The sequence below is a fragment of the Ovis aries genome, chromosome 15 (assembly GCF_016772045.2).
Source record: "Ovis aries strain OAR_USU_Benz2616 breed Rambouillet chromosome 15, ARS-UI_Ramb_v3.0, whole genome shotgun sequence".
In the NCBI taxonomy this organism is placed as follows: domain Eukaryota; kingdom Metazoa; phylum Chordata; class Mammalia; order Artiodactyla; family Bovidae; genus Ovis; species Ovis aries.
The window spans coordinates 53,574,792-53,708,667 of record NC_056068.1 but is presented as its reverse complement, the minus strand read 5'-3'; the positions used below and the strand labels follow the sequence as shown (position 1 = coordinate 53,708,667).

Here is a 133,876-nt window from a genome sequence, read left to right as displayed (position 1 = left end):
GTGACTTCAGACAAGTCCTTCCCTTCCCAGAGTTCTTCATCCTACTGGGTATCAGGGCTAAGATGGGGGCCCCTACTGGCCCAGGTACATCACTCAGCCATCCACCAGGTTTCTGTGACCTTCACCTCACAACCCCCTGACAAGTAAAGAACCAGGGAGCACTTTATATCCTGGGGCAGTGTGGCTCCTGTCTGGTCTGAGGACCTGCCTTGTCCATGACCTGCCTGTTACTGGTTCCAGACAAGGTATAGGGGTGGAGAGTAACTGCTCAGAAAACTTAGAGCAATGTGGCAAAGCAGTTCTAGGTGTATGAAGCTAATAATTAAAAACTGGATTTGAACAGTTTGTTTTCTTCATTTCTTTGGTAATTTATGTTGTATTTTACAAATGGATGGACCTCTTTGGTAGCTCAGTGGTAAAGAATCCGCCTGCCAATGCAGGGGTCGCAGGATCAACATTGGGTCAGGAAGATCCCTTGGAGAAGAAAATGGCAACTGAGTTCAGTATTTTTCCTGTGAAATCCCATAGACAGAAGAGCCTACTGGGCTACACTTCATGGGATCACAAAGAGCGGGACACGACTTACTACCAAATCAACAACAAAAGCAATTAAAAACAGATTAGTTCATGGTGGGTTAGATAAAAGAAATAATATAGAAATCTCAACCTTTAACATAACATGTTGAGGTAATATTGCCCACTAATTAAGTGAAGTGAAAATAGCTCAGTAATGTGGGCTCTCTGTGACCCCATGGACTATGCAGTCCATGGACTTCTCCAGTGGGTAGCCTTTCCCTTCTCCAGTGGATCTTCCCAACCCAGGGATTGAACCCATGTCTCCCACATTCCAGGTGGATTCTTTACCAGCTGAGTCATAAGGGAGGCCCACTAATCTAGGGTAACTATAATAAGAACATCTGACATTTTTAACACCTTGTGAGGGAGGTGGCCCTTTAATCCTGCAGCACCGATATTTACTGATAAGACCAGTGCTTGATGCTGTTCTTGTTAGATTCAGGGCCCCTCATAAAATAGCCGAGAGAAGGAATCTTCCTGCCCATCTATTTGTATCTAACCTCTCAACAGGGATGTAACTTGAAAAACGTGGCACCAATTCAACTTGTAGAAGAAGGAAACACTCAGGTCAGCTCTGGTAGGAAGTGAGAGGAAGACATGGAATTTTTAAAAAGTCCATACCTAGTTGGTGATTGACACAAACACTCTCAGGTCCTTTAAAACCATTTCCAAACATTTATAAAAAGAACAGATGAGGAAGAGCTGGCATTAACTGGACCCTCAGTTATGGATGAAGCATTTATAGTTGAAGATGGGAGGGAATAAGTGTTGTGAGGGGACATGCAGCCAGCAGGTGGGTCAGGTGGGCGGGGTGTGTACCCAGCTGATTCCATTGCTGTTTTCAGTGTATAATTCCACCAAGATTGAGGACGCAGAAGCAAGGTGAGAGCAGGACACCTGGGCAGACAGGTTTCATAAGGGGAACAGGATTCTAGAAAGGTCTTTAACCTCTGTTGTGAAATGCATCTGTATGAGGAAGTCACTGTTAGTTACACTGAGACCCTGCCCAGCATCCACCCAGAGCCAGCACAGAGTAGGTGCTCACTAGCAAGCTGCTCAGGCAGCTGACTCTGCCCTGCTGTGGGGTCACTAAGACAGAGGCTCAGTCCAGCCTGAGGCATCCACTGCCCTTCTATCTGGTCCATGACTTGCTTCAGCTGAAGCACCTGCGAGGCTTCCTCCCTACCTGGGGATGAATTCCTACCCCTTGGACTGGACAGTAGCTCCCCCAGACAGAAGACAGTAATTCTCAGGGACCCTGTCTGCACTGCCCAATCCCATCTCCATAGACATTTGCTGCACAAAGGCCTAAACCTTAGCCTCCTATTTCTTAAACCTCGCTTTGACCCTGACTCTCACCACGAAATCTCACCCACGTGTGCTCTGACCGCTCCCTCCTCTCTACCTTTGTTCTCTCACAGCTCCCACATTCCCACCTCTCCCATCTTCTGACCCTAGCCAAGTCCATTCCACATGAGAGGGTGAGGCTTGGCCAGCCCAGGTGGTTGCTGACAGATCTGTGCTGACTGACCCCTTGTCAACTATCACTTCATTACCATCCAAGAGTGTCACTAGGTTAGACCCCAGCAGGTCCTTTGTTCCCTGTGGGTAATGATGTCTGAGAACTTGTTCCAAGTCAACAGCTGCCTGATTTCAGGAGGAGACTCCAGCTCTGCCCAACCCTGAGGATCTCTGAGCCTCTCTTCCATACCTGAGAGCTCCTGTGCTCCTTGGACTATCTGAGTCAGCCTGTGTGTTGGTGGGAAGTCTTCCTATGAGGGAAAGTCCCTTAGGGCAGACTGGGGACACAGAGGGATGTCAGGTAGCAGGTGCTGTGTAGTGCTGGACCCTTGCTGTGCAGCTTCTGGCTCTCTGTACCCATGGGGATGCTGACTGCAGAACAAACACCCTAGTGTCAGTGCTTAACACATTAAAGCACGTCTTTGTTCACACAAACTCCAGTGCGGGTATAACTGTTTGGGTTCATCACTAGACAGCTCCTCCGAGTTCAGGCTCTCTGCTCCCTGCTTATGCGGCTCAGGGTTGTGGTGAATGAGGGCATCTCCTTCCCTTGGCCCTGCCAGTCTCTCCCCATCCCCCAACCCCCATCCTGGTGCCCTAAGTCTGATCGTCACCTTGTACTGTGTCCCATCCAGGCCTGGGATCAGAATTCCCAGGGTCTTACAATTCCCATGATTCTTACCTCTGACCTTTGCCCTGCGTGGGGCTCTGCTGTGTGGACGTCTAAGCCGTATCCTCCGGGCAGACTGCCTCCAGCAGCACCCACAGCGTTGGAGTCGCCTAGTCTAGTCTCTGAAGGCTCATGGGCTATCACTGTGGTAATGCCACCAAGATGCCTCCAGTGACATCACCTCCAGGTGTCACATTCTCCTACTGAGTGTGAATTGGACTTGGGGATTTGAATCCAACTGAGCAAATAAGGTAGAATTGTTGCCAAGTGACTCAGAAGTTAGGTAGTAGAAGGTGTGTGGTGCTGTCTAGCTCTCTTTCTCTCACCCTCTGTCTCTCCTTCCTGACAGGCTTGCTCTGGAGAAGTCTGATGAGTGGCAACTACCAGGTAATTGACAAGCCCACAAGCAGGGCTCTGGAGCCTTTTGCCAGCAGCTTTGTGAGTCCTCCAGCCCAAATCAAGGCTCTTGTCCCCTCACACTAGAACAGGTTGGCTGCCTCCTCATGAATGAACTGAGTAGGAAGCCTCAGTTGCTCCCAGTGCCCAGGGCACATAATTATCCATTCCTCTATTAGCGTTCATGGTCTTTCACCCCAAGCGAGCCCACAACAGGAGTAACTGACTGTGATCAGGAGAGGGCGCTGGGAGGGCAGCAGATTGGGATTGGGGGGTGGTGTGGAGCTGATGTGACAAAGAGGTGACATTCATTGACCAATTGGAGGAGATGAGGTATCTAAGGAAAGAGGTCAGCAGGTCCCAGAACACAGTAGGTAAGAGAGTAGGAACTCATAGAACCACCCAGCCACCCACAACAGTGAAGGCATAATAATTCCTTGTTGCGTTCAGACGCTGAGGTCTGCAGCGGTTTATTACCCAAGAATGGAAAGTTGCAGTGGGCGGAAATCTATCTCCCTGGCGAATCTTGCCTTGCCTTCATGGTCGTGTCCACCTGCCACCTCCTCGGTCTTCTCTGTTGGAAACCATCACTCCCCCTCCCAAACCTATTGCTCTCAAGTCCCACTTCTCTTGGGAACCTATCGCACCCACCTGGTCAGGCCAGAACAGGCCATGATGAGATGCTGGGTACATGTATGACCTGACTTCTAATTACACCTGCTCCCCAACATTCCCTAGAGGCTCAGATGGTAAAGAGTCCACCAGCAATGGAGGAGACCTGAGTTCATTCCCTGGGTTGGTACAATCCCCTGGAGAAGGAACAGCTACCCACTCCAGTATTCTGGCCTGGAGAAGTCCATGGATAGAGGAACCTGACAGGCTACAGTCCATGGGGTCCCAGTGATTTGGACATGACCGAGTGACTTTCACTTTCCCACCCTTCCTCACAAGATGTAGAATGGTTAATTATTTCATTAACTCTATTCCACTCCTAAGATTCGATGTGCACTTTGTGATGCTTCTTTCTCTGATAACAAAAGTAGGGTTTGGAGGGGATGTAACTTGCACATGGTCACTGATAAGGGTTAGGTCAGGCTTGGACGCATATTTGCATCTTGAGATGGACCATATTCATAGTTATTGGTGTTGTTAGCTTCTGTTGGAAGAAAAGTTATTTTCCCACATAGCTGTTAGGCTCACAATACTGGCCCTATACTCCCATCCTGTCCCCTCCCTTATGATGTGTGTCCCTAACCAGTGGCCCAGAATACCTCTCATCAGAGGCATGTCCTCATCTGCCCTGCTTGCAGACACTGACCATTCACTCCTCATGTTCCTTCTCTCCCTGGTCTGCCCTGTGTCTGTACATAGCCTCCCCCTTGTCTCCCAAAGAACAGGGCAGAGGTGGTAAGTTGGAGCTGACTGGTCAGGGAGGAAGAGGCAATATGCTATTCTGTGGCCCACTGGATCCACCATGTGGGAAGGGGAATCATGGCAGCAGGGCTGCAGGGCCAGGCTGGGATTAAACAGGAGGCTTTGACCTGTGTTCCCAGTTGGGGAGTAGGGTGGAGGAAGAGAACAAGGCTGAAACAGAATCCTTTCATTGGTAAACTGACATTTATGGAGCTCCCTTTGTGTCAAGCTCAAGGCTGAAGTTACAAAACATGTAGGGGCTAACTCATGGAGCTCTCAACTCATGTGACATCAGACCTGAGGTCAGAGGTCACCTTAGTCACTTAGGAAAACAGAGACTCAGAAGAAGGTTAAAGAGGTATTCTCATGGTCTTTTAGCCAGTGACAGAACTGAAGCCTCCTTCCCCACCTGTGGGCCTCTGTGACTGCCAGCCTGGGGCCCAGATGACTCAGAAACTCAGAAGTGCCTGGTTGAATCAGGAAGTTTTGACTGGAGGAGCTTCTGGAGAAAGCCTTGTACTTGCTGGTGGCTTCTTTGCTATCACTCAAGGCAGAGGAAGAGAAACCTGCTCACTGGAGCAGCTCTTTGTCCTGCTCATTGAGTGACAGGATCACAAAGGACACAGACAGAGACACTTTTCTCTCCCAGCATCTCTCCCATTTCTCAGGTGGGCGGACATGAAGAGGACCCATTACAGAGGAGTCACAGCAGGAGAGCAAATCACTGATGCCAGAGTCTGGTCTCCTCTCCCAGGAGCCAGCGGTGACCCAAAGACCGGCATGGGGTCAGTGAAGGCTTTTGCAGATGTGTTCAACAGACACCTGCAGGAAGCCTTCTGAGACCACAGCACCTCTCTCCATCCTTCCTAATGCCAGCCCTGCCTTTTGGAGGAGCCTCTTCTCTGTGTGGGGTTTAGCAGATCTCCAAGTGCTGGTCTCTGGGGACGTTGTACTTGAGCTTGTGGACTTCGAAGAGATTTTCCAGCTCCTTCATGTAGCGCTGTGCAGCCCGCCCACTTCCTCTTGAGAGGGGTGCAGTGTCTTCTGCACCTCGATGGGATTCCCCAGTGCAAGACTCAGAGGTGAGTGGTGGCTCAGAGCCGGAACCACTGAAGGTGCAGGACCTTGGTATTCCCACTACAGTGGTCATCTGAGTAGGTAAGCACTTCTAAATCCCTCCCGTTCAATTCTATTTTGCATTATAGATTCTAAGATGTTAGGTCAGCTTCAACAATCTGTATATCAACAGCACAGCCGGCAGGCATTTGCATGCATTATCTCTTATGTTATCCTAACAATTATGTGGGGATATAATTTGGTTTGATTCCTGTTTGACTGCTGAGGAAATGAGCCCCAGGAAGGTTAAATAACATGTTGAAGGTCACATAGCCAGGAAAAAATCAGTACTAGGGTGTAAGCCCTGAGGATGGACTCTTAACCTCAGGGAAAGGTGGATCTGGGAGTCTCAGATGCCGTGACTGGAAGAGACTGTCTCTGTGGGAGGTGGTGGATCAAAAAGCAGCTACCATGTCTTCTTCTCTTGTGAATGGTCCTGAGGCAGCAGCACTATAAACATTCATGAGAATATCACCACACAATGCAAAGCAAGTTTGGGAGAGGAGATTGCCTGTACTCAACTAAGAAATGACTGGGTGAGTCGAGATGAACACCTCTATTAGTTCCGCCATTGGAACCTAGTTGAAATTCAAGAAGAAAGCAAATAGTTGAAAGATGGTGCTAAGTCTATGGACTAAAGCCCATGCCCATTATTTATAAAGAAATCCCTCTGGATCTCCTTCAGAGACTGCTGCTTGCTACTTTACACACAGATCTAACAGAACTGCCATGGTCTTGTATCCACCTTTTCCAATTACTGTCATTAGACCCTGTGGTCAGAATTAAACCCGCCTTGTCTTGCATAATAAAAAGTCAAATACTCTTAACAAACCCCAACTCTGTTATCAAAGACAGGGTATTCCTATTGGAAGGCAGCGGGATCGCTCTGTGGATCAGGGTCTGCAAGCAATAAAATAGGGATGAGAGTCCTACCTCACAAGTTGTTGGGAAAAACATGCCGCTGCATATAAGGAGCCAGTGCAGTGTCTGAGACACTGCAGTGTCTCAGTAAGCTGTAGTGGCTACTGACTTTTGTGTCCCCGTTACTCTTCTCATTCTAGACTGCCTTTCATAGGCTTACTTGCCTGTGTGTCTATTTCACACACTAGAAAGTGTGCTCCATAAAGTCAAGGGTGTATTGGTCCAGGTCTCCTTGCAACACAAGCCCAGGCCTCTTACTCTATAGCCCTTCCCCTCCCAGCCCGGGTCTAGGCTCACCCACAGTGGTGATGGGTCAGCGGTAGGGCACAAGACCAAAGCTGTACTGGAAGACTCCACGGCCATAGAAGAGCGGGATGGAACCTCTAGTGCTCTTGTGAAGCCGGTCCTGAAACCACCGCAACCAGGAACCAGGAGAGTTCTCAACCTGCTCATAGATGTCATTCTCCCCAAAGGAGAAGATTGGCATCAGAGCTGCCCTAGAGGGAGACAGGAGAGAGGGCACATGGAGGGGCAAGATGGCATAAGCTGGTCCCCTAGCCTCCTGAAGGGACCTAGTGAGCAGGAACTGGAACAGAGGACAGAGCCCTGGGACAAAAGTAGGAGGCCTCGAGTGTCTCCCAGACCTGCCAGGGCTTCTTTTATAACTTCAAGCAGGTCATGGCTCTTCTCAGGGCCAATAACTGGCACTGGGATTGTTTCTGAGTCCATGCTCTCTCTGCTTGCCATAAGATAGGCCTGTGAATCTGAGACGAAGTGTTGGGACGAGGAAAGGACTTTATTCGGAGTGGATGACCAAGAAAACGGCAGGCTAGTGCCTCCAAATAACCATCCTGAAGGGCTGATTGCCAAGTTCTTTATGGATCATAGATTGGGATATAGGTGAGGAAACAAACTAAACAGACTATTTGATCCTTGCAAATGTCTAATAGAATGGCGAGCATTGGGCAGAGGAATGTGTTAGTTTCACTTCCTTACAGTCCTTCACAGGTGGGCAACTCAGGTTATCTCCCTTAGGAAGCCCATTATGTATTCCTACAGTAACAAAAGCTGCAAGATGAGGGTTAAAGTCACAGAAACAGGTGCAGCGCAAGTTCAAGATTAACCCTTTCTGGTTACAGGATCATAAGACAAAACAGAATACTGCTGAGAGTTCTCCCAGATATAAAACATCTGCAGACTTTCTAGGAAAATCTCTTCCAGCTAGCTTAGTATTCTTCACAGATGTTTAAAGATAGGAGAATAGCTTTAAATTATGTCCTAAGCTCCATTCTCCCAGAGTTCCTAGATCTCAGATGTAACGCAACCTTTCAACAATATGACCTTTGAGACTTAATTCCTTTAGCTACAAAATCTTCCTTCTAGAATCTTCTCTGGGTATGTGGGCCTGAGACAGTGCGTCTATCACCAACATACAATGTTCATTGTTAATGAATGGAGACGCTGCCTGCCAAAATAGGATCTGCATTTGCCTCTGCAGTCTTCCCTCTAAACTACAATCCTTGCCAATCTCCAGTTGAACCCTGAGCCCTCTCCCCAATACCCGTGCATCAGGGTGAGCCTGATGAAGCCCTTTCGGTTCCGCAATACCAGCTTGTAGGCTCCAGGCCTGGCATTCAGTGACTCCTGGATGCCCCCAGTGACAATGGACAGCAGGTTGCCACCTCCTTTCCTGCTCAGAATGTGAGCAGCACTCTCCTTGTCTGATAAGACCAGCCCTGGGGAGAGAGGAAAGCGGCCACATACAGTGTGAAGGGGGCAAGCATGGTTCAGGAGTATGTGACTTGGGCTCTCCCCTACTCCCCAACTGGGAGTCCCCTGATAACAGGCACTGAGTGTTACCCCTTTTCCCAATTCTCCCACCAAGGCCATCACTGAGCACAGAGCTGTGGGAAATGCCTCTTTGGGTCTCATCTCCTTGTCTACTACACATTCACTTGGAAGAAGTAGAGAACAATTGGCCGCCTTCCTTAAAACGCTTCCTCAATCCTTCAGCCCTCATCTTCCTGGGATAGAAAGAGTGACAGGACTCACCCTCTGACATGATGTAATCCCTGAAGACCGGGGCCCAGAAACCCCAGTGCAGCATCATCAGATGCGAGTGGATGCCTGGGAAAACAGAGGAGAAGCCCATGCCCTCCATGCACAGGTTGGTAAAAGCTCCGGTGGCAAGGCACCCATGAGGGTGGAAGCCAGTGAGGTAGTTCCGTGAGGGGTCCAGCTCGGCAGTCTAGACCAGCTGCAGGGACAGCAATCTGGTGAATCGGGGCTGCACCTGGTACCTCCCCACCCCTGATCCAGTCTCCCTGTTGAGTTTCTGTGTTGACGTCTTCTACCTGTCCCCTGTGCCCAAGTGCTATCGTACCCCATGTGAGTGTCCTGTGATGAGGGATGGCCTGTCTGAGTATCCTTGACCCCAACGGAAGCATGGAGCAGAGGAGATGCTCTGGGAGACTATGCAGTGAAGAGGGAGAGAACACACCCATGAAATGATGACCAAGGCCACCTGCCTGGGAAGGAAGACCCCTGCCCAAGGCAGAGATAGAACTCCTGGGAAGAAGACTGGAGACAAGCCAATGTCCTATATGAAGGGACAGCTTCTTCCAGGCAGAGCCTGACTAGAAAGAAGGAGCCAGCACAAGAGGGAGTGAGCCTCTCACCAAGTTCTGTGGCATCTGGAGTTCTGTCCTGGGTAAAGAGCTGGATCTCTGAGTCCCTGTGACTCAGTGTAAGAGACCCCAGGATGCTGAAGGTAGAGGTTGGGAGGAGGGCCATGAAGTCTCAAGTGATGCCCTCAGGTGTGGGTGGAGAGGGGTCAGGGAGGTGTCCTGTCAAGTCTGCAGCACTTCCTGACACCAGGTCACAGCCTGCCCACAGCACTGCACCCCTGCTCAGGCCTTGGCCTCTGTAGACACTGCTTCTCTGGATAATGAAATCTTACACACAAACCCAGCTCCTGGACTGATCTTCAGGATGAGGGTGAATCAATTGTCATCACTGCCTGATTCTCTACCATTACCTCTATAGGAAGCCCATAGGGTGCATTAAGATGCTCCAGTGCTCAGGAAAATATAGGCATACCAGACCACCTGACCTGCCTCTTGAGAAACCTGTATGCTGGTCAGGAAGCAACAGATAGAACTGGACATGGAACAACAGACTGGTTCCAGTTAGGAAAAGGAGTACATCAAGGCTGTATATTGTCACTCTGTTTATTTAACTTATATGCAGAGTACATCATGAGAAACGCTGGGCTGGAAGAAGCACAAGCTGGAATCAAGATTGCCAGGAGAAATATCAATCACCTCAGATATGCAGATGACAAAAGTGAAGAGGAGCTAAAAAGCCTCTTGATGAAAGTGAAAGAGGAGAGTGAAAAGTTGACTTAGAGCTCAATATTCAGAAAACAAAGATCTTGGCATCTGGTCCCATCACTTCATGGGAAATTGATGGGGAAACAGTAGAAACAGTGTCAGACTTTATTTTTGGGCTCCAAAATCACTGCAGATAGTTATTGCAGCCATGAAATTAAAAGACGCTTACTCCTTGGAAGAAAAGTTATGACCAACCTAGATGGCATATTCAAAAAAGCAGAGACATTACTTTGTCAACAAAGGTCTGTCTAGTCAAAGCTATGGTTTTTCCAGTAGTTATGTATGATGTGAGAGTTGAACTGTGAAGACAGCTGAGTGCCAAAGAATTCATGCTTTTGAACTGTGGTGTTGGAGAAAACTCTTGAAAGTCCCTTGAACTGCAAGGAGATCCAACCAGTCCATCCTAAAGGAGATCAGTCCTGGGTGTTCCTTGGAAGGACTGATGCTGAAGCTGAAACTCCAATACTTTGGCTACCTCATGCGAAGAGTTGACTCATTGGAAAAGACTCTGATGCTGGGAGGGATTGGAGGCAGGAGGAGAAGGGAACGACAGAGGATGAGATGGCTGGATGGCATGGCTGACTCGATGGACATGAGTTTGTGTAAACTCTGGGAGCTGATGATGGACAGGGAGGCCTGGCGTGCTGTGTTTCATGGGGTCTCAAAGAGTCAGACATGACTGAGCGACTGAACTGAACTGAATGGATATATACAGTGGTGTTATCTGTCAATCCAAATTTCCCATTTAATCCATCCCCCTTATCCCCTGGTAACCATAGGGTTTTTCCTACTTCTATTTTGTAAATAAGTACTTCTGTACCTGTTTTATGATTCTGCATATAAGTGATATCATGTGATATTTGTCTTTCTTTGATTATCTTCTCTCAGTTTGACAATCTCTAGGTTCATACATGTTGCTGAAAATGACGTTCATATGTTCCTTTTTATGACTGAGTAATATTCCATTGCCTGTATTATGGTGTCTTTTTTATGCATTGCTCTAATGGATATTTAGGTAGCTTCCATGTCCTAGATATTGTAAATGTGCTGTTATGAACACTGAGGAGATCGTATCTTTCTAAATTATGGGCTCATGACAGAGGCCTTATGGAGAACAGTATGGAGATTTCTTATAAAACTATTAGAATACTGTATGGCAGAAAGTGTAGAGAAACTAAAAAGCCTCTTGATGAAAGTGAAAGAGGAGAGTGAAAAGTTGGCTTAAAGCTCAACATTCAGAAAACGAAGATCATGGCATCTGGTCCCATCACTTCATGGGAAATAGATGGGGAAACAGTGTCAGACTTTATTTTGGGGGCTCCAAAATCACTGCAGATGGTGACTGCAGCCATGAAATTAAAAGACGCTTGCTCCTTGGAAGAAAAGTTATGACCAACCTAGACAGCATATTCAAAAGCAGAGACACTTCTTTGCCGACTAAGGTCTGTCTAGTCAAGGCTATGGTTTTTCCAGTAGTCATGTATGGATATGAGAGTTGGACTGTGAAGAAAGCTGAGCGCTGAAGAATTGATCCTTTTGAACTGTGGTTTTGGAGAAGATTCTTGGGAGTCCCTTGGACTGCAAGGAGATCCAACCAGTTCAATCTAAAGGAGATCAGTCCTGGGTGTTCACTGGAAGGAATGATGTTAAAGCCAAAACTCCAATATTTTGGCCACCTCATGCGGAGAGTTGACTCATTGGAAAAGACTCTGATGCTGGGAGGGATTGGGGGCAGGAAGAGAAGGGGACGACAGAGGATGAGATGGCTGGATGGCATCACCAACTCGATGGACATGAGTTTGAGTGAACTCCAGGAGTTGGTGATGGACAGGGAGGCCTGGCGTGCTGCAACCCATGGGGTCGCCTAGAGTCAGACACAACTGAGCTACTGAACCGAACTTAACTGAGCAGTCCCTCTCACGGACATATACTCAAAATGATTTTTGAGAGGCAATTTCGTATAATTAAATTAATTCACTTTTTTGTGTAACTATACCAGCCTTCATCTCAGAACTCTTTTCATCTTCCTAAACTGAACCTCTGTACCCAGAAATTAGAACTTCCATCCAGGTCGAGAGAATAAAACCAAGTTGTTAATAGCAGCTCGTTGTAGGGTAGGATTTGGGAGAAATCCTTGACTTTTAGAACACACATTTTGTTTTGGTGTGTTAAAATAGCATGTATTTTTTTTTTCAGTCAGAAAAAAGAATTTTAAAATGTGGACATTTCTACTTAATCAGAAAGAACTCCCCCATCTAAAGATCCCCCTCACTCTGGCCTCTCATTTAGCTACTGTCAGGAGGCAAAATCCTAACTTGGGTATATCTTCAGTCCCTAAGCAAGGAAACACCTGCTTTCCCCTCATAATGCCAGGAAGGAAAGATGTATAATCCCACTATACTGAGACCAGAGAGGATACTCAGGTTAGCTAACCTCATACAGAAAGCTAGTAGGATGAGGGGCGGTTTCAATTCTACTATTATGTCCATATCATGATCCCAACATTCATTCATTCATTCATCAAGCATTTATCAACATTAACTCTTCTAGGAGATGGAGATGCAGATGGGAACAACACTAGCTATTTGAAAGGATCTTACCTTCCTGCTCCTTCATCAATCCAGGTAGAGAGAATAAAACCAGTTGTTAATAGCAGTTCATTGTAAGGTAGGATTTGGGGTAAGTCTTTGACTTTTAGGACGCACCATTTTGTTTCGATGTGTTAAAATAGCATGTGTTTGTTTTTCAGTCAGAAAAAAGAATTTAAAACTGTGAGCATTTCTACTTGATCAGAAACTCCCCCATCTAAACATCTCCCTCATTCTCACATCCTCATCACTCCCTGATAACCTCAGATATGCAGATGACACCACCCTGATGGCAGGAAGTGAAGAACTAAAGAGCCTCTTGATGAAAGTGAAAGAGGAGAGTGAAAAAATTGACTTAAAGCTCAACATTCAGAAAACTAAGATCATGGCATCCAGTCCCACCACTTCATGGCAAATAGATGGGGAAACAGTGGAAACGATGGCTGACTTTATTTGGGGGTGGGGGGGGGGCTCCAAAATCACTGTAGATGGTAACTGCAGCCATCAAATTAAAAGACACTTACTCCTTGGAAGAAAAGTTAAGACCAACCTAGACAGCATATTAAAAAGGAGAGACATTACTTTGCCATTAAAGGCCCATCTAGTCAAGGCTATGGTTTTTCCAGTAGTCATGTATGGATGTGAGATTTGGACTATAAAGAAAGCTGAGTACAGAAGAATTGATGCTTTTGAACTGTGGTGTTGGAGAAGACTCTTGAGAGTCCCTTGGACTGCAAGGAGATCCAACCAGTCCATCTTAAATAAAATCAGTCCTCAATATTCATTGGAAGGACTGATATTGAAACTGAAACTCCAAGACTTTGGCCACAAAGAGCTGACTCATTTGTAAAGACCCTGATAATTGGAAGATTGAAGGCTGGAAAGAGAAGGGAATGACAGAGGATGCGATGGCTGGATGGCACCACTGACTCAATGGACATGAGTTTGGGTAAACTCCGGGAGCTGGTGATGGACAGGGAGGCCTGGTGTGCTGAAGTCCATGGAGTCACAAAGAGTTGGACACGACTGAGTGAACTGAACTTAGCTACCTTCCTATGTGAGTGTGTGAATTACAGAGAAGAGGAAAGAAACAGATTAAACAAGTAACCCACTGGAAAGAATTTGTTGCTGGGGCCTGAGTCCTCAGTACCTGTCCTTGTTGACTTTTCAGGCCACATCTTCACCCCTACCCAAACAGCTGTGCTAGGCCAGCAAGTACCATCTGTTCACCATATGTGCAATGTTTACTGGCCTCCTGGAAAAACTTACTTTCCTGAAGCCTTGTACATTCTGCCTTGTAGATTCATCTTCTAATATCTTTGAAAAAGAGCCCCTTCTCTCTACCCAATGCCAGTCTCCCTAGTGCAGGGTAAGTAATCCTTTTGAAAGTCAGATTGTAGGTATTTCAGACACTGTGATTCAAGAGGAAACTTGGAGGATATTGCATGGGCACAAAATCATTTAAAATGCAAGCATTTAATATGCAAAAACAATATTTCATTCATGGGCTGTACAGACACAAAAACAGTCATGGGCTGGTTTTCACTCATGGGTCTACATGGTGACCCCTGTAGTAGACTAAGACATTGTAATTGAGCCGGATCTATGCTGCCTTCCTGGGAAAGATCCCTCATGTCCTTTGCCTGCCTCCTATTTGTCGAAAATCTTCAGCTTCCTAAGACTTCACCAAATTTCAAACATAAAATTATTAAGAGAAGATATTAAGAAGAGGTGGCAAGAATACTCAGAAGAACTGTACAAAAGAGATCTTCATGACCAAGATAATCATGATGGTATGATCACTCACCTAGAGCCAGATGTAAAGTCAAGTGGGCCTTAGAAAGCATCACTACAAACAAAGCTACTGGAGGTGATGGAATTCCAGTTGAGCTATTTCAAATCCTGAAAGATGATGCTGTGAAAGTGCTGCACTCAATATGCCAGCAAATTTGGAAAACTCAGCAGTGGCCACAGGACTGGAAAAGGTCAGTTTTCATTCCAATCCCAAAGAAAGGCAATGCTAAAGAATGCTCAAACTACAACCCAGTTGCACTCATCTCACATGCTAGTAAAGTAATGCTCAAAATTCTCCAAGTCAGGCTTCAGCAATATGTGAACCATGAACTTCCAGATGTTCAAGCTGGTTTTAGAAAAGGCAGAGGAACCAGAGATCAAATTGCCAACATCCACTGGATCATGGAAAAAGCAAGAGAGTTCCAGAAACACATCTATTTCTGCTTTATTGACTATGCCAAATCCTTTGACTGTGTGAATCACAATAAACTGTGGAAAATTCACTGTGGGGATATCAGACCACCTGACCTGCCTCTTGAGAAACCTGTATGCAAGTCAGAAAGCAACAGTTAGAACTGGACATGGAACAGCAGACTGGTTCCAAATAGGAAAAGGAGAATGTCAAGGCTATATATTGTCACCCTGATTATTTAACTTATATGCAGAGTACATCATGAGAAACGCTGGGCTGGAAGAAGCACAAGCTGGAATCAAGGTTGCCGGGAGAAATATCAATCACCTCAGATGTGCAGATGACTCCACCCTTATGGCAGAAAGTGAAGAGAAACTAAAAGCCTCTTGATGAAAGTGAAAGAGGAGAGTGAAAAAGTTGGCTTAAAGCTGAACATTCAGAAAACGAAGATCATGGCATCTGGTCCCATCACTTCATGGGAAATTGATGGGGAAACAGTGTCAGGCTTAATTTTGGGTGGCTCTAAAATCACTGCAGATGGTGGTTGCAGCCATGAAATTAAAAGACGCTTACTCCTTGGAAGGAAAGTTACGACCAACCTAGATAGCATATTCAAAAGCAGAGACATTTCTTTGCAGACTAAAGTCCGTCTAGTCAAGGCTATGGTTTTTCCAGTAGTCATGTATGGATGTGAGAATTGGACTGTGAAGACAGCTGAGTGCCAAAGAATTGATACTTTTGAACTGTGGTGTTGGAGAAAACTCTTGAAAGTCCCTTGGACTGCAAGGAGATCCAACCAGTTCATTCTGAAGGAGATCAGCCCTGGGATTTCTTTGGAAGGAATAATGCTAAAACTGAAACTCCAATACTTTGGCTACCTCATACGAAGAGCTGACTCACTGGAAAAGACTCTGATGCTGGGAGGGATTGAGGGCAGGAGGAGAAGGGGATGACAGAGGATGAGACGGCTGGATGGCATCACCGATTCGATGGACGTGAGTTTGAGTGAACTCCGGGAGTTGATGATGGACAGGGAGGCCTGGCATGCTGCAATTCATGGAGTCGCAAAGAGTCAGACACAACTGACCGACTGAGCTGAACTGAACTGAACTAAAGAGAAATCATAAGCACAGAAAACAGTCAAGCAAGAAAATAAAGAACACTTTAACCATTCCATAAATTCAAACACTTTTAGTTTGCTCCCAAGAGCCATAGATAATATTGAGACTCATCACTGAGCTGTTTTGCAGATACTGAACTCCTAGCAGGTGGAAAAAGTTGCTCACCAGTCCATAGACTCAGACCAGAGGTCTCCAGTAGGTTGATGATGATGACTCCAAGTTACCTCACCACCAAGCAATCAGACGATTCTCTGGGAGCTGATCATGCACCTCTACCTCACCCAGTCTCTAGACACTGTTCCCTGGTAATTAAAGGGGTTTCAAGTATTTTGAGCCTTAACTCTCTGGACTCCTTCCATGGCCCCTGGAATAAAGCCTACACTTTCTTTCACCACAACCAAGTGTCAGTATAGGAGCTTTGCTGTGTTCCCACAAGCAGACCCAAATCTGATTTGCTAACAACTGCTCCCTGTCATCTCCCTCCTCCAACACCCCAACACAGAAGATCCCTGAATTACAGCTTGTCTCCCACAGATTGGACCTTGTCACTCCTGTACCTAAAGTCCTCTGGGGGATCCCCATTGCCCTTGAGATAAGAGTCAAGGTAGAAGCTACTGTTCCTGGCATCAGAGGGTCTGGATGCCTTTTCTCAGCCCCCTCCTTCTAGCTCCAGGCCCAAGGTTACTTGACTCTCTGTCCTCCTCTGGACACTCCCAGGTCCCAGGCTGGGCTGAGGTGGGCAGGGACAGTCAGACACACTCTTGTTGGCAAATCTCCCCCAAGGCCCTGTGAGCAAGATGTCCCTCATCCCAGGTGATCCCCAGGCAATGAGCTCAGCATCCACCTTAGGACCTGTATCTTTCCCCATCAATTCACCATGTGCACCCAAACTGGCAGGTGCCCATGGCCTCCCAAATCCATCTCAGCTTTCCTTACGCAGGGCCAAGTAAAAGATCAACTGCAGGACCGCGAAGGTCTGCAGCCTGCGTTCCAGTGGCACAAACAAAGGTGCAAACTCCACCATGCTGATTCCTCTGCTTCCTCTGGAGGCTTCTCTGAGCTCTGCTGTGGTCTGAGACACCTGCTGGGTTTGTTGCTGCCAGAGCTTGTTAAGCATTTGTGAGGGTGGGGTGGGGGGTGGGTATCCAGCCAGCCATAGAGTCCCATTGCACCTACCCTGGCAGGGAACAGTATCCTAGATGAAATATTTAAAATCACCTGGCCTGGACGAAACTTACTACAGAGAAAGAGAAGTGCAGTGGACTCTTCAGGCAATACATTATCTGCCAGATCACCTTTGCTCAAGTCTTGCCCACTACTGGGCAATTGAAGCAGCAAGTATAGGGCAATCCTGCACTCTTTACACTTACACAACTATTTGGCTGCAGTAATTGTCTCCTTTCACCTGTCAGGGCCATGGTTCCCCTTTGCAAATAAGAACCATGAGCTACCATATAAATATCTCCAGGCCCCATTATCTATCTCCTCTCTGGCTGCCTTTTCCTCAGCTTGCCTGGACAGCAAAACTCATGGAAGAGCTCTCTGATTTCCATGCCTCTCCTCCATTCTGTCCTCCCTCTTCCAGACTTCAGATGCCACTGATCCTTGGAACTGCCCTTGACAAGTTCACCACTGGCCTCCACACTGCTGAATCCAGTGATCAATTCTCAGCTCTCATTTGACCTCTCAGCAGCCTCAGACACAACTGTTTCTTCCCTCCACCTTGAAGCCACTTGGTCTGTGGACACCACACTCTCCTGGTTTCCCTTCTGCCCCTCCGTCTGCCTCTGGGTCTCCATAGAGTCTCTTACCCTTCGCCGGGCTAAGTGTTTCAGGGCCCTTCTGTTCCCTCAGTCCTTGGACCTTCTCTCTTCTTTCCATCCTCCCCGCCTCAGAGACCTCCTCCAGGCTCATGGCCATGGAGTCTGTCTACAGGACGAACACTTCCAAACTGTATCTCTAGCCTGGATTTCCCCACAAGCTCCAGATTTGACTATGTAGGTGGGTACTTGACATCCTCACTCACAGTCTGCTTGGCACCTCCATCACAGCCTGTCTAAAACTGAACTTGACTTCCCCTCACCTTCCCAGGCTACAGTCTCCACATAGCCACAGAGCTTTGCAAAGTGGTCACACAGGGACTATCCTGGTCATCCAGTGCTTATGCCTCTGCCTTTCATGGCTGATGGCCTAGATGCCTTGGGAATTTCACTGTGGTTACAGTGCTTTCCTAATGGTAGTGAGTACATATGAAAATGTTTACAAGTCATTAAATATCATTTCATCAAGTTCATGCTCATTTCTTTTGTTGATTTAAATATCTCTTGCGATGGAAAGCTGCTTTCCACCACCACAGCCAGCCACTTGGATGGACTGTGATGACAACATTCTCACTGGTCCCTGTCCCTGTGCCCTTATTCCTCCCACAGACTCGTAAGCCAGAGGGACTGCTGGGTATGTGATTGCACAAGCTAAAGAGCAGTAGTGCCAGGCTTTGCACAAAACTGTAGTACCAATGTAGACTTTGAGCAGAATATATGCAATGTCCAGATACATATCTTCTCTGGCTCTCCGTGTAGTCAGACATCTTATTTGCTGGTGTATAGAATGATATCATTTCATCAAAGATGGGAACTGTAAATGACAGTAATGGTATGGACCTAACAGAAGCAGAAGATATTAAACAGAAGTGGCAAGAAAAACACAGAAGAACTATCCAAAAAAGATCTTCATGACCCACATAACCACGGTGGTGTGATCACTCACCTACAGCCAAACATTCTGGAAAACAAAGTCAAGTGGGCCTTAGGAAGCATCACTACAAACAAAGCAGATGCCACAGGACTGGAAAAGTCAGTTTTCATTCCAATCCCACTGAAAGGCAATGCCAAAGAATGTTCAAACACCACAAATTACACTCATCTCACACACTTTCAAAGTAATACTCAATATTCTCCAAGCCAGGCTTCAGCAGTACGTGAACTGTGAACTCCAGATGTTCAAGCTAGATTTAGAAAAAGCAGAGGAAACTGGAATCAAATTCCCAACATCTGTTGGATCATCGAAAAAAAAAAAAAAAAGCCAGTTCCAGAAAAACATCTGCTTCTCCTTCATTGACTATCCTGAAGGCTTTGACCATGTGGATCACATCAAACTGTGGAAATTTCTTCAAGAGTTGGGAATACCAACCACCTGACCTGCCTTCTGAGAAATCTGTATTTATGTCAAAAAGCAACAGTTAGAATTGGACATGGAACAACAGACTGGTTCCAAATCGAGAAAGGAGTTCGGCAAGGCTGCATATTGTTATCCTGCTCACTTAACTTATATGCAGGGTACATCATGAGAATTCCTGGGCTGGATGAAGCACAAGCTGGAATCAAGATTGTCGGGAGAAATACCAATAACCTCAGATATACAGATGACACCACCCTTACGGCAGAACGTGAAGAACTAAGGAGCCTCTTAATGAAAATGAAAGAGATGAAAAAGCTGGCATACAGCTCAACATTCAGAAAACGAAGATCATGGCATCCAGTCCCATCACTTCTTGGCAAATAGATGGGTAAACAGAAGAAAAAGTGACAGGGTTTATTTTGGGGGCTCCAAAGTCACTGCCCCTATGCAGGCAACTGTGCAGCTGGGACCACCCCTCCTTCATGAAGGTGCATCTAGCAGTCATTTCCAGGGTCCTCTCAAGACCAGTTGGAAGAGCCCTGGATGAGAGCTGAGACCAGTCCTGTATTGGCCGCCTCCCAGCTATGTGACTTCAGACAAGTCCTTCCCTTCCCAGAGCTCTTCATCCTACTGGGTATCAGGGCAAAGATAGGGCCCCACTGACCCAGGTACACCACTCAGCCGTCCACCAGGGTTCTGTGACCTTCACCTCACAGCCCCCTTAAAGTAAAGAATGAGGGAGCACTTTATATACTGGGGCAGTGTGGCTCCTGTGTGGTCTGAGGACCTGTGTTGTCCACAACCTGCCTGTTACTGGTTCCTGACAAGGTACAGAGTGGGAGAGTAACTGCTCGGAAACCTTAGAGCAATGTGGCAAAGCAGTTCTAGTTGTATAAAGCTAATCATTAAAAACTGGATTTGAACTGCTTGTTTTCTTCATTTCTTTGGTAATTTATCTTATATTTTACAAATGGTTGGGCCTCTTTGGTAGTTCAGTGGTAAAGAATTCTCCTGCCAATGCAGGAGACATGGGATCGACATTGGGTCAAGAAGATCCCCAGGAGAAGGAAATGGCAACTGAGTTCAGTATTTTTCCTGTGAAATCCCATAGACAGAAGAGCCTAATGAGCTACGCTTCATGGGATCACAAAGAGTTGGACACAACTTACCGCCAAAACAACAACAAAAGCAATTAGAAATATATTAGTTCGTGGTAGGTTAGAAAAAAGATATAATACAAAAATCTCAACCTTTAACATAATATATTGAGGTAATACTTGTCACTAATCAAGTGACGTGAAAGTTGCTCAGTAATGTAAACTCTTTGTGATCCCATGAACCCCAGCACGCCAGACCTCCCTGTCCATCAGCAACTCCCAGAGTTCACACAAACCTATGTCCATTGAGTCTGTGATGCCATCCAACCATCTCATCCTCTGTTGTCCCCTTCTCCTCCTGCCCTCGATCTTTCCCAGTGTCATGGTCTTTCCCAATGAGTCAGCTCTTCGCATCAGGTGGCCAAAGTATTGGAGTTTCAACTTCAACATCAGTCCTATCAATGAACACTCAGGACTGATTTCCTTTAGGATGGGCTGGTTGGATCTCCTTGCCATCCAAGGGACTCTCAAGAGTCTTCTCCAACACCACAGTTCAAAAGCATTAATTCTTCAGCACTCAGCTTTCTTCACAGTTCAACTCTCACATCCATAGATGACTACTGGAAAAACTATAGCCTTGACTAGACGGACCTTTGTTGACAAGTAATGTCTACTTTTTAATATGCTGCCTAGGTTGGTCATAACTTTCCTTCCAAGGAGTAAGTGCCTTTTAATTTCATGGCTACAATCATCTTCTTCAGTGATTTTGGAGCCCAGATAAATATAGTCAACCACTATTTCCCCATCTATCTGCCATGAAGTGATCGGACCAGTTACCAGGATCTTAGTTTTCTGAATGTTCAGCTTTAAGCCAACTTTTTCACTTTCTTCTTTCACTTTCATCAAGAGGCTCTTTAGTTCTTCTTTGCTTTCTGCCATAATGGTGGTGTCATCTGCATATCTGAGGTGATTGATATTTCTCCCAGCAATCTTGATTCCAGCTTGTGCTTCATTCAGTCCAGTGTTTCTCATGATGCACTCTGCATATAAGTTAAATAAGCAGGGTGACAATATACAGCCTTGACGTCCTCCTTTTCCTATTTGGAACCAGTCTGTTGTTCCATGTCCAGTTCTAACTGCTGCTTTCTGACCTGCATATAGGTTTCTCAAGAGGCAGGTCAGGGAGTGTGGTATTCCCATCTCTTTCAGAATTTTCCACAGTTTATTGTGATCCACACAGTCAAAGGCTTTGGCATAGTCAATAAAGCAGAAATAGATGTTTTTCTGGAACTCTGTTGCTTTTTCCATGATCCAGCAGATGTTGGCAATTTGATCTCTGGTTCCTCTGCCTTTTTGAAAGCCAACTTGAACATCAGGAAGTTCACGGTTCACGTATTGCTGAAGCCTGGCTTGGAGAATTTTGAGCATTACTTTACTAGCATGTGAGATGATTGCAACTGAGCGGTAGTTTGAGCATTTTTTGGCATTGCCTTTCTTTGTGACTGGAATGAAAACTGACCTTTTACAGTCCTGTGGCCACTGCTGAGTTTTCCAAATTTGCTGACGTATTGAGTGCAGCACTTTCATAGCATCATCATTCAGGATTTGAAACAGCTCAACTGGAATTCCATCACCTCCACTAGCTTTGTTCATAGTGATGCTTTCTTGTCTTCGCCCACTTGTCTTCGCATTCCAGATTATCTGGTTCTAGCTGAGTGATCACACCATTGTGATTATCTGGGTCGTGAAGATCTCTTTTGTACAGTTCTTTTGTGTATTCTTGCCATCTCTTCTTAATTTCTTCTGCTTCTGTTAGGTCCATACAATTTCGGTTCTTTATTGAGCCTATCTTTCCATGAAATGTTCCCAAGATTTCTAATTTTCTTGAAGAGATCTCTAGTCTTTCCCATTCTGTTGTTTTCCACTATTTCTTTGCACTGATTCCTGAGGAAGGCTTTCTTATCTCTCCTTGCTATTCTTTGGAACTCTGCATTCAGATGCTTATATCTTTCCTTTTCCCCTTTGCTTTTTGCTTCTCTTCTTTTCACAAGTATTTGTAAGGCCTCCTCAGACAGCCATTTGGCTTTTTTGCATTTCTTTTCCATGGGGATGGTCTTGATCCCTGTCTCCTGTACAATGTCACAATCCTCCGGCCATAGTTTATCAGGCACTCTATCTATCAGATCTAGGCCCTTAAATCTATTTCTCACTTTCACTGTATAATCATAAGGGATTTGATTTAGGTCATACCTGAATGGTCTAGTGGTTTTCCCTACTTTCTTCAATTTAAGCCTGAATTTAGCAATAAGGAGCTCATGATCTGAGCCACAGTCAGCTCCTGGTCTTGTTTTTGCTGACTGTATAGAGTTTCTCCATCTTTGGCTGCAAGGAATATAATCAATCTGATTTCGGTATTGACCATCTGGTGATGTCCATGTGTAGAGTCTCCTGTTATGTTGAAATTGTTGCGTAGTGTTGTTGAAGAAATATCAATAACCTCAGATATGCAGATGACTCCACCCTTGTGACAGAAAGTGAAGAGGAACTAAAAAGCCTCTTGATGAAAGTGAAAGAGGAGAGTAAAAAAGTTGGCTTAAAGCTCAACATTCAGAAAACGAAGATCATGGCTTCTGGTCCCATCACTTCATGGGAAATTGATGAGGAAACAGTGGAAACAGTGTCAGACTTTATTTTTGGGGGCTCCAAAATCACTGCAGATGGTGACTGCAGCCATGAAATTAAAAGACGCTTACTCCTTGGAAGGAAAGTTATGACCAACCTAGATAGCATATTCAAAAGCAGAGACATTACTTTGCCAACAAAGGTCCATCTAGTCAAGTCTATGGTTTTTCCAGTGGTCACGTATGGATGTGAGAGTTGGACTGTGAAAAAAGCTGAGCGCCAAAGAATTGATGCTTTTGAACTGTGGTTTTGGAGAAGACTCTTGAGAGTCTCTTGGACTGCAAGGAGATCCAACCAGTCCATTCTGAAGGAGATCAGCCCTGGGTGTTCTTTGGAAGGAATGATGCTGAAGCTGAAACACCAATACTTTGGCCACCTCATGCTAAGAATTGACTCATTGGAAAAGACTCTGATGCTGGGAGGGATTGAGGGCAGGAGGAGAAGGGGACAACCGAGGGTGAGATGGCTGGATGGCATCACTGACTTGATGGACATGAGTCTGAGTGAACTCCTGGTGTTGATGATGGACAGGGAGGCCTGACGTGCTGCAATTCATGGTGTTGCAAAGAGTTGGACATGACTGAGCGACTGAACTGAACTGAACTGAACTGAGGTGAGTCATACGATGAGCTTGGCTCACCAGAGAGGGGCCATCTTTTCAGGCACTAGTAGCTTACCACCTGGTAGCTCCCACCATCCTTTGTCAGTTTTGGTGGTCCCTCTGCTTCAGCTAGTTGGTTTTGAGCCTCAGTGTGTGTCGGGGAGTCTAGGGCCAGCTCGGGTAGCTCAGCTAGGACAAATGTTCTCATGGGGATTTCCCCGGATTCCTTTCTGTCCTTGGCTGCCCGTCTGGCGGTCTCATCAGCCAGCCTATTTCCTTGAGCCTGTGGGGTGTGTCCTTCTGGTGCCCACGGCAGTGCATGACTGCTACCTCCGTGGGGCTCTAGACAGCGTCTAGCAGAGTCAGGATCTCCTCCTTATTCTTAATGTCCTTTCCATTGGCCGTTAGAAGGCCTCTCTCCTGGTATAGGGCCCCATGTACGTGGACTGTAGCAAAAGCACACCGGGAGTCGGTGTGGACGTTCACGCTCTTACCCTTTGACAATTGCAGTGCCCGGACTAAGGCCCATAACTCTGCTCAATGGGCTGACCAGTGCTGTGGTAAGGAGCCAGCCTCAATAACAGTCCTCTCTGTGACTACAGCATAGCCTGACAGTCGCTTTCCTAGCTTTACCAGGCTGGTGCCATCGGTATACAGAGTCCAGTCAGGATTTGAAATTGGCCTGTCTCAGAGGTCTGGATGGCTAGCATAGACCTCCTCTAAGACTTCCTTACAACTGTGGGTAGGTCCACCTTCTCCTGTCGGGAGAAGCGTTGCTAAGTTTAAACCCCAGCAAGGCTCGATATGGAGGTTGGGGTTTTATAGAAGTCCCTGGTATTGAATAATCTGGGAATTTGACAGCCATTTGTGGGGGTCTCCTCGAGGGAAGGTGTTAACTTCATGTGGGACTTTTATGATCAGGTCCTGGCCGAAAGTCAGCTTTGTGGCTTCATGTACAGTAGAGCGACTGCAGCCACTGCCTGCAGACATCTAGGCTACCTGGTGGCAATGTTATCAAGTTGCTTTGAAAGGTAAGCTATCGGCCTGTCCCACGTTCCCAAAGTTTGAGTTAAAACCCCCATGGCTGTTTTATCTTTCTCAGTCACATATATAGTGAATGGTTTGGTGAGGTCTGGCAATCCCAAGGCGGGGGCGGAGGTGATTGCTAGTCTTAGCTCCTCAAAGGCTTTCTGCTGTTTCTCAATCCAACTTACTGGATTTTCTTCAGGCCCTGCCAGGAGCTCAAATAGGGGCTGGGCTATTTGAGAATACCTTGTGTTATGCTCCCAGCCCGTATCTCCGATCCAACCACTAGAGTGAACAAGTCCACCACAGTAATGCAAAAGCAAGAAGGGAAGTTTATTTCTAGCACGCTAGGGCTCAAGCCTCATCCGACGTAGTGGAATCAGTCAAGAGCCCCGAACAAAGGAGTATGGCGGCTTATATACAGGCAGTTCTTTGTCTCAGTTACAGGAATAGCTGGCGTTACATGATTGGCCAGGTAGGATGAGCGCATATCCGGTCTCTTTCTGGTAAACATGACTCAGGTCCTAGAGCCCATCCCTAACATTCCCCCCCCCGTCCTTAGATCATATAGAGGAATCTTCCTCTCGGTCCTGAGACACAGTTTGATATCGTTGTCGAAGCAGAAACAGCTGTACTGTATTTATGCGTTCCTTTACAAAGGCTACAAGTCTATTGATAATACATGGGCCGAAGGTAAGCATTAGTAAAAGTACTAGCAGGGGTCCTAGCAAGGTGGAGATTAAGGTAGTCAGCTAAGGGGATTGTTGAAACCAAGATTTAAACCATCCCTGTTTTGCAGGACCACTTCAGATAGTGAAGTTAAAGATGATTTTAAATGACTAATAGATTATTCTATATGGGTAATGTCTTTATCTATGGCCGCCCTTAAAGAGTTAAATCCTTGACTTTGCAAGGACAGAGCTGCTATTCCAGTTCCGGCCCCGGCCATTCCCAGACCGAACATAGTTGCTATGGTTATGGCAGTAATGGGCTCTCTCTTAACTTTATAAGCTCCTTTTTGTTGATTAAGAGTCAATTTGTGGGCCCAGTAATCATATACAGCTTTTTCTGGTCGATACAGTATCTTTGGTATCACAGCCACCATAACACAGAATTTTTTTTTTAGGGTCAAAGATTGAGCTGTGTAAGCATGGAGTCAGCCCCATATGTGAACAGACCCACCAACCTCCCATCCATGGTATTAGCCACCTGGCTATGGGCAAGTCCGTAGGCTCAATGACATGCGCACACAGTGGAGACCTCTCTGATAATATCTTGCCCATACATAACCCTTTTCCCCATATCTCTCATTGTAAGGCCTACTTTTCATTTTCCCCATCAACATTGGGGAGGATCGGTGCCATTGGCCAGGTCGTAAGAGGCGTTGAGGCCTACTGTCTCGTAATAAGGGGGAATTAAGTTGTAACATAACCAACAGGATTTAGTTGCCTCAGGATGGGTTTGATTTAAGGTAGCATAAGCTGCCTTTACTAATTTCTATAGTGGATCTGTTTGTCCAAGTTTAGCAAGGGGGCCCGCCTCTGGGTCTTTTGTTGGTCCCTGGGATGTAGATAGGGAGGTTGTCAGGTAGAGAGTTGCATGGACCTGTTCAATGGGGTTTGGACCGATACTATACATTTGTACCGGTTTTAAAACTTGACTCACAACAATGATCCCATTATAATATTCCTGGTATGGGAACCAGTCAGTTTTGGTCTGAAGCCCCCATGATATCCCATTGACCCAGGCCTTTTTTTTTTTTTTTTGCTTTGTCAATGTTAAACCTTATTTTTACCTGGGCAAAGTTATGATCCTTTTCCCAATCGGAGTACGGAGGTACAGGTCCTACAAATGAGAAGTTAAGCAAGTCCCAATTTCCTACATCCCGCCGTCTATACCCTGGAGTCTCCGACCCATCATTAGAAGTTACGCAGTCCCAAGATTTACAACAAGAGTCCTGTATCCCCCCACAGATCTTCCAGTTATGCCTGGGCGCACCTGGACATGCCCAGAATGCATGATTCCGGAGCTTGCCCCTCTTCCAGGATACATTCACCACTGGCTTAAGATCAAAGTATAAGTCTGGCCACCAAGTATTTGGTGGATGTATTGCGGTGGTGGAGTTAAGCATCTCACGTGTTAGTCCATTTTGCAGTTTCCAGGTGATTTTGACGGGTTGGTGCGGGTTCACGCTGGCAGCTTTGGAGCAGAGTAACATGGTCATCCATAAGATGGTCCAGACGAGTTGCCTTGGTCCTGTCGACGAAGCTGGAGCTCCAGCCTCAGGGGGTTGGACGGGTGCAGAGACGCTTCCCATTCATTTTTAGTGTCTTCCTGCTCTGCTGAAGTAGCTGGGCGTACGTGGTTGCAATGCACCCAAGGCCCGATACCGTCGACCTTTAGGGCAGTTGGGGTGGTAAGAAGAACAACATAAGAATGCACTTTGCCCAAAGCCATCAAAGCCTCCTGGAATTGTCCCAAAGTAGGAGGTGGAAGTTTTTTTTCCTTCAAATATTGGACATACAGGGGGAGGTCGCCCATATAGAATTTCAAATGGGGTCAGATTAAGCTGATAAGGAGTATTACATGCGCGAAAGAGGGCGAAGGGAAGGAGAGTCACCCAGTCCCCGCCAGTCTCTATAGCCAATTTAGTTAAAGTTTTTTTGTTTTTTTTTTTAGGGTCCGATTCATTTTTTTAACTTGCCCTGAGCTCTGTGGGCTGTATTTACAATGTAATTTTCATTTGGTCCCCAGAGCTAGGGCAAGGTTCTGAACTATTTGGCTCACAAAAGCAGGTCCATTATCAGAGCCAACAGTCACCGGCAGGCCAAACCTGGGAACTGTTTCTTCTAAAATCTTTTTAGCCACTACCATTGCAGTTTTTCCCTTAGTAGGAAAAGCTTCTACCCACCCTGAGAAGGTATCTACCAACAGTAAAAAGTACTGGTAACCATACTTGCCTGGCCTTACCTCGGTGAAATCTATTTCCCAGTGCTGCCCTGGCCCTTTTTCCCAATACCTCAGTCCTGCGTGTTGCCTCTTTCCTGGCCTCATCTGTTGACATGCCTTACAAGCATGTACTATGTTCTTCATAGTTGTTTGGTGCCGGGGGAATCGCAGGCGCGCAGTTTGAAAAAGCATCAGAGTCTTTTTCTCTCTCAGATGAGTAGATGAGTGTAGATGCTCACACAGTTGCCTTCCCAACTGAGCAGGGAGTATCAGGTAACCATCGGAGTCTCGGTACCATTCATCCTCTCCTTTTTGGAGGTTGGGGCGTTCCTGGATCCAGGCAAGGTCTGTGGATGAATACTCAGGGGTTGGGGGCAAAGTTCCCATACCTGGGGGTGGAAGTCCGATCGCCAACACCTGAGTAATAAAATCTTCATCAGCTGCTTTTCGAGCTGCCAGATCTGCGGCACGATTTCCTCGTGCCGTGGGGCTGTCCCCTTTTTGATGTCACACAGCCCGAGGCAACTGCACAGCCTCCAGAAGTCGACGGATCTCTGCAAGTTTTTAATCTCTTTTCCTTCAGCTGTCAGAAACCCCCGTTCCTGATATATCGGGCCCTGGATGTGTATCGTGCCAAAAGCATAGCAACTGTCAGTAAAGATAGTTATTTTTTTTTCTTTAGCTCTCTCTAAAGCTTGAATCAGGGCAATTAACTCTGCCCTTTGTGCTGAGGTGTCTGGGGAAAGAGTCTCCGCCCATATCGTCCGTCCAGAATCATCTACCACTGCGGACCCCACCCGTCTCTGTCCATCTTTTACATAACTGCTTCCATCTGTAAACCATATTAGCTCACTGATATCCAGTGGCGTATCTGCTAAGTCCTTCCATATTGCCGTTACTCCGGCCAGTATCTCATTGCAATCGTGGAGGGGACTATCCCCCTCCGGATTGGGCAAAAGAGTAGCTGGGTTTAGAGTGCAGGGCGTTTGAAAATGAATCCATGAGGTGTCAAGTAGCAGGGCCTGGTAGTGAGTCAAGCGGGCATTGGAAATCCATTTACCCAGGGGTTGTTTCAGAACTCTCTCTATAGCATGAGGAGTGTAGACCAAGAGTCTCTGTCCATAAGTCAGTTTATCAGCATCATGGACTAGGAGCACAGTGGCCGCGATGATTCAGAGGCAAGGTGGCCATCCAGCTGCCACTGGGTCCAATTTCTTGGAAAGGTAAGCTATGGGACGCTTCCAAGGTCCCCACTTCTGTGTTAGTACCCCTTTTCCTATCCCTCGCTTTTCATCTATAAATAATTGGAAAGGCTTAGATGGGTCAGGAAGGGCAAGGGCAGGAGCTTCCAGCAAGGCACGCCTGAGCTCCTGAAAGGCTGTTTTCATTGACTCAGTCCATTTCCAGTCATTGTTTTCTTTGGTCCCTTCATACAGGGGCCTGGCCTTTTCTGAAAGCCCCAAGATCCATAATCTGCAATATCCCACAGTTCCCAGAAATTCTCTCACTTGTCTAGGGTTAGCCGGCTCAGGGATCTGGAGGATGGTTTCTTTCATAGCCTGTGTTAGCCACCTCTGGCCCTGCTTTATCTTATAACCGAGGTATGTAACCTCTTGCTTGGCAATCTGGGCCTTTTTGGCACTGGCCCTGTAACCTAAAGTCCCCAAGGTTTGGAGAAGGTCACCTGTTGCCTCTTGGCACTCTTTCTCTGTAGCCGCTGCCAGCATGAGGTCATCAACATATTGTAATAAAACAATGGTAGGGTGTTCAATCCGATACTCACGGAGGTCTTCATCCAGGGCCTCATTAAATAACGTGGGCAAGTTTTTGAAACCCTGTGGTAAGCGAGTCCATGTCAGCTGCACAGGGGTCTGACCACCGTCTTCCTGCCATTCGAAGGCAAAGATCTCTTGGCTTGCGGGGGCAAGAGGCAAACTGAAAAAGGCATCTTTTAAACCTAAAACAGTATACCAAATGTAGTTTGGAGGCAAGTTGCTTAGCAATGTATAAGGATTAGGAACCATGGGATGAATATCACTCACCCATTTGTTGACTTCTCGTAGATCTTGAACCAGTCTAAAATCAGTCCCCCCAGGCTTCTTTACAGGAAGCAGGGGAGTGTTCCATGGGGACCGGCACTTTCTCAAGACCCCAGCACCTAGGAGGTGTTGTATGTGAGGAGTAATTCCTTGCCGAGCCTCTTGACTCATGGGATACTGCTGCACTCTCACCGGTGTGGCACTGGCTTTCAGTTCCACAATAATAGGGGGCCTCTGTTTGGCCAGTCCCATTCCTGCTGTTTCAGCCCAGGCCTGAGGGTATCTCCAAACCCATGGCTGTACTTCAGGACTTATTGTCGCTGGGGCCTCTGGCAAGTACAGTCTGTATTCATCCTTTAATGCCAGAGACAAGACCTGAAGAGGATGCCCGGTTCCATCTAAAACTGACACTTGCCCGTGGTCGAAATGAATTTGGGCATTTACTTTAGACAGTAAATCTATTCCCAGAAAGGGCACTGGACACTCAGGTATCACCAGAAAGGAATGGGTCACTTGGTGGGCCCCCAAGTTTACATGCCGTTTTGTAGTCCATCCATATCGCTTAGTCCCGGTTGCTCCCTGCACCCAGCTACTTTTCTTAGACATGGGTCCATCTCTTTGGTTTAAGACTGAGTACTGAGCTCCTGTATCCACCATGAAGCCAACCAGTTTCCCTTCCACATTTATAGTTACCCAGGACTCGGGGAGGGGCTTCGAGCCCTGACCACCCTAGTCGCTATCCTCACCCGCGTAGAGGATATGACTGTCTGGGGAGGGAGTCTCGTTCTTGGGATTTTTGGGCCCCTCTTTTAGGTTTTTCTTGGGGCATTTATCTTTTCAATGTCTAATCTCTTTACAAAACGCACATCGGTTCTTTTCAAGCTTATGCCTTGCAGGTTTTTCTTCAGTCTTTGAGTCTAGCTTTTTTCCTTTTTGGAACCTATTTTTGTTTTTAACTCCAGCGAAAAATATCTGAGCCAGCTCTTTTTGGTTCTTACGATTTTCTTCAGCTCTAAATTTTTTATTTTTTTCTTCCCTTCTAATGCGGTCCTCTCTCTCCTCTGGGGTCTCTCTATGATTGAAAACTCTCTCTGCTGCCCTCACTAGATCTTGCAGGGACTGTTCATCCAGCCTCTCTATCTTTTGTAACTTTTTCCTAATATCGGGGGCTGCCTGATTCACAAATGCTAGCATAACTGCTGCTCGAGACTCATCTGCCTGTGGGTCCATAGGAGTATACTGTCTTAAAGCTTCCATTATCCTTTCAAGGGAGGCTGCCGGGCTCTCATTTGGCTCTTGCCTCACTGAATTTACCTTGGCCAAATTAGTTGGCTTTCTGGCGGCCGCTCAAAGGCCAGCCACGAGAGTCTGATGGTACACTCGGAGACGCTCCCTACCTTTAGTGCGTTCGAAGTCCCAGTGGGGTCGCACCAAGGGGAACCCCTCCTCAATGAGGTTAGGCTGTACTGTGGGCCTCCCATCTATCCCCAGCACGTTCTTCCGAGCTTCTAACAGGATTCGCTCGCGCTCCTCTGTAGTGAAAAGCACCTGTAACAGTTGCTGACAATCATCCCAAGTGGGGTTGTGAGTAAAGAGGATAGATTCTAAAAGATCAATAAGACCCTGCGGTTTTTTCAGAGAAAGAGGGAGTCTGAGTTTTTCAACTGTACAAATCACTAGTGGAAAAGGGCCAATACTGATATGTCCGTTCCACGCCCTCTCTGGCTGGCCCCGCCCGGACTGGAAACACATGAACAGTGGAGGAGGGAATTTCCGGGCCTTCTTCTTCCGCTGCACTGGCCACTTCCCTTGTTCTTCCCCGAGTTCCCTGGGCGGGGCCCCTTTCCCTGGGAGGAGCTGAGGGTTCGGCTCTCCTCTGGGCTTCTCCCGATGAAACCTGTGGAACCTGTGGAAGCAAGGGCGGATGTGGATCTGCATACGGGGATGGGAACAATTCGGTTTCCAGATCTATCAGATTAGGATACAGAAAAGAAGATTCCTGGAACACCGGCTTAGGTCGTTTTTCATCCTGTTTTTCTTCTTTTTCTTCAGAAGCTTTCATAACTAGCACCTGTGGTTTTAGCAAGGTTGGAGTTGGGGAAGAGGGACGGGGAGGTTTAGGAGGTTTAGGAGGAGCGAGAACAAAGGGTTTAAGCCATTCCGGCGGGTTTCTCACTAGATCCTGCCAGACCAGAATGTAGGGAGTCTGATCTGGGTGCCCGGCAGGACTAGGGGAAAGCACCCTCTCTTTAACTGCCTGGATAGTTTGGGGATTGAAGGTTCCTTCTTGTGGCCATCCAACGTCAAAGGTGGGCCACTCGGTGGAACAGAAAGTCACCAGTTTGCTCTTCTTCACCAGTAACGAAAGATTCTGAGCTCTAGACTTGAAATCAGAGAAGTGGTTAATCATAAGAGATAAAGGAGTAGAAGTTGTTTGTCCCATGATCACAGAAAAGTACACTGGGAGCCAACAGAGCACACAAAGAGCAACGCAGACACCACAAATAGACAAAGAGATAACAAACACAAGGTGACCACCAACAATGCAACCAGAGCCAGCCGCCTCCCCAGCACGAAACCGGGCCCCAGCCTTACACTGGACTTGCCTCTGCACTTTACATCCAGATGCCTCCCCAGTACGATACTGGGCCCCGGACTTAATCTGGGCTTCTGCAACATTAGCACCGGTGCTCAGAGCTCTTATTATCTCCTAATGAGGTTACTCCCTTCTACCAGGAGAGTTGTCCTCCCCGGCAGGATGGAGATCCTGGACGAGCCCCCAAATGTTATGCTCCAAGCCCGTATCTCCGATCCAACCACGAGAGTGAACAAGTCCACCACAGTAATGCAAAAGCAAGAAGGGAAGTTTATTTCTAGCGCGCTAGGGCTCAAGCCTCATCCAAAGCAGCGGAATGAGTCGAGAGCCCCGAACAAAGGAGTATGGCGGCTTATATACAGGCAGTTCTTTGTCTCAGTTACAGGAGTAGCTGGCGTTACATGATTGGCCAGGCAGGATGAGCGCATATCCTGTCTCTTTCTGGTAAACATGACTCAGGTCCTAGAGCCCGTCCCTAACACCTTGGAATCCAAATCCTGCAGAATCCAGTGGCCCGTAGGAACTCCCTGACTTGCCACCGAGTCCTAGGTGTGGGGAGCCTCAGAATTACTTCTTTTCTAGATTGGTCTAGCAACCTTGTGCCTTCCCTTAGGACAAACCCCAAATACCTTACCTCTTCCTTGCAGATTTGTGCCTTTTTCCTCAGCATTCGGTATCCCGCCTCTGCCAGCAATTGGAGGAGCGGTTGGGTCCCTTCCCAGCATTCCTCCAGGTCTCAGCAGCCAGCAACAGGTCGTCCACATATTGCAGGAGCCAACATCCATATCTTTCAGGCTAGAAAGGTTCCAGGTCCGAGGCTAAGCCTTCTCCAAAGAAGGTTGGTGCATTTTTGAATCCTTTCGGGAGGCAGGTCCAAGTGAGCTGCTGCTTATTGCCTCTGATTGGGTCCTCCCATTCAAAGGCAAAGATGGGTTGTGATGCATGTGCTAGGCCTATACAGAAAAAGGCATCTTTGAGGTCCTAGCAAGTATAGATCCTTGTCTTAGGTGGGAGGAGGCTAAGTAAGGTATAGGGGTTTGGGACAGTCAGGTGCAGAGTTACAGTGGCCTGATTGACCAATCTGAGATCCTGTACAGGCCTATCAGAGAAGGTAATGGCAACCCACTCCAGTAATCTTGCCTGGAAAATCCCATGGATGGAGGAGCCTGGTAGGCTGCATTTCATGGGGTCGCTAAGAGTCGGACGCTACTGAGCGACTTCACTTTCACTTTTCACTTTCATGCATTGGAGAAGGCAATGGCAACCCCACTCCAGCGCTCTTGCCTGGAGAATCCCAGGGATGGCAGAGCCTGGTGGGCTGCCGTCTGTGGGTTCGTGCAGAGTTGGACACGATGGAAGCGACTTAGCAGTGACTTAGCAGCAATTTAGAAGCACAGGCCTATAAAGACTGTCCTCCTTCCTTCTTTACTGGTAAGATTGGTGTGTTCCAGGCTGACTGACATTCCACCAGGATGCCTGCCTGTTTTAGCCTGCCAGTGTGAGGCAGAATCCCGATTCGGGCTTCTATGGGTATTGGGTATTGACGCTTTCTCCCCAGGGTGGCGCCAGGTTTGAGTTCTGTTATTACAGGGGCTTGGTGTCTAGCTAGCCCAGGGGGGTTATCTTTGGCCCAGACCTCAGGGAACAGCTGAGTTAGCCTTCTCTCCAACTCTGTTGCCTGGTCTTGTTTATCTCCAGGGGGCTCATGTAGCCTCCATCCGTCTTGAGGGGGCACAGATAAGGAGAGTAAGTAGGTTGTTGTGCCCACCCAAAAAGTGGGCCTCTCTTCAGGAGAGAAAGTCATTTGTGCTCCCAGTTTGGAGAGTAAGTCTCTCCCCAGCAGGGGTACTGGGCACTCAGGGATATAGAGGAACTCATTAGTCACTTGGTGACCCCCCATCTGACATTTCCTGGGCTGGCAAAATGACTTAACCATTTCTTCTCCGGAAACCCCAGTTACAGCGGTGGTCCTTTTAGACAGTGGCGCCATGGGTTTAGTTACCACAGACAGTTCTTCCCCAGTGTCCACTATAAAGTCAATGTCTTGGTCCCCAATTTTTAAAGTTACCATGGGCTCTCCGGGACCTGATGTCTTTGAGCCTCGGCATCCCTATTCAGTCTCTATGTTAGTGAGTTCTGCAACCGGGAGGGGTTTATTCTCCCTTCTTTCTTCTGGGCACTCATTCTTCCAATGATGGAACCCACGGCATCGGGCGCATTGATTTGGCTGTAATGGAGCCCATGGCCTCCGTTGGAACTGGTTGGAGGGCTGTCCTGACCTCGAAGCTGGGGGGGGGGGGTTTCTTTGCTTTAGCTGTAAAAGTCTTCAGAAGACTTTCCAAGCGCAGCAGCCAACATTGCAAACCTCTCGTCTATTCTCCTCTGTTTGCCTTTATACCTTTTCTCGTATTTCTTTTCTATTTCTATGTCCCTATTCCAGAACACCTTATCTGCTATTTCAATCAGCTGAGAACTAGACATGGATAGAACTCCCTCAGTCTTTTGAAGCTTTCGTTTTATGTCAGGACATGCTTTCGAGATAAATGCCGAATTGATAACAATCTGGGAGCCCGTAGCTTCAGGGTCTATGGGCGTATAGAGTCTGTAGGCCTCACAAAGTCTCTGGTAAAATTTGGAAGGTGACTCGTTTCCCTTCTGAACTATTCTGGCCGGTTTAGACATGTCCATTGGCCTCCAGGCTCCCCTTTGAAGTCCTTGTATAATTGCTGTCAGGTATCTGTCTAATTGGATTTTTCCTTCCTCTGTATTGTAGTCCCAGTTAGGTCTGTCTGTGGGGAAGGCTTGCTCTATCCACCTCTCTGGGTTAGCAGTGCCATCAGGAACCATGTCCTGTAACCATTTCTTTGCCTCAGTGTTGATCCTATATCTCTCTTCTGTACTAAAGAGAGATGCTAGTAATTGCATTATATGGTCCCAGGTTGGTCAATGAGTGCGGAAAATAGTCTCCATTAGTCTAGTCATGGGGTTCCACTGAGTAAGAGAGGATGTGTTTTTGCCAGTTCAGTTTATCGGTTGATGAAAAGGGCTGATAGTAATAGGTTACAGGAGCTTGGTGATAATCACCGTCCTCCCCTATCATTGGGGGTTGCTGAGCTTCTCTGAGGGGCATCTGCAAGGGTATTCTTTCCTCTGGCTCTTTGGCCTAGCGGAGGCTTTGTTTAATTCTGATGGTTCCTCCCCCTTGTGTGGAAGTACTTACCGGAAGTGGAGGGTAGAGTTTAGGGAACGTAGTGGCAGCATCCAGGGTGGTAGAGTCCGGTGGGCTTATTGTCCTTCCAGCTGAGGCTGGAGCCTGCCTGGTGGGGAGTGCGGTGGGGCAGCTCTACAACTTATGGAGCTGTCTGGACTGTTGAGGAGTCCAGGAGACTTACCGGTCTCGGGCTGGTTCCTCCGGTTGGGCCTCCGGTGGCCATGGTGCTACTAGCTGGTGGGATCATCATCCAATATGGGGGTGGTGGAAGCTCATCTCCTTCAGGGTCCTGTAAAATTTCCTCCTCATCCTTGGTTACCTTTTGGGCCATCAAGATTTTGCCTTCCCCACCATGAGTGCAAAAACGGGCCCATTTGGGGGGGTCTTGGGCTATTCCCAGCCAAGAATCTATGTACGGGAACTGGTCAGGGTGTCCGGGCTTTCCCGTAACTATAGCATAGACTGCCTTTGTGAGATTTAAGTCCATAGTTCCCTCTGGTGGCCAGCCAACTCCCATTGAAGGCCATTTGACTTCACAAAGGGTACGGAGCCGGCCAGGTGTCATTTTCCTCCCATAGTCTCCATCGAATCCTTTCTTAAAATTCTTAATCATATTCTCCAATACAGTGGCCTTAGATCCGCTTCCTCCTATTTTCTTACCTCTGGATTCCCATGTCCCAGGGCCTTCCCAAGAAGCCAATCTACCTGTTTCCTCTGGCAGAGGAGATGATGGGTCACACAGCAGATGGGTACCTCCTGGGGGAGGGCAGAATACGGGCACGCAGAAATTGATATCCTCTTTCTAAAACCCTGTGGTGACAGCTCGGCAAGTTCCCTAAGATGACATGGACACACCTCCTGACTGGCTTTCTTAAACCCTAAGTTCCCTTTCTTTATCCCTGCACAGGCGTCGACCTGAGTGTCGAACAGCTATTATCGCCAACCTAAACCAGTTTCCTATGCGTCTCTCTTCTGGTCCCTCCCAGGGGGGTGACCAGGCCCCCTCTTCCACCCTACCAGGTGGGCTCCTCCCCACCTGAGCACTCAGTTCCCTTGCTGCCATTCACGACCTGCCAAAGCGAAGAAACCTGGCTTTGAGAGGCTGAATTCTTCCAGAGGGGTGAGGCACCTTCCCCACTCTAGGAGATTCAAGCTACAAAGCCTCGGGGTGGCCTCAAATGAGACCTGTCTCCTCAAAGCTAGGAGTTTCCCAGTCAATGCACCAAAATTACAGCCACACGTTCTGGGAAACAAACTCACTCAGAAGGACAATGCAGATAGTGGAGTGCAATTTATTACATCAGCGGGCCCAAGGCAGAGTCTCCTCTTAGCCAAGGACCCTGACCAGCATTTGTGAAAATCTTTTATACCCCATGTGTACGTATCTGAACCCACCACCCCAATTTCCTTGGAACTTAAAACAAAGGAAGGGTAAATACAATCACAGTAACCCCATTATTCCAGTGTTATCAAGTGTTAGGTGTTCAAACAGTTAATAATCAATAAGACTGCAGTTACACTCTGATAGATACAGAAAGAATTATGACCTGTCCGGAGGCAGGGGTGATTAGAGTATGTTTTCTCTTAGGCAATGAGTAACCTGGATGTGATCTTCAAGATTCCCCTGTCCAGAGGGGCTCTTATCCTTCTATTGTAGTTTTCATAGGCACTAAGCATGGAGTCCAGAGTCCGCTGGAGAGGTGGCCAAGCAAGTTCAGCATGAACAGGCCTCTGATGGAGTCCTGCTGATGCTACTGCTAAGTCGCTTCAGTCGTGTCTGACTCTGTGCGACCCCATAGATGGCAGCCCCCCAGGCTCCGCCATCCCTGGGATTCTCCAGGCAAGAACACTGGAGTGGGTTGCCATTTCCTTCTCCAATGCATGAAAGTGAAAAGTGAAAGTGAAGTCACTCAGTCGGGTCCGACTGTTAGTGACCCTATGGACTGCAGCCTACCAGGCTCCTTCGTCCATGGGATTTTCCAGGTCCAGGCCCTGTGAATTCCTTCTTCACCACTATCTGAGACCTACATGATTCAGACTTTGCAAGGAGCAAGCTGAGTTACAGAGGCAGAAGTGAAGAAGGAATTCACATCTTGGGCCTGTTCACGCTGATCATGCTCAGCCACCTTTCCAATGGACTCTGAACTCTGTGTTTAGTCCCTATGAAAACAACAACAGAACAATAAGACCCCTCAAGACAGGGGAACCTTGAAGATCATATCTAGGTTACTCATCACCTAAGAGAAAACATACACTATCACCCCTTCCTCCAGACAGGCCATAAATTTTTCTATATCTGTCAGAGTGTAACCTTGAGTTTATTGATTATTGGCTAATTGTTTGACTGTTTGAGCACATGAGCAAATAGCACGTGAATGATGGGGTTATTGGGATTGTATTTTCCTTGGTTTATGTAAGTCTCAAGGAATTTGGTATGGTGGGTTCAGACACATACACATGGGGTATAAAAGATTTTCCCAAATGCTGGTCAGGGTCCTTGGTTAAGAGAGACTCTGCCTTGGGCCCACCAGTGTAATAAACTACACTCCACTATCTGCATCGTCCTGAGTGAGTTTGTTTCCCGGATCGCATGGCTACAACAGAAGGAGCAGAAGGTTATGTAAAATTTTAACTTTTCAGCTTCAACCGCACCTCCCTCCATCTTCCCTAATGCCAGTCCTGTCCTTTAGAGGAGCCCCTCCCCTAGGGAGGTGTTCAACAGAATTCCAAGTGTTAGTCTATGGAGACATTGTTCTTGAGCTTGTGGGCTTCGAAGAGATTTTCCAGCTCCTGCATGTAGCGCTGATGGAGCCTGTCCACCTCCTCCTGGGAGCGATGCAGTGTCTTCTGCACCTCAATGGGCTTCTCCACTGCAAGACACAGAGGTGAGTGGTGGCCCAGAGCAGGAACCACTGAAGGCACAGGGTGTTCCCACCACAATGGTCATCTGAGCAGGTAAACATTCTTTCTCCCTCTCTTTCAATTCTATTTTTGAGTCATAGATTCTACGATGTTAACAACTCCAAGATTCTGATATATCAACTATACAGTCAGCAGGTATTTGCATGCATTATCTCTTCTGTCATTCTAACAATCCTAGGATGTCAGAACCTGTTATTATTCCTGTTTGACTGCTGAAGAAATGAGGTTCAGGGAGGTTAAGTAACTTGTTTGGAGAAGGCAATGGCACCCCACTCCAGTACTCTTGCCTGGAAAATCCAATGGATGGAGGAGCCTGGTGGGCTGCAGTCCATGGGGTCGCTAAGAGTCGGACACGACTGAGCAACTTCACTTTCACTTTTCACTTTCATGCATTGGAGAAGGAAATGGCAACCCACTCCAGTATTCTTTCCTGGAAAATCCCAGGGATAGGGGAGCCCAGTGGGCTGCCGTCTCTGGGGTCGCACAGAGTTGGACACGACTGAAGTGACTTAGCAGCAGCAAGTAACTTGTTTATGGTTACTTGTTTAAGGTCTTGTAGCCAGGAACAATCAGTGTCAGGTTGCAAGCCCTAGGGATGTGCTCTTAGCCTCAGGGAAAGGTGGATTTGGGAGTCTCAGATGCCTTGACTGGGAGAGACTGTGTCTGTGGGAGGAGGTGGATCAGAAAGCAGCTGCCATGTCTTCTTCTCTTGGGAAAGGTCCTGAGGCAACAGCACTATAAACATTCATGAGAATATCACCACACAACGCAAAGCAAGTTTGGGAGAGGAGGTTGCCTGTACTCAACTAAGAAATGACTGGGTGAGTCGAGATGAACACCTCTATTAGTTCCGCCATTGGAACCTAGTTGAAATTCAAGAAGAAAGCAAATAGTTGAAAGATGGTGCTAAGTCTATGGACTAAAGCCCATGCCCATTATTTACAAGGAAATCCCTCTGGCTCTCCTTCAGAGACTGCTGATTTCTCCTTTACATACAATTCTAACAGAACTGCCATTGTCTTGTATCCACCTTCTCCAGTTACTGTCATTAGACCCTGTGGTCAGAATTAAATCCTCTTGTCTTGCATAATAAAAAGGCAAATACCCTTATCAAACCTCAACTTTGTTACCAAGGGCAGCCTGATCTCTTGGAAGTGATTTACCTTCTGTGGGTCTGTGTTTGCAATCAATAAAATGGGGATGAGAGTCCCTCCTCACAAGTTGTTGGGAAAACTAAGCCGCTGCATGTAAGGAGCCAGTGCAGTGCCTGACACACTGCAGGGACTCAGTAATCAGTAGAGGCTACTGGTCTTCATGCCCCTGTTACTCTTCTCATTCTAGACTGCCTTTCATACGGTTACTTACCTGTGTGTGTTTCACACTCTAGAATTTGTGCGCCACAAAATCAAGCGTGTACTGCTCTATGTCCAAGTGTCCTTGCAGCACAAGCCCAGGCCTCTAACACAATAGCCCTTCCCCTCCCAGTCCAGGTCTACGCTCACCCACAGTGGTGATGGGTCGGTGGCAGGGCATAAGACCGAAGCTGAACTGGAAGATTCCACGGCCATCGAAGAGCAGGATGGAACCTCTAGTTCTCTTGTGAAGTCGGTCCTGAAACCACCGCAACCAGGAACCAGGAGAGTTCTCAACCTGGTCAAATACGTCATTCTCCCCAAAGGAGAAGATTGGCATCAGAGCTGCCGTAGAGGGAGACAGGAGAGAGGGTGTGTGAAGGGGCAAGAAGGCACAAACTGGTACCTTAGCCTACTGAAGGGACCTAGTGAGTTGTAACGAGCAGAGGACAGAGCCCTGGGCCAAAAGTAGGAGGCCTCAGGTGTCTCCCAGACCTGCCACAGCCTTGGGACCTGGCCTGCCTCAGGGCCACTGTCTGGCTGTTGTAACATGACAGGGAGTCCAGAATGCTGCAGAGAATCCTGCTAGATAGAAAATATCTTCAAATTTTCTGAAAAATCTCTTCTGCCCCAGCTACCTTGTATTCTTCACAGATGCTTTAGGAGAACAGCTCTAAGCTATGTCTCAAACTTTATTGTCCAAGTCCCTTCGACTCAGATGTAATGCAAGCTTTCAACAATATGACCTTTGACACTTATTCCCTTTAATCACCAAACTCCCTTCTAGAATCTTCTCTGGGTATTTGCGAATGAGACAAAACATCGATCACCAAGATAGACTCTTCAATGTCAATGGATTGAGAATCTACCTGCTAAAATAGAATCTGCCTTAATCTCTGGTGTATCCCACAAAAACACAATCCTTGCCAACCTCCAGCTGAACTTAGAGCCCTCTCCCCAATACCCATGCATCAGGTCAAGCCTGATGAAGCCCTTGCGGTTCAGCAGCACCAGCTTGTAGGCCCCAGGCCTGGCGTTCAGTGCCTCCTGGACGCCCCCAACAAGGATGGACAGCAGATTGATGCTTTCTTTCCTGCTCAGAATGTGAGCAGCGCTCTCCTTGTCTGCTGAGACCAGCCCTGGGGAGAGAGGAAGGTGGTTAGGTATGGGGTAACAGGGAGAGACTGTGCGGCACGTGTGGCAGGTCTCCACTCACCCTCCTCCTGCAGCTGGGAGTTCCCTGAGGGCTGGGACTAAATCATTCCCTTCTTCCCAAGCCTTCACTAAGGTCATTGCTGGGCACAGAGCTGTGGGAAATGCTTCCTTATGTCTAGCTTCCTTCTCCACTGCACATGTTCTTGCAGGAAGTATAGAAATCTTAGAAGCCCTCCCTGAAATCCTTTCTCCATGTCTCCAGCCCTCACCTTCTCGTGCTGGCTAGATTTGGAAAGATTCACCCATGGACATGATGTAATCCCTTGAAGACAGGGACCCAGAACCACAAGTTTAGCATCATCAGATGCGAGCAGATGCCTAGGAAAACTGAGGAGAACCCAGTGCTCTCAGTGCACAGGTTGGTAAAAGCTCCAATCACCCCGATCCCATGAGGGTGGAAACCAGTGAGGTAGTTCCGGGAGGGGTCCAGGTTGGCAGTCTTGACCAGCTGCAGGGACAGAAGCCTGGTGAATCGGGGCTGCACCTCATGCCCTTCCCAGTCTCTGCTAACTGTCTGTGCTGACCTCTTCTATGTGTCCCCAAGTGCTATCACACCCCCATGTGAGTGTCCTGAAATGAGAGATGGCCTATCTGAGGATCCTCATCCCTGGTGCAGGCCTGGAACAGAGGAGATGCTCTGGGAGACCATTGGATGAAGAGGGAGAGAACAGACCCATGAATGGATGAAGCTGATACAGCCCACCAGATAAGGAAGGCCCCTGCCCAAGGTAGAGGTAGCACTCCTAGCAAGGTGACTGGGGCACAAGCCCCTGTCCTACATGAAGGGAAACCTTATCCCAGGCAGAGCCTGCCCAGAATAAAGGAGCCATCACAGGAGGGAGTGAGCATCTCTTCAAGGACTATGGCAGCTGGAGCTCTGTCCTCGGTCAGGGCTGACCCCTGAGTTCCTGTGACTCAGCGTAAGACACCCCAGGGTGCAGGGAAGAGAGTGCCAGGAGGAGGGGCATGAAGTCCTGGTGATGCCCACAGGTGTGGGTGGGGAGGGGCCAGGGAGGCATCCTGCCAAGTCTGCAGCACTTCCTGACACCAGGTCACAGCCTGCCCACAGCACTGTACCCTTGCTCAGGGCTTGGTCTGTGCAGACACTACTGCTCCAGGATAATGAAATCTTCACAGAGAAACCCAGATCCTGGACTGATCTTCAGCATGAGGTGGAAGCAGCTTGTCCTAGGGGAAACAGGGCCTGATTCTCCATTAGCTCTTCAGGAAGCCCATGGGGTGTGTTTAGAAAGTTCTAGTGCTCAGACGTAGTCTGCTAATTTCACTAGAAACTCTACCATTAGGTAGTAGCTCATAGAATCACAGTGCAAAGGTTTGTGATGTGGAGTAGGCCCAGCAGAGTGGCTAAGACAAGGAATGTTGCTTGCCTGCCTTCAAGCCAGCAGCCGCTGTAGCCGCCACCAACAATGGTTCTTGAAAGGAATTTAGGATGGAAGAATAAAGGATACTGGTCACAGTGAGTGAGGACGAACATCAAAGGAATGATTGCAGTGAGCCCAGATTTTGCATCTCCCCATACACAGAAAAACATTAAAATCAATAACTTGAGTTGTCTGCTTTTTGTGACTGGCAGTAATTTTTTTTTTTTATTTTTTTTTTAAATCTTTAATTCTTGCATGCGTTCCCAGACATGAACCCTCCTCCCACCTCCCTCCCCATAACATCTCTCTGGGTCATCCCCATGCACCAGCCCCAAGCATGCTGTATCCTGCATCACTGGAGTCGTCCGTTATTCTGTATGCATACATGATTCTAAATTCCATATATATGTGTTAGTATACTGTATTGGTGTTTTCGGCCCAGTTCATCTCATCAGAACTGATTCAAATGAATTCTTACATGCATTCCCAAACATGAACCCCTCCCACCTCCCTCCCTATGGGTCATCCCCATGCACCAGCCCCAAGCATGCTGCATCCTGCGTCAGACATAGACTGGCGATTCAATTCTTACATGATAGTATACATGTTAGAATGCCATTCTCCCAAATCATCCCATCCTCTCCCTCTCCCTCTGAGTCCAAAAGTCCGTTATACACATCTGTGTCTTTTCCTGTCTTGCATACAGGGTCGTCATTGCCATCTTCTAAATTCCATATATATGTGTTAGTATACTGTATTGGTGTTTTTCTTTCTGGCTTGACTTCACTCTGTATAATCGGCTCCAGTTTCATCCATCTCATCAGAACTGATTCAAATGAATTCTTTTTAACGGCTGAGTAATACTCCATTGTGTATATGTACCACAGCTTTCTTATCCATTCATCTGCTGATGGACATCTAGGTTGTTTCCATGTCCTGGCTATTATAAACAGTGCTGCGATGAACATTGGGGTACATGTGTCTCTTTCAATTCTGGTTTCCTTGGTGTGTATGCCCAGCAGTGGGATTGCTAGGTCATAAGGTAGTTCTATTTGCAATTTTTTAAGGAATCTCCACACTGTTCTCCATAGTGGCTGTACTAGTTTGCATTCCCACCAACAGTGTAGGAGGGTTCCCTTTTCTCCACACCCTCTCCAGCATTTATTGCTTGCAGATATTTGGATCACAGCCATTCTGACTGGTGTGAAGTGGTACCTCATTGTGGTTTTGATTTGCATTTCTCTAATAATGAGTGGTGTTGAGCATCTTTTCATGTGTTTGTTAGCCATCCGTATGTCTTCTTTGGAGAAATGTCTATTTAGTTCTTTGGCCCATTTTTTGATTGGGTCGTTTATTTTTCTGGAATTGAGCTGCAGGAGTTGCTTGTATATTTTTGAGATTAGTTGTTTGTCAGTTGCTTCATTTGCTATTATTTTCTCCCATTCAGAAGGCTGTCTTTTCACCTTGCTTATATTTTCCTTTGTTGTGCAGAAGCTTTTAATTTTAATTAGATCCCATTTGTTTATTTTTGCTTGTATTTCCAGAATTCTGGGAGGTGGATCATAGAGGATCCTGCTGTGATTTATGTCTGAGAGTGTTTTCCTATGTTCTCCTCTAGGAGTTTTATAGTTTCTGGTCTTACATTTAGATCTTTAATCCATTTTGAGTTTATTTTTGTGTGCGGTGTTAGAAAGTGATCTAGTTTCATTCTTTTACAAGTGGTTAACCAGTTTTCCCAGCACCACTTGTGAAAGAGATTGTCTTTACTCCATTGTATATTCTTGCCTCCTTTGTCAAAGATAAGGTGTCCATATGTGTGTGGATTTATCTCTGGGCTTTCTATTTTGTTCCATTGATCTATATGTCTGTCTTTGTGCCAGTACCATACTGTCTTGATGACTGTGGCTTTGTAGTAGAGCCTGAAGTCAGGCAAGTTGATTCCTCCAGTTCCATTCTTCTTTCTCAAGATTGCTTTGGCTATTCGAGGTTTTTTGTATTTCCATACAAATCTTGAAATTATTTGTTCTAGTTCTGTGAAAAATATGGCTGGTAGCTTGATAGGGATTGCATTGAATTTGTAAATTGCTTTGGGTAGTATACTCATTTTCACTATATTGATTCTTCCGATCCATGAACACGGTCAATTTCTCCATCTATTAGTGTCCTCTTTGATTTCCTTCATCAGTGTTTTATAGTTTTCTATGTATAGGTCTTTAGTTTCTTTAGGTAGATATGTTCCTAAGTATTTTATTCTTTTCGTTGCAATGGTGAATGGAATTGTTTCCTTAATTTCTTTTTCTACTTTCTCATTATTAGTGTATAGGAATGCAAGGGATTTCTGTGTGTTGATTTTATATCCTGCAACTTTACTATATTCATTGATGAGCTCTAGTAATTTTCTGGTGGAGTCTTTAGGGTTTTCTATGTAGAGGATCATGTCATCTGCAAACAGTTAAAGTTTTACTTCTTTTCCAATTTGGATTCCTTTTATTTCTTTTTCTGCTCTGATTGCTGTGGCCAAAACTTCCAGAACTATGTTGAATAGTAGCGGTGAAAGTGGGCACCCTTGTCTTGTTCCTGACTTTAGGGGAAATGCTTTCAATTTTTCACCATTGAGGATAATGTTTGCTGTGGGTTTGTCATATATAGCTTTTATTATGTTGAGGTATATTCCTTCTATTCCTGCTTTCTGGAGAGTTTTTATCATAAATGGATGTTGAATTTTGTCAAAGGTCTTCTCTGCATCTATTGAGATAATCATATGGTTTTTATTTTTCAATTTGTTAATGTGGTGAATTACATTGATTGATTTGTGGATATTGAAGAATCCTTGCATCCCTGGGATAAAGCCCACTTGGTCATGGTGTATGATCTTTTTAATGTGTTGTTGGATTCTGATTGCTAGAATTTTGTTGAGGATTTTTGCATCTATGTTCATCAGTGATATTGGCCTGTAGTTTTCTTTTTTTGTGACATCTTTGTCAGGTTTTGGTATTAGGGTGATGGTGGCCTCATAGAATGAGTTTGGAAGTTTTCCTTCCTCTGCAATTGTCTGGAAGAGTTTGAGTAGGATAGGTGTTAGATCTTCTCGAAATTTTTGGTAGAATTCAGCTGTGAAGCCATCTGGACCTGGGCTTTTGTTTGTTGGAAGATTTCTGATTACAGTTTCAATTTCTGTGCTTGTGATGGGTCTGTTAAGATGTTCTATTTCTTCCTGGTTCAGTTTTAGAAAATTGTACTTTTCTAAGAATTTGTCCATTTCTTCCACGTTGTCCATTTTATTGGCATACAACTGCTGATAGTAGTCTCTTATGATCCTTTGTATTTCTGTGTTGTCTGTTGTGATCTCTCCATTTTCATTTCTAATTTTATTGATTTGATTTTTCTCCCTTTGTTTCTTGATGAGTCTGGCTAATGGTTTGTCAACTTTATTTATCCTTTCAAAGAACCAGCTTTTGGCTTTGTTGATTTTTGCTATGGTCTCTTTTGTTTCTTTTGCATTTATTTCTGCCCTAGTTTTTAAGATTTCTTTCCTTCTACTAACTCTGGGGTTCTCCAATTCTTCCTTTTCTAGTTGCTTTAGTTGTAAAGTTAGGTTATTTATTTGACTTTTTTCTTGTTTCTTGAGGTATGCCTGTATTGCTATGAACTTTCCTCTTAGCACTGCTTTTATAGTGTCCCACAGGTTTTGGGTTGTTGTGTTTTCGTTTTCATTATTTTCTATGCATATTTTGATTTCTTTTCTGATTTCTTCTGTGATTTGTTGGTTATTCAGAAGTGTGTTGTTCAACTTCCATATGTTGGAATTTTTAATAGTTTTTCTCCTGTAATTGAGATCTAATCTTAATGCATTATGGTCAGAAAAGATGCTTGGAATGATTTCGATTTTTTTGAATTCATCAAGTTTAGATTTATGGCCCAGGATGTGATCTATCCTGGAGAAGGTTCCATGAGCACTTGAGAAAAAGGTGAAATTCATTGTTTTGGGGTGAAATGTCCTATAGATATCAATTAGGTCTAACTGATCTAATGTATCCTTTAAAGTTTGCGTTTCTTTGTTAATTTTCTGTTTAGTTGATCTGTCCATAGGTGTGAGTGGGGTATTAAAGTCTCCCACTATTATTGTGTTATTGTTGATTTCCCCTTTCATACTTGTTAGCATTTGTCTTACATATTGCGGTGCTCCTATATTGGGTGCATATATATTTATAATTGTTATATGTTCTTCTTGGATTGATCCTTGGATCATTATGTAGTGGCCTTCTTTGTCTCTTTTCACAGCCTTTGTTTTAAAGTCTATTTTATCGGATATGAGTATTGCCACTCCTGCTTTCTTTTGGTCTCTATTTGCGTGGTATATCTTTTTCCAGCCCTTCACTTTCAGTCTGTATGTGTCCCTTGTTTTGAGGTGGGTCTCTTGTAAGCAGCATATAGAGGGGTCTTGTTTTTGTATCCATTCGGCCAGTCTTTGCCTTTTGGTTGGGGCATTCAACCCATTTACGTTTAAGATAATTATTGATAAGTATGATCCCGTTACCATTTTCTTTATTGTTTTGGGTTGGGGTTTATACACCCTTTTTGTGTTTCCTGTCTAGAGAATATCCTTTAGAATTTGTTGGAGAGCTGGTTTGGTGGTGCTGAATTCTCTCAGCTTTTGCTTGTCTGGAAAGCTTTTGATTTCTCCTTCGTATTTGAATGAGATCCTTGCTGGGTACAGTAATCCGGGCTGTAGGTTATTGTCTTTCATCACTTTAAGTATGTCTTGCCATTCCCTCCTGGCCTGAAGAGTTTCTATTGAAAGATCAGCTGTTATCCTTATGGGAATCCCCTTGTGTGTCATTTGTTGTTTTTCCCTTGCTGCTTTTAATATTTGTTCTTTGTGTTTGATCTTTATTAATTTGATTAATATGTGTCTTGGGGTGTTTCGCCTTGGGTTTATCCTATTTTGAACTCTCTGTGTTTCTTGGACTTGGGTGATTATTTCCTTCCCCATTTTAGGGAAGTTTTCAACTATTATCTCCTCAAGGATTTTCTCATGATCTTTCTTTCTGTCTTCTTCTTCTGGGACTCCTATAATTCGAATGTTGGAGCGTTTCATATTGTCCTGGAGGTCTCTGAGATTGTCCTCATTTCTTTTAATTCGTTTTTCTTGTTTCCTCTCTGATTCATTTATTTCTACCATTCTATCTTCTATTTCACTAATCCTATCTTCTGCCTCCGTTATTCTACTATTTGTTGCCTCCAGAGTGTTTCTGATCTCATTTATTGCATTATTCATTATATTTGGACTCTTTTTTATTTCTTCTAGGTCCTTGTTAAATCTTTCTTGCATTTTCTCAATCCTTGTCTCTAGGCTATTTATCTGTGATTCCATTTTGATTTCAAGATTTTGGATCATTTTCACTATCAATATTTGGAATTCCTTCTCAGGTAGATTCCCTACTTCTTCCTCTTTTGTTTGGTTTGGTGGGCAACTCTCCTGTTCCTTTACCTGCTGAGTATTCCTCTGTCTCTTCATCTTGGTTATATTGCTGCGTTTGGGGTGGCCTTTTTATATTCTGGTAATTTGTGGAGTTCTCTTTATTATGGAGCTTCCTCACTGTGGGCGGGGTTCTATCAGTGGCTTGTCAAGGTTTCCTGGTTAGGGAGGCTTGTGCTGGAGTTCTGGTGGGTGGAGCTGGGTTTCTTCTCTCTGGAGTGCAGTGGAGTGACCCGTAATGGGTTATGAGACATCAAAGGTTTTGGAATAATTTTGAGCTGCCTGTATATTGAAGCTCAGGGGAGTGTTCCTGTGTTGCTGGAGAATTTGAGTGGTATGTCTTGTTTTGGAACTTGTTGGCCCTTGGGTGGAGCTAGGTATGAAGGCATTTGATGAGTTCCTATTGCTTAATGTTCCCTGAATTCAAGAGTTCTCTAATGTTTTCAGGCTTTGGATTTAAGCCTCCTGCTTCTGGTTTTCAGTTTTATTTTTACAGTAGCCTCTAGACTTCTCCATCTATACAGCACCAATGATAAAACATCTAGGTTAAAGATGAAAAGTTTCTCCACATTGAGGGACACTCAGAGAGGTTCACTGAGTTACAAGGAGAAGAGAAGATGGAGGGGGTAGTTAGAGGTAACTGGAATGAGATGCGGTGAGATCAAAAGAGGAGAGAGCAAGCTAGCCAGTAGTCACTTCCTTATGTGCGCTCTATAGTCTGGACCGCTCAGAGGTATTTACGGAGTTATATGGGGAAGAGGAGAGGGAGGAGGTAGGCAGAGGTGGCCAGGAGGATAAGAGAGAGGAATGAGAAGGAGAGAGACAAATCCTGCCAGTAACCAGTTCCTTAGGTGTTCTCCACCGTCTGGAACACACAGATTCACAGAGTTGGATAGAGAAGAGATGGGGGAGAAAAGAGACAGAGGCCACCTGGTGGAGAAAACGGAGAGTCCAAAGGAGGAGAGAGTAATTACTGGTCAAGCCAGTAACCTCGCTCTCAGGTAAACTTGGGTAGTGAAGTTTGGGTTTTTAAAATGTACAAATTGACAACAAAAACCTAAGAGCAAAGATTAAAAATCTAGAGTAGAGGTTGGATTTTCAAAAATACAATATTAAAGAAAAGAAGCAGAAGGAAAAAGGAAGAAAGAAAAAAAAAAAAACAAGAATTATTAAAAAAAAAAAAAAACCAACAACCATCCAAAGATTATATATGGTGTTTGCCTTAAAAAAAAGAAAACGAAAAAAGTCTTTTTTTTCAGTAGTAATAGTAGGTTATAGAAATAAAAATTAGAGGAGAAATAGAAGACTTAACAATTTTTAAAAAGTTAGAAAAAAAAAGAAAAAAAAAGGAATGATTTTAAAAATAGTAAAATATTTCTGGCCCTTCTCAGATGTTGCGGGCCGTGTGGGATCACTTCCAAGGTGGTTCCCTCTGTTTAACTTCTTCTGTTTGCTGGTTTTTTAGGCTCACTAGTTCAGTCATGCTGTGGGGAGGGGGGATGCTGTAAACAAATAGCACTGTCGTGTGCACACAGTGTCTCAGCCCCGCTTGACCTGTCCCTTCTCGCGGCGCACAAACCGCTCTGGCTCTACGATGCTCAGCCCGGAACCGTCTGGGGCCGGCCCTAGGCTGCGTGCACTTCCCTAGTCCGAGCCACTCAGGTTTGGCGCTCAGGCAGCCCTCAGAGGCACAGATTCGGCTGGGACTGCGCTTTGTGCCCTTCCCAGGTCCGAGTAGCTCAGGAGTTTGGCGAGCGTGATTGCCCCGACTTGTCACCTTTTCTGCTGCTGCTGCTCAGCTTTCTGGGTGGACTGCTGGCGCCCCCGGTGAGGCAGATGGTGACTGTCCAGCACCCCCGGAAGTCTTAGCAAAGAAGCTTGCTTGCAGTTAGGTAAGTAAAGTCTCTCCGGGTCTGCAATTGCCCCTTTCCAGTCCTTACGGCTCTGGCTGCCTGTCCCCAGCGGGGGATGGTCTGCAGCCGGCTTATTCCGTTCCATCCTTTGTTCTGTGCTCGGTCCTGGCAGTGTCTTATGTTTGAGCTTTTCGTGCGGTAGCTATCCCACAGTCTGGTTTGCTAGCCCAAGTTAGATCATTCTGGTTGCGCGTGGGGCGTTCCTGCCCGATTCTTACAAAGCACTGCAGCCCGCGCCTCCCGCGCATCCCTGCCCTGCCCCCACTTCCCAATGGCGGATGCAGGCGTCTGTGCTGCTTTTCCGCTGGGGGAGTTACTGTTGGGCTTGTAATCCGTTGGTTTTACTTATTTATTTATTTTTCCCTTCCTGTTATGTTGCCCTCTGTGTTTCCAAGGCTCGCCACAGACTTGGCAGGGAGAGTGTTTCCTGGTGTTTGGAAACCTCTCTTCTTAAAATTCCCTTCCCAGGACGGGCTTCCCTTCCCAGGACGGAGCTCTCTCCCCACCGCCTTTGTCTCCTTTATCGTCTTTTATATTTTTTCCTACCTGTTTTTGAAGACAATGGTCTGCTTTTCTGGTTGCCTGATGTCCTCTGCCAGCCTACAGAAGTTGTTTTGTGGAGTTTGCTCTGCGTTGAAATGTTCTTTTGAGGAATTTGTGAAGGAGAAAGTGGTCTTCCCGTCCTATTCCTCCGCCATCTTTACAGTTCTCTGGCAGTAATATTTTGATGTTTGTCTGCGTAGGTGGGTTTTTTTTTTTTCCCTCCAGCAAAACCCATAAGTCCTGACCCCTCCATTACCTTTCAGAACAGCTCCTCCGAGGTTGCTGAGAGGCTATCTGCTGACGACAGTCCTCAGGAACATCTTAGGACAAAACCCCTCACAACTTTAAGGTTGTGCACTTGTTTTCAGTAGAGAGCAGACTCTCTCCCTGGCTGCCCTACCTCCTGCCATTCTAAAATTCCTGCAGGGCCTGCTCTGTAAGGGGGTGTGGATAACTTGGAAGTTCTCCTGAGGGGTGACAGAGTCCAGAATCTGCCTACCGTAGCCCCCTTTCAGGCCTCAGTGCAGGACAGGGAGGTCAGAGTGCATGTCATCTCTGCCTCTACTGGACACTTGGTGATACTGCCCGCCCTCTGCAGGTGTCCAAAACAGTGCCTGCCTCCAGATGAGGGCCTGTCCCTGCCTTGCACTACTGAAGGCTTTACACCTCTGTGCTAAGATACACATATGTGCCATACTACATGGCCCGCAGAACCTTCAAATCTCTTTCATACATCAATCTTCATATTTGCTCCACGTCTCTATACATGGGACACCATACCCAGAGAGAAACCGACTATTCTCAGGTCACAGAATGGTAAAAGTCTGTCTCCTGCCTCCCAGCCCAGTATTCTGCTCACTGTACACAGGGACATGCTTTCCAGTGGACACTTGGGGACTTCCATCCTGGCCACAACACAACCAGCCCCATTACTCACCGAGATGGGGAAACAGTCCTTCATGTACCTCCATATGACCCGGTGCCTTAGCACATCACTCTGCCTGCCCCCCTGCCAAGGCTTGGCTCGATCCACATACCACCAGATCGCATACAGGATACTGAAGATCCAGAATCTTGCAAACAGGAGGCCTATGAAGACCACATAGCAGACAATGCGGGGGGAGGGAGGCAGGAGCATTAGTGATCAGAGGTATGAAGTCACGAGCTCTCCCCATTTGCCCAGCACTAGCAGCACAGTCCTGTCCAGGCCTCGCCCCAAGAGGAAGGGTCAGCCTACTCTGCCTTAAAGGAAGAAGAAATGAGCCTGTCTCGTGTCACACTGGGAGACTGGGTTTGAAGCCAGGTAGACCTAACTTCAAACTGACTCTTTCCCCACTACGCTTTTTCCCAGACACCTCGTTCCTTTCAGTCTTCTCCCTCTACGGCCATCTCTGCCCTATTCAGTAGTCTGTATTCACCACGTGCTCAATAAATGCCTGGTAGCGATGTGACAGGATGAAATCTTTCTAGTATGCGTTCTGTGAATGAAGAAGCTTTCTACCTAGCCCTCTTCCTGTTGACCTCAGCCCATCTTTCCATAGATAAATCCTATATTCCATAGACATGGCTCCCCTTTAGCTGAAGTCCCCACATGACTTCTCATAACTTTGAAGCTCAGCTCAAGCAGCTTAGCCTGACTTCAACGCCCCCACTGCTAACTTGATCTCCCTCTTGCTCCAGCCTCACTTACCACACACACATCTTGTTCTGGCCACGCTAAGCTGCTCAGTGTGGATACAACTCCCTGATACAACTTTAGCTTTTGTTCAGTTCTTTGCTCTGCTGCCAGGCCATTTCCTGCTGAAGGAGGGAGGAAGAAAGAGGGCAGTCTATGTCTGGCCTGTCCGTCAGGAGTGCAGAAGGGCTAGGACAGGCCTGATGAACAATTCCTCCCAATCTTAGGATTCTGAGCTCCTTTTCACAGGCTAATCCCGGCTTTGACTCAGGTTCAGGTGGTCTGTAGGGCTGTCTTTAATCTGATGCCAATGACTTTATTCTTAGAGAATATTGTGTCCTCTCCATTCCTTTCCCTCCATGAATCCATATGCTCAAACTCTTAAAGGTCAGCTTCCACTTGTATTGCATTTGAAAGTTGCATAAACTGGGCCTGTCATTCATGGCTGACTACCAGCGGGAGGGGACTTTTGACCCAGTCTGAATAGTAATAAAATGCATAAGCCAAAGTAGGTTAGGGCTCACAGAGGCTCACTTTATTCAGAGCACACACAACATGCCAAATGCTAGTGCTACAACCGTGAACAACACACAGATATACCTGCCCTCATAGTGCTGATTTCAAGGCTGTGTTTGATGCACTTTGTATTGTCTTTTCAAGTTTTATGGCAGTAAAACCTATGTTAAACATAACATGTATCAAAATATTTTTTTATTTTATTATCTTTTATAAAATTTATATTATAGTTAATTCACAATATTATGTTCATTTCAGGTGTACAGGAAATTAAATGAGTTATACATATACATATATCCACACTTTTTTTTGGTTCTTTTTCCATATAAACCATTAAAGCATCTTGAGTGGAGTTTCCTATGCTCTCTAGAGATTTTATTAGTTATCTATTTTATAGATAGTAGTGTGTATGAAGTAAAGTCACTCAGTAGTGTCCAACTCCTTGCGACCCCATGGACTGTAGCCTACAAGGCTCCTCTGTCCATGCAATTTTCCAGGCAAGACGTAGTGTGTATATGCCAATCCAAATCCCTCAATTTTTCCTTCCCTCCTGGTCCTTTGGTAACCATAAATTTGTTTTCAATGTCCATATGCTTTGTAAATAAATAAATTTATTTGTACCCTTTTTAATACTACATATAAGTGATATCATACAATATTTGTGTTTTTGTGTCTGACTTACTTCATTCACTATGACAATTTCTAGGTCCATCCATGTTGCTACAATGGCATCATTTGTTCTTTTTAATGACTGGGTAATATTCCATTTATATCCATTCCTCTGTCCTTGGACATTTAGATTGTTTCCATGTCTTAGTTATTGTAAATAGGGCTGCAAAGTACATTGTGGTGCTTGGATCTTTTCGTATTATGGTTTTCTTGAGAAGGGCACTATAGAGAACTAAATGGAGATACCTTATGAAACCAAAAATAGAGCTACCATAAGACTCAGCATTCCTACTCCTGGGCATATACCTGAAATGATTTTTAGTGTATTGTTGATGGCATTAATTCATCATATTGCTGTGTAACAATCACCATCCTTCATCTCTGGAACTCTTTTCATCTTCCCAAACTGAACCTCTGTACCCATGAAATGAGAACTCCCATGTCTGGTCTAGAGAATAAAACCCAAGTTGTTCATAGTGGCTCTCTGCGGGGTAGGATTCACTTTTCCCTGGATGCATTTTTAGAATACATATTCTGTTTGAATGAATAATAATAGCATGGGTTCATTTTTCACTCAGAAAAAAAATATTTTAAAAATGCTTGCATTCCCACTTAACCAAAAGAACTCTCCTCACCCCACAGTATACCTCACCCTGGACTCACATTTTAACTCCTGTCAGCAGGCAATGCCAAACTTGGGAGTATTTCCAGTCCTTGAGAAAGGACGCTCCCTTCTTTCTCCTTATAACACCTAGAAAGAAAAAAGCAAAACCCCATTTTACCAAGACCTGGAGAGTGTAGCCAAGTTGGCTAGATCATCCAGAAAGCTAGTAGGATGGGACCTGGCATTCAGTTCTACTATTTTGGCTCCATTATGCTCCCAACATTCTTTCATTTAACAAACATACACCAACACCAGCTCTTCAAGGAGCTAGAGATGCAGATGAGAATAAGACCGCCTATTTGAAAGGCACTTACGTTTCTATGTGAGTGTGTGAATTAAAGAAAAAAGAACAGAGTATACAAGTAACCCACTAGGAAGTATTTGTCTGGGACCTGAGTCCGTGGTGACAGGTCCCTGTTGGCCTTTCTGGTCACTTCTTTGCCCCTCCCCAAAGGCCTGCTGTATGGCCAGCATGAGCCAGCTGTTTACTACATCTATGGCCCATGGCAAGCCCTTGCTTTCTTGCCAGTCTGTACATTTTGCCCATGGACAATCTCTTAAGTATCTTTGAAAAGTGGCCTTATCTCTCTATCTACCGCTTGCCTCCCTATATCAGGGTAAGGAATCTTTTCAGAATTCAGAGCCATAAGTCAGAATGTGAGGCTCAAGAGGCAACTAGGAGGATATTGTATAGATACAAAATTATTTCAAGCATTTAAACTGTAAAAACCATTCTTGACTTTTGGGCTGTACAAATGCAAAAACAATCAGGGGGCTGTATTGGGCCCACAGACTTATGTTGTGGCCCCTGTTGGAAACTGTGACCTTGTACCTGAGCAGGACCTATGCAGCCTTCCTAGAAAAGACCTCTCATATCCTCGGTCTGCCCCTTATTTGTAGAAATACTGTGGCCTCATAAGCTTTCCTCAATTTCTAAAGGATAAAATGAACCAGAAAAATGATAAACACAGAAAGAAAGAAAAATAGTCCACAAGAGGAAATACTGATGATAATAATAGTTTTACTTATTCAATAAATCAAGAAATTTTAGTAACTCCTCAAGGGTTATAGATAATATTCTGAGCCTCATCTTTGAGCTGTTTTGCAGATACTGAACCCCCACTAGGTAGAGGAAGTTGCTCACCAGCCTGTAGACCTCAGACTGGGGGAAACCAGAAGGTTGATGATGTTGGCTCCCAGTTACCTCACCACCAAGCAATCAGACAATTGTCTAGGAGCTGATCATGTGCCCAGAAACTCTACCTCACCCAGTCTCTAGACACCATTCCCTGAAATCCGTGACGGGGAGGGGGATTTCTGTAATTTTGAGCCGTACATACTTAGACTCCTTTCTTGGCTCCTGCAATAAACACTGCACTTTCTAAAAATTTTTATCTCAACCAAGTACCAGTATACGAGTTTTACTGTGCTTAGGAAAGCAGGCCCAAATCTGATTTAGTAACAACTTCTCCCTGTCATCTGCCTCCCCCAGACACCACAACACAATTGAGATCCCTCAATTGCAGCCTGTCAGACACAGATTGGACCATGTCACTGCAGTACCTAAAGCCCTCCTGGGGCTGCCCTTTGCCCTCAGGATAAGGGACAAGGTACAACCTCTTGTTTCTGGCACTGGTGGGCTCACCTTCCATCTCTCAGCTGCCCTTACTGTAGCTCCAGGCTCAGGGCTACTAGACCTCCCTGTGCCGTTCCTGATGGTCCCAGGGACCAGGCTGGGCTGAGGGTGGACACAGATAGTCATACACACTCCTTCTGGAAAAGCTCCAAATGGCCATCTGAGCAGGATGTCCTTCATCCCCGTGATCCCCAGGTGCTGAGCTAGCAAGCCATTTAGGATCTGTGTTTTTTTCCCATCAATGCACTGTGCGCCCCAGAAGTGACAGGTGTTCAAGGTTACCAGTTTCCAAACCAGCTCACCTTACCCATGGCCAGGAAACAGCTGACCCACTGCAGGACCATGAATGTTTGCAGCCTGCGTTCCCAAGGCACAAACAAGGGGGCTAACTCCACCGTGCTGTTGATCTGCTGTCTCAGGAAGCTCCTCTGAGCTCTGCTGTGGTCTGAGACACCTCTGCCAGCAGTTCATTGCTGCCAGCAGTTTTCTAAGCACGTGTGGGGGATGGGGGTGGGTTACCAGCCAACCGTAAGGTGTCATCACAGGAACAAGCTTCTTAGGAGAAATCTTTAAAAGCACCTGGTCAGAACCGAACTGAGTATGGGGGAAGAGAAGTACGGTTTACTCCTCAGGCAATACAATATCTGCCAGATCACCTTTGCTCAAATCTTGCCCATTACTTGGCAAGTGAAGCAGCAAGAATAGGGCAATCCTGCCCTCTTTTCACTTACAGAACTACTTGGCTGCAGCAATTGTCTCCTTTCGCTTGCCAGGTCCACTGTTCCCCTTTACAAATAAGCAGTACCAGCTCCCATATAAACATCCATCAGGCCCACCATCTCCTCCATCACCTGCCCTATTCCTCAGCTCACCTGCACAGCACAACTCAAGAAAGAGCCATCAGCATTAAACACCTTCCCCTCCCATTCTGTCCTCCCTCCTCCAGACTTCAGATATCATTGTCCTGCGGAATCGCCCTTGACAAGTTCACCAGTGGTCTCCACATTGCTGAATCCAGTGGTTCTCAGCTCTCATCTTGACCTCTCAGCAGCCTCAGACACAGCTGTGCCCTCCCTCCTCCTTGAAACCATTTAGCCTGTGGACACCACCCTCTCCTGGTTTGCCTCCTGCCCCTCTGGCGACTCATGGGTCTCCAAGGTGGCTCTTATCCTTCAACAGACTAAGTGTTTGAGGATCCTCCTGCCCCCTCTGTCCCTGGACCCTCCCTCTTCTCTCCACCCTCTCTCCTGCAGAGACCTTATCCAGGCTCATGGCCTTGGAATCTTCCAAACTGCTTCTCCAGCCTGATTTCTCCCAGGCTCCAGACTTGACTTTGTAGGTGGGTACTTGACATCCTCTCTGCTAGTTTCCTCAGCACCTCCAGCACAACCTAAAACTGAACTAGACTTCCTCTCACCTGCCCTTGCTACAGTCTCCACCTAGCCATAGAGTTTTCCAAAGACATTATAAATTACGCTGGTAGTCAACTGGTTAGGACTCTGCACTTACACTGCTCTGTCTGGGGTTCCTCATGTACTTCACTGGGTTTAACAGTGGTTTCTTAATGCTTAACGGAGGTTGAGAACATTTAAAAATATTTAATGGGCCAGGACAACATGGCAGCCCCCATCCTCGGCTCTCTGCTGGGGATTGTCCAGCAGGTTGTTCCTTCATCAACTTCAGGCCAAGTTTGAAGTTACTATATGGACTGGAAAATACACATCTTCAGAATAGAACAAAAAGGCCTATGAGTAGAGAGGTTATGGATCAATTCTCTCCCTCCCAAATAAGCTTCAGTCAGTATCTGATGAAATTGCTGCCCTTCTCAGTGATAGCTGTCTCATTGGAATCAGAAATCATGTGTTAGAGATCCTCTGCACAGGTGCAAAGTAGCGCTGGAGGCTTCATGGTATGGTTGTCCACTTAGCTGGTCATGGGCAATTGTTGGGGTTGAGTGAACACTGCAGTGAGCAGCTCCAGAACCTACTAAGATTACAGGAAAAGCAATTCTGTCAAGAAGAGACTTTTCTGAAAGATAGAAACTTAATTTGGGAGGATCTGGATTAGAATTCTGCTCTACCTGAATCTGTCTACAATTAAAGTACTTCTAAATTTTAAAAGAAGATATTTGAATGTTTCATTCTGTCAGTGAATTTTCTTTTCTCTTGGACTTAATAAACATACTGTTCCCATGCATAGTGCCAAGAGTTGAGCATTAAAAAGTTTCTGTGAAAAAAAATGTTCACTGTTCATTTGAATATCATTTTATGATAAGTTTGTGTTCTAGTCTTTGTGATTTAAGTATCTCTTGCATGGGAAAGCTGCGTCCCATCCCCACAGCCAGCCTCTTTGATTATCACTGACACCAGTGTTCTCACTGGTCCAAGTCTCTGTGCCCTTTCTCCCTGCTACAGTCTCAACAGCCAGAGGACGCCTGGGTCTAAGGCTACCTGACTGCACAAGCTACAGAGTAGTGGTGTCGGGCTTTCCCAAAACAGCAGCACCAATTTACATCTCACCCAGGATATATCAGTGTCCCGTGGATGCAGATCATGTCTCCTCCTTCGTGAATTCAGACATCTTATTTGCTGGTGTTAGAGATATCAAGTTGGGGGTCTTGATTTCCATTTAACATCACGAATGATGACCATGACTTTATTCATTGCATTTCCATTGTGTGAAAAGTTTATGAAGAAGGAAGACAGTGGAATTGGGCAGAGGGCAAATGCAAACCAAAATGGCCCATCAGAGTGGTCCTGAATTGGGCTAAAGTGGCTGAGGCTGACATCCCACCTGAATCTGTCTTAGGATCTGTACAGGCAGCTCTGCAGGTGGGACCACTCCTCCTTCCTTGAAGGTGCATCTGGGAGGGGTTATCCAGGGTCCACACTCAAGGCAGAATGGAAGAGTCCTGATGAGAGCTGTGACTAGTCCTGCACTGGCCACTTTCCAGCTGTGTGACTTCAGAAAAGTCCTTCTCTTCCCAGAGCCCCTCATCCTACCAGGTATCAGGGAGAGACACAGCCCCTAGTGACCCGTGTACAGCACTCAGCAGTCCACCGGGGTTTCTGTGCGCCTCACCTCGCAATCTCCTCTCAGGCCAACAGCCAGGCAGCACCATACTTCCTGGGGCAGAAAGGCTCCCGTGTGGTCTGAGGACCTGCCTGTGTCCACGAGCTGCCTGTTACTGGTTCCCGACAAGGTAAGTACAGAGTTTAAGAGTAACTGCTCAGAAACCTTAGAGCAACGTGGCGCTGTAGTTCTATGTGTAATTAAACTAATAATTTAAAATTGGATTGAACTTGTTTTCTTCATTTCTGGGTAATTTATGTTGTATTTTACAAATAGATGGCTTCCTGATGGCTCAGGGGTAAATATTCCACCGGCCAATGCAGAAGACACAAGATTGATCCCTTGGTCAAGAAGAGCCTCTGGAGAAGGAAATGGCAACCAAGTTCAGTATCTTGGCCTGGGGAATCCCATGGACAAAAGAGCCTGGTGGGCTACATTGCAAAGAGTTGGACATGACTTAGTGACTAAACAACAGCAAAGAAAAGTCGATGGTGGGTTAGAAAAAAAGAAATAATACCAAAATCTGGACCTGTACCACAACATATTGAGGTGATATGCCCACTAACTAGGGCAACTCCAACAAGAACATCAGACATTTTTAACACTATTTGAGGGAGGTGGCCCTTTTGATCCTTCATAGTGATATTTACTGATAAGACCAGACTTTGATGATGTTTTGTTCTATTCAGGGCCCCTTTTAAAATAGCTGAGAGAAGGAATTTTCCTGCCCATCTATTTCTATCCATTCTCTCACTGGGGATATAACATGACTTTCGTGGCACCTGTTCAACTTGTTGAAGAAGGAAACACTCAGGTTAGCTCTCTGGCCGAGAGTGAGGGGAAGACATAAATCTAAGAAAAGTCCAAACTAAGCTGGTGATTGACACAAACCTTCTCAGGTCTTTTAAATCCATTTCCAGGCATTTACGAACAGAAGGGATAAGGAAGAGCTGGCATCGGTTGTGCCCTCATTTAGGGATGAAGCTGTCATAGGTGCAGATGGGAGGGAAAGAGAGCTGTGTGTGCACACAGCACAGGCGGTGTTGGGAGCCTGTGGCTACAGCTGGTGCCGTTGCTGTTTTCAGTGTGCGGTTCTCCCGAGTTTGAGGCCACAGTAGGCAGGGTGAGAGCAGGACGCCTGCGCAGGCAGTTGGACCAGCATTCTAGGTATGGACTTCATCTGCATGAAGAGGTCACTGTCAGTTACACTGAGATATTGTGTGTGCAGCATCCACCCAGAGCCCAGCATGTAGCAGATTCTTAGATAGTGGCTCAGGGAGCTGACTCTGTCCTGCTGTGGGGTCACTAAGACAGATGCTCAATCCAGCCTGAGGCATCGCTGCCCCTCCATCTGGTCCATGACACGCTCCAGCTCAAGCACCTCCAAGGCCTCCTCCCTACCTGGGGGGTGGGAGTCAATTCCTAACCCCTGAACTGGACAGTAGCCCCCCAGACAGAAGGCCAGGCATCTTCAGTGTCCCTGTCTGCCCTGTCCCTCTCTGTCTCCATAGAACTTTGCTGCACAAAGGCATAAACCTCAGCCCCTTGTTCCTTAAACCTCACCTTGACCCTGACCCTCACCAGGAAGTCTCACCTACATGTGCTCTGCCCTCTCCCTCCTTTGCTCCCTCAGCAGCTCCCATGTTCCCATCTCTGCCTCCTCCTGATCCCTAGCAAAGCCCAGTCCCCCTGAGAGGGTGAGGCTTGGCTGGACCACTTGGCTGCTGGCAGAGCTGTGCTGGCTGACCTCTGTCTCACTTGTGGTCACCATCCAGCAGTCTGGCTAGGCTAGGCCTTTGTCATTACCAGGCTAGGCCCCAGTAGGCCCTTTATCTTTTGTGAGAAATGATGTCTGAGACTTGTTCCAGGTCAAAGGGCAGCCTGATTTCAGGAGGAAACTCTAGCTCTGGCCAACCCTGACAGCCTCTAAGTCTCTCTACCACATCTGACAGCTCCTGCGCTCCTCGGGCTGGGTGAGTCAGTCTGTGTGCTGGTGGGAGATCTTCTCACAAGGGCAAGTCACTTTGGGCAGGCTGGGGCCCTGAGAAGGTGTCAGGGAGCAGGTATGGTGTAGTATTGGACCCTTGCTGTGCAGCTTCTGGCTCTCTGTATTCATGGGGAGGTCAACTGCTTAACAAACAGCCCAGTATCAGTCCTTAACACATAAAAGGGCACTTCCGTTCATACAAAGTCCAGAGCAAATATTCCTATTCGGGAACATATCTGGGCAGCCCTCCTGTAAGATCATGCCTTCTTTCTCCCTCTTTGCGTGGCTCCAAGGTTGTGGTAAATGAAGGGGATCCCTTTCCCTCTGGCTCTACCAGTCTCTTCTCACCCTTTATCCCCCAGCCAGTTGCCCTCAGTCTGATGGCACCTTGGACTCCATCCCAGCGAGGCCTGGGCTCACAGCCATGATTCCCAACTCTGACCTGGGCTCACAGCTTTGCCTCACCTGGGGCCCTGCTGTGTGGGCATCTCAGCCTGTGTCCTCCAGGTAGACTGCCTCCTGCAGCATCTGAAGCACAGGGCTTGCCAAGTTCAGTCTCTGAGGGCTCAGAGACTGTGGCTGTGGCAGCACCTGCAAGATGCCTCCAGTGATCACCACCAGGTGCCACATCCTCCTATTGAGTGTGACCTGGGCTTAGGGCCTTGTATCCAACCGATAGAATAAGGTAGACTTGATGGTGAGTGACTCAGAGTTTAGGTAGCAGAAGATACATGGCGCTCTCTCCATCTCTCTGTCTGTCTCTCTCTCTTTTGTGACTGGCTTGCTCTGGAGAAGTCTGGTAAGTGGCAACAGCCAGGCTAATCGACAAGCCCACCAGCAGGGCTCTAAAGCCTTCTGCCAGAAGTTTCATGGGTGAGCTTGGGTGTGGGTTGTCTAGCCCTACTCAAGGCTCTGAGACTATCCCCCTACAGTAGAACAGGTCGGCTACCTCCTCATGAGTGAGCTGAGCAGGAACCCTCAGTTGCTCCCAGCCTCCTTGGGACATAGTTGACTCATCCATTAATGCTCATGGCCCTTTCACCCTAAGCTAACCCACAACGTGAGTAGCTGACAGTGATCAGGACAATGAGTTGGAAGGGAGGGATTCAGGATGGAGGGAGGGACAGAGCTGATATGATAAAGAAGGAGATTACCTTGATTGACTAAATTGAGGAGACGGAGCATCCTGAGAAAGAGATCAGCAGGTCCTCAGACAAAGCAAGTGGGAGGGCAGGAACTCTTAGAAGGACCACCCAGCCACCCACAAAAGTGTGGACCTAATAAATCCTTGCTGCCTTCAGATACTAAGGTCTGCAGTGGTTCATTGCCAGCAAAGGAAACCTGCAGGGAGCTTCTCTCCTTGGCAAACCTGGCCTTCCTTCATTGCCCCACCCACCTGCCACTACCTCCCTCTTCATGGGTGGAAGCTATCACTCCCCCTCTCAACCCCACTGTTCTTGATTCCCCCCATCTCTTGGGACCCTAGAGCACTCATGTCATCAGTCAGAACAGGCCATTGTGAGAGGTTGGGCACATTTATGACCATTCCTCACAAGATTCATAATGGCTGCTGCTGCTGCTAAGTCGTTTCAGTCATGTCCGACTCTGTGTGACCCCATAGATGGCAGCCCACCAGGCTCCCCTGTCCCTGGGATTCTCCAGGCAAGAACACTGGAGTGGGTTGCCATTTCCTTCTCCAATGCATGAAAGTGAAAAGTGAAAGTGAAGTCGTTCAGTCATGTCTGACTCTTAGCAACCCCATGGACTGCAGCCTACCAGGCTCCTCCATCCATGGGATTTTCCAGGCAAGAGTACTGGAGTGGGGTGCCATTGCCTTCTCCCGCAGAATGGTTAATTATCACATTATATCTATTTCACTCCAAGATGCAAGGTGCATGTTGTGATACTTGTTTCTCTGATAGCAAAACTGAGGTTTGGAGGGGATGTGACTTGCCCAGAGCCACTGAAAAGGGTTGAGCCAGATTTAGACTCAAATTTACATTCTTGAAATGCCCCACATTTATAATTATTGGTTGATTAGCTTCTGGAAGAAGAAAAGCTATTTTCCCGTGACAGCTGTGAGGGTTCACAGGATAGCCCCTGTGCCGCCATCCTGTCCTTCATCCCTGACGTGTGTCACAGACCCAGTGGCCCAGAATTCCTCTCATCAGAGGCTTGTCCCCATCTGCCCTGCTTGCAGACACTGACCATTCACTCCTCATGTTCCTTCTCTCCCTGGTCTGCCCTGCGTCTGCACATAGCCTCCCCCTTGTCTCCCACAGAACAGGGCAGAGGTGGTAAGTTGGAGCTGACTGGTCAGGGAGGAAGGAGTAGCATGCCATACTCTGGCCCATCGGATCCACCATCTGGGAAGGGGACACAGAGCAGCAGGGCTGCAGGGCCAGGCTGGGACACAATGGGAGGCTCCCAGCTGGGGAGAAGGGTGGAGGAAGAGAAGGCTGAAACAGAATTCTTTCACTGATGAATTGACATTTATGGAGCTCCCTTCTGTGTCAAGGTCAAGGCTGAAGTTACAAAGGAGGAGTAGGGACTACATCATGGACATCAGCTCGTGTGACATCAGAGCTGAGGTCAGAGATCACCTTAGTCCCTCAGAGAAACTGAAACTCAGAGGGCGGGTGAAGAGGTCTGCCCTTGGTCATTCAGCCAGTGACAGAGCTGAAGTCTCCTTTCCCGCCTCGTGGGCCCCTCTGGCTGCCAGCCCAGGGCTCAGACAACTCAGAAACTCAAAGGTGCCAAGATGAGTCAGAGGGTTGTGGCTTTGTCTTCCTCTCCAGCTCAGGGAGGGAGGAGGTGGGACAGGCAGGAGGCAGGATGAGGGAGCTTGTAGGAGAAAGGGCTGCAACTGGGGGCTGCTTCTGTGCTGTCACTCAAGGCAGAGGAAGAGAAACCTGCTAACTGGAGCTGCTCTTGTCCCGCCCATTGACTGACAGGACCACAGAGGATGGAGACACAGACATCATTCTCTCCAAGCGCCTCTCCCACTTCTCAGGTGGGCAGATCGAGGAGAGGCTTCCTTGCAGAAGAGTCATAGCAGGAGAGCAAATCACTGATGCCAGAGTCGGGTCTCTGCCAGAAGCTAAGTGTGACCCAGGGCATGGGGTGGAGACACAAGTCAGGGAAGGCTCTGGAGCTATGTTCAACAGACACCTCCAGGAAGCCTTCTGGGATCACAGCACCTCCCTCCATCCTTGCCCTTTGGGGCAGCCTTGCCAGCCTTGCCCTTTGGGGCAGCCCCTTCTCTGGGGAGGCCCTCAGTAGAACTCCAAGTGTTGGTCTCTGGGGATGTTGTACTTGAGCTTGTGGGCTTCGAAGAGGTTTTCCAGCTCCTTCATGTAGCGCTGGTGCAGCCTGTCCACCTCCTCCTGGGAGGGATGAGGTGTCTTCTGCACCTCGATGGGCTTCTCCACTGCAAGACACAGACGTCAGTGGTGGCCCAGAGCAGGAACCACTGAAGGTGCAGGGACCCTCGGGGTTCCCACTAGTATGGTCATCTGAGCAGGTAAGCACTCTTTCTCCCTCCTTTTCAATTCTGTTTTGGGTCCTAGATTCAAAAATGTTAAGACAACTCCAAGATTCTGATATGTTAACAATACTACCAGCTGGTATTTGTATGTCATATCTCCTATATTATCCTACCAATCCTATGGTGATGGAACCTGCTATTATTCCTTTCAGGCAATGAGGTTCAGGGAGGTTAAGTAACTTGTTCAAGGTCACATAGCCAGGAACAATCAGTGCCAGGTTGTATGTAGCTCTGGGGATGTGCTCAGCCTCAGGAACAGGTGGGTCTGGGAGTCTCAGATGCCATGTCGGAAGTGCCTGTATGGCTGGGAGGAGGTGGCCCACAGCCCAATCATCCTTCTTCCACCTCTCCCTCCATTCTGGCCTGCAGTGCCCCTGCTCCAGGGAGGACATGGGAGGTCCTATCAACCTCCTCCCTCTGGATCTACTTGGCTCAGAAAGCAGCTGTCATGTCTCATTCTCTTGGGAATGGTCTGGAGGCAGCAACACTATAAACGTTATAAACTATAATGTTCTCTCACTATAAACGTGAGAATATTACCACACAACGCAAAGAAAGTTTGGTAGAGGGTGTTGCCTATACTCAAGATATGGCTGGGTAAGTACAGATGAACACAGCTTTGCCACTGGAACCTAGGTGGAGTTCAAGAAGAAAGCAAATGAGATGACCAAATAGCTGAAAAGATGGGGTTAAGTTCATGCCCACTATTTACAGAGAAATTCCTCAGACTCTCCTTCATAGCTTGCTAATTGCTACTTTACACATAATTCTAACAGACTTGAAATGCCCTTCCCTAGTATTCATCTTCTCCAGTAAGCCTTATAAGACCCTGTGGTCAGAATTAAACTCTCCTTCTCTGGTATAATAAAAAGTCAAACACCCTGATCAAACCTCAACTTTATTACAAAGGCCAGGGTGATCTTTTGGAAGTGATTTATCTTCTCTATGTCTCAAGTTGCAATCAATAAAATGGAGATGAGTGTCCCATTTCAAAAGACTGAGCTGCTGCATGTAAGGAACCAGTGCAGTGCCTGGCACACTGCAGGGGCTCAGTAATCAGTAGTGGCCACTGGTCTTTGTGCCCCTGTTGCTCTTCTCATTCTAGAATGCCTTCATCAGGGTTACTTGCCTGTGTGTCTAATACTCTAGAAAGTGTGCTCCACAAAGTGAAGTGTGTACTGGTCTATGTCCACATGCCCTTGCAGCACAAGCCCACATTTTGCTCTGTAGCCCTTCCCCGCCTCTCAGCCCGGGTCTAGGCTCACCCACAGTGGTGACGGGCCAGTGGTAGGGCATAAGACCAAAGCTGTATTGGAAGACTCCACGGCCATAGAAGAGTGGCATGGAGCCTCCTGTGACCTTCTGAAGTCCGTCCTGGAACCAGCGCAACCAGGTGCCAGGAGAGTTCTCAACCTGCTCATAGATGTCATTCTCCCCAAAGGAGAAGATCGGCACCAGAGCTGCCCTAGAGGGAGACAGGAGAGAGGGCGCATGGAGGGTCAAGAAGGCATAAGCTGGTCACCTAGCTTCCTGAAGGGCCCCAGTGAGCAGGAACTGGAGGAGAGGACAGAGCCCTGGGACAAAAGTAGGAGGCCTCGGGTGTGTCCCAGATCTGCCACGGTCTTGCTTTGTGACTGTAAGCGGGACCTGGCCTGTCTCAGGGCCACTGTCTGACAGTTGTAACATGATAGTGAATCCAGAATGCTGCAGATATAAAACAATTCCAAACTTTCTGGAAAAATTTCTTCCAGCCCAGCTAGTTTTGTATTCTTCATAGATGTTTAAAGATAGGAGAATAGTTCTAAGCTATGTCCCAAGCTCCATTGTCCCAGATTTCCTAGGTCTCAGATGTAATGCAAACTTTCAGCAATATGACCTTTAAGACTTAATCCCTTCACAAGATATTCCTTCTAGAATATTCTCTGGGTATTTGTGCATGAGACAGCACATGGATCACCAACACAGAATCTTCATTGTCAATGGATTGAGACTCTTCCTGCCAAAATAGGATGTATATTCATCTGTGCTGTCTTCCCACCAAAACACAATCCTTACCAATCTCCAGTTGAACCCAGAGCCCTCTTCCCAATACCCATGCATCAGGGCAAGCCTGATGAAGCCCTTGCGGTTCAGCAGCTCCAGCTTGTAGCCTCCAGACCTGGCATCCAGTGCCTCCTGGACACCCCCAACAATGATGGCCAGCAGGTTCCCAACTCCTTCCCTGCTCAGAATGTGAGAAACACTCTCCTTGTCTGCAGCAACCATCCCTGAAGGGAAGAAAAAAATGAAGTATGGTTTTAACGGGGCCAGGATGGTAGGTGAGGATGTGGGCTGGGCTCCACTCTAGCTCCCAGCTGGGAGTTCTCTGAGGACTGAGACCGGGTCTTTCAGGTCTTCCCAACCCCTAGTCAAGCAGATTGCTGAGCAGCGCTGTGGGAAGTGCTTCCTTGAGTCTAGCTTCCTTCTCCACTACACATTCACTTGCAAGAAGTACAGAACAGTTGGCAGCCCTCCTTAAAATCCCTCCCCCATGCCAGCAGACCTCATCTACCTGGGCTACCCAGGGTTGGGAAGACTCACCGCCTATTATGATATAATCCCTGAAGACAGGGGCCCAGAACCACAAGTTCAGCATCATCAGATGTGAGCAGATCCCAGGGAACAGTGAGGGAAAACCAGTCCCATCCGTGCATAGGTTGGTAAAAGCTCTAACAGCTGCAATTCCATGAGGGTGGTAGCCAGTGAGGTAGTTCCGGGAGGGGTCCAACTCGGCAGTCTTGACCAGCTGCAGGGACGGCAGCCTGGTGAATCGGGGCTGCACCACGTGACCACCCTGGCCTCCCTGATGACTTTCTGTGCTGACCTCCTCTATGTGTCCCCTGTGCCTAAGTGCTATCACACCCCCATGTGAGTGTCCTGAGATTAGAGATGCCTTTCTGAGGATCCTTGTCCCTGGTGCAGGCCTGGAGCAGAGGAGATACTCTGGGAGACCATGAAATGAAGCAGGACAGAATGGACACATGAATGGATAAGGCCAATGCCGCCCATCTGGGAAGGAAGACCCCTGCCCAAGGCAGAGGTAGGACTCCTGGCAGGGTGACGGAGACACAAGCCTCTGTCCTATGTGAAGGGAGACCTAATCCCAGGCAGAGCCCACCCAAAATGAAGGAGCCATCACAGGAGGGAGTGAGCATCTCTCCAAGGGCTATGGCAGCTGGAGGCCTGCCCAGGTTGGGGCTGACCCCTGAACCCCTGTGACTCAGTGTAAGAGACCCCAGGGTACAAGGAAGTGGGTGCCAGGAGAAGGGGCATGAAGTCCTGGTGATGCCCGCAGGTGGAAAGGGGTCAAGGAGGTGTCCTGCCAAGTCTGCAGCACTCCCAGACACCGGGTCACAGCCTGCCCACAGCACTGCACCCCTGTTCAGGTGTTGGTCTGTGTAAACACTGCTGCTCCAGGATAATGAAATTGTCATCCAGAAACCCAGCTCCGGGACTGATCTCCAGCATGAGGTGAAGGCAGCTTGTCCTGGGGAAACACTGCCTGATTCTCTACTATCACCTCTTTAGGAAGCACATAGGGTGCATTTAGAAAGCTCCAGTGCTCAGAAGTAGTCTCCTAATTTCACTAGAAACTGTATCACTAGGCCCTAGCTCATAGAATCACAGCGCAAAGGCTTGTGATGTGAAGTAGACCCAGCAGAGTTGTTAGGACAAGGAATGTTGCTTGCCTGCCTTCAAGCCAGCGGCCACTGTAGCTGCCACTGACAATGGGCCTTGAAAATAATTCAGGATGGAGGAAAACAAGATACTAGTCATAGAGAATGGGAATGCACATCACAGGAATAATTGCAGTGAGCCCAAACCTTCCCATCTTCCCTTACTAGAAACGGACAAAAATTACTAACTTGAGACATCAGCTTTTTGTAACTGGCAAGTAATCTTTTGAAGTTTGGCTACATAGGTTTTTGGGTTTTTTGTTTGTTTGTTTTTTCCAGCAAAATCTGTAAGTTCTGACTCCTCCCTTACCTTTTAGAACAGCTCCCCAGAGATTATTGAGAGGCTATCTCCTTACTACAGTCCTCAGTAAGGTCCCAGAACAAAATCCCTCACAACTTTTGACTTGTGCATTTGTTTTCAGTAGACAACAGAGACTCCCTGGCCCCTCTACTTCCTGACCTCCTAAGATCCCTGCAGGGCCTGCTCTGTAAAGCTGTGTGGAAGACTTGAAAGTTCTCCTGGGAGGGGACAAGAGTCCAGAATCTGCGCTTCACAGCGACCCCTGCAGGCCTCAGTCCCAGACAGGGAGGTCAAGGTGCATGTCATCTCTCGCTCTGCTGGCCACTTGGTGGTACTGCCCGCCCTCTGCAGGTGATGCCGCAGGACTGCAAGCGGCCTACAATCCTGAGCAGGGTGTACGTGGAATTTCTGCAATTTCAGTTTCAGACAATGTTAACAGTGCCCTATTTGAAAAATCCTCTGGGGGAGATACCTGGCTAGAGGAGGGACAGAACAGACGTAGATAAGACAGGCACAGAACAACTCAGCACCATTTTTCTGCCAGATGTGCAAATGACAGGAGCTCCAGGTGTGAAAGGAGAGCCACATGCTGTCCTTAGAAGGTCCCAGGACGACCTGATGTCTTAGGGACTCCACACAACCCAGTGATGTATGTGACAGCATCTCCAGTTTACAATGGAGAATCGAGGCTCAGAGAGCATGTGTAACTCACCCCAGGTCTCACAGCTGGCATGTTGCAGATCTGGTGGTGGAATCTATGATGTCCACCCTCAGAGGAGACACCATACACAGTCTTCTCTCCTGTGTCCAGAGAGGACCACCTGTCCCTGCCTGGCACCTCTCTGAGTCCTCACTGCCTTCCGCTTCCTATTCCCACTAGATAATCAACGACCACAACTGCTTACATCCAACGGTTTAGTCTGTCTAGGATTCAGGAATGGGGCAAAAGGTCAGTTCACTCAAATTCAGGGTCCTCCATTACTAACATCTGATTTGGGGGTACAGAGTCACATGTCTAAAATGGACATGAAGTACCCTGAGTAAGAGACTAAGAGACATGAAATACAAGGGATCAATTTTGTGTGGAAACTAGGATTCAGAATGGGGTAAAGCTCTGTCCTAGGACACACAGCACACTGGAGTTCGGGCAGGATCCATCCTGCGTTCTCTCTGCTCTGCTTCTATCCTCAGAGCTAAACACACACTTTAAAAGCAGTAAACGAACTTTCTGTGTGTCCTTGATCACAACTTCATCCTTCTCTGGGTGTTTCATCATCTGATAAAGTGTGGGTTAGATGCTCTCTTGATGCCTTGTATTTATCATTGAATCCTTCACCCCAAAACTTACACTGTAAGGGCTTTACGCCTGTGTGTTAAGATACATATGTGTGCCTTACCAATTGCCCCATAGAGCCCTTCAAATCTCATTCATACATCAGTCCTCATATTGGCTCCACATCTCCACACATAAGAAAACATAGCCAGACAGAAACTGACTCTTCTCGGGCCACATGGTGTAGAAGCCTGTCTCCTGCCTCCAAGCCCAGTATGCTGCTCACTAAACACAGGGTCACACTTCCCCATGGACACATGGGGACTATGGTCCTGACCACTCCCTAGCCAGCCCTATACTTACCGAGATGGGGAAATAGTCCTTCATGTGCTTCCATACAGCCCAGCGCCTTAGTACATCAATGTGCCTGCTCCCCTGCCAAGGCTTGGCTCGATCCAGGTACCACCAGACTGCATACAGGATACTGATGATCCAGAATCTTGTGAACAGGAGGCCTATGAAGACCACGTGGCAGAGAAGGGCTGGGAAGGGAAGCAGAAGCTGTAGTGGTCAGCAGTGTGAAGGAACGCGCTCTCCCCATTTGCCCAGCACTCTTCTGTCCAGTCCTCACCCCGGGAGGAAGAAATCAGCCTCTCAAGCCTTCAAGGAAGAGGGAATACAAGCAACACAATTAGTGTCACCCTGAGCCTGCGTTTGAAACCAGGTAAGACTAAGTCCAAACTCACTTTTTCCCACAGCACCAGACACTCTTCTCACTTGGGTCTTCCCCCTCCACCTCCCTCTCTGTCTATATTCACCAATAGATGCCTGGTGGAAATATGACAGGATGAACTCTTTCTAGTATCCATTCTATGAGACTCCAGAGACAATAGAGATTATTTCTACCCAGTCCACTTCCTGTTTACCTCCAGCACATCTTTCTATAATCTTGTATTCCGTAGATAGATCCTCCCTTTAGCTAAAGTCCTCCCATGATTTATCATAACTTTGAGGCTCAGCTCAAGCAGCTCAGCCTGATTTCAAGCTCCCCACTGGTGGCCTGTCTTGCTCTCTCTTGCTCCAGCCTCACTGCACCCCATGTTCGAGCCACACTAAGCTGTTCAGTATTGATACATCTCCTGGTGATCTTTAGCTTTTACTCAGCTCTTTTCTCCACTGCTATACACTATCCTACTGAAGGAGGGAGAGAAGAAGAGGGCAACCCACGCCTGGCCTGTCCATCAGGAGTGCAACAGGGCTAGGAGCAGCACCGTGAGGAATTCATCCCAGACTCAGGATTTTCTGAGTTCCTTTCACAGGCTAATCCCAGCTGTAACTCAGGGTCAGGTGGTCTGCGGGGCTGTCTTTAATCTGATGCCAATTGACCTCATTCTTAGAAAATATTAACACCATGCTCTCAAACTCTTTAAGAAGGTCAACCTCCACTTGTATTCCAAATGAAAGTAGGATAGGCTGGGCCTGTCATTCATGGCCAACTTCCAGGAGGCGAGACTTTTGATCCAGTCTGAATAGTAGTAAAATGCATAAGCTAAGTAGGTTGGGGCTCACAGAGGCTCACTTTATTCAGAGCACCGACAGTGTGTCAGATGCTGGTGATACACCTGTGAGCAGCACACAGATATTCTTGCCGTCGTGCTCAGGATTTCAGTGTTGTGTCTGGGGCAGTTTCTAATGTTTATTCAATTTTTTATGGTAGTAAAACATAGATTAAACATAACACTTATCATCAAAACAATTTTTTGTATTTTAGTATTTTTTATAAAAATTGTATTAGAGTGTAGTTAATTCACAATATTGTGTTCATTTCATGTGTTCAGTTCAGTCGCTCAGTCGTGTCGGACTCTTCACGACCCCATGAATCGCAGCACGCCAGGCCTCCCTGTCCATCACCAACTCCCAGAGTTCACTCAGACTCACATCCATCGCGTCAGTGATGCCATCCAGCCATCTCATCCTCTGTCGAGCCCTTCTCCTCCTGCCCCCAATCCCTCCCAGCATCAGAGTCTTTTCCAATGAGTCAACTCTTTGCATGAGGTGGCCAAAGTACTGGAGTTTCAGCTTCAGCATCATTCGAGAAAGTAAATGAGTTATACGTATACATATATCCACACTTTTAAAAAATTCTTTTCCCATATAAACAATGCTCTATGTGCTCTATAGAGGTTCTTATTAGTTATCTATTTTATAGATTAGTTCAGTTCAGTTCACTTCACTTGCTCAGTCGTGTCCGACTCTTTGCGACCCCATGGACCACAGTACGCCAAGCCTCCCTGTCCATCACCAACTCCTGGAGTTCACCAAAACTCATGTCCATTGAGTCAGTGATGCCATCCAATCATCTCATACCCTGTTGTCCCCGTCTCCTCCTGCCCTCGATCTTTCCCAGCATCAGGGTCTTGTCAAATGAGTCAGTTGTTTGCATCAGGTGGCCAAAGTATTGGAGTTTCAGCTTCATCATCAGTCCTTCCAATGAACACTCAGGACTGATCTCCTTTAGGATGGACTGGTTGGATCTCCTTGCAGTCCAAGGGACTCTCAAGAGTCTTCTCCAACACCGCAGTTCAAAAGCATCAATTCTTCAGTGCTCAGATTTTTTTTATAGTCCAACTCTCACAATCATACATGACTACTGGAAAAACCATAGCCTTGACTAGACAGACCTTTGTTGACAAATTAATGTCTCTGCTTTTTAATATGCTGTCTAGCATATTAAATAACTTTCCTTCCAAGGAATAAGCATCTTTTAATTTCATGGCTATAGTCACCATCTGCAGTGATTTTGGAGCCCAAAAAAATAAAGTCTGACACTGTTTCCACTGTTTCCCCATCTATTTGCCGTGAAGTGATGGGACCAGATGCCATGATCTTCATTTTCTGAATGTTGAGCTTTAAGCCAACTTTTTCACTCTCCTCTTTCACTTTCATCAAGAGGCTCTTTAGTTCTTCTTTGCTTTCTGCCATAAGGGTGGTGTCATCTGCATATCTGAGATTATTGATATTTCTCCTGGCTATCTTGATTCCAGCTTGTGCTTCTTCCAGCCCAACGTTTCTCATGATATACTCTGCATAGAAGTTAAATAAGCAAGGTGACAATATACAGCCTTGATGTACTCCTTTCCCTATTTGGAACCAGTCTGTTGTTCCATGTCCAGTTCTAACTGTTGCTTCCTGACCTGTATACAGATTTCTCAAGAGGCAGGTCAGGTGGTCTGGTATTCCCATTTCTTTCAGAATTTTCCACAGCTAACTGATCCACACAGTCAAAGGCTTTGGCATAGTCAATAAAGCAGAAATAGATGTTTTCCTGGAACTCTCGTGCTTTTTCCATGATCCAGCGGATGTTGGCAATTTGATCTTTGGTTCCTCTGCCTTTTCTAAAACCAGCTTGAACATTTGGAAGTTCACAGTTCACATACTGCTGAAGCCTGGCTTGGAGAATTTTGAGCATTACTTTACTAGCATATGAGATGAGTGCAATTGTGCAGTAGTTTGAGCATTCTTTGGCATTGCCTTTCTTTGGGATTGGAATGAAAACTGACCTTTTCCAGTCCTGTGGCCACTGCTGAGTTTTCCAAATTTGCTGGCATATGGAGTGCAGCACTTTCACAGCATCATCTTCCAGGATTTGAAATAGCTCAACTGGAATTCCATCACCTCCACTAGCTTTGTTCAGAGTGATGCCTCCTAACGCCCACTTGACTTCACATTCCAGGATGTCTGGCTCTAGGTGAGTGATCATACCATTGTGATTATCTTGGTCGTGAAGTTTTTTTGTACAGTTCATCTGTGTATTCTTGCCACCTCTTCTTAATTTCTTCTGCTTCTGTTAGGTCCATACTATTTCTGTGCTTTATTGAGCCCATCTTTGCATGAAATGTTTCCTTGGTATCTCTAATTTTCTTGAAGAGATCTCTAGTCTTTCCTATTCTATTATTTTCCTCTATTTCTTTGCACTGATCACTGAGGAAGGCTTTCTTATCTCTCCTTGTTATTCTTTGGAACTCTGCATTCAAATGGGTATGTCTTTCCTTTTCTCCTTTCCTTTTTGCTTCTCCTCTTTTCACAGCTATTTGCAAGCCCTCCTCAGACACCCATTTTGCTTGTTTGCATTTCTTTTTCTTGGGGATGGTCTTGATCCCTGTCTCCTGTACAATGTCATGAACCTCCATCCATAGTTCATCAGGCACTCTGTCTATTAGATTTAATCTATCTATTTTATAGATAGTAGTGTGTATATGTCAATCCAAATCCCCCAATATTTCCTTCTCCACTTGGTTCCCCTGGTAACTGTAGGTTTGTTTTCTACACCCATGACTCTATGAAATATAAATAAATAAAAATATTTGTACCCTTTTAATTGATTCTGCATATAAGTGACATCATACAATATTTGTCTTTTGGTATCTGACTTACTTCACTCAGTATAGCAATCTCTAGGTCCATCCATGTTGCTGCAAATGGCATTATTTTGTTCTGTTTAATAGCTGAGTAATATTCCATTATCTATATGTTCTACATCTTCTTGATCCATTCCTCTGTCAACGGACATTTAGATTGTTTCCATGTCTTATTTATTGTAAATAGGGCTGCAATGGACATTGTGGTGCTTGGATATTTTCAAATTATGGTTTTCTTGACAAAGGCACTATGGAGAACTATATGGAGATACCCTATGAAACCAAAGATAGGGCAACCATAAGACCCAGCATTCCCACTCCTGGGCATGCACCTGAAATGATTTTTCATGTATTGTTGATGGCATTAATTCACTCACATTGTTGTGTAACAATCACCATCCTTCATCTCTGGAACTCTTTTCATCTTCCCAAACTGAACCTCTGTACCATTGAAATGGGAACTCCCATGTCTGGTCTAGAGAATAAAACCCAAATTGTTCATAGTGGCTCCTTGCGGGGTAGGATTCACTTTTAGAATACATATTCTGTTTGGATGAGTTACAATAACATGGATTCATTTTTCACTCAGAAAAAAAAATATTTTAAAAATGCTTGCATTTCCACTTAACCAAAAGAACTCTCCTCACCCCACAGTATATCTCACCCTGGACTCACATTTTAACTTCTGTCAGCAGGCAATGCCAAAATTTGGAGTATTTCCAGTCCCTGAGAAAGGAAGCTCCCTTCTTTCCTTTCATAATACCCAGCAGTAAAAATGTAAATCCACACTTTACCAAGCAGATAGGCAGGTTGGTTAAGGTCACATAGCTAGGATAGGACCTGATATTCAGTTCTACCACTGTGCTGCATCATGCTCCTAATATTCATTCATTCAACAGTTATCAACCTCAACTCTCCAAGGAGATGGAGACACAGATAAGAAGACCACCTGTTTGAAAGAAGCTTACCTTCCTGTGTGAGTGTGTGCATTAAAGAAAAAAGAGCAGAGTAAACAAGTAACCAATGGAAAGTATTTGTTTCTCAGACTTGAGACCTTGATGACAGGTCCCTGTTGACCCTTCTGGCCACTTCTTTGCCCCTCCCCCAAATGCCTGCTCTATGTCCAGCGTGAGCCAGCTGCTCACTACATGTGCAGCATTTACTGGCCCACTGGAAACCCTTGCTTTCCTGCCAGTCTGTACATTCTGCTTGTGGACAACCTCTTCAGTATCTTTGAAAAGGAGCCCCATCTGCCCACTGCTAGTCTCCATAGACCAGGGTAAATAATCTTTTCAGAATTCAGAGTTATAATTCAGAATGTGAGGTTCAAGAGGCAATTTGGAGGATATTGCCTAGGTATAAAACAATTTCTAATATAAGCATTTAAACTATAAAACCATTCTTGGCTCTCGGGCTCTACTGCTGGGAGCTAGCAGGGGAATCCTCTCCATGGCAAAGGTCATGAGGAAGGGAGCCTGGCAAAAGGCAAAGGCTGAGATCAGGCCTCAGGGGTACCCCTGGATTTTCCTGAGCATCTACCCCCAAAACCAGAGTCTGCCTGCTTTATTGTACTGTGCTTTCCACTCTTCTGACATAACAGGGAGCTATCCTCAACTACCTTTCTCTGGAAAAAGTTAACTTAGAGCTCCAACTGGTCTCCTGCATATGAAAGGAGTGTCTCAGCTCAAACCCCTCTGACGGCTCTCTAACTTGCCTGACAGTTAGAGACTTTTACAACTTGTGATTGTTTATAGCCCCTCAACCGCAAGAGGCATGCAGCTTAAAACATCTTAAAGATATAGAGCCTTTTCTGAAAAGCTAAAAATTATATTGGTGATGGGTTTCACTGTTGAGTCAATGACTGCTGCCAGGCCTCCATATTCTTTATCTTTTGGGCACCTGGAGGATATTAATCAATGTAATTGGGATATAGATAAGGGAATATAGTAGTGTTAATGTTAGCAACACTCGACTTTTGAGTTAGTAAACTTTCTCTTTGTTGTAAATCACTGTACTCCTCTTTCTTTGTTAGAAATTGTTGTGTCCTTGCTATATAAGAAAGTAACCTTAATTAGTGCTTTCTGAGAGTGGCACCAGACTTTAGTAAGAACAACACTTTTAAGGCAAATAAGTTTTCTGGTTGAGGGACCCTTATCAGAAAAGGGCCATAAAATGCTAATAGGCCTCCTGGCCAGAAGATGATGTAAATCACCTAAGACTTGTGTATACAGCTAGGTATGCAGAGAGAAAGCCTGGTCTGGATAAGAGTCAGGGCTGCTGACCTGCATAACTTTGTATTATCCATTGATCTCTATGTACAACCAAAAGTATAAAAAGCTTTCCCAGACAATAAAGGATGAACCAGTCACTGGAAAGACTGGTTTCCCCCGTGTGGTCTTTTCTCCTTCTTTTCTTTTCTGGCTGAATTCCCATGTGGAGTGTGGAGGCTCGCCATGTCTACTTACTTGCCCTGGCTTCTAAGACCCACGTGAGAGGGAGCCCAAGGTGGGACACCCTCTGCTATTCAAATGGGTGCCGGTGGCCTACATAGGTGGTGCAAGTTTCTTGTCTTGAAACTTTATCAGCTTTCCACGTAAATCAAGTTATTCAGCCTCTTTTCTCCACTAATTTTCCTACTACACTATTCTTTCCTAATCTCTTTATATTTCTAAATAAATAAGTTTTTCCTCGCCGACTCTGTCCCCACTTCAAATTCCCTGGATCCACCTGGGCTGGACCCCGGCACTCTACAAAAATACAAACACAATCAGAAGGCTGGATTTGGCCCTATTGACTATGCTAAAACCTTTGACTGTGTGGATCATAATAAACTGTGGAAAATTCTTAAAGAGACAGGGATACTAGACCACCTTACCTGCCTCCTGAAAAACCTGTATGCAGGTCAAGATGCAACAGTTAGAACCAAACAAGGAACAACGAACCGGTTCAATTAGGAAAGGAATATATCAAGGCTGTATATTGTCCCTCTGCTTATTTAAATTATATGCAGAGTACATCATGCCAAATGCAGGGCTGGATGAAATTAAAGCTGGAATCGAGATTGCCGGGGAAAATATCAATAACTTCAGATACACAGTTAATACCACTCTATGGCAAAAAAAAAAAAAAGAAAGAAAGTGAAAATCACTCAGCTGTGTCCGACTCTTTGTGAGTCCATGGACTGTAGCCTACCAGTCTCCTCTGTCCATGGAATTCTCCAGGCCAGAATACTGAAGTGGGTAGCTGTTCCCTTCTCCAGCAGATCTTCCTGACCAAAGAATCAAACTGGGGTCTCCTACATTGCAGGCAGATTCTTTACCAACTGAGCTACCAGGGAAGCCCATGGCAGAAAGCAAAGAAGAACAAAAGAGCCTCTTGATGAAGGTGAAAGAGAAGCATGAAAAAGCTGGCTTAAAACTCAACATTCAGAAAACTAAGATCATGGGACTTTCTTGGTGGACCAGTGGCTAAAACTCTGAGCTCCCAATGCAGGGGGCCAGGGTACCATCCCTGGTCAGGAAACTAGATCCCACATGTCATAACTAAGACTCAGCAAAGCCAAATAAATAATTATTTTTTAAAAAACTACAATCATGGTGTCTAGTCCCATCACTTCATGGCAAGTAGATGGGGAAAAAATAGAAATAGTGACAGACTACATTTTCTTGGACTCCAAAATCATCGCAGATGGTGACTGCAGTCATGAAATTAAAAGACACTTGCTTCTTGGGGAAAAAAAGCTATGACAAATCTAGACAGCATATTAAAAAGCAGAGACATCACTTTGCCAACATAAGCCCATCTAGTCAAAGCTATGGTTTTTCCAGTAATCATGTATGGATGTAAGAGCTGGACCATAAAGAAGGCTGAGTGCTGTGATGCTGTAGAAGACTCCTGAGAGTCCCTTGGACAGAAAGAAGATTAAACTAGTCAATCCTAAAGGAAATCAATCCTGAATATTCATTGGAAGGACTGATGCTGAAGTTGAAGCTCCAATACTTCGGCCACCTGATGCAACTAAAGAGCTAACCCATTGGAAAAGACTCTGGTGCTAGGAATGATTGAAGGTAGAAGGGGACAACAGAGCATGAGATGATTGGATAGCATCATTGACTCAATGGGCATGAGTTTGAGCCAACTCCGGGAGGTAGCGAAGAACAGGGAAGCCTGGCGTACTGCAGTCCATGAGGTAACAAAGAGGTGGACAGGAGTGAGCGACTGAACAAAAACTAATGCTGTAGATAGTATTCTGAGCCTTATTTTTGAGCTTCTTTGCAGATACTGAGCCACCACCAGGTAGAGGGAGTTGCTCACCAGCCTGTAGACCTCAAACCAGGGGAAACCAGAAGATTGGTGATGTTGGCTCCCAGTTACCTTACCACCAAGCAATCAGACAACTGTCTAGGGGCTGATCATGTGCCCAAAAAACTCTACCTCACCCAGTCTCTAGAAGCCATTCCCTGAAATTCAAGAGAGGGAGGGGGAGGGGGTCAACTGTTTTGAGCCAAAACTATCGGGACTCCTTGCTGGGTCCCTGCAATAAATACTGCACTTTCTTTCCCCACAGCCCAGTGTCAGCATGGGAGCTTTCCTGAGCTCGGGCAAGCTGGTGCAAATTTGATTTGGTAACAGCTGCTCCCTGTGATCTGTCTTCCCCAGATACCTCAACACAGAAGATCCCTGAATTGCAGCCTATCACACACAGATTGGACCATGTTACTTCTATATCTGAAGCCCACCTGGACCTCTCCTTTGTCCCCAGATAAGAGAAAAGTATAAGCTCCTGCTCCTGGCACCAGTAGGCCCGATACCTTTCCTCAGCTGCCCTCCCTCTAGCTCCAGGCCCAAGGCTACCTCACCTCCCTGTGCTGTTCCTGACACTCCCAGGTCCCAGGCTGGGCTGAGGGTTGGTGCAGTAGTCAGACACAGCTCCCAAAGCTCCTTCAAGGCCAGCTGAGCAAGATGTTCCTAATTCCTGGTGATCTCCAGGGGCTGAGCTGGGGATTATTCCCCCATCAGTGCACAGTGTGTACCAGATGTGACAGGTGCCCTAGGTTGCCCATTTCCAACCCAGCTTGCCTTACCCATGGACACCCAACAGCCGACCCACTGCAGGACCACCAATGTCTGCAGCCTGCGTTCCCATGGCACACACAAGGGTGTGAACTCCACCATAATGGTTATTCTTCTGGCTCTGGAGGCTTCTCTGAGCTCTGTGACACCTGCTGGTTTTCATTGTTGCCAGCATTTATCCAAGCATTTATGGGGCCTGGGACTGGGTGTCCAGCCAGCCCTAAGATCTCATTGCACCTGCCCCAGCAGGAACTGGTTTCCTAGGAGAAATCTTTAAAGACACCTGGCCTGAGCCTAGCTGAGTATGGAGGAAGAGAAGTACAGTTTACTCCTCAGGCAATACATTATTTGCCAGATCACCTTTGCTCTAATCTTACCTGTTATTTGGCAAATGAAACAGCAAGTATAGGGAGATCCTGTCCTCTTTTCACCCAACCACTTGGCCACAGTAATTGTCTCCTTTCGCCTACCAGGTCAATGGTTCCTCTTCACATATCTTCCCTTCACAGTTGCCATATAAATATCCCTTGCTCCCACCATCTCCTTCATCTCCTTCCCTATTCCTCAGCTCACCTGCACAGCACAACTCAAGAAAGAGCCATCTGCATTAAACACCCTCCCCTCCCATTCTGTCCTCCCTCCTCCAGACTTCAGACATCACTCTTCCATGAAACTGCCCTTGACAAGTTCACCAGTGGCCTCCACACTGCTGAATCCAGTGGTCAATTCTCAGCTCTCATCTTGATCTCTCAGCAGCCTCAGACACAGTTGATCCCTCCCTCCTCCTTGAAACCACTTGGCCTGTGGGCACCACCCTCTCCTGGTTTGCCTCCTGCCCCTCTGGCTGCCCCTGGGTCTCCACAGTGGCTCTTATCTTTCACCAGGCTAAGTGTTTGAGGGTCCTCCTATCCCTTCAGTCCCTGGACCTTCCCTCTTCTTTCCACCCTCTCTCCTGCAGAGAGTCCATCCAGGCTCACGGCCTTGGAATCTGTCTACAGGATGAACACTTCCAAGCTGCATCTCCTGCCTGACCTCCCCCGGGCTCCAGACTTGACTTGTAGGTGGGTACTTGACATCCTCTCTGCTAGTTTCCTTGGCACCTCCATCACAGCCTATCTAGAACTGAACTTGACCTCCCCTCATCTACCCTTTCTACAGTCTCCACATAGCCATAGAGTTTCCCAAAGTCATTACGCGTTACACTGGTGGTCAACTGGTTAGGACTCTGCACTTTCACTGCTCAGATCTGGGATTCCTTGTATACTTCATTGTGCTTAACAGTGTTTTCTCAATGTTTAATGGAGATTGCATTTAAAAATATCTAATGGGGTGGGACAACATGGCAGCCTCCATCCTTGGCTCTGTTTTGTGGATTGTCTGGTAAGTTGTTCCTTCATCAGCTTCAGGCCAAGTTTGAAGTTACAATATGGACTGGAAAAGATGTATCTTCAGAAGAGAAGAAAAAGGCCTATAAGAGGCTATGGAGCAATTCTCTCAGGGAGAATACCATTTTCCCAAATAAGCTTCAGTCAGTGGCTGATGAAGAAATGGGTCCCCTTCTCAGTAATAACTGTCTCATAAGAATCAGAAATCATGTGTTGAAAGATCCCCTGCACAGTATAAAATGGTGCTGGAGGCTTTGTGGTATGGTCATCCTTCACTTAGCTGGTCATGGGTATTTATTGGGATTGAGCAAGCACTGTGGTAATCCACTCCTGAACCTACTAAGCTTACAGGAAAAACAATTCTGTCAAGAGGAGACTTTTCTGAAAGATAGAAACTTAATTTGGGAGGATCTGGATCAGAATTCTGCTCTACCTGATACTGTCTATAGTTAAAGTACTTTTAAATTTTAAATGAAGATATTTGGATGTTTGGATGTTTCATTGTGTCAGTGAGTTATCTTTTCTCTTGGACTTAATAAATTAAACATACTGTTCCCATACATAATGCAAAGAGTAGTGTAATTAAAAATGTCTCCGCAAAAAATAATGTTCACGATTCATTTGAATATCATTTTATGATATGTTCATGTTCTAGTCTTCTGTTGATTCAATAAATATTGATTAAATATCTCTTGCATGTGAAAGCTGTTTTTCACTCCCACAGCCAACCTCTGATCAACTCTGACACCAGCGTTCTCACTGGTCTCCGTCTCTGTGTCCTTTCTCCCTCCCACACTCTCAACGGTTGGAGGGACAGCTGGGTCTAAAGCTATGTGATTACACCAGCTGCAGAGTAGTGGTGTCAGGCTTTTGCAAAATAACAGCATCAATTTACATCTCACCTGGAGTATATAAGTGTCGCATGGATGCAGATCCTCTCTCCTTCTTGGTAAACTCAGACATCTCATTTCCTATTGTGTAGAGAGATATCAAGTTGGGGTCCTGATTTCCAATTCCTCATCATGAATGGACATGACTTTATTCATGATTGCATTTCCTCTCTACGAAAAGTTTATGAGGAAAGAGGGTAGTAGAATTGGGCAGAGAGAGAAGCTGAACCCAAATGGCCCATCAGAGTGGTCCTGAATTGGGCTAAAGTGGCCAAGGCAGATTGGAAGAGCCTTGGATGAGGGCTGAGACCAGTCCTGCATTGGCCACTTACCAGCTGTGAGATCTCAGACAAGTCCTTCCCTTCCCAGAGCCCCTCATCCTACCAGGTATCAGGGACTAAGACGACAGCCCCTACTGACCCATGTACAGTGCTCAGCAGTTCACCAGGCATTCTGTGTCCCTTACCCCACAATCTCCTTTCAGGCCAGCAACAAGGCAACACCATACTTCCTGGGGCAGTGCGGCTCCCGTGTGGTTTGAGGACCTGCCTTGTCCACGAGCTGCCTGTTACTGGTTCCTGACAAGGTAAGTACAGAGGTGGGGAGTAACTGCTCAGAAACCTTAGAGCAATGTGGCGGAGCAGTTCTATGTGTATTGAAACTAATAATTAATTATTGGATTTGTACTATTTGTTTTCTTGCTTCATTTTAAAAATAATTTATATCACATTTGCAAATAGATAAGTCCATGATAGATTAGAAAAGAAGGAAAAATACAAAAACCTGGTCCTTTACCACCACATATTGAGAAACACTAATCTAGGGCAACTCCAACAACTTCAGACATAGTTAACCTTTTTTGAGGGAGGAGGCCCCTTTTGATCCTCAACCCTGACATTTACAGATAAAACCAGAGTTCAGTGATGTTTCTATTTTATTCAAGGTCCCTTTTATTTTTTTAAATTTATTTATTTTTAATTGAATAATTGCTTTACAATATTGTATTGATTTCTACCAAACATCAACATAAATCAGCCATAGGTTTAAATCTGCTGGGAAAAGGAATCTTCCTCTCGTTTCTATTTGTTTTCAGTCCCTTAACTTGACAGACATGGCACCTGTTCAACTCATTAAAACGCAGACACTCAGGTCAGCTCTGTGGCAGAGAGTGAGGGGAAGACATGGAATCTAAGAAAAGCCCAAACCTAGCTCATGATAGACACAAACCCTCTCGGGTCTTTAAAACCACTTTCAGGCATTTATCAACAGAAGGGACAAGGAAGCGCTGGCACTGATTGGACCCTTTTTGGTTCTAGGTGAAGATGGATGGGCTGTGGGCTGTGTGGGAGCACACGGCACCGGTGGTGTTGGGAGCCCACAGCTGCAACTGGCGCCGCTGGTGTCTTCAGGGTGAAATTTGGCCAAGTTTGAGGCCACGGCAGGCAAGGTGAGGCCAGGACATCTGTGCAAGCAGGTTTCATATTGGGACCAAGATTCTAGAAAGGTCTTTAACCTCTGATATGAACCTCATCTGCATGAGGAAGGCACTGTCAGTTACACTGAGATACTGTATGTAGAGCATCCACCCAGAGGCCAGCACAAAGTAAGTAATCACTGAGCAGTTTGCTCAGGGAGCTGACTCTGCCCTGCTGTGGAGTCACCAAGACAGATGCTCAGTCCAGCCTGAGGCACCCACTGCCCTTCTACCTGGCCCACGACCCGCTCCAGCTCAAGCACCTTCCAGGGCTCCTCCCAACCTGGGGATGAATTCCTGACCCCTGGACTGGAGGCAGACCCCAGACAGCAGGCCAAGAACCCTCAGGAACCCTGTCTGCCCTGCTCCCTCTCTATCTCAATAGAACTTTGCTGCACAAAGGCCTGAACCTCAGCCTCCTGTTCCCTAAACCTCCCTTGACCCTGACCCTCACCAGGAGGTCTCTCCGGCGTGTGCTCTGCCCACTCCCTCCTCTCTGCCTTTGCTCCCTTAGCAGCTCCCGTGTTCCCACCTCTGCCTCCTCCCGATCTCTAGCAAAGCCCAGTCCCCCCCTGAGAGGGTGAGGCTGGGTCAGGCCAGGCGGTTGCTGATAAATCTGTGCTGGTTGACCTTTGTCCCACTTGTCACCATCCAGCAGTGTCACCAGGCAGGGCCCCAACAGGCCATTTGTTCCCTGTGAGTAATGATGTCTGAGAACAAAGGGCAGCCTGATTTCAGGAGGACACTCCTGCGGACCTCTGAGCCTCTTTACCACAGCTGACATCTCCTGCGCTCCTCGGGCTGTCTGAGTTGGCCTGTGTGTTGGTGGGAGATCTTCCCACAAAAGCAAGGACACTCAGGCAGGTTAGGGTGATAATGGGGTGTCAGGGAGCAGGTCCTGTGTAGTACTGGACCCTTGCTCTGCAGCTCCTGGATCTCTGTATTCATGGGGAGGCCGACTGTTTAACAAACACCTCAGCGTCAGTGCTGAACACATGAAAGGACACTTCTGTCCACACAAAGTCCAGTGTGGATGTCCCTAATAGGGTACCTCTGTAGGCAGCCCTCTCAGATCAGGCTTTCTGCTCTTAACTTGTTTGACTGAGGTCTTCAATGTGTGGCCCCCAAGGTTGCAGTGAAAGAGGGCTATCTCCTTCCCTATGGCCCAGCCAGTCTGTCCCCATTCCCTATCCAGATGTGCTTAGTCTGTTGGTCACCTTGTACTGCCTCCCAGGCAGGCCTGGGCTCACGGCCATGATTTCCACCTCTGACCTGTGCTCACACCTTTGCCCCACCTGGGGCCCTGCTGTGCACGCATCTCAGCCTGTGTCCTCCAGGCAGACAGCCTCCTGCAACGCCACAGTGTTGAGGTTGCCCAGTGCATTCTCTGAGGGCTCGATGGCTGTCACTGTGGTAGCGCCTGCAAGATGCCAGCAATGACTTCACCTCCAGGTGTCACAGCCTCCTATGGAGAGTGGACTGGGCTTAGGGCCTCACGTCAAACAGATGCAATTAGGCAGATTTGATGGTGAGTGACTCAGGGCTAGGTACTAGAAGGCAGTAGGGCTTCTCTCTATCTGTCTTGGGCTCCCTCTCTCTCTCCTTGGTGACTGGCTTACTCTGGAGAATCCTAGTGAGCATCACTTGACAGCGTGATGGAGAGGTCCACATGCAGGGCTCTGAAGCCTCTGCCAGCAGCCACTCGAGAGAGCCTGGGAGTGATTCCCCACTCTACGCTTTGAAACTGTCCCCACTGGAGCAGGTCAGCTGTCTCCTCCTGAGTGAACTGAGAAGGAACCCCTAGGTGCTTCCAGCTCTCTGGTGACAAACTTGACCACTCATCAGTCATAGATCTTTCACACCAAACTTCTCTACAAGAGGGATAACTAACTTTGATTCAGGCAGTGGATTGGGAGAGCGGGGATTTAGCTTGAGGGTGGTGGGTGTGCAGGGCTTGACCAAGGAGGTGACCTTTGGATGATCAAATTGAGGAGACAGAGCATCCTGGGAAAGATATCAACAGGTCCTAAGACACAGCAGGTGGGAGAGCTGAAAGAGTGAGAATCACCCAGCCATCCACAGAGATGTGAACTTAATAAATCCTTACTGCCTTCAGCCACTAAAGTCTGAAGTGGTTCAATACTAGCAATAGAAACTGCAGTGGGCAGGTACTTCTCTCCTGGAAAATCTAGTCCTTCGTCAATGGCCCTGCTTACCTGCCACTTCCCTCCTCTTCCCTTGATGGAAACCATCACTTCCCCTCTCAACCCCACTGCACTTGATTCCCCCCTCTCTTGGGACCCTATTGCTCCCACCTCCTAGGGTCAGAACAGGCCATCAAGAGATGCTGAGTAGATTTATGGCCTGCCTGCTAATTCCTCCTACTCCCCAGCACTCCTCACAGGATGGGGAATGGTTAACCATCTCATAATATTATCTATTCCAAGCACAAACCCAAGTTAGGTACTGTAATTCTTATTTCCCTGATAACAAACCTGAGGTTGAAAGGGGATGGGTCTTTCCCAGGGTTACTGAACCTAAATTTACATCCACAGAATTTCTCCCCACTCCCCCCACCCCCAACACCCCATTTGTACTTATTGCTGTGATTAGCTTCTAGAGGGAAAAGAACTTGCTTTCCCACTTCAGATGTGGGCGTTCATAGTACTGGTCCTACCCTATCATCCTGTCTGATCATTCATGACACATATCCCAGAGCCAGTGACCCAGAATTTTCCTTATCAGAGGCTTGTCCCCATCTGCCCTGCTTGCAGACACTGACCATTCACTCCTCATGTTCCTTCTCTCCCTGGTCTGCCCTGTGTCTATACATAGCCTCCCCCTTGTCTCCCACAGAACAGGGCAGAGGTGGTAAGTTGGAGCTGACTGGTCAGGGAGGAAGGAATAACATGCCATTCTATGGCCCATCTGACCCACCATCTGGGAAGGGGACACGGAGCAGCAGGGCTGCAGGGCCAGGCTGGGACACAATGGGAGGCTCCCAGCTGGGGAGAAGGGTGGAGGAAGAGAAGGCTGAAACAGAATTCTTTCACTGATGAATTGACATTTATGGAGCTCCCTTCTGTGTCAAAGTCAGGGCTGAAGTTACAAAGGAGGATCAGCGGCTGACTCATGGAGCTCTCAGCCAATGTGACATCACAGCTGAGGTCAGAGGTCATCTTAGTCCCTGGGGGAAACTGAGACCCAGAGGGAAGGTGAAGAGGTCTGCCATGGTCTTTCAGCCAATGATAGAGCTACAGTCTCCTTCCCCACTTTCCGGCCCCTCTGGCTGCCACTCTGGGGCTCAGAGGACTCAGAAACTTGAAGGTCCCAGGATAAGTCAGGGGGTTGCGGCCTCGCCCTCCTCTTCATCTCAGGGAGGGAGGAGCTGGGACAGGCAGAATGCAGGATGGGGGAGCTTGTAGCAGCTGGGGCTGCTTCTGTGCTGTCACTCAAGGCAGAGGCAGAGAAACCTGCTAACTGGAGCTGCTCTTGTCCTGCCCATTGAGCGACAGGACCACAGAGGACGGAGACACAGACATCATCCTCTCCCACTTCTCAGGTGGGCAGAATGAAGGGGAGGGCCCACTACAGAGGAGTCAGTGCAGGACAGCAAGTCACCTACGCCAGAGTCCGGTCTCCTCTGCCAAGGAGCCAGCTGTGACCCAGGGCCTGGCGTGGGGTGGAGATGCAGGAGTCAGGGAAGGCTCTGGAGCTGTGTTCAACAGACACCTCCAGGAAGCCTTCTGGGATCACAGAACCTTCCTCCATCCTCCCTAATGCCAGCACTGCCCTTTGGAGGAGCCCCTTCTCTGGGGAGGTGTTCAGCAGATCTCCAAGTGTTGGTCTCTGGGGACGTTGTACTTGAGCTTGTGGGCTTCGAAGAGGTTTTCCAGCTCCTTCATGTAGCGCTGGTGCAGCCTGTCCACCTCCTCCCGGGAGGGATGTGATGTCTTCTGCACTTCGATGGGCTTCCCCACTGTAAGACATAGAGGTGAGTGGTGGCTCAGAGCCAGAACCACTGAAGGCACAGGGACCCTCAGGGTTCCCACCACAATGGTCATCTGAGCAGGTAAGCACTCTTTCTCCTTCCCTTTCAATTCTATTTTGAATCATAGATTCTAAGATGTTAGGGCAACTCCAAGATTCTGATATATTAACAATATCACCAGCTGGTGTTTTAATGTACCAGTTTTAATGCATTTTAATGCATTATCTCTTAAGTCATCCTAACAATCCTAAGAAGATAGAACCTGCTATTATTCCTATTTGACAGCTGAGGCATTGAGACTCGGGGAGGTTGAGCAAATTGGTCAGGGTCACTTAGGAAGAATCAGTGACTTGTTGTAAGCCCTGAGGTTGTGTTCTTAGCCTCATGGACACGTAGATCTGGGAGTCTCACATCCCATGAGTGGAAGTGTCTGTATGTCTGAGAGGAGGTGGTCCACAGCCCAAGTGCCTTCTACCTCCTCTCCTTCCACTACAGTGCCCCCCATTCTAGGGAGGACATGGGAGGACCTATCAACCACCTTCCTCAAGTTCTGCCTGGCTCAGAAAGCAGCTGTCCTGTCTTCTTCTCTTGAGAATGGTTCTGGAAGCATCCATTGTAAATTATATTCAAGAAAATATTGCCAGACAACCCAGGGAAAGTCATGGTGTGGAGGGTTGGCCAAGTCTGTACTCAACTAAGAAATGACTGGGTGAGTGGAGATGAAAAGACCTCACTCTACAAGCTTTGTCATTGAAATTTAGTTGGAATCCAAGACAAAGCAAATGAGACAATCAAATAGCTGAAAAGATGGTGCTAAATCCATGCACTAAGGCCCATGCCCATTATTTACAGGGAAATCCCTCAGGCTCTCCTTCACAGCCTGCTGATTGCTACTTTACACACAATACTATCAAACCTGGAATGCCCTTCTCTTGTATCCACTTTTCCAATAAGCCTTACAAGACCCTCCTGTCAGAATTAAACCCTCCTCTCTGGCATCATAAAAAATCAAGTAGACCCTGATCAAACCTCAACTTTGTATCAAGGACAGGGTGATCTTTTGGAAGTGATTTACCTTCTCTGAGTCTCAGTTTGCCTTTAGTAAAATGGTGATAATAATCACTGCCTACAAGGTTGTTGGGAAAACTAAGCTGCTGCATGTAAGCAGTCAGTGCAGTACCTGACACACAGCAGGTGCCCAGTAATCAGTAGAGGTGACTGTTTGTTTGTTTTGTCTCAGTTAGATTTCCCATCCCAGACTTTCTTTCATCAGGGTTATCTGACTGTGTATCTGTTTCACACTCTGGAACGTGAACTCCATGAAATTCAGTGATGTCTTTGGCTCATGTCTAGTCCCCTTTGCAACACCAGCTTGAGCCCCTGACTGTGTAGCCCTTTCCTCTCCCACCCCGAGTCTAGGCTCACCCACGGTGGTGATGGGCCGGCGGTAGGGCATAAGACCAAAGCTGTACTGGAAGACTCCACGGCCGTAGAAGAGCGGGATGGAGACTCTTACAATCTTCTGAAGTCGGTCCTGGAACCAGCGCACCCAGGAGCCAGGGGAGTTCTCAACCTGCTTAAATATGTCATTCTCCCCAAAGGAGAAGATAGGTACCAGAGCTGCCCTAGAGGGAGACAGGAGAGAGCGCGTGGAGGGGCAAGAAGCTGGCCACATAGCCTGCTGCAGGGACCTAGTGAGCCAGGAACTGGAGCAGAGGACAAAGCCCTGGGACAAAAGTAGGAGGCCCTGGGTATTCTCCAGACCCGCCACAGCCTTGCTCTGTGATTTTAGACAGGTCAGGGCTCCTCTCTGGACCATGGCTTCCCAGTTACACCATGACAGAACAGAATGCTTCAGAGAGCCCTTCCAGGCATAAAACATGCAACCTTTCTGGAAAAATTTCTTCTTCCCTAGTTAGCTTGTATTCTTCACAGATGCTTCAAGGTAAGAGAATAGCTCTAAGCTATGCCCCAAACACCATTCTCCCAAATGCCCTAGACTCAGATGTAATGCAAGTTTTCAGTAATATGACCCTTGACCCTATTCCCTTTCATCACCAAATCTCCCTTCTAGAATTTTCTCTGGCTATTTGGGAATGAGACAGTACATCGACCACCAACACAGAATCTTCACTGTCAATGGATTGTGACTCTTCCTGCCAAAATAGGATGTGTATTCATCTGTGCTGTCTTCCTGCCAAAACACAATCCTTGCCAATCTCCAGTTGAACCCAGGGCCCTCTTCCCAATACCCGTGCATCAGGGCAAGCCTGATGAAGCCCTTGCGGTTCCGCAGCACCAGCTTGTAGCCTCCAGGCCTGGAATCCAGTGCCTCCTGGACGCCCCCAACAATGATGGCCATGAGGTTACCGCCTCCTTCCCTGCTCAGAATGTGAGCGGCGCTCTCCTTGTCTACTGGGACCAGCCCTGGGGAGAGAGAAAGGTAGTTAGGTATGAGGTGAAGGGGCAGGGACCATGGGCAGAGATGTGGGCTAGGCTCCACTCCAGTTCCCAACTGTGAATTCCCTGAGGACTGGGACTGAGCCCTTCAGGTCTTCCCAACCCCCAACTGAGTGGATCACTAAGCACAGAGCTGTGGGAAGTGCTTCCTTGAATCTAGCTTCCTTCTCCACTACACATTCACCTGGAAGAAGTACAGAAGTGTTGACAGCCCTCTGTAAAATCGCTCCTCCATGCCTGCAGCCCTCACCCAACTAGGTTACTCAGGGTTGGGAAAACTCACCCCCTGACATGATATAATCCCTGAAGAAAGGAGTCCAGAACCACAAGTTCAGCATCATCAGATGTGGGCGGATGCCAGGGAAGAGTGAGGAAAACCCGGTGCTCTCTGTGCACAGGTTGGTAAAAGCTCCGGTGGCCAGAACTCCATGGGGGTGGAAGCCAGCGAGGTAGTTCCGGGAGGGGTCCAGATGGGCAGTCTTGACCAGCTGTAGGGACAGCAATCTGCTGAATTGGAGCTGCACCTCATACCATTCTGCCAGCACCAGTGTGATCTTGGGTAGCTTGCTCCCCCTCTCTGAGCCTCTAGTTCTTAGGAAGATGGAGATATAGATGTGAATGCACCCAGGGAGACCCTGCTGCCACCCAAGTCTCAGACTTGCTGTGAGCTTCAGACAAATTGTCTCCCTCTCTAGCTTTCAATGTATTAAATGTGGACATTTGACCCTGCCCTGCCTACATTCTGCTGAGAATCTCAGGTCTGTGAGTTCCCTGGAATTACCAAGACTACAGGACAGGATAATCATAACTGGCATAGTTCATATACCATCAACGGCCACACACAGAGCTGCCAGTCAAACAGCCCTGTTCTAACCAAATTCCCTCTGAGAAAACTCAGCATGTAGGACCTGGGAGTGAGAATTCGCTAGCTATATCAGGGTGGTTGAAAGAGTCTGCAGACTTGGAGGCTGGCCTTAGTGCTGTTTACCCCTCTGTACAATTCAAGTGTCTCCCTGATGGCTCTCTGTTCCCCCTGCGTCAGACCGTCATTACCATCTATCCGCCTCTTCCCCTAGCTATTGGCAGCTCTTCCCAGGTCTGGTTGGTCCTGCAGCAGAGGGTGCACCAGAAACCACCAGAAGGAGTGGGAGAGGAGAGCTGTTCATCACCAGCAGCTTCCAGGCAAAGTGGGGTGAGGACAGAGGGGGCAGAACTGAGTTAACAGATGTCGCTCCTGGACTTCCCTGGTGGTCCAATGGTTAAGAATCTGCTTGCCAATGCAGGGGACATGTGTTCGATTCCTGGTCCGGGAAGACTCCACATGCTAGGATACAACTAAGCCTGTGTGCCACAACTACTGAGCTCACAAGCCACAACCACAGAAGCCCGCGTGCCTAGAGCCCATGCTGCACAACAAGAGAGAAACCCAATGAGAAAGCCACCGCAATGAGAAACTCACGCCCTCAATGAAGAGTAATCCCCGCTATCCGCAACTAGAGAAAGCCCACACACAGCCACAAAGACTCAGCACAGCCGAACATAAAATAATTTTAAAAACAAAATGCCGCTCCCACCAGTTACTAGACAGGCTTCAATGTGCAAAGATAACTGCCAGTGATTCTGTGTGTGACCAACCCCTTCCCTACTCTGCCAGGAAATGCAGGGCCCACCCTTTACAGAGCCCTGGGCTCTGGGAGGCACAGCCTTTAGACTCAGAGGCCCTGAGGCCCCTTGACCCAAGCCCTAAGCCCCTGGCAGGAAGTTCCCTAACAAGACTACCCAGGCCTCGTAATTTGCGCTTCCAGGCGCAGGCAGTCCATTCCACTCAGGCTCAGCTGTGGCACCTTGAAAGGTCATCTAGTCAACAAGCTGAAATCTTCAGCACTGGCCCTGAGGATGCTTGTTACCTTCAGGCCCCAGAGGCCTGGCCGCCCATCTCAGAGCAGGGGCCCAAGAGATAGCACTGGAGGTGGACCCAAGGGACAGCATTGGAAGTCTGAGCCTATCTGCCCTACCGCAGCTGGACAGTCCCAGCTTGTCCTGTCCTTGACCTGGACTTGATCTCTGCAAACTCCCTCCCTGACTCTGCCCTCTGGTTACCTTCGACCCTTTGCAGAAAGTCTGAGGGGACCTTAGGTGGAGTCACCATTGCTTCACAGATAAAGGCAAACTTCTTTCACTCATGCAGTGGGAATTTATTGAATGTGAAAATAAGGAAGGTGAAGGTGAAGGTGAAGGTGAAGTCGCTCTGTCGTGTCCAACTCTTTGCGACCCCGTGGACTGTAGCCTACTAGGCTTCTCCGTCCATGGGATTCTCCAGGCAAGAATATTGGAGTGGGTTACCATTTCCTTCTCCAGAGGATCTTCCCAACCCAGGGATTGAACCCGGGTCTCCCGCACTGCAGGCAGATGCTTTAACCTCTGAGCCACCAGGTAAGCCCCCGAAAATAAGGACAAGAGAGATATTTCTGGTTATTCTCATTGGGAAAGGTGTTTCCTTAGGAACCCATCTCAGTATGTTTCTTTAAAAACATACCTGACTCCCCATACTGAAGTATTTTACGAATTCTCTTTCTCAGCTAGTGGGAAAATAATTTTGTTACAACCCCTTAAAGACAATGAAGCAATATCTATCAGTATTTAAATGTAACTGACCTTTTTAAGCCAGCAACTCCACTGCCTAGGAATTTAGCTACAGAATTTTTCACACTTGTGCAAAACGGCATCTGAACACAATTATTAACTGAAGTTCACCCCCCTTTGGTAATACCAAAACTTGGCATCCAGTCAAATGTACATCAACAGAGCCTGTTTAGACAAATTATGAAATACTTCCTTGTGGACCACTGTGTAGCCATAGGGACATACAATGCAACTCTTCCTGTCCTGATAGGGGAAGATGGCCACGATCGCTCATCAGATGGAAAAGCAAAGGGCAAGACTATGTATGCAGAATGTCACCAGCTGTGACAGGGGGAACAGCAGATGGAGACAGGTCCTCCTGGGGGAATATGCCTGATTCTCCACCATTAGCTCTTCAGTTCAGTTCAGTCGCTCAGTCGTGTCTGACTGTTTGCGACCCCATGAATCGCAGCACACCAGGCCTCCCTATCCATCACCAACTCCCGGAGTTCACTCAGACTCATGTCCATCGAATCAGTGATACCATCCAGCCATCTTATCCTCGGTCATCCCCTTCCCTTCTTGCCCCCAGTCCCTCCCAGCATCAAAGTCTTTTCCAATGAGTCAACTCTTCCCATGAGGTGGCCAAAGTATTGGAGTTTCAGCTTTAGTATCAGTCCTTCCAATGAACACCCAGGACTGATTTCCTTTAGAATGTACTGGTTAGATCTCCTTGCAGTCCAAGGGACTCTCAAGCGTCTTCTCCAACACCACAGTTCAAAAGCATCAATTCTTTGGCGCTCAGCTTTCTTCACAGTCCAACTTGCACATCCATACATGACCACTGGAAAAACCATAGCCTTGACAAATGGACCTTTGTTGGCAAAGTAATGTCTCTGCTTTTCAATATGCTATCTAGGTTGGTCATAACTTTCCTTCCAAGGAGTAAATGTCTTGTAATTTCATGGCTGCAGTCACCATCTGCAGTGATTTTGGAGCCCAAAAAAATAAAGTCTGACACTGTTTCCACACCTATTTCCCATCAAGTGATGAGACCAGATGCCATGATCTTCGTTTTCTGAATGTTCAGCTTTAAGCCAACTTTTTCACTTTCATCTTTCACTTTCATCAAAAGGCTTTTTAGTTCCTCTTCTCTTTCTGCCATAAGGGTGGTGTCATCTGCATATCTGAGGTTATTGATATTTCTCCTGAAATTTTGATTCCAGCTTCTGCTTCTTCCAGCCCAGCATTTCTCATGCTGTACTCTGCATAGAAGTTAAATAAGCAGGGTGACAATATACAGCCTTGACATACTCCTTTTCCTATTTGGAACCAGTCTGTTGTTCCATGTCCAGTTCTAGCTGTTGCTTCCTCACCTACATATAGGTTTCTCAAGAGGCAGGTCAGGTGGTCTGGTATTCCCATCTCTTTCAGAATTTTCCACAGTTTATTGTGATCCACATAGTCAAAGGCTTTGGCATAGTCAATAAAGCAGAAATAGGTGTTTTTCTGGAACTCTGTTGCTTTTTCCATGATCCAGCAGATGTTGGCAATTTGATCTCTGGTTCCTCTGCCTTTTTGAAAACCAGCCTGAATATCTGGAAGTTCGTGGTTCACATATTGCTGACGCCTGGCTTGGAGAATTTTGAGCATTACTTTACTAGCATGTGAGATGAGTGCAATTGTGCGGTAGTTTGAGCATTCTTTGGCATTGCCTTTCTTTGGGATTGGAGTGAAAACTGACCTTTCCCAGTCCTGTGGCCACTGCTGAGTTTTCCAAATTTGCTGACGTATTGAGTGCAGCACTTTCACAGCATCATCTTCCAGGATTTGAAATAGCTCAACTGGAATTTCACCACCTCCACTAGCCTTATTCATAGTGATGCTTTCTAAAGCCCACTTGACTTCACATTCCAGGATGTCTGGCTCTAGATGAGTGATCACACCATCGTGATTATCCGAGTTGTGAAGATCCTTTTTGTTCAGTTCTTCTGTATATTCTTGCCACCTCTTCTTAATATCTTCTGCTTCTGTTAGGTCCAGACCATTTCTGTCATTTATCGAGCCCATCTTTGCATGAAATGTTCCCTTGGTATCTCTAATTTTCTTGAAGAGATCTCTAGTCTTTCCCATTCTGTTGTTTTCCTCTATTTCTTTGCATTGACTGCTGAGGAAGACTCTTATCTCTCCTTGCTATTCTTTAGAACTCTGGATTCAGATGCTTATATCTTTCCTTTTCTCCTTTGCTTTTCACTTCTCTTCTTTTCACAGCTATTTGTAAGGCCTCCCCAGACTGCCATTTTGCTTTTTTGCATTTCTTTTTCTTGGGAATGGTCTTGATCCCTGTCTCCTGTACAATGTCACAAACCTCCATACATAGTTCATCAGGCACTCTATCAGACCTAGTCCCTTAAATCTATTTCTCACTTCCACTGTATAATCATAAGGGATTTGATTGAGGTCATACCTGAATGGTCTAGTGGTTTTCCCTACTTTCTTCAATTTAAGTCTGAATTTGGCAATGAGGAGTTCATGATCTGAGCCACAGTCAGCTTCTGGTCTTGTTTTTGCTGACTGTATAGAGCTTCTCCATATTTTGCTGCAAGGAATATAATCAATCTGATTCCGGTGTTGATCATCTGGTGATGTCCATGTGTAGAGTCTTCTCTTGTGTTGTTGGAAGAGGGTATCTGCTATGACCAGTGCGTTCTCTTGGCAAAAGAAAGTTGCCAAATGCATTCTCTTGGCAAAAAAAAAAAAAATTAGCTCTTTGGGAAGCCCAAATGTTGCACTTAGAAAGATCCAACGCTCAGAAATATAATAGTTTCCCAACTTTGCTTGAAATTCTCCCAATAGACCCTAGCTCATAAAATCAGTAAGAGCTGAAGGCAGCTCAGAAACACAGGCTAATTTGACATAGAGTACAGAGGCTTATGATTGGGTGGGCGCTCCAGTCGAGTGCGGACTCCTTACCTGGGACCCCCTACCTCCTAGCCATCGTAAGATCCCTTCCAGCCCTGTGCTGTAGAAGTGTGTGGAAGAATTGGAGGGTCGCCTGGGAAGTGCAGCGGTCCAGACTCTGGGGTCATAGCCCGACTCCTGCAGGCTCCCAGGCCAGGACAAGCAAGTCAAAGTGCTCATCAGCCCGCCCTCTGCTGGCCACTATGTGGTATTGCCTGCCTTCCGTAGGTAGTAACGCCAAAGGCCTGATGTAGGCAATAGTCCTGAACACTGTGCAGGTAGAATTCTGCAGTGTCCAGTGTGCCACCATTGTCAGTAGTGTCAGGGCTGAGAAATCCTCTCTGGAGGAGAAGCAGGAGAGTGGTGAATAAGACAGGCACAGAATCATTTTCTGCAACTGGCAGAAGCTCCAGGTGCAAAGGAGGCCCTTTGGAGGCCCCAGGATGCAGGAAGACAGCCCACTGGAGAGCTCTCAGTTGAAGACTTCATTTCTGTGGAATAGCTTGCACTGGTCTCCCTTACATGTGCGTGCTAAGTCGCTTCCGTCGAGTCTGACTCTTTGCAACCCCATGGACTGGAGCTCACCGAGCTCCTCTGTACATGGGATTCTTCAGGCAAAAATACTGAAGTGAGCTGCCACGCCCTCCTACAGGGATCTTTCCAGCTCAAGGATTGAACCCACGTCTTTTGCATTTCCTGCATTGGCAGGTGGGTTCTTTACCACTAGCGCCACCTGGGAAGCCCACTGATCTCCCTTATCTTATCCTTAAAAACCTCTCCAACTTCATCCCCAGTGTGCCTTCTGCTTTAGTCACACTAATGCTCAGAAACCATGCCCTGGTCAGGTTCTGGGCCTGCACGTGCGCTTCCCTTCACAGGCCACCTTTCCTTCCCTGCTGGACTTGGGATTCAGTTGACAGTGTGGAGTGAGATCACAGGGACAGAATCCACAAAGAGACCCAGAAAGCTCGACTTGAGGCCAGAAACTACTTATGGCTTTTCCTTGGCTTGGTAGCTGATGTCACAACACTTTCCCATGGAAACTCTGGCTTTTCTGGCACAGAAGAGCAATCCCTGGTCTGGCAAGAAGACAGAGAGAGAAGGGAATTCATAATCTCAAAGTTGAGAGATTCTGGGGTGAGGATGAGGGACTCTGCCTGTGGCAGGCCCATGGCTCCTCTAAGGCCCCAGCAAACCCTACTAGCTTCTGTTGACAAGGTCCCAGGAGGGCACCTTGCATAGGAAGCGGATATGGGGCCTGGGAAGACCACCCCCTAACCTGGTCCCTTCAGGTCGGCTCAGCACTGTCCACTCACTCTCCTGCTTCCAGAGGAGGCCTACTTGTCCCTGCTGGCACCTCTCTGTGTCCCTATCACCTTCCCCATTCTATCTGGTCAATAAATCATCCTCGCCCAGTTGCTTACATCTAAGACTTTAGTCTGTCTGGGATTCAGGAAAGGAGTCAAAGGTCAGTTCACTCAAATCAAGGATCCTGTTCCACTCAGGTCTGAACTTTGGGTCCAGGGTCAAGTGTCCAAATGGCCGTCAGGTGCCCTCAGTCAGAAAGTCAGAGATTCAAAAGAACTCAGGTGTCAGGGATCGGTGTGATCACTGGATACAGTATCCAGGATACATTCAGGATGCGGCAAGTCCTTGTCCAAGGATGCATAATGTACCAGAGTGAGAGGCAGGTTAGAGAACCTAGAACAAGTTCCTTGTCCTCCCCCCGTCCCTCTAGACTGACAATGGACAAACTTTAATCCAGTAGAAGAACTTTGTATGTGACCTCAATCACATCCTGTTCCTTTCTAGGGGTTAGTCTCCTCATCTTATGAAGTGTGGGGCTAGGTGATCTCTTAGAACCGTAAGTTTATAACCTGCACCCCTAAGCATGGCTGCTAAGGGCTTTACGTCTGTAAGATACCTAAGGTGTGCCACAATATATGGCTCACAGAGCTCCTTCAAATTCTGTTCATTCATCCATCTGCATAGTGGCCCTACATCCTGGCCAGACAGAAGCTGACTCCTCCCCAGGCCACAGAGTGGTGGAAGCCCAGCTCCTGCCTCCCAGCCCAGTATTTGCTCACTGCACAGAGGATCACACTTCCCATGGACGTGTGGGGCACTACAGTCCTGACCACACCCCAGCCACCCCATTACTCACCGAGATGGGGAAATAGTCCTTCATGTACCTCCATATGACGCAGCGCCTTAAGGCCTCGCTGCGCCTGCCCCCCCGCCACGGCTTGGATAGATCCAGGTACCACCAGACGGCATATAGGACACTGAAGATCCAGAATCTTGTGAACAGGAGGCCTATGAAGACAGCAATGCAGATCTGGGCTGGGAAGGGAAGCAGGAAGATGAGCAGTCAGAGGAATGAAGGAACAAGCTCTCCTCCAACTAGCAGCACTGTCCTGTCCAGCCCTCACCTGAGGAGGAAGGGGTGAGACCCTCTTGACTTCAAGGAGGAAAGAATGCAGCCTGTCCATGTCACACTAGGAGCCTGGATTTGAAGCCAGGTAGAGCCAGAGAAGGCAATGGCACCCCACTCCAGTACTCTTGCCTGGAAAATCCCGTGGACGGAGGAGCCTGGTAGGCTGCAGCCCATGTGGTCGCTAAGAGTCGGACATGATTGAGCGACTTCACTTTCACTTTTCACTTTCATGCATTGGAGAAGGAAATGGCAACCCACTCCAGTGTTCTTGCCTGGAGAGTCCCAGTGATAGCGGAGCCTGGTGGGCTGCTGTCTATGGGGTCGCACAGAGTCAGACACGACTGAAGCGATTTAGCAGCAGCAGCAGCAGACCCAACTCCACACTAAGTTTTCCCCACTGTACCAGGCTGCTTATTCATTCCAGTTTTACCCCTGCACCCCCATTTCTGTCCAGTTAAGTAGTCTGTATTCACTGGGTGCTCAATAAATGCCTGGGAGAGAAGTGACTAGATTAGCACTTTCTAATGTACACCCTTAAGGACCCCAAAGAAAAAGGAGAAATGCTTTCTGCCCAGCCCTCTCTCTGCCCACTCACTGCCCATCTGTCTATTTATAAATCCTGCCAGATCCCCCCTCTAATTAAAATCCTTCCATGACTTTCTCATGACTTTAAAAACAGCCCGTGTAGCTCAGCCTGGTATTCAGATTCTGCAGAGCTAGATGACCCCCATCTTGCTCCAGCCTCATTCACCCATATGGACCCTATACTCTGGCCACATGAAATTGTTCAGTGTATCTACAGGGAGACATGATGTTCCTTCAGTCTCTTAGCTTTGATCATGCTATTTTCTCTGACCACCTTGCCCTTTGCTGCTGAAGGAGGGAGGAAGGAAGAGGCCAAACTATGGCTGGCCCATGGGTCAGGGATACAGCATGGCTATGACCTGGTCAAGTGAGGAAATACCTTCTTACCTACAATTCCCAATCTTTTACTGCAGGCTAACCCTGGCTTCATCTCAGAGTCGGGAGGTCTGAGGGGCTGACCCTAACCTAATGCAAATGGAGCATCATTCTCAGAGAATATTCCTCCTACCCCATCCCATTCCTTCTCCTCAATACCATGCACTCACGCTGTTAAAATGTCAGCCTCCAGTTGTACTGAATGTGAAAGTAGAGTAGACTGGGTCTGTCACTCCTGGCCGGCTTCCAGGAAAAGGACTTTTGACCCAATATGAACAGTAGTAAATTCATAAACCAGAGGAAATAAGTGGGAACTCACATAACACTGAGCACGTATAATGTGCCAAGCATTGGTGGTTCAGTTGTGTACAACAGACAGAAATTCCTGCCTTCACGGAGCTGACTTTCCACAGTATTGTGTTTAGGGCACTTTGTTTTGTTTTTTAAATTTCTATGGTGGTAAAATATATATAGCTTATACTTTGTCAACTGAACCATTTTTAAGTGTACAGCTCAGTGACACTACATTCATTCACTTTGACCGTCATGATTATCCATTTTCTTAACTCTTTTCATTTTCCCAAACTGAACCTCTGTACCCATTAAACAAAAACGCCCATGTCTCCCTCCTCTAGCCCCTGCCAATCACCATTCTCTTTTCTGTCGCTATGAATCTGATTGGTCTATGAACCTCACAAAAGAGGAATCATCAAGTATTTGTGTGTATGTGTGTGACTATCTTTATCTCACTTTGCACAATGTCCTCAAGAGTCATCCTTGTTGTTGCGTGTTCCAGAAATCCCTTCCTTTTGATGGCTGAGTAATATTCCATTGTGCTATTTGCAACATTTTTCATCCTTTCATCCATCAGTGGACTGATGGACATCTAGGTTGCTTCTACACTCCTTGTGGGTTGATCAGTTTTCTGTTTGCCTTAAATATTTTTTAATAAAAAACTTGAATGGGACCAGGAAAGTAGACTTTTGATTTTGCCCCAAGGTAGAGAGTCCTAGTTGACTAGTCTGAGAGTTCCCTGGTCTGGAAGTCCCTAGAAGTGGTTTTCTGAAAGTGGGAGCAACCCATGTAGACCTTTGATTTTGCCCCAAGGTAGACAGTCCTAGCTGACTTTCTTTATAATTTTTTTTACATTAAATATTTGCATTAAAAAAAAAAAAACACTTAAAAATCTAAGTCAACCGCTGAGCCATCCTTGTCTCTGGGCATCTGCCTCCTCCCTCCAGATCTGCAAGCATCCTTCCATCCTCTATGCATGAGCATCTACCAGTGTGGACATGTTCTTTTTCGTGAAAATGGTGGCATTTTATTCCCACTCTTCTACAACTTTCCCATTCAAGTTTTTTATTAAAAATTATTTAAGGCAAACAGAGAAGTGTTCAACCCACAAGGAGTGTAGAAGCAACCTAGATGTCCATCAGTCCATTGATGGGTGAAAGGATGAAAAATGTTGCAAATAGCACAATGGAATATTATTCAGCCATCAAAAGGAAGGGATTTCTGGAACACGCAACAACAAGGATGACTCTTGAGGACATTGTGCAAAGTGAGATAAAGATAGTCACACACATACACACAAATACTTGATGATTCCTCTTTTGTGAGGTTCACAGACCAATCAAATTCATAGAGACAGAAAAGAGAATGGTGATTGGCAGGGGCTAGAGGAGGGAGACATGGGCGTTTTTGTTTAATGGGTACAGAGGTTCAGTTTGGGAAAATGAAAAGAGTTCTGAAAGTGGATAATCATGACGGTCAAAGTGAATGAATGTAGTGTCACTGAGCTGTACACTTAAAAGTGGTCCAGATGACAAAGTATAAGTTATATATATTTTACCATCATGCCTTCCAATGCAGGGGGCATGTGGGTTCAATCTCTGGTCAGGGAGCTAAGCTTCCACATGTCTCAGGGGCTAAAAATCCAAAAACTTAAAAAAGAAGCAATGTTATAACAAATTCAATAAAGACTTTAAATGGTCCACATCAAAGAAAAATTTTTTCTCCAAAAGAAAAAGAAAACTGCTTGTAGAGAATAAAATTGAGTTGTTAATAGTGACTCCCTGGAGGGAATTCCCTGGCAGTCCAGTGGTTAGGACTCTGTACTTTTACTGCTGCTTTCATATAAGCCTTGCCACTAGAGGCAATATATATATATATATGTGTGTGTGTGTGTGTGTGTATATATCTATATACATATTATGTATGTAATGGCTCCCTAGAGAGTAGGACTTCCAGATGTTCAAGCTGGTTTTAGAAAAGACAGAAGAACCAGAAATCTAATTGCCAACATCCACTGGATCATCGGAAAATCAAGAGAGTTCCAGAAAAACATCTATTTCTGCTTTATTGACTATGCCAAAGCCTTTGACTGTGTGCATCACAATAAACTGTGGAAAATTCTAAAAGAGATGGGAATACCAGACCACCTGACCTTCCTCTTGAGAAATCTGTATGCAGGTCAGGAAGCAACAGTTAGAACTGGACATGGAACAACAGACTAGTTCCAAATAGGAAAAGGAGTACGTCAAGGCTGTATGTTGTCACCTTGCTTATTTAACTTATATGCAGAGTACATCATGAGAAACGCTGGACTGGAAGAAGCACAAGCTGGAATCAATATTGCCAGGAGAAATATCAATAACCTCAGATATGCAGATGATACCACCTTTATGGCAGAAAGTCAAGAAGAACTAAAAAGCCTCTTGATGAAAGTGAAAGAGGAGAGTGAAAAAGTTGGCTTAAAGCTGAACATTCAGAAAACTAAGATCATGGCATCTGGTCCCATCACTTCATGGCAAATAGATGGGGAAATAGTAGAAACAGTGTCAGACTTTATTTTGGTGGCTCCAAAATCACTGCAGATGGTGATTGCAGCCATGAAATTAAAAGATACTTTCTCCTTGGAAGAAAACTTATGACCAAGCTAGACAGCATATTAAAAAGCAGAGACATTACTTTGCCAGCAAAGGTCCATCTAGTCAAGGCTATGGTTTTCCTGTGGTCATGTATGGATGTGAGAGTTGGACTGTGAAGAAAGCTGAGGGCCAAAGAATTGATGCTTTCGAACTGTGGTGTTGGAGAAGACTCTTGAGAGTCCCTTGGACTGCAAGGAGATCCAACCAGTCCATTCTAAAGGAGATCAGTCCTGAGTGTTCACTGGAAGGACTGATGTTGAAGCTGAAACTCCAATACTTTGGCCACCTGATGCGAAGAGCTGACTCATTTGACAAGACCCTGATGCTGGGAAAGATTGAGGGCAGGAGAAGAAGGGGACGACAGAGGATGAGATGGTTGGATGGCATCACTGACTCAATGGAGATGAGTTTGAGTAATCTCTGGGAGTTGATGAGGGACAGGGAGGCCTGGCGTGCTGCGGTCCATGGGGTCCCGAAGAGTCGGACATGACTGAGTGACTGAACTGAACTGAAGAGCGTAGGATCTGGGGAAGTCTTTCACTTGTAGGACACACATTCTGTTTGGATGTGTTACAACAGCACATGCTGGCTTTTGCAACTAACGTAGCATGTTAAGGTTAGGAAAAAGCCACTCAAGAGGCCCTTGCACTCAGAAAGAACTCCCCACCATCCTCATCACCCTTAACTCCTGTCAGCAGGCAAAACCAAACTTGGGGATCTTTTCAGTCCCTAAGGAAGAGAGGCCTCTACCTTCTCACATAACACCAAGAAGGAAATATGTAAAACTCCACTTTACAGAGGCCCAGAGAGGGAATGCAAATTGGCTGAGCTCACACAGAAAGTTAGTCAGATGGGACAAGACATTTATCAACAAATGTTAGTGGACACCAACTCTTCTAGGAGCTGGAGATTCAGCTGAGAGCAAGACCAACTGTTTGAAAGGAGCTTACCTTCCTGTGTGAGCGTGTGAGCTACAGAGGAGAGGAAAAGAAACAGTAAACAAGAAACCAGCTGGAAAGTATTTGTTTCTGAGCCCTGAGTCCTTGGTGACACGTCCTTGTTAAACTTTCTGGCTACTTCTTTGCCCCTCTCCCAAATGCCTGCTCTATATCCAGTGTGAACCAGCTGTTCACCGTATGGCCAGCATTTACTGGCCCACTGGAAGCCCTTACTTTTCCTGCCAGCCTATAAATCCTGCCTTGTGGACCCATGTCCTGAGTATCTTTGGAAAGGGTCCCTTCTCTCCACCCACTGGAAGCTTCCCTAGATCTAGGTAAGTAATCTTTATTTTAACAACCAGGTTGAAAATATTTTGTATACTTTCTGGCTCTATGGGGCAACTTGGAGGATATTACATAGGCCTGTAACCATTTAAATTATGCAAGAATTTAAAATGTAAAAACTATTCTTGGGCTGTACAAGTGCAAAAAAACAGTGGGCTGGATTTGACCCATGCCACATAAACTGGGGACCCCTGATATAGCCTGGACATCTAGGGCACTCAGCTTCCCCCTATATGTACTCCCTGCCATCAGTCTATCCCCCATACTCCAAACACAGCAGATCCATAGGCTTCAAGCACTGGGACCTGTACTGCACAGACTGAACCTTGTCCCTCCCATTCCTAAAGCATTCCTGGGGCTCCCCTTTTTCCCCAGGGTAAGGGACAAGGTACAAGCTCCTGCTCCCAGCACCAGCTAGCCCAGATCTCTCTTCTCAATTGTCCTCGCTCTAGCTCCAGGCCGAGGGCTGCTCGACCTCCCTGTGCTCTTCCTGATGTTCCCAGGTCTTGGGCTGAGCTGGGGGTGGATAAGGGCAGATAGACACACTTGTGCTGGCAAAGCTCCACCAAGGCCAGGTGAGCAAGATGTCCCTCATCCCCCCATCCCCACCCCCACCCTGTGATCCTCAGGCATCAGCCTACCTGCTTCTGGGCCCCCAGGACCCTTCCTCCAGGAGCCAAGGGACTTGTCCCCTGCCCTGGGGTACCCCCTGCTCCACACCTCCTCCCACACCTCAGCCCTCTCTCAACCCTCTGCCTCCTTCGCTTTCATCCTTTGGCAGCACAGGAGCCCAGACCTACAGCCTTGCACATCTAAGGCACTCAGCTTCCCTGCTCATCTGTGTGATGGGGGTAACTAGGGAGAAGGCAATGGCACCCTACTCCAGTACTCTTGCCTGGAAAATAACATGGACGGAGGAGCCTGGTAGGCTGCAGTCCATGGGGTCGCGAAGAGTCAGACACGACTGAGCGACTTCACTTTCACGCATTGGAGAAGGAAATGGCAACCCACTCCAGTGTTCTTGCCTGGAGAATCCCAGGGATGGGGGAGCTTGGTGGGCTGCTGTCCATGGGGTCGCACAGAGTCAGACACGACTAAAGTGACTTAGCAGTAGCAGCAGGGACATTTAAAATGTCCCAACAACCTTTAGAGCAGAGACACAAGTCAGTCATCAAGGATGCCAGCAGTAAGGAGCTGGTTTTCTTGCTTTCCTGGGGATAAATGCTTTAGCTGCAAAATTTGGGGAGGTTCTAAGGGAGGACATGGAGTATACGTATGGTAACTGCGTGCATGTGTGTGTGCATGCCTGTTTGTGTGTGAGTGTGTGAAATGGCTGTTGACCATTTCAGAGCCTGTACAGAGTCTGTTCATATTTTATCCCCTGTCTAGTAGGGTCTGTCCACAGGCTGAACACTAGCTCTTGGGGGAGCCGTTCCTAACTAGTATGGTGCCAGCAGATGAGATGAAGAATCCCATGGTCTCTTGTCCCCCCAGCCCAGCCCGCCTTACCCAGGACCACAAAGGAGAAAATCCACTGCAGAACCACAAAGGTCTGCAGCCTGCGCTCCCACGGCACGGACAGGGGTGCGAACTTCACCATGCCGTCTCCTCGGTTGACTCCACAGGTTTCTCTGAGCTCTGCTGCAGTCTGAGGCACCTACTGGTTTTGTTGCTGCCAGAGGTTGAGTAAGCATTAGTGGTCTGGGAGGAGGGTGCCCCACCCACCCCGGCCCAGCCTAATGCCTCCCTGCCCTCACCTTGGCAGGAATCTGTTTCCTGAGAGAAACCTTTGAACCCACCTGCCCTGGAGTCAGCTAAAGGAAGGAGGAAGGGAAGGACATTCGCCTCCTCAGGCAATACCTTATCTTCCAGATACATTTCTCTTTTTGCTTGAATCTTGCCCTCCCCTTGACAGGTCAAGCACTAAGTATAGGGCAGTTCTGTCCTCCTCACATCTACCCAATGACTTGGCTGCAGTAGCTGTCTCCCCTCTTCTGTCATGTCTGCTGTTCCCCTCCACAAATACACAGTAACAGCTCCTGTGCTGTGGAATTGCCCTTGACAAGTTCACCAGTGGCCTCCACACTGCTGAATCCAGTGGTCAATTCTCAGCTCTCATCTTGACCTCTCAGCAGCCTCAGACACAGCTGGTCCCTGCCTCCTCCTTGAAACCACTGGTCTGTGGACACCACACTCACCTGGTTTTCCTCCTGTCCCTCTGGCTGCTCCTGGGTCTCCACAGTGGCTCTTATTCCTCACCAGGGCTCTCCTGCCCACTCTGTGCCTGGACCCTCCCTCCTCTCTCCCACAGAGACCTCATCCAGGCTCATGGCCTCGGAGTCTGTCTACAGGACGAGCACTTTCAAACTGCATCTTCAGCCTGACCTCCCCTTGTGCTCCAGACTTGACTATGTAGGTGGGTTCTTGATATCCTTCCTGGTAGTCTGCTCAGCGTCTGTTTCACAGCCTGTCTAAGACTGAATTTGATCTTTCCTCTCCTGCCCAGGCCAGCCTTTCCTCTGCTCTTTGACATCTCAGGAAAGGGGACTCCAGTGACATGGTTACACAGGCCAAAACCTTAGCATCACTCTAGGCTCTTTCTGTCCCTCTCCATTCACCTCTCTTAGTCGGTTCTCCTGAATCTCTTCCTTTAAATGTGCACTTTGAACTGAAATATATCAAACATACAGGAAAAGATACAAGTCCTCAGTGTAGGAGTGATACATTGTCCTAGAGTGAACACACTGGTGTGATCTCCATTCTGATGGACAATAGGACCTGACCAGCACCTGTGTCTTTGCCTGTCACTCCTCTCTTCTCCAAACCTCATACCACCCTCGTCTGCTCTGAAATTTACAAGTGAGTCTCACACAAAATATTCTTCTGAGACTGGTTCTCTGGCTCAAGATTATATTTCAAGAATCATCCAAATTGTGTATATTTGTAGTATGTTTTTTCTCATTGCTACATAAGACTTCACTGGGTGAATATACCACAATTCATCTGCTGGGGGACATGTAGGGTATTGCCTGAGTCTGGCTATTATGAACTGTACTGCTATGGGCATTCTTTTCTGTTTTTTCCAATTTTTTTCTTTGAGAAAAGATTGACATACATCGTTGTACAAGCTTAAGGTATACAGCATGATGATTTGGTTTAGACACATTGTGAATGATTACAATAGATTTAGTTAACATCCATTGTCTCACATAGTACAATAAAAAGAAAGAGGGACAAAAATCTCCTTTTGATGAGAATTCTGATCTACAGTCTTCACAGCTCTCTTATGTATCACACGGCAGGACAGGTGTACTGTATCGGGCTTATAGTGCTCATTTATATACATTTGTGTTGAGTATGTGCCTGGAAATAGAACAGCTGGGTCTTTTTGTGTAAGTTCACGTATTTCCCAAAGTGATTGTACAAATTTATACCCACAAGCTTCACATGAGAATTCCAGTTGCTTCACATCCTCCTCAACATTTAATCCGTTGTAGTGAGGACATGGGGACAGTTTATTGTGCTCACAGTGGCTTCCTCTGTGCCTAATGAGATTGCCTAATGAGGCTGAGCACATTTTAAAATGTTCATTGGCCATTTGAATATCATTTTATCACAGGTTCACCCATGAGTCTTCTGTTGATTTAGATATCTCTTGCAGGGGAAAGCTACACCCACAGCCAGCCTCTTTGATCATCTCTGATACCAGGGTTCTCACTGGTCTCTGTCTCTATGTCCTTTCTCCCTCTCAACAGCCAGAGGGACTGCTGGGTCAAAGGGTATGTGACTGTACGAGCTGGGGAGGAGTAGTGCCAGGCTTTTCCCAAAACGGCAGCACCAGTTTACACCCTCACCAAGAATGTCTCTGAGATCACTTGGATGCTGGCCTCATGGTGTGGTCAGACTTATTACTGTTTGCTAGTGTTGGGCTGTTTGCCAGCTAGGGTTGGGATCTTGCATTCCCTGAACACTCATGTTGCACATGGCTTTGGTCACAGGAATTTCCTTTTCTTTGAAAAGCTCATTCTTAATTTTCATCCATTCCTCTGCAGTGTTTTTTGTGCTTTTTCTTTTAATGATGGAAACTATAAATGGAACAATTTATTCCATCTTCATGATTATAGGCATTATAGGGCAGGGTGAGTAAACAAGGGAAATAAAGCTAACTCTTTTCTCCTCATCCCCTCATTCAACCAGATGCAGCATTTTGGCATTTTTATTATATACAGGTTGACTTAATTCATTGACTTAAGTTAAAAACTGGCAGCAGCAAATCTTTGTAATTTAGGATCTTCCTCCGTAGTCTCTCCAAGGATTTGAATTCTTGAACTACACCATGAGCTCTGAAATGGTGTTCACCACAGCATTCACGAATCTTTCACAGCTTAATATGAGATCTGATAACCTTTGTAAGGTTGTTGTTGTTGTTCAGTTGCCAAGTCTCGTCCAACTCTTGGCAAACCCATGGACTGCAGCACACTGGGCTTCCCTGTCCTTCACTATCTCCTGGAGTTTGCCCTTGAGTGGTGATGCTATCTAACTATCTCATCCTCTGACCACCTCTTTTCCTCTTGCCTTCAATCTTTCCTAGCATCAAGGTCTTTTCCAATGAGTCACTGTCTCCACATTTTCTCTATCTACCATGAACTGATGGGACCCTGAAGTGATTTGCCATGAAGTCATAGTAACAAGATGGCAAAGTAACAGGACGTGTGCTCATCTTCTCCTGTGTGTCAATTACAAATTGGCACCTGCCACTATCCCACGTTGAAGGTAGGGAATGGTGGCAGTAAGGAGATACCCCTTGTCCAAGATAAGGAGCAGCGGCTGTGCTTTGCTGGAGCAGCCGTGAAGCATACCCCATGCCCAAGGTAAGAGAAACCCAAGTAAGATGGTAGGTGTTGCAAGAGAGCATCAGAGGGCAGACACACTGAAACCATACTCACAGAAAACTAGTCAATCTAATCACACTAGGACCATAGCCTTGTCTAACTCAATGTAATCAAGCCATGCCTCCGGGGCAACCCAAGATGGGCGGGTCATGGTGGAGAGGTCTGACAGAATGTGGTCCACTGGAGAAAGGAATGGCAAGCCACTTCAGTATTCTTGCCTTGAGAACCCCATGAACAGTAGGAAAAGGCAAAATGATAGGATACTGAAAGAGGAACTCCCCAGGTCATTAGGTGCCCAATATGCTACTGGAGATCAGTGGAGAAATAACTCCAGAAAGAATGAAGGGATGGAGCCAAAGCAAAAACAATACCCAGCTGTGGATGTGACTGGTGATAGACGCAAGATCCGATGCGGTAAAGAGCAATATTGCATAGGAACCTGGAATGTCAGGTCCATGAATCAAGGCAAATTGGAAGTGGTCAAACAAGAGATGGCAAGGGTGAACGTCGACATTCTAGGAATCAGCAAAATAAAATGGACTGGAATGGGTGAATTTAACTCAGATGACCATTATATCTACTACTGCGGGCAAGAATCCCTCAGAAGAAATGGAGTAGCCATCATGGTCAACAAAAGAGTTCAAAATGCAGTACTTGGATGCAATCTCAAAAACGACAGAATGATCTCTGTTCATCTCCAAGGCAAACCATTCAATATCACAGTTATCCAAGTCTATGCCCCAACCAGTAACGCTGAAGAGGCTGAAGTTGAACGGTTCTATGAAGACCTACAAGACCTTTTAGAACTCACACCCAAAAAGATGTCCTTTTCATTATAGGGGACTGGAATGCAAAAGAAGAAAGTCAAGAAACACCTGGAGTAACAGGCAAATTTGGCCTTGGAACGCAGAATGAAGCAGGGCAAAGACTAATAGAGTTTTGCCGAGAAAATGCATGGTCATAGCAAACACCCTCTTCCAACAACACAAGAGAAGACTCTACACATGGATATCACCAGATGGTCAACACCGAAATCAGATTGATTATATTCTTTGCAGCCAAAGATGGAGAAGCTCTATACAGTCAACAAAAACAAGACCAGAAGCTGTCTGTGGCTCAGATCATGAACTCCTTATTACCAAATTCAGACTCAAATTGAAGAAAGTGGGAAAACCACTAGACCATTCAGGTATGACCTAAATCAGATCCCTTATGATTATACAGAGGAAGTGAGAAATGGATTTAAGGGCCTAGATCTGATAGATAGAGTGCTTGATGAACTATGGCATGAGGCATGTAACATTGTACAGGAGACAGGGATCAAGACCATTCCCAAGGAAAAGAAATGCAAAAAAGCAAAATGGCTGTCTGGGGAGGCCTTACAAATAGCTGTGAAAACAAGAGAGGCAAAAAGCAAAGGAGAAAAGGAAAGATATAAGCATCTGAATCCAGAGTTCCAAAGAATAGCAAGAGAGATAAGAAAGCCTTCTTCAGCAATCAATGCAAAGAAATAGAGGAAAACAACAGAATGGGAAAGACTAGAGATCTCTTCAAGAAAATTAGAGATAACAAGGGAACATTTCATGCAAAGATGGGCTCGATAAAGGACAGAAATGGTATGGACCTAACAGAAGCAGAAGATATTAAGAAGAGGTGGCAAGAATACACAGAATAACTGTACAAAAAGGATCTTCACGACCCAGATAACCATGATAATGTGATCACTAGTCTAGAGCCAGACATCTTGGAATGTGAAGTCAAGTGGGCCTTAGAAAGCATCACTATGAACAAACCTAGTGGAGGTGATGGAATTCCAGTTAAGCTATTTCAAATCCTGAAAGATGATGCTGTGAAAGTGCTGCACTCAATATGCCAGCAAATTTGGAAAACTCAGCAGTGGCCACAGGACTGGAAAAGGTCAGTTTTCATTCCAATCCCAAAGAAAGGCAATGCCAAAGAATGCTCAAACTACTGCACAATTGCACTCATCTCACATGCTAGTAAAGTAATGCTCAAAATTCTCCAAGCCAGGCTTCAGCAATATGTGAACCATGACCTCCCTGATGTTCAAGCTGGTTTTCGAAAAGGCAGAGGAACCAGAGATCAAATTGCCAACATCTGCTGGATCATGGAAAAAGCAAGAGAGTTCCAGAAAAACATCTATTTCTGCTTTATTGACTATGCCAAAGCCTTTGACTGTGTGCATCACAATAAACTGTGGAAAATTCTGAAAGAGATGGGAATACAGACCACCTGACCTGCCTCTTGAGAAATCTGTATGCAGGTCAGGAAGCAACAGTTAGAACTGGACATGGAACAACAGACTGGTTCCAATCAGGAAAAGGAGTATGTCAATGCTGTATATTGTCACCCTGCTTATTTAACTTCTATGCAGAGTACATCATGAGAAACGCTGGACTGGAAGAAACACAAGCTGGAATCCAGATTGCCGGGAGAAATATCAATCACCTCAGATATGCAGATGACACCACCCTTATGGCAGAAAGTGAAGAGCTAAAAAGAAGCCTCTTGATGAAAGTGAAAGAGGAGAGTGAAAAAGTTGGCTTAAAGCTCAACATTCAGAAAATGAAGATCATGGCATCCAGTCCCATCACTTCATGGCAAATAGATGGGGAAACAGTAGAAACAGTGTCAGACTTTATTTTTGGGGGTCCAAAATCACTGCAGATGGTGATTGCAGCCATGAAATTAAAAGACGCTTACTCCTTGAAAGAAAAGTTATGACCAACCTAGATAGTATATTGAAAAGCAGAGACATTACTTTGCCTAATAAGGTCCGTCTAGTCAAGGTTATGGTTTTTCCTGTGGTCATGTATGGATGTGAGAGTTGGACTGTGAAGAAGGCTGAGCGCCGAAGAATTGATGCTTTTGAGCTGTGGTTTTGGAGAAGACTCTTGAGAGTCCCTTGGACTGCAAGGATATCCAACCAGTCCATTCTAAAGGAGATCAGCCCTGGGATTTCTTTTGGAAGGAATGATGCTAAAGCTGAAGCTCCGGTACTTTGGCCACCTTATGCAAAGAGTTGACTCGTTGGAAAAGACTCTGATGCTGGGAGGGATTGGGGGCAGGAGGAGAAGGGGACGACAGAGGATGAGATGGCTGGATGGCATCATGGACTCGATGGACATGAGTCTGAGTGAACTCTGGGAGATGGTGATGGACAAGGAGGCCTGGCATGCTGTGATTCATGGGGTCGCAAAGAGTCAGACACAACTGAGTGACTGAACTGAACTGAATTGAACTGAAGAGCATTTGCTAGCTACTGAACAACAACAACAATCATTTGCCATCTGTGTCTGCGGAGATTGAACCCTATGCTGCTGCAGCTGCTGACCTTCAACATCCACTGAGGGGCGTTCAGGGTGGAGAGGGAGGCACTCTGTGCTCTAGGGAAACTGATGGAGTAGATCTTTAGATCGTTGGATATTTTCGGGAACTGATTTCATGATCCCAATCCTTGCATCTCTTCATATTTAGAAAATCACTCAACCCCTTCATGGTGACATCAGCTCCTCATGACTAGCAGAAAACCTTTTGTAAAGTAAGCATTAGATTACATTGAACTCCCCCTTCACCAAAATCTCATATATTGATCTTCTCCCCCAGGCCTCTTTGAAGCAGTCTCTCAAAGCTATCTGAAATGCTGTCCCCCAGACTGTAGTCCTCATTTTGCTCCAAGTAAAACTTAACTTACAACTCTCACATTGTGCAGCCTTTTAGTGAACATGTGAAAACACCCAGAATGCAACTAGTTACTGAACAACCATTGACAGGAGGTTGGAACCCACCAAAATAAGATACCCCACATCCCAGGACCAAAGAGAAGTCGCAGTGAGACAGTAGAAGGGGCACAATCATGTCAAAATCAAATCCCATACTCACCAAGTAGGCAACCCATAAGCTGGAGAACAACAATACCAAAAAAGTTCTTGCACTATTGCAAAAGTTCTAGGCCCCCATCAGACTTTTCAATCTGGGGATCCCACAAAGAGAGTGGGAATCCCCAGGAAATCTGACTTTGAAGGACAGTGGGATTTGATTGCAGAGCTTCCACAGGACTGGGGGAAACAGAGACTCTTGAATGCACAAAACCTTGTGCATTCCAGGGGAAGGAGCAGTGACCCCACAGAGACTGAGTCAGGCCTACCTGTGAGTGTTAGAGGATCGCCTACGGAGACATGGGTCAGCAGTGCCTGCTGCAGGGATGGGGCACTGGCGACAGCAGTCCTGGGAGGCACATGTTGGCATAAGTCCTTCTAAAGGTCACCTTCAGGCCGACCATAGAGCCTGTGACTCCAGGACTGGGTGGCCTCAAGCCAAAAACTAACAGGGAGGAAGCACAGCCCCACCCATCAGCAGAAAATTGAATTAAAGATTTACTGAGCATGGGCCCTGCCCATCAGAGCAAGACCCAGTTTTCCCCACAGCTAATCCCTCCTTTCGGGAAGCTTGCACAAGCCTCTTATCTTCATCAACCAGAGGGTAGAGAGAAGAAGCAAGAACTACAGTTCCACAGCCTCCAGAAAGAAAACCCACAATCACAGAGAGCTAACCAAAATGAACACATGGATCACAGCCTTGAGTAACTCGGTGAAGCTATGAGCCATACCATGCAGAGCCACCCAAGACAGATGGTTTGTGGTGGAGTGTTCTGACCAAACGTGGTCCACTGGAGAAGAAGTGAAGTGAAGTGAAATTGCTCAGTTGTGTCCGACTCTTTGCAACCTCATAGACTGTAGCCTACCAGGCTCCTCTGTCCATGGGATTTTCCAGGCAATAGAACTGGAGTGGATTGCCATTTCCTTCTCCAGCGGATCTTCCCGATCCAGGGATCCAACCCAGGTCTCCCGCATTGTAGACAGATGCTTTTACCATCTGAGCCACCAGGGAAGTCCACTAGAGAAGGGAATGGCAAACCACTTTGGTATTCTTGCCTTGAGAACCCCATGAACAGTATGAAAAGGCAAAACGATTTGACACCGGAAGATGAGCCCCCACCCCACTCCAGGTCAACAGGTTTCCAATATGCTACTGGGGAAGAGTGGAGAAATAGCTCCAGAAAAAATAAAAGAGGCTGGGCCAAAGCGGACTTGATGCTCAGTTGTGGATACGTCTGGTGGTGACAGTAAAGTCCGATGCTGTAAAGAATAATATTGCACAGGAACCTGGAATGTTAGGTCAAGGTAAATTGGACATGGTCAAGCAGAAGATGGCAAGAGTAAACTCTGGCATTTTAGGAATCAGTGAGCTAAAATGGACGAGAATGGGCGAATTTAATTCAGATTGCAACCACAATCCCAAATAATCCCATTATTCATAACACTGAGTTCCTGCTGAGATGCCAAAACCAGGAATCTCAAAGCAAAAAGTGATGGCTCATCATCTTTTACAACTGAGAAAAAAATATTGAGGAGGAAAGGAAACTCCTCCCTCTTAAATTCATCAAATCAATGCTATCTTCAGTTTTAATTGACATGATCCAGAGTACTCAATTTCCTGATTTGAGAAGTCCACATTCAAGGTCAAGAAGAGCTTTCAGGCTTCTCTTTGCCATGGCCCATGAACTCTCCAGTCCTTCAACAGGAATCTCCTCCTTTATGCTTTCTGAACACACTGCTGGTAGTGCTTAAAGAGGTCAGCGCACAGGTCTCCGGAGCCATCCCCCTTGAGGAACTTCTCGGCAAAGCTGCAACTGAAGCACTGTACTTGGTCTTCACATCAGTGCAGGCCTCCCCTATACTGTTCATGGCATCAGCTGTTTCTTGTGTTTTTTACCTAAATTTGAAGTTTTTAATACACTCATGATACTAACCTTTGTTGGTTACACATGTTGTGAATCTCTTCTCCCAATTTTTAGCTTGTGTTTTAAGGTGTCACTGAATGAACAAACATTTTACATTTTAATATATTCCTATTTATCAGCCTTTTATTAAATAGTCATTGCTTGGTCTGATTCAGAAAACTTTTCTTGCCTATATTTACCATTAAGAATTTAAAGTTTGTTTTTCATATGTAAGTCCTTTCTGAATGCTTATGTAGTATGAGTATGAGTTAGGTTCAAATTGTATCTTTAACATATGAGAACCATTCTGGGCAGTCCCTTTTGTCGAACACCTCTCTCTTCCCCAGTGATGTAATGTGCCACCTCTGTCATGCAACAGATTTCTACACATATGTGGCCTGTGTCAGGTCTCTTATTCACTTTTATTGGTCTATTTATCTATATCTGCTGGTGCCACACAATCTTAACTATTTACTTAGTTCTTATATCTGGGAGGGCAAGCCTGCTTGCTCTTCTATCTCAAAAGTGTCCAGGCTATAATTCCCTCCTACTCTTCCATATACATTTTGAAATCATCTCAACAATTTTCAAAAATTCTCTCTTGGATGTTGGAATTCATAAAATGTTGAATCACAGTTCATTTTGAGGAAACACATATGTGAATAAAAATGAAAGGAAAAATTAATTAATTCGCAAGTCATGATATCTGGGCTTCCCAGGTGGCTCAGTGGTAAAGAATCTGCCTGCCAACACAGGAGACCTGGGTTTGACCCCTGGGTTGGGAAGATCCCCTAGAGGAGGTAATGGCAATCCACTACAGTATTCTTGGCTAGAAAATCCTGTGGACAGAGGGGCCTTGGGGTCCACAGTCCATGGTGTCACAAAGAGTCAGACACAACTTAGGGGACACACGTCACAATATCCAGCAAAAGAACAACAAAGAAACCACAGGAAGAAAATAATAATGCTAAAGGTAGAAATGAATGAGAGGTTTGGAAAAAAACAGCTCTAATGAATAAATTAAATTTTTAGTTTTCTAAAAAAAAGGATGAAAGAAAACATACTACTAGCTAATGTAATCAAGAATAAAAGGGACAAATCACAGATACACAATGTAAGGAAGAAAGGACAGTGGAGATATAATTGAAATAGAAGAAATTTTAAAAATCAAAAGGAGTTCCCTAGTGTCCTAGCGCTTAGGATTCAATGCTGTCACTGCTGTGACCCAAGTTCAATCCCTGGTCAGGGAATTGAGATTTCACAAGCTGTGTCGAGTGCCAAAAAATAAATAAAGAAAATCAATAAAAATCAAAAGAAACTACTTTGCAAACTTTAATGCAAAAACATTTGCATGTTTAGATACAATTGACTGTTTCCTAAGGAAATACAATTTACCAAACAAGCCAATTAATGATAGAAAACTTAAGCAGATGAATTTCCATAGAAGAAACAGAGAACATTACCAATGAATTTCCCCGCCAAACGCCACCACACACACACACACAGATCAGCTCCAGAAAGGTTCATAGAAGTTAGCCTAATCTGTAAAGATAGAGACCTCTGATGCACCATAAATTGTTTGCAATGCTTTTAAAATGAAGAAAAACTTCCAATTTCTTTCTTCTATAGCAAGTATTACATTGATATTTAAACTCAATTTTGTACAAAGAGCATGAAAAAGAGAACTATAGACTGAATTACTTTATTAAAGCAACTATTTGAATAAAATGGGTTTCCCAGGTGCTGCTGCTGCTGCTGCTAAGTCACTTCAGTCGTGTCTGACTCTTTGTGACCCCATAGACGGCAGCCCACCAGGCTCCCCCATCCCTGGGATTCTCCAGGCAAGAACACTGGAGTGGGTTGCCATTTCCTTCTCCAATGCATGAAAGTGAAAAGTGAAAGTAAAATCGCTCAGTCGTGTCCGACTCTTCGAGACCCCATGGACTGTAGCCCACCAGGCTCCTCCGTCCATGGGATTTTCCAGGCAAGAGTACTGAAGTGGGGTGCCATCACCTTCTCCGTCCCAGGTGGCTCAGTGGTAAAGAATCTGCCTGCCAATTCAAGAGACACAGGAGACAAGGGTTCAATCCCTGGGTTGGGAATATCCCCTGGAGGAAGAAATGGCAAACCACTCCAGTATTCTTGCCTGGGAAATAGAAATATTATACTCGAAAACATTAGGAAACAATCTAACATCACGTCACCATATACCATGAACAGGTAGGATTAGGGAAACCATTAATATATTATATCAGATTAACAGATTTAGGAAGATAATCATATGGTTATTTCCATAGATGCTGAAAAAGCTCCTGATCAAAACTCCCCACACAGTGAAATTTATGAGTGATTTCTTAATATGATAAAATATATACACTTTGTTCCTAAAGCCGGAATCTAACTTAACACAGAAACACTAAGGGTATTTCCGTAAGATCAGCAATAAACCAAAGAGGCCCTCAACATTGTACTGGCGGCATTAGGAGAAAAGTAAGAGAAATCAGGAAGAGGCCTAAGAATGGGGGAGAAAGGGAGTCAATCCATCCCTTGCAGGTGGTATGATTATGTATCTGGAAAGCCCCCAAAGTATTTTTCATTTGTCTTTATTGTTATCATTGCTGGTGTTGCTCATTTCTTACTATAAATCCAGGTTTTTTCCTGATATCATATATCTTCTGCCTGAAAAACTTCTTTTAATGTTTCTTATGAAGTGAGCTGGCTCAGTCGTGTCAGACTCTTTTTGACCCCATGGACTGTAGCCCACCATCCATGGGATTCTCCAGGCAAGGATACTGGAGTGGGTTGCCATTTCCTTCTCCAGGGGAACTTCCCAACCCAGGGATCGAACCCAGGTCTCCCACATTGCATGCAGGTGCTTTACCCTCTGAGCCACCGGGGAATTGGGAATTCATTCTCTTGGCTTTTGTTTGTCCAAAAGCATCTGTATTTTTGCCTAAATTTTTGAAAGATATTTTCACTGGTATAGCTTTTTCTGTTCAGCATATTTTTCCTTTCAGCTCTTTAAAAATGCAATTCTTGTCTTTGTTCCTCTGAATGTAATGTATCCTTTTCTCTGACTGCCTTCAACATTTTCACTTTACCTTTGGTTTCCAGCAATTTTAATTTAATGCATCTAGATTAAAAAAAGAAAATCCTGTTGAGAGTCTCTGTGTTCTTGGATCTATGATTTCATCTCTTTCATTATTTTTGGAACATTTTCAGCCTACCTCTTTGAATACTTTTGCTCTGTTATCTCTTCTTCTGGGATTTCAGCTACATGGGTATTAGACTGTTCAATATGGTATTGCAACTCTTTAGAGCTCTGTTGTTTGTTTTTACTCCTTTTTCTCTTTGTGTTTCAGTCTAGGTAATTTTTATTGACCTATCATCAATATCTGTAATCATTTCTTTGGATATCTCAAGTCTACTGATAAGCCCAGAGCTCTTCATCTCTCTCTTTTTTAAAAAAAAAAATAATTTCAGCATTTCCATTGGACTCTTTCTTATTATTTCCAATTTTCTGTTAATTTTGACACTGTCAGACAGGCCGGACGGCTCAGTGAGGTGAATAGCACCAGGGACCTGAGTCATGTTTCCTGTTAGCTGGAAAAAACAGCATTCTTTGACCAAATTAGGAAGACTTCCCGTACACACCAACCAGAAAGAGACAGGACATGCGCTCATCCTGCCTAGCCAATCATGTAACACCAGCTACTCCTGTAACTGAGACAAAGAACTGCCTGTATATAAGCCGCCATACTCTTTTGTTCGGGGCTCTCGACTGATTCCGCTGCGTCGAATGAGGCTTGAGCCCTAGCACACTAGAAATAAACTTCCCTTCTTGCTTTTGCATTACTGTGGTGGACTTGTTCACTCTCATGGTTGGATCAGAGATACGGGCTCAGAGCATAACAGACACTAGGTCCTCAGTACAGTAATCTGCCTATCTTTGAGATATGTGCTTCCCTGCATTCTTCTATGTTTCTTATTACCTACTACCTCCCTTCTGGGTCTCATGGGTTGGCTCCACAGATCCTTCCAGGCAGGCAACCCTCTCCATCCTGCCACTCTCCCAGGCTCCAGTGGTAGCTCCTCCCCTTGCCCTTTCAAGCCTATAAGGGGCAAGACCTCCCTGATCTGGCTACAAAGGAGACACTCAAATATTTACTGGATCAATTAATTAAAGTATCTGGAACATAAGGTGTTGAAAGAAAGCAGGATGATAAGCATGGAATTAGGAATTCAATTATAACTCATTGGTAAAAGACCTTGACTTCCTCTGAGCTCCCAGAAAGCAGGCTGAACTGCCACCTAGAAATAACCAAATGGATCTAAGTCCAAAGTCAAGTGCCAGGAGGTGGGTACTGTGCAGAAGACTTTATCAGCTTCTGGGTGCTGAGCCCCCATGCCTGTGGGCAAGGTCCTGTCTGTTCTGCCATCCAGGTGGCCTCCTAACTTTAGCAAAAGAAAAAGAAAACCCTCTTTGACAGTTCACCCTAAGAGCCTGGGATTTCTGTCTTTGCTGCTGGCTTTATACTGGGTACTAAAGGAAGATAATGATCCCTACCCTGATTCTCATTCTATAGGTGATCCTGAGGAAGCGCCCACCCTTTCTGGACCTGTTTCTACATCTATAGAACAGATGAGGTTAGAGCTATTAGGTAAATAACTGAGATTAAGGGCCTACAGGACTATGAGTTGTTCTTTGTATTAATACTTTTAAAAGAGCCAACATTTTTGAGTGTCTGCTAAGAAACAGGCGATCGAGCCTGGCATGCTGCGATTCATGGGGTCGCGAAGAGTCGGACACGACTGAGCGACTGAACTGAACTGAACTGATGTGCATTATTCCATTCAGTTCTCAAAGCAACCAAGTGAGGTAGATGCTACTGGTATCACTAATTCACACACATAAAAACTGGCATCTCACATTATTCTCACAACTCTCCAATATAAATACTGGTCCCATCACAGCTCTGAGAGGCTCAGTGATCTATCTAAGGTCTCTCAGTTCACAGAAGACAGGAGTTGGGCTCGGTTTTGGTCTTCCTGACTCCAGAGCCTTCTTTCCCCTTCTTCACACTCTCCATTCCGTGCTTATGACTGGTTTCCTTTCTTGAACAGTCCATCAAATCTTCAAAGCTCAGTAATCCTGTGTCCCCAGTATGAGAGACAGACTGAGAGGATAGAAGTGTTTTGATTAAAAACCTGAAATAAGGGCGGAGGCCTGCACATCCAGCAGAGCGGCCAAAAAGGGGTACACTACACCGCTACTCCAAGGCGGGCGGCTGGCTGGCTGGCTGGCGCGCTCCGCACCCACCCGCACCCGCGGGCGGCGGTCGCCTAGGCTCGGCGGCGGAACTGCGCCTGCGCGGTGAGCGCGGACGCCCTCGCCTTCGCACGCCGGGTGACGTGCCGGCGCTTCTCTGGCTTCGGGCAGAGTGGAGGTGGACTTTCTCCTCAACCCTGTGGACAGCAGAAAGCGGCCGAGCGCAAGACGGACAGTGGGAAGAAGTATATCACTACTTCCTCGTCTACGACTAGAAGACGTTGCCCAGGAGGGTGAGCCTGGCGCTCAAAAACCGCAACAATCTGGATGCTGGAACCTCATGGCGGGGGCAGCAGGGTCGAGTTCCAACGGCCTGTCGAGGAATCCGGGTCCCGCGCACACCCGCATCTCCTCTGCCCCTGACTATCCCCCCCTACCCCCCCGCCCCGACTGTCCCTTCCACCCTTGACTTTCCCCCCTCTCCAGCCCCACCGCTGTCTCTGACCCCATCTCCTGCCCCCAACCCAATGCCTAACCTTGCCCTTGCCCTTGCCCCCTAGCCCCAAACCCTGACCCCGAACCCCTGACCCTCGACTCTTCCTTCCACCCCAAACTGCCCCTCCACCTCTCCTCCCTTTCTCTTTACTTGCTTTCTCCTTTTCTGTTTTTTAACTTCAGAAGTACCTGAGAGTCTTTAAAAGCACAAGAGTCCAAACAGAATTTGGACAGCTCCCAAATCTTCTGTATTGTTTCTGCCTTTTATTGTCTAGTTGTAATTACTAACAATCCTGTTCGAAGACTTGTTAGAACCTTGAGAATTTGACCGTTTAATTTGGGCCTTAGGAGCATCATTTCTTTAAGAGAAGATGATTCTGCTCTCTAACCCCTGGCCCTATTCCCACTTCTGTTGCCCCACCTCTTGCCCCCAGTCCCTATCCCCGCCCCTCTCCCAGGCCAGCGGCCTGATTGAGGGCCAGGGGCTGGGCGCTGCGCTCCTGTCCAGCCCTTGGTGCTACTGGGTCCACCCGCAGGTGGTAACTACCACGTGGAATCCTGTGGTCCGTCCACCCTTTTCCAGTATCTGTGGTCCACTTGCCTCTCACATCCCACCTTCATTTCGAGCTGTTTGAGAAAGCAGCCCTTCAAGGCTCCTTCGTCAGCCCGTCTGTCCAACCAGCCTGTATTCATAAAACTTCTGGATTAGAATATCATCTTCAAAGAAATGATGTTCCTAAGGCCCAAATTAAATTGTCAAATTCTCAAGGTTCTAACAAGTCTTCGAACAGGATTGTTAGTAATTAACAACTAGCCAATAAAAGGCAGAAACAATACAGAAGATTTGGGAGCTATCCAAATTCTGTTTGGACTCTTGTGCTTTTTAAGACTCTCAGGTACTTCTGAAATTAAAACAACAACAAAAACAGAAAAGGAGAAAGCAAGTAAAGAGAAAGCGAGGAGAGTTTGGGATGGAAAGAGAGCCAGCCAGTACCAGCCCTGGAGAGGCGCTCCCTCTGGTGGCGACTCTTTGAAGTTGCAAGCAAGGTGGACTTCCTTTGTAGAGGAGGGCTGGCGAGGGCTGGGGAGGAGCCTGAGTAATAGGCAGAGCTGTTGAGGGGAACTTGCTCACAGAGATGGCTAAGTGGTCTATTTCTGCTAGGTTTGGCTGCAGAGTAGCTAAATCCGTCCCTTTTCCAGCTTTGTCAGCATGGGGAATTCTAAGCCTTCCTAGGGCTGTGTCCCCTGTGGAGCCCCTACTGTGTGTCTGGTGCTTTGAAGTATGGACCTAGGAGGAGGAATTACTTGCTTTACAGAGGAAGAAACAAACTCAGAGGGGTTAAACAGATTTCTTCAGATCATCACAATAATATAACCTTTTTGTTTATTTGTTTTTGTTTGTTTTTACTGAAATATTGTTGATTTACAATATCGTGTTTCAGGTATACAGTGCAAACTAATTCAGTTATACACATGTATGTATACTCTTTTCCAGATTCTTTTCCATTATAGGTTATTATGAAATATTGAATATAGCTCCCTGTGCTATGTGGTAAGACTTTGTTGTTTATCTGTTTTATTTATAGTAGTGTGTATATGTCACTCCCAAGCTCCTAACTTATCCCTGCCCCTGTTTTCCCCTTTGGTAACCATAAATTTGTTTTCTGTATCTGTGAGTCTATTTCTGTTTTGCAAATAAGCTCATTTGCATCTTTCTTAAGATTCCACATATAAGTGATATCTTATGATACTTGTCCTTCTCTGTCTGACTTACTTCACTCAGTATGATCATCTCTAGGTCCATGCATGTTGCTGCAAATGGTATTATTTCACTCTTTTTATGGCTGAGTAATATTCTATCATGTATATAGATATATACCGCAACTTCTTTATCCATTCATCTGCTAATGTATGCTTAGATTACTTCCATTCTTGGCTATTGTGAATAGTACTGCTATGAATATTGGGATGCATGTATCTTTTTAAATTAGAGTTCTCATCTTTTTAGAACACACACCCAGGAGTGGGATTCCTGGATCATATAATAACTCTATTGTTTGGTTTTTAAGGAATCTCAATACTGTCCTCCGTAGTGACTACACCATTTTATATTCTAACAGTATAGGACGGTTCTCATTTCGCCACACCATCTCCAGCATTTATTATTTGCAGACGTTCTGATGATGGCCATTCTGACTGGTGTGAGGTGATACATCATTGTTTTGATTTACATTTCTCTAATAATTAGAGATATTCAGCATCTTTTTGTGTGTCTGTTGGTCATCTGGATGTCTTCTTTGGAGAAATGTCTATTTAGGTCTTCTGCCCATGTTTTGATTGGGTTGTTTGTGTTTTTGGTATTGAGCTGTATGAACTATTTGTATATTTTGGAAATTAAGCTCTTATCAATTACCTCATTTGCAAATATTGCCCCCCTATTCTGTAGGTTGTCTTTTCACTTTGTCTATAGTTTCCTTTGCTGTGCAAAGGCTTACAAGCTTGATTAGGTCCAATTAGTTTATTTTTGCTTTTATTTCTGTTGCCTTGGGGGACTTACCTAAGAAAACATTACTATAGTTTACATTGGAGAATATTTTGCCTATGTTCTTTTCTGGGAGTTTTATGGTGTCTTGGCTTATATTTAAGTCTTCAAGCCATTTTGAGCTTATTTCTGTGTATGATATGAGGGAGTGTTCTAACTTCATTGATTAACACACAGCTGTCCATCTTTCCCACCACCATTTGCTGAAGAGATAGCCTTTTCAACCTTGTATATTCTTGGCTCCTTTGTCAAAGAGTAATTGACCATACATGTGTGGGTTTCTTTCTGGGTTCTCTAATCTGTTCCATTGATCCACATCTGCTTTTGTGCCAGTACCATGCTGTTTTGATTACTGTAGCTTTATAGTGTTGTCTGAAGTTCAGACCACCATTTTGAATCCACCTATGTCCTGGCCATCTTCTTCTTTCATTCACATTCTCTCCCTGGGTAATGTTGCTCAAGACATGGTTTTAATACCCATCTGTGTGTGATGACTTCCAAGTTTATAAATACACACTTTACCTGTCCTCCAGACTGTCAACTTAATATCTGTTCTTGGATATTTCAAAAGTATCTCATGGCTAACATGTTCAAGAATGGACTCTTGGTTCTCTTTTTCACTCTCACTCCCAATATTCCTTAACCTCTTCCAGTCTTCTCTTTCACAGAAAATGTCACCATCATCTACCCAGTAGTTTGAGGCAGAAAGCCAGGAGACATCCTAAATTCCTCCCTTACCACCTTTCCCTTTACCCTCAACCAGTCACATCTGTCATTTCTAGGTCCAAAATACATCTCGAATGCCTCCATGTCTGCCCACCTCCCTTCTCCTTCACCTGCAGGGGCTACCACAAGAGCCTCTGTACTCAGGCTCCTACGTCTCTTACTGACTTGTTCACTCAACAGATAGATGTCAAACGAGCACATCCTATTTGTCAGGCACCGCTCTGGATACTGGGAACACAGCAGGAGCAAGACTTATCCACTGGCTTCTTGTCGTCTGTTCTTCAGTGTTACCATTGTGTTATAACTGTTTTTTTTTTTTTTTAATTATGCTACTTGCTTGCTTAACAGTTACACAATGATTTCCAGACTCTTCACCATGGCCCACAAGCTCAGGAATGATCTGGCCTCTCTGGCAGTTGCTCCTGCCAACCTTTTCCTCTTCTCCACTCATGTTCATGTGCTTTAGCCACACTGCCCTCCTTTCATCCTTCCAGTTCCATAGCTATGTCACACTCCCTCCCACCTCAGGGCCTTTGCTCAAGCTGTCCTCTCTGCCTGGAGTGTTCTTGCCCCAACATTATGACTGCTGTTTCCTTCTTCTTCAGGTCTTGATGTAAATGACACCTTTGAACACCCCATTATTTCCTCTGCTTCCATCCTGGACATTTCTTCCATTGCCTTTATCTCACTGGGTGGTATTAAAATCAATCATTTTTACTTTTATCTACTACATAGACCGTAAACTCCTGTAGGGCAAGAATCACAATTGTATAATTCACCAGTCTATATCCAGCAGCTAGAAGGTGCATTTATTAAATAAAAAAATATAGGACTGAGGCTATCCTCACTTTCACCTGCCCCAGAGCTGAAGGAAGCACCTCCTCCTCTGTGGCATTTTCCCCTTCAGGCCAAACACCCCACACAGTAGCCCACTCTACGTAGCACTGCCTAAACTATGTTCAGTGAAGCCTTGCTATCGCAGAAAAGTTTCATGATGAGTTACATTTGGAGAGTTACAGTACATAGCATAATGAGGTCCTGTTATAAAGAGCTTGTTTAGCTCTGTTCAATTCTTCTGTTCCCCACCTGCCTTGTTTGCCTAAATATTGCAGTACAACTTAATCAGATACTCGGCAATTTCTGAGCTCAAGGACAATGGCCAGATTCCATACAGAATCGCTGCAGAGTCAGCCTGGAGTAGAAACTGAAAGCCTGGACCTTGGACCAGACAGGCTTCCAGGGCCTGAGTGTTCTCTTCATACCCTGGGGATGATGAATGTACTGGGCACCTGTGGCAGGCTGAGTAATGATTCCCAAAGATGACCACATCCTACCCCCAGAGACATGAATGCTCCATTACATAGCAGAAGAGATATGGCATACATGATTAAAGAAGTTTGCTATTATCCTGGATTATGTATTATTTGTGGGCCTGATACAATCGCAACTGTCCTCAGAAGAAAGATGCTGGTATGTGAGAATCATGGGAGAAGGTGGTGTGATGATGGAAGCAGAGGCTGGAGTGATGAACTTTAAATATGAAGGAAAGGGGTACAAGCCAAAGAACCCAGAAGCTGAAAAGAGCAAGATAACAGCTTCTCCCCTCAGTGCCTCCAGGAGGAGTCAGCCTTGCTGATACCCTGGCTTTAGCCTAATGAGACTGATTTCTGACTTCTGACTTCTAGAAGTGTAAAAGAATAGCTTTGTGTTGTTTTAAATTTGTAATAATTGCGATGGGAAGCTAATATAACATCTTGAAGAGATTCAGTAAGTCTTAATTTGGAACTTTTCCTTTTCTCTTGCAATCCCAAATGGCCATGGCAAAACCCTTAGCCTGTAATCTGTGCACCATGAGTTAGCCTGCTCTTTTCTCTGCCCAGAGGGACTTTCTCTCACAGGTAGCCAGCCCAACCTCCCGGGCCCAATTCAATACATCATCCTCCACACGGTCTGCTATGACCCCACCACACCCGCCAGATAGAACAGAGTCCACAGCATTGACAGTGGGGACCCTGTCCACCTCGCAGCACAGTTGCCCTCATTCATGTCTCGTTCTCCACCAGATTGTGAGCATCAGAGGAGGTTTCATGAATAGACTGAATGAATGGTTTATAAGGTGAAAGCCCAAGGCTCTAGAAGAGGGCTCTGCTCTATGGTTCCACGTGAAATAAACATGCTCTGGCTATTGTGGGCAGATGCCTTCATCTGTGTCCTCACCTTGGGCCCACCTTGTGAAGCCAGTACCTCACTTTGCATCCTGGAGAGTTTCCTTTGGAGATCCCACAAGCCCCTCAAGCCTGCTGGGTTCTCATGATGCAAACTGACACAAGCATGTAACAAATGTTGCTCTCCTATATCCCCTGATGCCATCAGGTCATCAGCACCACCAGGTACCCCTCCCCCACACCCCCAGTCTGGGCCTCTTCCTTCTCTCACTTCCCATATCTAATTATTTACAAAGTCCTGCCATTTCTACCATATGCTCATCTCTCAAATCCATCTTCCTCTCTCCATCTCCACTGCCCCTTTCTGCAGGCCAGACCACCATCACCTTTTCACTGGACCCTGCTGCAGCTTCCTCCATAGTTTTTCTGCTCCAGCCAGCCCCTTCTCCACACAGCAGCAGCCAGAAAGAGCTGCTGAAACCTGCATCCGAGTGTCTTGCTCTCCTCTCCCCGGACAGAGCAGATGACAGAAGGATGGTTCAGTCTCCTGTGTGTAGCCAATCAGCTGCCTTGCTCCTTGTCCTTCTCCAGTGTTTCCTAGGAGACCACAGCTGCTGACAGCAGATGGCCTGCAGCTACATCCCTGTATACTGAATTATGGTACCCAGTTCTGCAAGGAAATCAGCAGCAGGTTCCTCTGTGGCCACCATTATGACCCAAAGGGACCCAGCCCTGCAAGGCCAGCAGAGGCCTCCTAAGGCCTTCATAGGCTGGCAAGCATAATAAACTTGTGCCAGGCATTATAACTGATTCCTGCATCAAACACCATTTTCCGCAGTAAAAGTTTTGAAAAGGATTTTTATAATTCTGAGTTTTGCGAAGAGTAAACTATTCATTTTGTTTTGTGACTTAACTTTATTCTGAGTTAAAAATTAGTTTGGGGTGCCTGTGACTAGTTGGCATCATACTGCATTTGTAGATATTTAAACATTTATTAATTTTGATATTGCTGCCTATCTACTCATGTTTTAGAGTCAATATAATTTTCTTCTTAGGGCTTAACTATTTGTGTAAGATCTTGGAAAGCTTGTGGGCCCCAAACCATGAGGCCATGAGACTATTAAAATGTCTCTGGTTTTTTGCAGAGGCCTGGCTCCCCCAAGAGCTTAAGGCTGAACTCATACCAGAGCCAGGTGGCTCTGGGCATGTACTGTGCCATGGAGGACCTGGGGATAAGGAAAGATGGGGGAGAGGCTTGGGGTAGGGGGAGATCCTGGAAATTCTGAACATGCCTTCCCACCTTCATCTTGCACCTTCCTGCTTCCCATGCCCTCTCCCTACATGTGGCTGGCTCAGACCTAGCTGTCTAAAAGTTTGGCTCCTCCAGGAACTTAGGCCCTGAGCTAAGTGAAGAGAGATCAGAGATCTCTGATCTCTGTTGGCTGTCCCATACCTCAATCTCTTTTCCAATACTCCATTTTAAAGACCCCATGTCCCCAACATTCCAGCCTCATGGGGCTGTATAATGGAAAGAGTGGAGACTTTGGAGTCAGAAAGGCCTGGACTCGCATGCTGGCTCAGCCTTGAATTAGTTCGATAATTTGGGGCAAGTCATTTCCCTTCTCTGAGACCTGATTTCCTCATTTGCAAGATTAATTGGATAATGCTAATGCTCATGGCTATGGTAAGGATCAAACATGAAGCCACTGGCACAGTGCTTGGCAGTCTGTAGGCGTGTAGTAAAGAGTAGTATCTTTCATTCCAGCCATTTCTGAACCCACAGTCTCACCAGTCACTGAATTTAGCTCTCATGTCCTGGTTTCCTGCCTTTTTTAGGTGATCCTTGCCACTAAGTTACCTGTCAGGATGCCAAGCCTATGTGAGGAAGAAAATGAGAGGTCTGTTTGCCACATAGCTGATAGGTACTGGGCATAGCGGTGGGTACTTTAAGCAGGTGATAGTATCACCCTTTAAGGACTGCTAGACAGAAACAGTTATTTTTTTCCAACAGGCTCTGCTCCCTCTTCCCCACCCTCAGTATCCCGGGGGACCCACCACTCTGCAGAGGTGCAGAAGGCAAAATGTGGGTCCTCTTGGTGAAATTACAAGCCACAGTCCCCCATATTCATCAAGAGAAAATTGATTATAACTAAAACTAGTTCCCCCAACCATTGAGCTCAACCCTACTATTTAAGCCCAGCAGGAAGGCATATCTTTTAAAATAAAAAAATATATAATCACTTAATTTCAGTGCTCATCATAAAAGGTTTTGAGTCAGCAAACCAGCTTAATGGACTGTAGCTAATGCATTTTCCTTACAGAAAGCAGATGGCCTGTGTCCAGCTTCCACCAGAATTACAGTCATCCTGCAAAAGATGGCAGCACAAACTTGACCCACCTTTCTGTTGTCCACCAAAACTTCTTGCAGCTTTCTTCTAACAAGGGGCAATGCCTCCAGACATCCAAGTCGAAGACTGCTCAACAAGCATGAGGTAAGCTCTCTAAATTGCCTTCCAGTTACCATCACCACCATCTTCATCTGCATTACCACTACCATTATTACCACCACCCCATCATTACTATCACCATCATCATCGTCACCACCACCTCTGCTTCAGCAACATCACCACCACCATTACCATTACCGCTATCGTCACCATCAGCCAGCTACCATCATCAGTACCCCCACTATCACTATCAACCAAACACCGTCATCCCTACCACCACCATCACCATTACCCAACCATCATCATGAGCATCTGCCATGTATCAGGCAGGATATACCACACAACACTGCTATGAGGTTAGCACTTTCATCCCTATTTTCCAGAGAGAAAACTGAAGCTCAGAGAAGATAAATCATTTCCCCAAACGTACTCAGCTGATAGGATTCGAAGTGTGGTTACTCTAAAAGCCCAGATTTGTTTGTTTGTTTTACTGTGATATAATGTCTCTCCTATTTCACCTTTTATCACCATGAACTGCCTCTTCCTTGGCTTGTCAGCTCTCTTAAGCTCCTCCTCTCCAGTGCTCCCTAACTTCTGGCATACCCTTAAGATTAAATTCTGTATTATATCCATGAGTTTTTGGCTATGCTCTGTATTATGCGCTTGTAGCTACCTCATAGCAGTGCTTAATACAATCTGTTATTACTTACGTCCTCTATTCTCCCATCTCTTTCAGACTTATGCTCTTTGAGGATGGAGACTGTCTGTTGGTCAGTGTAACCCAGGTGCCCAGGGCTTGGCTCATGGTTAGCTCATGGTTTATTCAGAAGTTTATAGACTGAATCCATGAATGAATATATCCATGTATGGACAGATGAATGAAGAGACAGATGGATTAATGGATGAGTGGAGAGATGATTAAGTGCATTAACAGATGGTTAAGGGTCTCTCAAGTCGGCATTTCAGTTTACTCAATTCTTACATTTCCAGATGCCTATTGCACTTGGCTCTTCTGCTGTCATCTCAACCTATACAAACCTGAGCGCTGCCCTAGGTGATTCCTTACCTCTCTTCTGACAATGGTGTTCCTTTCACTGGACCTCTGTTTATTTCATTCAGTCAGCAGTGATTTCTGCTCATTTGTTTGGCTATCTGCTGTGTGCCAAACAGAGTTGTAGAGGATGGAGACAGAGTCCCTAAGACAGGCAAGTTTCCAAGGGACTCAAAGGAGTTCCCAGTCCACAGTAGGGTGGAAGGTGATGTAGCAAACAGTCAGCAAGTAAAAAGTTAGCAAGATATGGAGAGGGTGTGGAGAAAAGGGAACCCTTTTACACTGTTGGTGGGAATGCAGACTAGTACAGCCACTATGGAGAACAGTGTGGAGATTCCTTTAAAAACTGCAAATAGAACTGCCTTATGACCCAGCAATCCCACTGTTGGGCATACACACCGAGGAAACCAGAATTGAAAGAGACACGTGTACCCCAATGTTCATCGCAGCACTGTTTATAATAGCCAGGACATGGAAACAACCTAGATGTCCATCAGCAGATGAATGGATAAGAAAGCTGTGGTACATATACACAATGGAGTATTACTCAGCTATTAAAATGAATACATTTGAATCAGTTCTAATGAGGTGGATGAAACTGGAGCCTATTATACAGAGTGAAGTAAGCCAGAATGGACTTTTAGACTCTGTGGGAGAGGGAGAGGGTGGGATGATTTGGGAGAATGTCATTGAAACATGTATACTATCAGGTAAGATACGAATTGCCAGTCTATGTTCAATACAGGATGCAGGATGCAGGATGCTTGGGGCTGGTGCACGGGGATGATCCAGAGAGATGATATGGGGTGGGAGGTGGGAGGGGGGTTCAGGATTGGGAACTCATGTACACCCGTGGCTGATTCATGTCAATGTATGGCAAAACCAATACAGTATTGTAAAGCAAAATCAAGTAAAAATAAAAATTAAAAAAAAAGTTAGCAAGATAATAACAGAGCATAAGGAGTGATACCTTAATGAAATAAAGAGAATGATGAGATAGAAAGGACCTCATAGCAGATAAGATGGTGGGGACGGGGGGGCTTGTTTGATATGTGATATTAAGCAAGACCTGAAGGATGAGAATAAGCCATTGAATATAAGAGCAAAAAGAAGAACATTCCAGGCAGAGGAATCAGCAAATGCAAGGGCTGTGGACTGCAAAGAGCCTGGTGTGTTTCAGGTTCAAAAAGGGGACCAGTGAGGCTGGAGTGCTGTGAACAGCAGGTGAATGTGTGAAAGGAGGTTGTTAACAGGCCTGAGCCAGGGCCTGCAGGGCCTAGAAGGCCATGGTTAGGAGTCAGATTTTATTCTAAGGACATTGGCAAGCCACTGAAGAGCCTCAAATTGGAGAATTAAATGGTCCATCTCGCAGGTAGCAAGGAGCTGCCCCCAAAAGCCCCAAGTACAGATGATTCACGGGTGAGTTATCTTGAGTCCTTGGGAAGGGATAACTCCAGTTCCATCGAAACTGTTAGAGTGCACAGAAAAGGAAACTATCCAAATGCTTTTAGTAAAGTCATCATAACACTGTTGGCCACTGTGACCAAAACACCTCAGCAAAAAGAAAACAACCCAAGCTTGTTTATAAGTATTAATACACAACAATCCTCAAAATTTTAGTAAGTAGAATTCTGAAGCACATGAAAAGAATGACACACCACCACAAACTAGCATTATACCAAAAAGGCAGGAATGGCTTGAGTTCAGCAATTAAATTATAATTAAATATGTTGAAAGATAAAAGTGGGAGAGATGTAGTTATCTCTGAAGAGACTGTGAAGACATCTGATCAAGTCACCATATATTCTCAATTTTCTTTAATTCTTGGTAAAATTGGAGTAGATAGATGAATTATATATCATATGCCAAAAATCAACCTCATTCCTAATGGTGAGCTACTGGAAACATTTCCATTGAAGTTGAAAATAATAATTCCAGGGCTGCATTAAGAACAACTGGATAAGAGAAAGAAGTGAGAGGTGTAAATAAGAAGGAAGGAGGCAACACTGTCCTTTTTGTGAACAATAAGTTCAAGCTCATCTAGAAACTATTAAAACTAATTTAGAGAGCTTAGTATGACTCCTGAATAGACAGCAACACATGCAGAAATTCAATTGTATTGTATATAAGTACAGTGAAAGATACAGTTTTTAAATATGTCATTTCAAAAAGCACATGAAAATATGTTCAGCATCACTAAATGCTAGGGAAATGCAAAGTAAAATGATGAGATACTACTACACACTCACTGGAATGGCTAAAATGAAAAAGGCTGATAGCACCGAGTACTGATAGAATTGAATCTCTCATCCATCACTAATGGGAACATAAAATGGTACAGCCACTCTGGAAACACATGGTACTTCATAAAACGTTACACACACACTTAACATGCAACTTGTAAATGCACTCCTGAGCACTTATCCTAGAGAAATGAAAACATGTTCGCAGAAAAACTTGTACAGGTATGTTTATAGCAGTTCTATTTATAATCGCCACAAACTGGAAAAGAAAAATGCAAATGTCCTTCTGTAAGAGAATGGTTAAACCAAAGGAATAATGTTCAGCAATAAAAAGGAACAAACTAGTGAAATATACAACAACTTTGGTAGATCTTCAGGGAACTCTTCTTAGTGGACCCAAAAAAAAAAAAAAAAACCACCAATCTCAATACTCTCAAACTTCAAAAATTTAGAGATGGATGACAGACTAGTAGTGGCCACATCTCCTCTGGGCATTTTTCACCAGGAAAATCAGGGGCGGATGTGACTATGAAGAGGGAGCAAGTAAGAGAGAGATCCTTTGTGGTGAAAGAACAGTCCTGTATCTGGATTGTGGTTGTGTTTATATAAATCTATACATGTGATAAAATGTCATAGACTATGCACAAAGACATACTTACCAAAATGAGTGCTTGCAAAAACTGGTAAAATCCAAGTGAGGTCTGTAGTCTATTTAATTGTATGGTGTTAATGTCAGTTTCTTTCTGGTACTGTACTGTAGTTATTTGAGATGTTACCATTGGGAGATGATAAGTGATGGGTACAGCGCCTCTCTGCAGTATTTTTGTACTTTCTTCAAGAAGCCTTCTGCTAACACCTCATTGGATAGAATCGAGTCATGTGACCACTTCTGGCTATAAGGAAGTGAGAAAGACAAGGAAGTACAGTGTTGATGGAAACTGAAATAATACAGAGCATGGTAAGTAAGGAAGAACGGGAGGTTGCCACAAGCACATCATACACAAAGGGTAGATAAAAATATAAAAACAAAAATCTTAAAGATAATAAAGGAGAATATCTTTAACATCAGAGTAACTAAGAGTTCTTTTTAAAAATATTTATTTGACTGTGGCAGGTCTTAGTTGTATCATGCAAGATCTTCATTGCTTCCTGCAGGGCCTTTCATTCTGCACGCAGGCTCAGTATTGCAGCACGTGGTCTCTCTAGTTGTGCCACGAGGGCTTAGTTGCCCCACAGCATGTGAGATATTAGTTCCCTGATCAGGGATTGAACCCAAGTCCCCTGCATTGCAAGGCAGGTTCTTAACCTCAGGACAATCAGGGAAGTCCTGCTAAGAGTTCTTAAAGATGCAAAAATTACAACCCACAAAGTATTAATCTTTTATCTCATTGATACATTTGATTGTGTTAAAATGTAACCTCTGTATGCCAAACTATACTATAAACAAGATTAAAGGATAAGCCACACACTGAGAGAAGATATTTGCAATGCATACAAGCCATAGTAATTAATACACAAGATATATAAAGACCTCAAAATAATTCTTTAAAGTTAACCTAATAGACAAACAGGTAATGTACAGAAACTCCAACAGGCAGTAAGCACATGAAAAGATGCCTAACATCCCTAGTATTTGAATTTCATTTCAGTTCAGTTGAGTCGCTCAGTCATTTCTGACTCTTTGCAACCCCGTGAATCGCAGCATGCCAGGCCTCCGTGTCAATCACCAACTCCCGGAGTTTACCCAAACTCATGTCCATCAAGTCGGTGATGCCATCCAGCCATCTCATCCTCTGTTGTCCCCTTCTCCTCCTGCCCCCAATCCCTCCCAGCATCAGAGTCTTTTCCAATGAGTCAACTCTTCGCATGAGGTGGCCAAAGTATTGGACTTTCAGCTTCAGCATCAGTCCTTCCAATGAACACCCAGGACTGATCTCCTTTAGGATGGACTAGTTGGATCTCCTTGCAGTCCAAGAGACTCTCAAGAGTCTTCTCCAACACCACAGTTCAAAAGCATAAATTCTTTGGTGCTCAGCTTTCTTCACAGTCCAACTCTCACATCTATACGTGACCACTGGAAAAACCATAGCCTTGATTAGACGGACTTTGTTGGCAAAGTAATGTCTCTGCTTTTGAATATACTATCTAGGTTGGTCATAACTTCCTTTCCAAGAAGTAAGCGTCTTTTAATTTCATGGCTGCAGTCAACATCTGCAGTGATTTTGGAGCCCCCCAAAATAAATTCTGACACTGTTTCCACTGTTTCCCCATCTATTTCCCATGAAGTGATGGGACCAGATGCCATGATCTTAGTTTTCTGAATGTTAAGCTTTAAGGTGATAGAAGCAAGGTCTGATGCTGTAAAGAGCAATATTGCATAGGAACCTGGAATGTTAGGTCCATGCTGCTGCTGCTGCTGCTGCTAAGTTGCTTCAGTCGTGTCCAACTCTGTGCGACCCCACAGGTGGCAGCCCACCAGGCTCCCCCATCCCTGGGATTCTCCAGGCAAGAACACTGGAGTAGGTTGCCAGTTCCTTCTCCAATGCATGAAAGTGAAGTCGCTCAGTCATGTCTGATTCTTCGCGACCCCATGGACTGCAGCCTACCAGGCTCCTCCATCCATGGGATTTTCCAGGCAAGAGTACTGGAGTGGGGTGCCATTGTGTTAGGTCCATAAATCAAGGCAAATTGGAAATGGTCAAACAGGAGATGGCAAGAGTGAACGTCGACGTTCTAGGAATCAGCAAACTAAAATGGACTGGAATGGGTGAATTTAACTCAGATGACCATTATATCTACTATTGTGGGCAGGAATCCCTTAGAAGAAATGGAGTAGCCATCATGGTCAACAAGAGTCCGAAATGCAGTACTTGGATGCAATCTTAAAAATGACAGAATGATCTCTGTTTGTCTCCAAGGCAAACCATTCAATATCACAGTAATCCAAGCCTATGCCCCAACCAGTAATGCTGAAGAAGCTGAACAGTTCTATGAAGACCTACAAGACCTTTTAGAACTAACACCCAAAAAAGATGTCCTTTTCATTATAGGGGACTGGAATGCAAAAGTAGGAAGTCAAGAAACACCTGGAGTAACAGGCAAATTTGGCCTTGGAGTACAGAATGAAGCAGGGCAAGGGCTAATAGAGTTTTGCCAAGAAAATGCACTGGTCATAGCAAACATCCTCTTCCAACAATATAAGAGAAGACTCTACACATGGACATCACCAGATGGTCAACACCGAAATCAGATTGATTATATTCTTTGCAGCCAAAGATGGAGAAGCTCTATACAATCAGCAAAAACAAGACCAGGAGCTGTCTGTGGCTCAGATCATTAACTCCTTATTGCCAAATTCAGTCTTAAATTTAAGAAAGTAGGGAAAACCACTAGACCATTCAGGTATGATCTAAATCAAATCCCTTATGATTATACAGTGGAAGTGAGAAATAGATTTAAGGAACTAGATCTGATAGACAGAGTGCCTGATGAACTATGGACAGAGGTTCATGACATTGTATAGGAGACAGGGATCAAGACCATCCCCATGGAAAAGTATTTGAATTTAAACACACATAATACAACATTTCATATCCCTCAGACTGGCAAAAGTTAAAAAAGTCTGGTAATACGAAATATTGGTGACAATACTGAAAAACAGGAACTTTCACATCACAGGTGGGAGTGGAAATTGGCAAAATCACTTTGGAGAACAAATTGTTTCTTCTGTATTAAAAGAAGCATATAGTGTATGACTTAGAAATTTTACTTCTGGATTGTCAACCCTGGAGAATTTCTCTCATATAGGCAATGTGATAGCTTACAGTGTTGGGTGCTGAGTTCTTCGTCTCCAAAGGAGAAGATTTAACTCTGGGACCAAAGACACAGTCTCAGTCACTCAGAGCTTCGTGCAGCAAAGATTTTTATTTAAAGTGAAAGGACAGAGAAAACTGACAAAGACATCAGAAGGCAGTGGAAAGAGTACCTGCTTCATTAGTATAAGCAGGGCATTATATACTTTTCAATTGACTGCTGAAAATAGATAAAAAGAACACTTCAAGGCTGTACAAGGCTGTAAAAGTTTTACCAAATCCCTTCTCCCACAATATACATCCCCAGATAACACTGACCCAAGATTAGTCAAGGAGAACAGGTTACTGGCAGAATGTCTCTGGGCAAGATATATTATTTCTTAGTAA

The 133,876-nt window shown here is 46.1% G+C and overlaps 2 protein-coding genes, 1 long non-coding RNA gene and 3 pseudogenes across 3 annotated transcripts; 1 reads left to right on the top strand and 5 right to left on the bottom strand.

Annotated features, from left to right (window-relative positions):
• Window positions 1-5,489: 5,489 nt before the first annotated feature.
• LOC106992031 (2-acylglycerol O-acyltransferase 2-like) lies at window positions 5,490-9,306 on the bottom strand (annotated as a pseudogene).
• Window positions 9,307-38,013: 28,707 nt separating this feature from the next.
• On the bottom strand, window positions 38,014-57,818 carry LOC106990779 (2-acylglycerol O-acyltransferase 2-like; annotated as a pseudogene).
• A 5,780-nt stretch (window positions 57,819-63,598) lies between these two features.
• On the bottom strand, window positions 63,599-78,753 carry LOC101107387 (2-acylglycerol O-acyltransferase 2-like). The gene is made up of 6 exons (XM_042232616.1): window positions 78,663-78,753; window positions 69,524-69,702; window positions 66,451-66,655; window positions 65,963-66,137; window positions 65,136-65,335; window positions 63,599-63,753 (listed from the first exon to the last, which is right to left on the bottom strand). Exons 1-6 carry the CDS (start codon window positions 78,751-78,753, stop codon window positions 63,599-63,601), a joined length of 1,005 nt encoding a protein of 334 aa, XP_042088550.1.
• Window positions 78,754-85,444: 6,691 nt separating this feature from the next.
• Window positions 85,445-103,712, bottom strand: LOC101107135 (2-acylglycerol O-acyltransferase 2). Its single transcript, XM_004016718.5, has 6 exons — window positions 103,554-103,712; window positions 96,599-96,777; window positions 89,135-89,339; window positions 88,644-88,818; window positions 87,817-88,016; window positions 85,445-86,379 (listed from the first exon to the last, which is right to left on the bottom strand). The coding sequence occupies exons 1-6, from the start codon at window positions 103,642-103,644 to the stop codon at window positions 86,225-86,227; spliced, it is 1,005 nt and encodes a 334-aa protein (XP_004016767.1). The 5' UTR covers window positions 103,645-103,712; the 3' UTR covers window positions 85,445-86,224.
• Window positions 103,713-112,479: 8,767 nt separating this feature from the next.
• On the bottom strand, window positions 112,480-112,886 carry LOC121816649 (TP53-regulated inhibitor of apoptosis 1-like; annotated as a pseudogene).
• Window positions 112,887-118,556: 5,670 nt separating this feature from the next.
• On the top strand, window positions 118,557-128,381 carry LOC132657825 (uncharacterized). The gene is made up of 2 exons (XR_009596534.1): window positions 118,557-126,428; window positions 127,120-128,381. It is a non-coding gene; the product is annotated as an uncharacterized LOC132657825 (long non-coding RNA).
• Window positions 128,382-133,876: the final 5,495 nt, after the last annotated feature.

What these genes read in the sequence shown, in the direction of transcription:
- LOC101107387 (XM_042232616.1), bottom strand. Translation starts at nt 78,753, where the DNA reads ATGGTGGAGTTCACACCCTTGTGTGTGCCATGGGAACGCAGGCTGCAG. An exon ending in GGATTATATCATAATAGGCG is followed by an intron (nt 66,138 to 66,450) that starts GTGAGTCTTCCC and finishes TCTTCCCTTCAG; the next exon opens with GGATGGTTGCTGCAGACAAG. An exon ending in CTGGCCCGTCACCACTGTGG is followed by an intron (nt 63,754 to 65,135) that starts GTGAGCCTAGAC and finishes TGTGTCTTGCAG; the next exon opens with TGGAGAAGCCCATCGAGGTG.
- LOC101107135 (XM_004016718.5), bottom strand. Translation starts at nt 103,644, where the DNA reads ATGGTGAAGTTCGCACCCCTGTCCGTGCCGTGGGAGCGCAGGCTGCAG. An exon ending in TTTCTCCTTTGTGGTCCTGG is followed by an intron (nt 96,778 to 103,553) that starts GTAAGGCGGGCT and finishes TTCCCTTCCCAG; the next exon opens with CCCAGATCTGCATTGCTGTC. An exon ending in CCGGCCCATCACCACCGTGG is followed by an intron (nt 86,380 to 87,816) that starts GTGAGCCTAGAC and finishes TATGTCTTACAG; the next exon opens with TGGGGAAGCCCATCGAAGTG.